Source organism: Delphinapterus leucas, chromosome 16 (genome assembly GCF_059928025.1).
Source record: "Delphinapterus leucas isolate spDelLeu-1000000601 "Yukka" chromosome 16, BTC_Dleu_Yukka2, whole genome shotgun sequence".
Classification (NCBI taxonomy): Eukaryota; Metazoa; Chordata; class Mammalia; order Artiodactyla; family Monodontidae; genus Delphinapterus; species Delphinapterus leucas.
The window spans coordinates 38,616,462-38,759,804 of NC_143144.1; the positions used below are offsets into that span (position 1 = coordinate 38,616,462).

General features: G+C 40.5%; 2 protein-coding genes and 2 non-coding genes across 7 annotated transcripts; 3 read left to right on the top strand and 1 right to left on the bottom strand.

Moving 5' to 3' along the window:
* Positions 1-273: 273 nt before the first annotated feature.
* On the bottom strand, positions 274-75,731 carry WAPL (WAPL cohesin release factor). 4 transcript variants are annotated; one of them, XM_022562423.3, is made up of 19 exons: positions 75,318-75,731; positions 72,121-72,641; positions 49,826-50,869; positions 46,538-46,656; positions 22,800-22,895; positions 21,482-21,634; positions 21,070-21,206; positions 20,244-20,355; positions 17,832-18,059; positions 14,594-14,705; positions 14,119-14,216; positions 13,328-13,404; positions 10,378-10,553; positions 9,561-9,676; positions 9,020-9,184; positions 5,579-5,786; positions 4,737-4,825; positions 1,195-1,290; positions 274-866 (listed from the first exon to the last, which is right to left on the bottom strand). In XM_022562423.3, the coding sequence occupies exons 2-19, from the start codon at positions 72,617-72,619 to the stop codon at positions 801-803; spliced, it is 3,591 nt and encodes a 1,196-aa protein (XP_022418131.1). In that variant the 5' UTR covers positions 72,620-72,641; positions 75,318-75,731; the 3' UTR covers positions 274-800. The 4 variants fall into 4 exon arrangements, with proteins under 4 accessions (XP_022418131.1, XP_089753915.1, XP_022418132.1 ...); XM_089897789.1 differs by lacking the exon at positions 75,318-75,731 and adding an exon at positions 74,461-74,862; XM_022562424.3 differs by lacking the exon at positions 75,318-75,731 and having other exon boundaries at positions 46,538-46,638.
* LOC115801525 (U6 spliceosomal RNA) lies at positions 7,122-7,225 on the top strand. Its single transcript, XR_004021828.1, has one exon. It is a non-coding gene; the product is annotated as a U6 spliceosomal RNA (small nuclear RNA).
* Positions 63,393-63,499, top strand: LOC115801514 (U6 spliceosomal RNA). Its single transcript, XR_004021818.1, has one exon. It is a non-coding gene; the product is annotated as a U6 spliceosomal RNA (small nuclear RNA).
* Positions 74,839-84,244, top strand: LOC111168769 (uncharacterized). The gene is made up of 3 exons (XM_089897347.1): positions 74,839-75,088; positions 75,168-76,135; positions 81,865-84,244. Exons 1-3 carry the CDS (start codon positions 74,839-74,841, stop codon positions 81,985-81,987), a joined length of 1,341 nt encoding a protein of 446 aa, XP_089753473.1. The 3' UTR covers positions 81,988-84,244.
* The last annotated feature ends 59,099 nt before the right edge of the window (positions 84,245-143,343 follow it).

Here is a 143,343-nt window from a genome sequence, read left to right on the forward strand (position 1 = left end):
GGTAAACTACCCTGGGTTTGTCTATTTTGCTTCATCCTTTTAACAGGGCACATCATCTTATATTCCCTCAAACTGTTATTTGTTTTCTTGTGTCTATAGCTATGACTCATTATGATATGATAATGAATATGGTCATGGTCTCAAAGGTGAAAAATAGTTTTGACAACCCAAACCAAATCAAGAATAAAAAAATATACTATTAATCCCTTGTGTCTTTGGATTCCATCTAATTTTAAATATAGACAGTAGTTCAGGGAACAACAACAAAAAAAATTCACAAAATTATTAAAAGCTTTATTTACGATCGGAATCATTCAACAAAAAAGCAAAAGCAAATGAGCCTGAAAAAGGAACTAAGCTGTTGTCTAGAATGTCCCCAGAACATTCGATACCTCAGTAGCTAAGCTGCCTTTGCACCTGGCTGGCATGACAACAGTGGCTCAACATACACAGCAGTTGCACTAACAGCAGCACAAATTTTCCCCTTAAAACTTGCCCAGAATAAAAGCAAGAAAACAAGGGGAGAGTATAAATTCTGCCAAAGTGTGTTTAAATACTGTGTGGAACTGTTAACAGCCTGAACCTTTTCCCTCATTTTTGATAGTTGCAGATTGATGTAGTAACTGTCATTTAGCAAATGCAGAATGCATGACGAAGAAGAAATCAGGTGGCCTTAAAAATCCACATATGAATGATACTGATGAATGTTCTTGGTATATCTTCAAGGACTTCTTTCGTGACTTTTCTTTGTCTAAGAATAGCTCCAGCATTACCGAGCACCTGAAGCAAAGGTAAAGCAGCTAGCAATGTTCCAAGTATTCAATCACTCTAGAGATAGATTTCTGGCCTGTGGTTCCAACAGCACACTGAAAAGGGGAGGATTTGAGGTCGGGGGGTGGGGAGAGGAAGTAACAATTAATATTTATCAAATTTTCAAAAGTATTGAATCAGAGCTTAAATTCTTTAGCTTTACTAAACCAAACAAACACTATGAATCAAAACAGATTAAATTGTGGCTTTGATAATACAGTATCAATATATTTGGCCATAATAATTCAGTTATCTTAAAGAAACAGAACACAATTATTAAGAGAATCATTTTTTTTGCTTCTATTCACTATGGCCAAATATTTGTATTTCTACTGTCATTAATGTATCATATTTAAAACCACAGAAGCTGCAATAGCCACTTACAGTAAGATTCATGAAGCTCAGGAATTTTTTGAGCATCTCTGTCATTATTGAAAAGTCCCCTTCTGGCAGATACTCACGCACAGTGGTCACATTGATCTGAGGAAACATGGAAACATTGATCAGGTGACAGAAAACATAAGCTTGAACCTTGCACTGTGTTGTTGGTTTTGGCACACACACCCTATTTCAAACTTCTACAAGGTCCTTGAACTCCTTGTAGATAGTAGTTCAAGGACCTATGTGATTTCCTTTTCCACACTCCTTAATTCTGTGTGTGTGTCCATTCCCTACTCTATCCCATTCTCAGAAAGAAAGGAAAAAAGGTAAAGCTGACAGGCTACAAAGAAACGTGTGCATGTTTACTTTTGTAAATGCACAGAAAGATGCCTGAAATAACAAAATGCACTGTTGAATGTGTGTGTTGGGGGGGTGAAGGGTGGTGGAGATGGAAGGAGATGGAGGGAGAGGGAAGGAGTACAGACTTAGAATGTATCCAAAAAGCTGCTTAAGGAATACAAAGAAAAAGATCAAAGAAAATTCTTAGTGTTCCTATGTAGGCTAGGAATTAACTGTATCTTTCCAAAGATAATGTAATATTATCTATGAGAAGGAAAAATGTAGGCAATGCCAGGAGAGAAGATTAAAATGTTTCCCTCCATTATTACCAAGAAGCAGCCAAACTATATATAAACCAATTTGTTGTAAGAAAAAAGATGGCCTGCTTTAAAAACTGTTTTATTTCAATATATTTTTTAAATGCTTTAAGCATTTTAAGCATAGCTCTTCTAAGGAGGCTCACCTATAATAAAAAGCACATACAAAAAAATGTTGTCCCGAGTTTTGGGCCACAAGATGGGGAGGAAGTGGGAAGCTTCCGATTTGACTTTTGCTGATGGAGGCAGGGGAGGAAAGAGTACATATTATCTCTTAGGAAATTTGCAACCAATCCCCTCCTTCCAACTTTAACTGCTACTCAGTTAGATCTTGGAGCTAAAATCTTTAAAATACTTATATTTTTTAAATATACTGAAAAGTGGAGAGTATGTTATAAGGGCAATAGCTATGGTAACTAACTGCAGAGGTAAAGGAACGCTGGATTTAATAACATCTTTAACCAGTTTCTAGGAAAGGGACATGATAGCACAGTGGTGGGAAGAACAGTGGCTATGTTGTCTATGAAGAGTGCTCAATAGAAAAGTGTACTTCTATCATTCAGAATAAATGATTAGATCCTAGATTTTGAGTGAAAGCCCTCAACAACCCAAATCAAATCCTTTTCTATCAACACACTACAGAATACAACATAATAAGTAGCTGAGGCATAGGAAGGAGAGCCTGAGCAATTTTTTTTTTTTTGGCCGCGCTGCATGGCATGTGGGATCTTAGTTCCCTGACCAGGGATCGAACCCGTATCCCCTGCATTGAAAGGTGGATTCTTTACCACTGGACCACCAGGGAAGTCCCTGAGCATTTATTTTTAAATAGTGTGCAGCAGGTATAAAAAGAAAAGGTGTGAAATGGCATGGCCTATTTGGGAAATTTAGAAAAAGTACCCACAGGGTATGACAGATTTTAATATTGGATCAACTATACTTCAATAAAATAAAATTTAAAATAAGAAATAAAAATTGGAGAAGCATTTAAGTTTGGAGTCTTACAGCAGTAAACAAAGTCATCATTCCCTAAATGATGGTGAGTCAGGAAAGACTGATGAGAGAGGAGTTACATGATCAGATGTGCTCTTAAGGAAGTCAGCTATGGTGGCAGTGTGCAGGATTTCAGGAATGGAGAGTGTCGAGAGCAGCAAGGACGGAAAGACCAGAGAGAAGACTGACCATTGCAATGCACCAAGATGTATAGTGGGTAATGGAAAATGACACCAGAGTCTCCTGGGCTTCCTAAGCATGTTGTCCTTTACCATAAAGCAGCACTTAACTGCATATAACCACCTGCTTTCTTGTCTCTCCTCCACTTAAACATTGGGCAAACCAGTTTCTTTCAGATTTTGTGGCATCAGCTAGCTCTTTGGGGTTAATCATAATGATTCCCAAGGCAACAAAGACATCCTGGGCTCTATGAATTCACAATATTGTTTACAACCTAAGGAACTTCTCTCTTCAGAGACAGGAGAGAAATAGACAAATAGGAAATTATTAACATGGGAAAGATGGCCCTAAATAAATCACACCTGATAATTAGTTAATTTTAAGAATGATTATTTAAGAAAGAACATGATTGAAACCAGGTGTATACAAAATACAATACCTAAAAATCTTTAAATTTAAATAGCATACCCATTGTTTTTTTCTTTTGAGGGGGCGAGGGGGGAGTCTTCCTCCTTCCCTTTGCTTGGTATGTGTTTCTCATTTGTCCTTAAATCTCCGGATTTTAAGGAAATAAGGAAAAGAGCTGAGCTGAAGAGATTCAGGAAAAGGAATAAAGATTTGCAGAGACTCCAGAGCCACAGTAAGAACTCTGGTCTTGATCCTGAAAGCAGCTGTGCCAGCAAGGGCCACAACGAAGTGGGCTACTGTGCATTTAGATCTGAGCTTGTCTATAATATAAATATGGAAGAGATGAACAAGAAGGATTCAGAAAAATGCACAGGACTTAAGACAGACAGATACAGGGCAATGCAGAAAACTCAATGGCAAAAATGAGGAAATAAGGGTAGGCTGATAGAAGCCCTTCATATCATAATTATGTTCTTCTAATCCTCCTATACAATACATCTCCACTCTTTCTTGCGTCCTGAATGCCCTTGCTTGTAAGGGGAAAAAAAACCTCTTCTTTGTAAAATTTGGCTCTTCTACTGGGCCTTTACGTTAAAAAAAAAAAGAAAGAAAAAATCCACATGTCCCCGATTTTAAAGCAGACTGAACAGCCAGAACTGTCCACTTTTGTGCTGATCCAGCCCAATTGTGTAGACACTCACATGCTTCTCGTAGTTACATAATGATGATCTAAATCTCACAGAGTAATCCCATTTTCCCGGCCAGTGAGTAGATCAAACAAAATCATGTGAGCTAATGTTGGCCAAGGTAAAGGGAAGTCTACTTTTTGCAGTGGGTGTGGAGAGGTCCTAGAGAAAAGAAACCATTGCTCTTACAAAGAAACAAAGAGGCCACGTTCTTCTGCTGGACATTATTTAACTAGATGAGACACATAGCCAGAGTCAGCATAGGGCCATGAAGAGAGCTAGCATAAGATAAGACAATATGCAGAGGACAGCAGAGTTTAAAAATAGAAATTATGAGTCCTTGATGATATCACTGAGGCTAGACTTTTCCACCTTAAGTCAGTTGAGTGCAGGTTTTATACGATGTTCTTTTACTTCAACCAAAGACATGTGAAATCATTCCTCCATCAATCTGGAACTTACTCATCAAACCCAATATACTCTTACTTTGAAATGCACCTTCTAAAGCTCACCAAATATATGAATGTTTTTAGCATGAGGGGAAATAAATAATAATTAGGTAATGATGTGAAGTGATCGCAATGGAATCCTTTTAAGATACATAAAACAACACTGAACTTACTGGACTCTCCTGGCAGAGACACCCGAGAAGTAGTGCTGTGTATGAGGCCACAATGCAGTCCTCCATGTGTTTGCCAGCATGCTGAAGGGCTGAAAGTATTAAAACAGAAAACCGTAACAGCACAACCAAAAAAAACCCCACAAGAAAACAAACGCCCCCAGGAAACCAACTGCTGAACATCAATAAATGGTGCTAGGAAGATGGGATATCCACACAAATTAACAAAAAAATAACACAAGTGGAAGAGGGACCTTAATTAAAAGCTAAAACCATAAAACTTTCAGAAGAAAACACAGGACTAAATCTTTGTGACCTTGGGTTAGGAAATGGTTTCTTAGACACAACATCAAAACCACAAGTGACAACATAAAAAACAGGTTAAGTTAGACTTCATCAAATTTAAAGCTTCACCATCAAAAAAGTGAAGACAACGCACCGAATTTACCTGCAAATCATGTACTTGATAAGAGTCAAGTCTCTAAAATACACAGAATTCTTAAAACTAAAACTCAACAACAACAAAAAAAGACAACCCAATTTAAAATACGGGCAAAATTTCAAAACTCTAAAAACCTTTAGAGGTCATATTATTTGGCTGCTTCTCTTTACAGATGAGTAAAGAACGAACGAGGGAGGAAAAGCAAACCTCCCCCACACTGCACATATACCTTCCTCACTGCTAGGAAGCCAATGAAGAAGAACTATGAAAAAGCAAAGCTTGTCTGCACTGAACTAGAGAGGCCATAAAATAGCAAGATTATTACAACACATGAATTAAAAGAAAGTCTTGCAGGGAAAAAACCACATTACTTTTTTTAATACACCAGTCAAAATAAATATACCTTTATTGAGGTCAAGTTCTTCATCGTCCTCCTCCTTCTTATGTTTCTCTTCTGTACCATCAGTCTTTTCAGTTGATACCCACTGTATTTCTCCACTTGTTTCTTGCCACTCTCCACTCTTATCATGCTGAGTGGTGGGAGCATCTTTGATCAATTCATCTGTTTTACTTTCTGCCAACTGTGCTGCTCGCTCTCGCTCAAGGAATAGCTGATAAACATCATTTTTGAAGATCATTAAAAGGATCACCAACCAACATGTATGTACCCAAATATAAGGCTCTATTTGCTTTTAAACATCACTAACTCTAAGAAGCATGCTGTTTGGTAAAAAGGGTAAGTATCAATAAAAGCCTTCACTCTACGTCCAACTGAAGGCCAAAACAAAAATATAAATGCCACTGGGGTTCAATCAAGTGCAATCTACTGATGATGCATACATTGTTTTTAAGAATGAAAATCTTAACTCCTTCCCTTAATTTAGATAATACTGACAGGAAATTCAAGCAAAAACTACAAATTAAAGGTTAAAATTAAAAGAGTTAAAAATTCTTTAAACCTAAGCAGCCTGGATAAATTAACTGGAAGGAGGGAAGGAAGGACACTGAATAAAGCTACATATTATTGGGGAAAAGCAACATAGCTTCTTTAAAAGAAATTTAAAGAAATAAACAAGAACCAGTGAAAGTAAAAGGCCAGTTTTCAGAGAAAGACTCAGAAGTGAATCTCAACTAGTATTATTAACAATAGAAGTACAGGGTGTGGAGAAAAGGGAACCCTCTTGCACTGTTGGTGGGAATGTAAATTGATACAGCCACTATGGAGAACAGTATGGAGGTTCCTTAAAAAACTACAAATAGAACTACCATACGACCCAGCAATCCCACTACTGGGCATATACCCTGAGAAAACCATAATTCAAAAAGAGTCATGTATCACTGCAGCTCTATTTACAATAGCCAGGACATGGAAGCAACCTAAGTGCCCATCAAGAGATGAATGGATAAAGATGTGGCACATATATACAATGGAATATTACTCAGCCATAAAAAGAAACGAAATTGAGCTATCTGTAATGAGGTGGATGGACCTAGAGTCTGTCATACAGAGTGAAGTAAGTCAGAAAGAGAAAAATACTGTATGCTAACACATATATATGGAATCTAAGGGGAAAAAAAAAGTCATGAAGAACCTAGGGGCAAGACAGGAATAAAGACAGACCTACTAGAGAATGGACTTGAGGATATGCGGAGGGGGAAGGGTAAGCTGTGATAAAGTGAGAGAGTGGCATGGACATATATACACTACGAAACGTAAAACAGATAGCTAGTGGGAAGCATCCGCATAGCACAGGGAGATCAGCTCGGTGCTTTGTGACCACCTAGAGGGGTGGGATAGGGAGGGTGGGAGGGAGGGAGACGCAAGAGGGAAGAGATATGGGAACATTTGTATATGTATAATTGATTCACTTTGTTATACAGCAGAAACTAACACATGATTGTAAAGCAATTATACTCCAATAAAGATGTTAAAAAAAAAAAGTATAGTGCTCACTTCAGCAGCACATATACTAAAATTGGAACAATAGAGAGATTAGCCTGGCACCTGCACAAGGATGACACACAAATTCGTGAAGTGTTCCATACTTTTTACAACTAGAGATTATCATACTAAGTGAAGTAAGTCACAAAGAAAAAAACAAATACCATATGATACCACTTATATGTTGAATCTAAAATATGACACAAATGAACCTATCTACAAAGCAGAAACAGACCCACAGATACAGCGACAGATTTGTTGCCAAGGGGGAGGGGAGTGGGGGAGGGATGGACTGGGAGTTTACGGTTAGTAGATGCAAACTATTACATATAGAATGGGCGGACAACAGGTCCTACTGTACAGGACAGGGAACTATAGTCAGTGTTCTGGGATAAACCATAATGGAAAAGAATATGAAAAAGAATGTATATGTGTAACTGAGTCACTCTTCTGTACAGCAGAAATTAACACAACATTTTAAATCAACTATACTTCAATTAAAAACAAACAATGGAAGTACAATTGTCAATGGAAGTATACACCAAAAAGTCTAAAAGGGAACACACACTAAAATCTTTTGCCTTCACTTACTTCCCTGTGCTGATACAGTGTTGAATGCACAGAAAGCATTTCATATATTTGCTGATACGATTTGGAGAAAATCCCAAGTTACTAATGACAACTACCTGAAAACTAAATGCCAAGTAGATCTCAAAAACTTGCTGAGTATATACAAGAGTGGTATGTAAACTTTAATACCCTTAAGAAAATAAAATTTAAGCTTTATATAAAGCAATATTTCTTAAAATTGGGTTCAAGGATCCCTAGGGGAACACAAGATCCTTTCAGGGAGTCGGTGAAGTCAAAACTGCATTCATAAGAATATTAAAAGGTCAACTGACTTCTTTCATTCTCTCATGACTGTATGGTGGAGTGTGCCAGAATCTACATGCTATGTGATTATGTTATTGCTCCAGTGGTTAATAGAATGAGTGCCTGTATTTTACACTCTTCTCTGTTTTGATTTATAATTTAGTAAATATCAATAGATAAAGCACACATAAACAAAAGTTCTTTGGAGTTCCCAATAATTGTTAAGAGTATAGAGAAGTCCTGAGATCAAAATGTTTGAAAAGAGAATGATGGGCTTCTAGTTATGACTCAGGAAAAGATCCAAGTTGTTGAAGATTACCTCAAGACACAGTTCAAGCACTTCTAGTTTCAAAAAGGCCAAAAGGATTAAAGGTTAGCAAAGGCTTCAGAGAAAAATGAAAAGAATGGTTCTCTATCACTTGTGAACATGTACAAATTGTCATTTAAGAAAATTACAAAGGTAGCTAGGAACTGGCAAAAAGTAAAAACTGTAATGCCCAGCATTGTCAAAAAACAAAAACTCACATACGGCTTGGGGGGGGAGTATAAATAGAGGGGAGAGGGAGTGTTTGGTTTTTGGGGTGGAGCGAGTTGGAGACATCAATTTTAAAACACATATTCTGACACAATTCCTAAGCCAGGAAATTATACTTTGAAAAGTACGTCCCAATATTTAGTTGCACACAGTCCTGGGCACAGATCAGACCACTAAGTAAATGCTGGAAGACTTGAACCAGGATAGCGCTAGAACTTAATTCCTAATTTGTTGTTAATAATCTACCTTTGATTCATAAACAAATATGCCTTGTTTCTGCTTTTTGCTAACAATGTCTAACAAGTGATTATAGTAGTTGAAAACAGTCAGCAGAGAAGTAATGGTATACATTCTAACCCAGTGTACCTCTCACAGAACTGGTGAGAGTTAGAGAAAGGGGGAGGGGAGGTAGGGGGGAGAGAGAAGATGCAACTGATCAAGAAATTGGACAGATGCAACAAACTGAAAGTGTTAGGTTTTAAATTGTTGCTTACCTGCACTAACGCCTGAACTGCGTGAACTTGTCCAGCTATCCTTAAACTATCATCTCCTTCTCCACTACAGAAGGAAGAATCAAAAGAACACGATGTTTCCATGTTGACAAGACAGTGCCGATTCCGAGCACTATACTCCACTAGATTTATCAGTAGACCTAAACCCTGTAAAAATTAAAACATGCATGTTACCACAGGGAAGAATTAAAAGCAAATGAACACAATATACATAACTCTTACTGGCAGCCAAAAAACTAATCAGTGCTCTACCATCTACAAAGTGGTTAAAAACCAGTATATGATCTTCCCAAACAAAGATTTCACCACTTTTAAAAGTCACCACTTTTAGTTCTTATACTTTTTATTTTTACACAGGGCCCTTCATAGCTCTCTTTTGTACAATAAGAGGTATATTCATAAGGAATCAATTGAAACCCACAACATATTAAACAACTGGTTCTTAAATCCAAAACTAAGATGAAGTTTTTATCATCTTAATAGATCAAGTACTCATTTCTGAAACAGTCACACTTCAACTCACCAGCACTCGAATATCAAATCTCTGCTCCTGAGGTAGGTACTTTGGAACCTGAAGCACACAGTTCATCGCTGTGCCAATCAAGCCATCCTGTTCTCCTGTTTTGGTGCTGCCCCATTCTAAAATGGAGAATGGGAAGAGTATGAAAATTGTTACTGATTCTTTATGACAACCAATACTTATTAACATGAATATTAAAAGTTAAAAACATGTATCTTGAAAAAAAAGTATAGCTATTCCTTTATTAAAATACATTGTTGATTATAATATTTCGGAGCCAAGCTACCAAGCTGGTTCTAAAAATATCAACTCCTAAAAGCAGTTAAATCTATACATGAATAAGTGAATTACATGATGGCAATTTAAAAATCACTACATCAAGACAAGAAACAAGGGAGAGGCTTCCCTGGTGGCACAGTGGTTGGGAATCCACCTGCCAATGCAGAGGACACGGGTTCGAGCCCTGGTCCAGGAAGATCCCACATGCCACAGAGCAACTAAGCCCGTGTGCCGTAAGTGCTAAGCCTGCGCTCTAGAGCCCGCAAGCCACAGCTGCTGAGCCCACATACCATAGCTACTGAGGCCTGCGCACCTGGAGCCCATGCTCCACAACAAGAGAGGCCACCACAATGAGAAGCCCACACACTGCAACCAAGCGTAGCCCGTGCTCACCGCAACGAGAGAGAGCCCATGCACAACAACAAAGACACAACACAGCCAAAATAAACAAACAAAAGAGTTAAAAAAAAAAAAGGGATTAACTTTCTTAAACATGTAATACAATCTATCATTGAGAATATATGTAGAAAATATGACTTACCATTATCATTAGTTAAATTGAGCAACACCCCAATGATGGCTCTCATGCAGTCTTCCACTGCTTTGCCCACGTGATTAGTTACATTCTGGTGAGGCAGAGGCTTACTGTCAGGTAAGCATATACTGTTCTCAGCACGGTTATACTGCTTAATCAATTCTTCACAATGCTGTAATGCTCTTGAAGAGAAGACAAAATACAGACTATTATGCTAAACTAAAATAGTTACACTAAGAATTTCTACCTACTTCGACCTTAATGTTTTAAATCTGTCATAAGGACCACCCTGGTGGTCCAGTGGGTAAGACTCCGTGCTCCCAATGCAGGGGGCCCAGGTTCAATCCCTGGTCGGGGAACTAGATCCCACATGCATGCGGCAACTAAAGATCCTGCGTGCCAGTACTATGACCCGATGCAGCCAATAAATAAGTAAATAAATATTTTTAAAACAAAGAAAAAAGATAAATCTGTCATAAATGCTGCCAAATTAATTTTTTTCTACCCCCAAAGTTATATCAACTATCCAGTCATGTACCAAACATGTCTGATATCAACACCAGGTGCTCAATTTTATTTTGGGAAAACCTGATAATATAAATTTTTCTAAGCAAAGTTAAAATTATAAAGTCAATGCAGAAGTTTATAACTATACTACCTACAGCTGTCCCCCATTTTACCAATCTCTCCAACATAACAGAACTACCACTACCCCACTCCAAACAAGGTAAAACCTTTAAAAGCTAACACTGGACACTTCTGAATTTGATTTAATGTTTTTCCTTTAGAATGTAAGCTCTTAGCAAGTAAAGTATATTATTTATATTAACATTGCATAATAACCTTATGTAAATGGATGTTAAATACTTCATAAACATCAGAGCAAATCATTTTTTTTAACATGAGGTCATTTAACTGACATGTCTCCTGGCAGACATACAAGGGTACCAGATACATCCAAGGACTCTCAAGATGCTACCCAAAATAACAAGGAAATGTAATTTTTAAGTGGGTCTAGTATTTCTCAAGACTCTCTTTAAATCACTAAGTCCATTAACTTAAAAAAGTCTATGAGAGAATGAGGTAAGCTGACTCTGTCAGTTGATTCTTCATGTATTATATACCACACAAAACCCTTAAAGAAAACTGTACTATACCTAATCCCCCTCTAGCTGCTCCTTAAAACACATCCTCTAGTGAGGAAGGTGTTCGTGTCTAACCTAAAATAATTTGTTTAGATGTTTGAGGATGTTCGCCAGAATTACCATGCCGTTACTGTTAACTGCCTTAAGTAGCACTGAGCTAAATCTGTTGGGAGGTGAGGGGAGAACAGTATACCATTTAATCGTTCAATATGCTATCCCTGCATTTATCAGGGTTCTACTGAAAGTTTCAAAAAGTCTTTCACAAACATCCAATTCTGACGTCTACTGCCACTTCTAAGACATCTGACACAAGTTCCTAATCGCAAAGGTTCCTAACCTCCTTTTAGAAGTCCATTTGTCAGGGGTCATGAAGTATACAGGAGACATTTTAAAAATAAATAGATTTAACTTGCAAGAATACTCTTTGGTGAGCGAGGGTAAAACATGGTAACAAAACAACAACACATGCCTTAAGGATACTAACTGTGATACAAAATTTAAAGAGATGGAGGGGAAACCTACAGATTAAAAACAAGTCTATTGGGAACTAGAGACTATTAGAAATTTGAGACTATGGGAAATTTGAATCCTGACTGGATTTATGATAATATTAAGCAATTAATAATTTTTAAGAGATGAAAATGGTATTGTGGTTATATTTTTTAGAGTCCTCTTTTAGAGATTATATACTCAAGTATTTATGGATGAAATCTGTAATTTGCTCCAAAATAATGTAGAGGGGGGAATGGATAGGGTTATACATGGAAACAAGACTGGCCAATGTTTGATGATTACTCAAGCTGCATGAAGTGTACACTGGGGTTTATCAAACTATTGTCTACGTTTGTCTCTGTTTGAAATTCTCCAAAATAAGAACTTAAAAAAACAGATAAACTTGAGTCAGGCTGTAGTGGACCTTTGATACTATACTAAGGACTTTGAACATACATCCAAAGACAAGGGATCGCAGAGATTAGGAGTTTGGGATTATTTTTACAAGACAGAAATCTGGGGAAAGTTAAACTCCTGTGGTATTATGTTGGAGAGGCTAGAGGCCAGAGTACCAGGGCAGAGGTATCAAAAACTAAAATAGACATATTAGGAAGAAGCTGCTGTAATAAGCTAGAACCAGGACTGGAGACATACTTGGAAATTTTACACACACTGAGTGACAGCATTAGCCTAATGTCAAGAAAGTTGGGTGGAGAGTGTGAAATGGAGGAAGCTACATATAGATCTGGGGAAACAGGTATAAATAAACAGTAGAAGGCAGCTAGTAAACTTCATTTACAATAAAAATAAGGACTAATGCTTAGTGTTTACTATATGCCAAGCATTGTTCTAGACTTTACATGTATATATAAAAACTCCTTAATATATATTGTATATAATATATATTATATACAATATACAAAAGATAGTTTAAAAATTTTTAGAATTAAAATATTATTTAAAATACACATTTAAAATATATATCATATATAATTTAAGATACATTAACATATACTAATTCTTTTTATTGCAACAACAACCTTGGGTGGGTAGATACAATTATTACCCCCCTTCTGAGGAACCTGTAAGTATTCTTGCCCAAGGATATAGGGCTGAAGTTCTGAAGCTGGGATCCAAACTCAAGTTATTCTGGCTTCAGAATCTGTACTCCTCTAACTTTTGTACTATACTGCACCACTTCTGGTTCACAGAACTTGACAGAAAGAAGTACTTTATGGAGGAAGGTGATACAATGGCACTTCCTTTATGGTCAATCCAAATGCTTTAAATAAATAGCATGACATTTCAGAAAAACTTACTTAGCTGATGAAACAATGAGTTGTGAATCTTTATATGCTATCAAGTAGCTTTGATTCTCTGGATTATGCACCGTTACCTAAAAGGGAAAATTTTGAAGTTTTGTGGCAATCCATAACATTCATTCATTCACACACAACACACAGTGCTCTAAAAGACATAAAGATGAGGCATAATTAGCCCTTGTCATCTAAGGGAATAACAACCCACATGTTCTAAATTTAAAATAATAGAGCTATAGCTTTACTACAGAATCTAAACACCACTGTTATAGTTGCTTGCTCATAATTAATATATTCTGTACTATACATTCACTGTAATGAACTACCAAGCACTTTAAATGTCAGAAAAGAGCAATCACTAACTTAATAAACTAATATTTTAAACTACTTAAGTAGATTCATTTAGAATTTTAAAAAATTAGATCTGTTTATCAAATGTACCTGACACCCTAGAAAAGGAACAATTTCAATTTCATCTGTGCCAGGAACTTTTCATTCACACTAGATTATTTTCCCATAGATGTTTCATAAAGTACCTAGCTAATCCAATCTGGTCAACACACAGTCTATGCATCCTGAAATTCACCGGCAGAATAAATTCTAATCTACACTGAACTGGGTTAAGTCATTCATAAAAGTCAAAGAACAAATAGACTGCATTACAGTTACAATTTCAATTTGGATTAACAAAAGTAAAACTCTAGGGATATGTAATATAAACTATGACAGTCTCACATACAGAGTCACATTTAAGATTAAATAATTTTCTCCAAATAGTTGTCCATACTTACACTTTCTAAGACTCGTAAACATCTCTCTGCTCCCCATAATGAGGCTACTAGTTTCTCTTCATCTTCATCTTTACTTAAATGATCCACACATTCTTTCACTAGGAGAAAAGAAATGGACATAAATTAGCATGTCTCACCACTTCAATACTTACCCCCTTTACTAACATTAAAAGCCATCTGTACACATGCTATGAATATGCTGGAACCTCTCCGAACACTGTTTATTCTAAGCTTTATAGTGTGAGATGCTGAAATTTACGAAAATCTGATTTATTATAATTATTTTATTTCCATAATTCCCCAATATCAAACTGTTAATGGCCTTTCCTTTAAAAGTTAAGAGATTTTCAAGATGCTACGAAAAGGAACAGACCTTTTCAAACTGATGCAATTATTCTTTGAAGTATGTAAATAGAATATTTTCCGCAGGCTTCAAATAATATATAAAAATGTTATACGTGTGTGTATATCATACCTTTATCTACAATATGATCCAGACCACCCAAAAGCCGTAGTTCTTCTTTAAACCAGTCTCCGGCTCGTTTAGAAGTAAGGGACAGTAATGTCTCCATAGCTAAATGCCCAGTCTGAAAATCAAAAGCACCATTAATGAATACTGACTCTTAGCAATAACTCTGAGGCAACACTTCTAGAGACTGCTTTTTTTAAAAAGCATACTGCATGCTACCAGCCCACAGTAATACAGAAAATGCTTTTTTAAATAAAATTAAACATTTAAATTCTTAAGCTGAAGAAATGTTTTTAACCATTGGGTTGTTTTCAGAGAAAATCCATTATTTAAAGTAGTCTATCACTTGCCAGTTCAATAAAATATATACTGGTACCATCATATAAAGACTCAAGGGCAAACTGAAGGGTACATGTATTTTAACTGCAAATCAATACATTGGATTAATTTACCACAAAGGCTGTAAAAAGTAATACTCTAGGAACAAGGTGTGGGTGTGTCTAAATTTTTGTCTGTTGGTAAAAACTGGTATCTTATTGCTTTACTTTGCATTTTTCTAATTATAGCAAATGAGCTTGTATTCATATATTTATCAGTTAACTGTATTTCTTCTACTGTAAGTCCCGTCAAATATTCTTTCCTTATTTTCTTGCAAAGTTGCTTGTCTTTTTCCTGTTGTTGTATACATTTTCTTATGTATTCTGAAAAAAATCCTTTGTTACTTTTAGGGTTTCAGATTCACCAGTTTTAAACTTTATACTACAGGGTTATTAGCAGCTTAGATATACATAATGTGGCCACCATGACAAAATTATGTATAAATAATGATTCAGGACTACCACTAGAGGAAGCATAGAACAGTCAGAGCCATATTTATAAACCAGTTTAGGTTTTTCCTTCTCTTTATTTGCCTTTAATTATTAATCTTACTTTTTACTGTATTTCTTTTAAAAAACATAAAACCACCCCCCAACAATGGGCAATTTGGTTCCTGTTGCAATAAAGGAACTTTAGTGTATCAAAAGAAATGCTTTAATTAACAAGGCTGAAAAGACCTGGGTATCTTCCCAAAGCTTTTTCCTTTGAAAGATCCAAGTTTACATTAAGTCTCCCTGGCCTATTTGGAACTGAATATAAAATAGATATTCAGAAATGCAAAAAACAGACCTTAACAGTGAAAATCTTCCTATTACTGATTTAGAAGAGATTTTATTCTGTACCTTATAGATTTTACTCTATACTTTAAAAAGAACAAGGTTGATATCCAAGGTGACAAATATATAACTAGAATTCAACACTACAAAAACAAATTAAATTTTGCTCAATTCTCATTCTAAGTCCCTGAAAGAGTAATGTAATGAGATCAGTACAGGCAGGTTAGCACATGAGTCACAGAAGTGAAACTGAAGACTAATGAGGCTTTCTTTGCTTAGGAAGATTTGATGTTAATATAGCAAAGACTCATAAGATTTTATGCAAAAAAGGGACTTGACTGTTTGTTTCTATAGGCATAAAAAGGACTGTTTGATATTTTAGGCTACATTCACTATATAATAAGCTAGTAATAGCCTACAATTCAAACATTTTATTTGAAACTGGAATAGTCCTCAAAGCGTTAAAGCACAACCAAATCACTAATCAGAATGCTATTCAGCAATTGTGAGCTCTCAGTTATTTGAATTATATTTTAATATAATATTAATGTTTTAAAGTATCTTTCCATGGCACATCAGGAGAAGCAATGTATTTCAAGGAAGAGGTTGAGCAATTAACGAAACAAACAAAATTAATGTGTAGGAGATAGTCACTGTATGACACAATGTCTATTGTTAAAATTTAAAACAAACACAATATCCAAGAATAGCTGAAGTTGGGGTGGGGGGAGGCAGGCATCCTAATATTAGCAACTGTGTGTTCTGGTTTTAATCATGTGAGTTAACTATTTAACACAGTATAACAAAGTTATTATCTGGTGTTTACCATCCTAATAAATTCCACAAAAGATGGAGAAACTTCAATGAACAAGTTTCCCATCATGTTATTTAAGAGCGAATGCCTGGAAAGAATCTAAATGTTCAATAATATGGGAGATGAACTAATAATAATGATTTTTAAAAGCTGTATTTGTTCTATTATGCAAATAAAAATTATAGGCTCAAATTTATTTTATAGCATTAAAAATTAGTATATGTTGTAAAATTGTTAAAAGTAAATAAAAATTATGAATATATTTTAAAAGCAGTATACAAATAGTTTGGTGAGGTAGAAAGATTGTTTAGCCACACTTTGAGCATAACAGCTATTTTCTAATTTTAATAAGTGAAAGTACTGAATACGTGTCCATTTTGTATCCTGCTTTTTAATGTTAACTTGCTTTACCCCTCAACCCTCCACTCTACCTGAATCTATTCCCTACTCTACCTTAACTAAACAGAGCAATAACCCTAAGTTCATATGTGGGTAGCACAAAGCATTCTGTAATTTTCTGAGGCAAATGTCTTCAGTCGTCAGTTTAGTGGGCAGTCGAAAAATCAATGTTTATATAGTTCAGATGTTGGAAATATCTGAAAGTCAGGTATATATAAATAATCTTATTTTTTCAAAACGACAAGGCCAATTCATCTTCTACTGGCCTACTAGTCTTTGGGGATTCTACAAGTTAAAAAAAGCCAGAGGAAAGTAGAACTAAAATCAACCAAAGGCAACATACTCATCTTGAACTTAGGGAGTTGTATTGAGCATAAGGGTAGCCATGGCCATGACCCTGAGTATGAGGGACACTGCTTGACAGAAGGGCAGGTGCCTAGGAATCTTCCGAGTCTTGGTGCCTTGCAGCAGTTAATCAGACATCGTAAGATACTATGGAATAAATGAATACTCATTGAAACTGGCTCTTTCTGAAGATCCTTTAAATCTTTATTCCTGAAACCCACAGAGGGTTAAAAATTCAAGTTCCTAATAGCCTAAATGTAGTTTCTACGCTGGAAAAAAATTTTTTTCAAAAGGGAAGGATTAGGCAAAACACAATAAAAAATTTACTGGGAAAAGAAATTTAAATACCAATGGGCCAAGTTTAGGAATTTCAGGCAGGGAACAGAATTATGCTCAGAGCTAAACCTTAGAAGAATTTGCCAAATTGTAAACCAAGAGGTTAAATGTTTTGTCCAAAGTCACACAGCTGCTGTGACAAATTAAAAACTTTCTGAAAGTAATTTTCATTTTACAATAGAAGGAAGGAACCCACCGTTATATTTTCTAGATCAAGGTGCTTGTTGTGTACAGTTTCACAGAGCCTTCGAATTTTTTCTTTTATTTTGTTCATGTCTTTTTCATTCAGCAGCTTAGCTGAAGAAGCATCTTGTTCCAGTTCTAGAAGTCGAATCATTAGATCTAGGCTAGCTCTATCAAGATCCATGTTCAAACGATCTCTACTCAGTATGTACATGAGGGCAGCTGTACAAAGGGACAGATTCTTCAACGGACCCCCCGCAAAAAAAAAAAAAAAAAAGTTAATGTAAGCAATTAGTGACAATTTCAGGAAACAAGACTATTTTGACATTTGTTCACATGTTGGAAACCTTGAAAATGTTTTATTCAGTGAAAACCTCACTCTTAAAATATTCTAGGGAAATGTGAATTAAATAAATACATAAATAAAGCACCACTGCTTAAGATTTTCCTTTCTACAGACCCTCCCTATATGAACGCCCCAGAGCTAGAAGCATTTAAGTGGAATTACATGTTTTTGGCCATTCTGTGCTAAATGAAGAGTTTACAAAACCTTTTTTCAGCTATATAATCCTATTTTACAATACACTTCACTCTTTGTCCTTTATGATATAGTAAAGTCAAATTTCCATTTAAAATCAATAATGTAGGGACTTCACTAGTGGCGCAGTGGTTAAGAATCCGCCTGCCAGTGTAGGGCACATGGGTTCGAGCCCTGGTCTGGGAAGATCCCACATGCCGCAGAGCAACTAAGCCCGTGTGCCACAACTACTGAGCCTGTGCATAACTACTGAAGCCCGCGCGCCTACAGCCCATGCTCCACAACAAGAGAAGCCACTGCAAATGAGAAGCCCACACACCGCGAGGAAGAGTAGCCCCCGCTCGCCGCAACTACAGAAAGCCCAAGCGCAGCAACGAAGACCCAACACATCCAAAAAAAAAAAAAAAAAAAATCAATAATGTAAATGTGTTTTAAAATCTGTATCAGAAACTTATTTTTTTCTTGTAAAAATAAACACAGCTGGGTTTGTGTCAATACATAAAACTAGGATGCTCAAATAAACATTTAGACTCATTTCTTTAAAATAAACCTATCAGGTCTGGTTGAACCAAGTAATTTTTTAAAAACCATTAATATAATGTGCTCTCAAAATCATTCGGATCTGGTAGTTAGCACACTCTGCTTATAATAAAATCTCCAAGTACTGAAGGTGATATAGGTAAGCATTAATATAACAAAGAGGTCTATGTTTGAATATTCCAACATTTGAGATATTACTTTTTTTCCCTCCTACATATGTATTTATTTTTATTGAAGTATAGTTGATCTTACACTTATTTCAATGCACAGAAACACAATTAACTATCTAAAGATTTAAACTTTGAATCCCCAAAATTCAGACTAGGTGACTAATTAAATGCTTACAGAGCAAAATATATTTGGAAATAAGGATGTCACAGTACAGGCCTTAGGAGATCCACCGCCCCTAAGAACACACATTAATGCCTTGGTCCTCTCATAACTGCATAAGAAAGCAAATTAATTCTTAGTTCTCTTCTCCCTCATTGTTTTGTACCTGCTACAACTTGGTAATGGAGTTATCCTCACTCGGGGTTAAGTACACTGCTTTCAGTTTCAGAAGACTCAATATTAGATTATGTCACCTAATCTGCACTTGGAACATAATTTCCCTGAACAAAAATATAATAAAGCCATCTCAAAATATCACTATGGATGATTAATAATGATTTTTTTCTAACTCTGAAAATGTTAAACCCGATTTTTATATGTAAATATGCTTTATTTTTAAGTGTCAAAGTCATAATGAAAATGAGGATATGATTCCATTTCACAGTGGGATTCAACATCCAGACAGAATGCTAAAAAAAACTTAATATCAAAACTTTTTTTTCATGCTATTATTATCAAAAACTAGTAAAAGATTTTTTTTCCAGTACTTTCTGATTTGAGGAAATCAGTACTTACAGAATTAAATATCCAGTATGGCATGGTATGTTAGCTACAGTATCCAGTATGGTATGGTATGGTATGTTATATAATGGTTAATAGGATATACTGACAAGTTAAGGAGGAAAAATGTCATGAGAAGATAATCTTAAATGATTTATTAAGCAAGAATTCTGGCATTAAGCTCTAAATATTTAGCACATAAAACTAACTCAACCCATAATGAGAAATATTTACAGATGAATATCCAATGAAGGTTGTTTTTTTTTTCCTATTTTGGTCATGCCACACAGCTTGTGGGATCTTAGTTCCCTGACCAGGGATCGAACCCAGGCCCCTGGCATTGGAAGCTCAGCATCCTAAGCACTGGACCACCAGGGAATTCCTGAAGGTATTTCTCAGTAGCCAAATAAACTAGAATTTTAAAATAATGCTTCTCAATCCCAGAAACTTAAATACCTGATGATGCTGGGAATCATCCAAGGTTTTAAAGACCATTGCTACCATTCCATGTGCTCTCAGGTGCATTCGAAAACTGGGCATGGCACATTTAGTAGCCAAGCTAATAACACTAGAAGAAAATAGACTAGGTTAAGGGGGCTGAAGTTTTTTTATTTGCATAATACCAAAATAAGCAAAAGGGTGCTCAGGGGTGGGGGTGTATGTGTGTCAAAGCATTGCCCATGCAGATCACAATATTAAAAACACGGGCAAAACAAGTTATTAAAAATTTACTGATGTGATTAGGTATGCTATATAAAAAATATGAATAACCCATGATCATCTTCAGTGTTTTCCTTACACTACTACCATTAAATGAAAAGCAAAAAATCTCAGCTACCTTTCATAATGCTTCTGATCCATAAAGATTATAAATATCTAATTGGACATATTCCAAATGACGGGATAACTCAATCAAACCAAGATATTCAATCCATTACAGTATGTAAAAGATGATCCAAATCAAAACATGCTTAAATTAAATCAAATCTATCACTTGCATGTGTAAAATCTGGGGCTAAAAGTACTTAAAAGATTCTTTGGCATAACACTCTTTTAAGCATCTGGAAACTGAAACCTATGCTGTGCTAAAATGCTGTATCATCCAACTTTCCTTTGTGCAAGTAGAATCAAGTCCCTTAAAAGAAATCAATCACATTTTAACATCACTGGCTATAACCTACACCTATGATAAGAAAAATCACAAATGTTTGGCTCTAATGAGCTAGAAAATTTTAATGAGAAAGCATGCACACAATTTTCAAATATAAAAATAAGATCTTACCTAAGGCAACGTGTGTTTAGAGGCTGAGTGCTCTTTAAGCCACTTAACAAGTACTCAATGTCATCAGTGAACTCTTGATTTTCACCAAATTCCACCACATCATTGAAGTGCTTCACGTGCTGAACAACAGTATACAACTGCCAAGAAAAAAATATGTCCACCTCTTTTGTAACTATGAAGTAGCATATTTAAATATTTAAAGCACTTGCTATGCTTTATTTAAAAGTGTATAAAATAGTTTATTAGATGGCAACCAAAAGAAATGTTTTAAAAACATGGGTAGTAGTAGGACAAGGTAAGTTTGTGGTTCAAAACTGAGTATCAGTGTACTGGTATGTGTTCAAGATATTAAAAGGCTAAATTACATACGAAATTCTATCCACGTGCAGTAAAACTGTATATGGCTGCTTACTTCTTTGTCTTCTTTTCTGCATTTCAGTGCAGTAACTATATCTTGATAGGGCTGAGTAGGTATTGTCACAGTTTTTATCACTTTGGGTGGTGGTGCAGGAGCCTTAAAAACTCCATCATCTTTTTGATTTTGCTCCTTTGAAGACAGCCTCACCTATTAATAAAGGTATTAAATTAGTTGTTCTAAATAAATATATAAAAATAGTAACATCTCATCTACTTGGCAAATTTAGCTTAAGAGTAATAAAACCCCTATTCTCCCCCTCAAAGGTAGGAGGAGGCCTCTGAAAGGTCACAAGGGATACTTTAAAATTCCATGCACTACAAGATAAGACTCATATGTGTTTTATTCACAAAAGAACCACTCAGGAAGTTATTCTGGTCTCTTTAACTTTACATTTCATACAATTTGTTATCATCTCCAGGACCATTACAAGGAATAAAGAACCACCATTACATACATAAATAGCATTGATAAGCAGCTCAGGATAGACAGGAAAACTACAATAGATAGACAAAATAATTTTTTAAGTACAGGAGTCCATAGTTTGGGGTAGGGGGAAAAAGCCATAATAAGAGCATGGTATATAATTACTAATATACACAATAATGGTTTAATACTAGTGAAAGAAGTTTAATATATCAAGAAGACAGGGAACTGTACATTACATTTTAGAATGATCTCTATCCCTATTTTTTGTTGTTGTCTATAAAGAACCCATTCCTTGATAGCTCCAGATGACTGAGGTGTCACCATTAATCTGTAAGTATTAATGCATGGTCCTACCAGTTATTCTGAAAAAAGTAATTTGATAAGAATCTTTTTCAAATGTGTTTTGAATTGAAAGGTATTACTGGAATGCAGGAAAAAGTTCTGCTCTGAAAAACAAATTAATCACTCAAATACACTTTAAGATCAATGTAGGATATAATTTATAATATAGCTTTTAATCATTAATACAAACTTGAAATCTGTAATTTATAATATAGCTCTTAACAGTTAATAAAAACTTCAAATAATTTACCCTTAAACACTAAATACTATAATTCCATAAAATGTCAGGAGTGAAAAAAGTAGTCCAATATTTTTTAAGGCTTTCATTTATAACCGGTTGAGCAACACCAGAATTTCTGTTATCCTGTCCACAATCCTTACTTTTCCAATGAGTTAAACTAAAGCCACTAAATTTTAGTGAGGAAGTTGAAAATAAACTGTTAAACAGAAAAGCCAGAGACTTTCAAATTATGAATGAAGATAGCAACTGCTTAATTTAAAATTCATTACACAAACATGAAATTAAAAAGTACAGTTCACTTACTGTGACACTCTGAGGTTTTACTGCTGGTGGCCCAGGTAGTTCTTCTGAATCTGGATGATTCCAATGCCTGGCATTATATACAGCTTTTGTAGGAGACTAGAGAAATGAGAAAAAGATCAACTGTTTCCATCTTACTTTGCATCCTTATAAAATTACCTTATTTTAAAACTAAAACTAAAAATCATATAGAGTAATTTAAATACATAAACATACATCCTAGACAGAGCAGGATAAACAATATCTGGCTTATACTCCCACCATGCTCCCATGCCGATGGCAGACATGGAGTCACAGTGCTATTCTGACACAAAATCAACAATCAGTGTTCCGGACAGTTATTACCAACCAAGAAAAGAAATTAAACCTCTTGCCAGGCTTATATTAACTTATAATTATATTAACTAATCAATATAGTTAAATTCAACCTGTTTATTCCTCATAACTGCTGATTCATGCCCCACGTTCTTCCAACACTGAAAATAAGGCAGGTTATGACAAGGGATAAAAGTCCTTATTCATTTAAGTGAAACTGGTGAGGCCAGATGAGTGCCGTTATTCAAGTTTTCAGGTTTTATAAAGGTAACTATGGTATGTATAACATATTACATAACACACTGGAATCTAAAGCAGTACTATATACTAAAATACATGCAAATGTATAAAAATTCACACTGGGTGGGATAAAGATGTAAATTGCCCCACCCCAGTTCAGATTAGTTTGCTGCCAAATCAATATACTATAAGCTTAATGAAAAAACACTTTCAGTTTTAACACGTTGAATTTCAGAATTGAGGATAAATAACTGTGAGCCTGCATGATCAAATCCATAGGATTAAATCTGTATAAAAGGAACAAATCCTCACTTTCAAAAGGGGACTAATTAAATAGACTGACATTTTCTCCATCCTTTACAAAAGTGATATTAAATTATGTCCTTTAAACTTCAAATAAATAATCTCATTAGAAATTTTTTGTTTTTAAGAGTGTAATTAATTAATGATCTTCATACTTTCAGTACTACATAAAAAAAAAAGAGTACAAGAGAAACATACTTCAAGACTGGCCAAAAATCTGCATTAAAAAATTAACCATCTTCCCTTATTAGCGGCAGTGAAGTAACATAATTGGAATTAAGCATCGTACAAAGCTATCTTTTTATACAAATATTATCTTCAAAATAACCATGCTGTGACAAAGACAACAGTGTAAGCTCCAAAAGAACTGGTTTTTCAAAAGATAAAGTTTAAACTGACTCACATATTAAATTTGTCAGAAAATCTTAACGCTAAAAGGAATCTACTGTGAAACTTACATAAAGCAGTCTCATTTGTATTGTGTATATGAACGTATTATTCTTATATATCAGGTTAGCATAAAGTAATGCAGCATTAGTAATCTAAAGCAATTTATGCACTCATGCAATGACTTGATCAGGCCCCCGAAGGCACAACCGTACAGAGCAGACTGAACATAAAATTTTAAACCTAGCTGTATTCCTATTTTCCTCTCAAACATTATCTATATAATCTACATGCCTGCTAACTGTTAGATCCCCCATTTAAGCAACCTCTAATCCCCAAAGCACAGCCATAAGCTCAGGAAGATAACAGACTTTTGAAAGGAATAGGTGCCTCAAGGCTTAAGCACTTTACTTAAAAGCACTGATTTCAGGTAACAAACCATCTTTTGGATAACAAAAAGGTTATCTGGTTCCACAGGTAACAATATAGCACAGTCAGGTCAACGTTCTAAATTAAACAGACCCTGGAGATTGGGACTGACATATACACACTACTATATATAAAACAGATAACTAATAAGGATCTACTAGAAAGCACAGGGAACTCTACTCAGTACTCTGTAATGGCCTATATGGGAAAAGAATCTGAAAAAGAGTGGATATATGTATATGAATAACTGATTCACTTTGTTGTACATCTGAAACTAACACTGTAAATCAACTATGCTCCAATAAAAATGTTAAAAAGATTAATACCAAAAAATATATATAAATTAAACAGACCCCCTTCCAGTTAATTGTGAGTGGCAATATATACCTAACAGTTATAAAGGAGACACAGGAACCAGATGGTCCAGATAAATAGTAAGCTCTACTACTGCCTGTTACTAAACATCCTTCTCATCTGTAAAATGGGGTTAATAACAGTACCGACTGTAAAGGGTTGTTGTGAGGATTAAATGAATATATGTAAAACACATATTAGAGTGCCTGAAACAATATGTGCTATACAAGTTTTATTGCTGATAATTCAAGTTATAATAATTGTTATGTGATGATGTGCAATTCTGAGTTCAGCATCTTCATAAAAAGAATTGGAGTATATGGTCTACCCACATAACAGAGGACTGCAATAAAAGGGATAACTGACATGAACACACTCTGTTAACAAATACTATTATTACAAAAAGTAGACTGGGATATACTGTTCTAATTCATCTCAAAAGTAATTGAATGATATGCCTGATAAATACAGAGGCAAAAATCCTCAACAAAACACTAGAAAACTAAATTCAACAGCACATTAAAAGGATCATACACCATAACCATGTAGGATGTGTCCCTGGGATGTAAGGATGCTTCAACATATGAAAACCAACTAATGTGATACACCACCTTAACAGAATGAAGGACAAAAATCACATAATCATCTCAATTGGTGCAGAAAAAGTATTTAACAAAATTCAACTCTCTTTCATGAAAAAATCACTCAACAACAGGAACAGAAGGAAATTGCCACAACATAGAGGTCATATTTTAAAAGCCTGCTGCTAACATCATACTCAACAATGAAAAACTGAAAGCTTTTCCTCTAAGATCAGGAACAAGGCACGGATGCTGATGCTCACTGATTCTACATACTAGCAAAAGTAATTAGGCAAGAAAAAGAAATAAAAGGCATCCAAATCAGAAAGAAAGAAGTAAAATTTTCTCTATTCACATATATAATCTTGTATATAGAAAACCATAAAGATTCCATTAAAAAAAAAAACCCTGTGAGAACAAATAAATGTATTCAATAAAGCTGTATGATACAAAACTCATTTGCATTTCTATACACTAACAAAAAACAATCAAAAGAGGAAATGAAGAAAATTCCATTCACAGTAACATCAAAAAGAATAAAATACTTAGGAATAAACTTAACCAAGGAGGCAAAAGATTTGTACACTGACAACTACAAAATGTTGAAAATAAAGGCACAAAGAAATGGAAAGACATCCTTTGTTCATGGATTAGATGACTTAATACTCTTAAAATGGTCATACTACCCAAAGTGATCTACAAATTCAATGCAGTTCCTGTCAAAATCCCAGTAATAATTTTTACAGAAATAGACAGAATGAACCTAAACTTCATATGGAATCCCAAAGGACCCTGAATAGCCAAAACAATCTTGAGAAAGAACAAAAAAACCAAAGGCCCCACACTTGCTGATTTCAAAACATTACAAAGCTACAGTAATCAAAACAGTAGGGTACTGACATAAAGACAAATATATAGACCAACAGTACAGAATAGAACGCCTATGAATAAATCCGCATATATATGGTCAAATGATCTTCACCAATGGAGACAGTCTCTTCAATAAATGGTGCTCGGAAAACTGGATATCCACATGCAAAAGAATGAAACGGGACCCGTATCTTATACCATACACAAAAATCAACTAAAATGTATTAAAGACTTAAACATAAGACCTGAGCTAAAAACTCCTAGAAGAAAACATGGGAGAAAAAAATACGTAACATTGGTCTTGGCAATGACTTCTTGCCAAGAAGCACAAGCAACAAAAGCAAGCATAGACAGGTAGGACTACATCATAAAAAGCTTCTGCACAGCAAAGAAAACAATCAAGAGAGAAAAATGCAACCTACGGAATGGAAGAAAATATTTGCAAACCATATATCTGATAAGGGATTATTATCCAAAATATATAAGGAACTCCTATAAGTCAACAGCAAAAACAAACAAAACAAAAAACCCTGACTAAAAAATGGGCAAAGGACTTGAACAGAAATTTCCCCAAAGAAGAAATGGCCAATAGGTATACAAAAAGATGATCAACATCACTAATCATAAGAGAAATGCAAATCAAAATCACAATGAAATATTACCTCGCACCCATTAGGATGGCCACTAGCAAAAGAACAGAAAATAACAAGTGTTGGCAAGGATGCAGAGAAATTGGAACCCTCATGCAGTGTTGGTGTGAATTTAAATAATGAAGCCATTATGGAAAACAGCATGAAGGTTTCTCAGAGAATTAAAAGTAGGACTACCACATGACCCTGCAATCCCACTTTCAGGTATTTATTCAAAGGAATTAAGAGCAGGATCTCATAAAAATATTTGCACTCCCATGTTCAATGCAGTATTTTTCACAACAGCCAAGAGGTAGAAACAACCTAACTATCCATCAACAGATGAACAAAGAAAATGTTACATATCCATACAACAGAATATTATTCAGCCATAAAAGAGGAAAAAGGAAATCCTATCATATACTACAACATGAACCTTCAGGATGTTACCCTAAATGAAATAAGCCAGTCACAGAAAGACTTTAAAACTGCATGATTCCACTTATGAGATATCTAGTCAAACTCATAAAAACAGAAATGGTGGTTGCCAGGGGCTGGAGGGAGACTGAAGTAAGAAGTTACTGTTCAATGGGTATAGAGTTTCGGTCATGCAAGATGAAAAAATTCTAGAAATCTGTGGCACAATACTGTGCTTACAGTTAACAATACTGTACACTTAAAATGTTCCTAAGAGGGTAGACTTCATGTTGTGTTTTCTACCACAATAAAAAAAAACTTTGAAAAGGCTCTGAAGCTTAAAAGTATACAGAATAACTGCATAAGTTATATTCAAAAGACACATTCAATGAACATTTTGTTTACTCTGTTGAACTAGGCAGCTTAGTAAATACTATTATTTTAAAAGTTTTGACAAGGTTTTGCCATTTTAATGCTAATGATTAATCTAAAAGAAAGTGAATCCAATAAGAACTGTTCAACTATTAATTATTTCTAAGTTTTACAAGGTTAATATAGAGTTTACCATCGGCAGCAGGAGATGAAGATACACCCTACTATCTAAAAATTAAAATAAAAAATAACATCTGGATGTGGCTAATACATACACATGGGGTGGGGGGGTGGCAGAGGTTAAGTTATGACAACACTGACCGACTCTGAGCTCTTCACATCATTCCAAATGGTATAACAATTCCACATGCACCTAAGTGAATTGTATATGGAAACAATACAACACTACTATGTCACATAATAATGTCACTCAGTGAAAGTGACTGTGTACAGTATCTGCAAATATACCAGATAGCAATCAACTTTTCATGGAAAATGAAATCACTCCTATCATTCAGCAACCTAGCTGAGTTTTAACTGGGTCATTCTGATTACACCACCAGGCTTATCTGTAATTCTTGTTAATTTTTTTCTGGTTTAAAAAGCAGATGCACCATATTAACCAGATTCCTTAACTTTTCTGTGTTAAAAGATTTGTGGATTCTGTTTCCTCTGAAATGTAATGGGAAGAATACTTAGAACAAAAAAAGCAGAAAGCTCTTAAGACTACTCTAACATTCTAAAGATTTGCAATCATTGTAGCACATTTCAGTCCTAGTAATCTTAAACATACTATTCTCTTCTTTCAGTTCTCCAGGGGCATGACAAACAAGAACCTCAAATGTAACACTGTATGACAGCTAAGGAAAAAATATGCCGGTGACAGACCCATAGAGCATTTATCCATGAGAGAGAATCCAGTATCTACAAAAACAATGGATAAAAACTGGTTTTTACAATTATAATGCCAAGGCTGTGGTTAACAGATTGGCTTGTTAAATCACAATTATAAAGCAGAGGTAAGAAGAGTTCCTTCATGAAAAGCTAAGAAGAAATTACAGTATTATGTTATCCTTTATTGAGCTGGCTCTCAAAAGGGAAAAAAATTGGAATAACCGTTCTTAAGCCATATGAATTTTTTAACAGTACCAAACGTATTTCTGAGTTTTAAAGAGTACTGTGCATACTGTGTACTAAAGAACAAATATAGTAAGCCGATTAGAATTCATCCAGCCTTACCCACACAAGGATGTCATAACTGAATTGCACTCCCACCAGTAATTCAATCAGCACGTTCTAAAACTAGAAGAGTTTTGAAAAAGCAAAGTGCCACAACGCACCACTGTGCGTGCGTGTGTTTGTGCGCACGCGCAGTACTTTAGTGGCAATTCAAAAAGGGAAAATTAATCTGGATTTGGCTCTTTAAAAAAATTGTTAAGTTTTTTTTTCCCCCCTAAAGATGGGCAGTAGAAGCAGAGGGAATTTGAGGAAGAAAGTTTTACAAAGATTAGGGTACCTTTTAGCTCTTTAGAGCTTTCTTTTAAGCATAATCATATAATCTCAAATTGTCTTAAACTATGACCAAAAAAGCCTTAAAGTAAATTTCCATAATTTGTTAAATATTCAGGGCATTAAATTATATGAGGAAAAACTGCAGCTATCCCTAAACTAAAACCAAGAATGTCTGTACTGCTAAGAACTAGACATTTAGAATATGTTAAGATAGAGCACTATGCAAAGAATATAATCCAAAGGTATACGGGAGAAGTAGAGCTGAAAATCTTTCTTTTCTGCCTGATTCAATTAAGTGCTACAGATAAACCTTTCAAAGATACAGCTGCTATTTTTATGAAGAAACTGTCAATTCCTATCCACAAGAAGAACAATACACCTACTACTCAGTTGTTTTAACTTCAAAAGTATTTGTATCAATATTATAAAACTTTATAAAAGCGAGCATTGCCACATCAGAATATCACCTTGAAATAGCATAACCTGAACATAAGCTCTAAAAAAGTCCAGGTAACAAAGCATAAAATCCAATACTTGGCCCTTTGTGAAAACTAATACAACTAAGCCTACAATTCAACAATTGTTAAATAAAAAGATACTAGAATGAGCCATGATGAAAAATCGGCTGAAATAAGCATCAGTTTTACAACTAAAAATGTCACTAAATGTAGAATGGACCAGTTGTATTAGGGAGATGATTTATCAAATTTAGAAACACGAAAAGAGAAGCTGAAAATATCTTGAGACACCTATGGGTAGATAGAGAATGTTCATTCTCCCCTTCGTTTTCCTCTTAAGAATATTTAGCTGGACGTATGCTTGCCCTGATTTTCCAACATCTCTTGCTACTTGTGTGGGCACATGACCAGGTTCTAGTCAATGAATGAACAAAAAAGTAGGGTACACCTTCTGGGTCCTGGCCTTCTAGGGATGGTTCTTTGCCTCCCCTTCCCGTTCTTACTATTTGTACTCTTCAATACTCTAGAGATGGTAGGAAACCACCCACAGAGGAAGGGGTCTCTGACAATACAGCAACTTGAAAATAGTCCAGAGATAAACAGCCAAGGTCTGATATGCCACAGAAAAATAAGCTACCTATTAAAAACTAACTTGAGATTTCTTTCACAGTAGTTGAGGCAAATGCTACAACTGAAATTAGGACTAAATAATGATAGGGATGTGCTGAATATATAAGATTTTGCCAACACTGGATTTGTATATATATAACCTACACACATATAACCTTAAAAGAAACAATTTGAAGGATATAAAGAACATTTAAGAGAAGAAGGAAAAAACCAAGGAAAAAAACAATCTAAAGCCAACTTTTAAAAAAAAAGTGTAAACATATATATTCTGAGGAAGATCTATGAACTCACAGGGTACAATTTCCAAGAGTTATTACTAAATAAAAATTTAAATAGAAAGAAAAGTGCACATACAGATGCTACCTTTTATATAAGAAAGGGGGAAGATAAGAAAATTTGTGCTTATCTTTATAAAAAGAAATACAGAAAGGATAAAGCAGAGAAGTCCCTACCAGGGTGAGTGATGGGCTAGAACATCACTCAATGAAGTGACCGTTCATTGAACTTACCTTTTGGTATAGTGCTGACTTTTGGAAGCATGCTAATGTTGTACATATTCAACCAAATAAATTAAATAAATGAGAATGAAAGGGGAAAAAAACCTAAAAGTGAAAGCAAACCAGAACACATAAACCTACTCATAATTCAAATGAATAGCAAATACAATGAAGGGAAGATAGGAAGAAAAGACAGGCAGACAGAACTCATCTAAATTACTTATGAACACAGTATTTGACTTTATACCTTGGGTCAGTGGCAGCGTAGGGTAGGGCAAGTGCAGGATTACAAATAAATCCTAAACACAGTAGTAGAGTTATTTATTGTAGTGGAATGGACAAAGCAATTCTCAAACTATTTTAGATGTATTATAGATTTGAGTAAAAGTGTTGATATTGCTGGGAGTCAGGGTTAAGACAGAAGGCAAGAAAGAACCCTGTAGGGATGGACTAATATTGAAGTTAGTGTGAACTCATGATTTCTAGAACAGGTACGTGCATATGCAGGAATCTATATGCATATACATGAATGTTTCCTATCTCCATCTATTACTAAAAGGGCCAAGAAGTGATGACCACATCTACTGCCCAGATCTTGGTCTCTAGTACCATTCCCCACTAAAGGGAATGGAGACTTCTCAGAGAATGGGCTTAATTCCAGGGCTGGAGCAGAGCAGGTACAATATGAATCTGGAAAACTGTGTTATGTCAATAAGTAAGAAAATGCCCATAGAATGATGGGGTATGTCACAGTGACAGAAGAGCCAGACTAGCCAAATCAGGACAAATGTACCTCCAAAATAAATAATGAATTCTGAACCATTAAAGAGGCAGGGATTCGTAAGTCCATACTGATAAAAGAAAAATAAAACAACCAAACAAATAAAATAAATAAATAAATGGGGAAAATTGACTAAATGAATATTTTGCAAGCGGCACAGCAAACACTGAATCAGGAAAGCATCATCATGTATATTAAATCTAAGAGTATGAAGAACAAGGTGTTTGAATAGTCTCTTCAAAGACTGCTTTTTAGTTGCATGGGGAAGAAAATAATTATACAGCAGAGGAATAGACAACCCCTTAACTGGGTGATCATAATTAACATTCTCCAGAGGTGGCACGCTGAAAAGAATACATCATCACTTACCCAGTATCCCAGCCTAGAATGAATAACCTGAATACAATCATGAAGAAACTTCGATTAAACCAAAGTGAGAAGCTTTTTTTTTAAAGGGGGATCAGGGGATGTCAATGTCATAAAAGACAAAGAAAGACTACAGAAATGTTCCTGGTTAAAAGAGACTAAAGACACAGCTAAACAGCTAAATGAATGACAGCTAAATGAAATACCTCACCCTAGACTGGATCCTGTAGCAGAGACGAGAAAATGCTACAAAGGACATTACTGTGTCAACTGACAAAACTGACACAACAGATTAGGTAAAAATACTGGAACAATGTTAAATTTACTAAAGATGATTACTGTGATGTGGATATGTAATTGATTAGGAAGTACACACTGTATTTAGGGTAAAGGGCTAATTATATATATAAAATATATATATGAACTTACCCTTAAATATTCAGAAAAAATACATACGTATGAATATACATACAAAGAGAAAGAACAAATGAAAAAGCGAATATTAAGATAATATTCATAAAGAATGTTTGTTGTACTATTTTATTTTTGTAACTCTTCCGTAATTTTGAAATTATTTCCAAGTACAAACTATTTTTTAATTATTTCCAGATAAAAAATATTAAAAATCTTTAAAAATTCTCTCAGAAAACTTGTAAAATAGAAAAAGTATAAATCATCATTCTATCAGTTAATATTTTAATTTCCATGAAACAACTAAATCAAATTCAGACAATGGTTAAATTAAGAAATCAAAGAGTAATAAAAAGATGAATTCAAGTTTAATACAGGCAATCCTACAAAATGGGAAGGGATAAAGATATTCTTCTTTTATGTTCTTAAATCAAATGTTAATTAAACAGCCCATCAATAATAAATGAAATAGCAATACTTCTTAGCTGAGGCACAGAAAAAGATGAAAACATAACCCATACCTGGTGCAAGGGTTTTTAATCTCCCCTCCTAAAAAGCAAACGGGCCACTGATAATCTTCTTTGTCCTGGCTTCTAAGAAGCTCAAAGTTGTATTTGTGGTAGATCCCCAGGAAATCCATCAAGACAAAAAGGCTTGAATTTTGGCTTCAACTCATCTATTCCTTACTTTTTCTTAACACAGTTTCCTCATTTATTATCAATCTGGTTCTACCAAATTTGTCTCTGTTCACTATAAGAACAGACCCAGAAACAAGACAGATGACAGAATTAGGAGACAAAGACACTGAAAATAACTGTAACTATATTCCACATATGTAAGAAAGTAGGGAAAACAACTGAGTACGTTAAATAGACAAGAAAGATATAAAATAGACCCAAACTAAACTTTCAGAGATGGGATTAATAGCTGCTTAGACGCTGTAGAAGAACCTGAAAATGGGCAACAGAAACTATCTAAACTATCTCCAAATGAAACCAAGACTGAAAAAATTAAAAAGATGGAAAGAATGTCAGCACACACTGGGACAAGTTCACCCAGCCCAATAACTGTATGAGAAAGTAAAAATTAACTCCCTTCACAGATAGTACTTTGCCCTGAACCTCTCAAACACTGTTTCTTTTAAATTTTACCCAAACTCCCCAGTTCCCCCAAAATCCTACAAAAACTTTTCTTTGGTAAGATGCCCCTTGGTTTCTCTGCTGTGCAGTATCCTTTATTGCAATATGTCAATAAGCCTTATTCTGTCAGACTACAGGTTATACGTGTTGATTTTAGGCTGATACAAGCGAGACAAGTATATTAAGAGTCCCCAGAGGGGGACAGAGAGCCAAAAACTATTTTAAGAATATTGGCTAAAATTTTCCCAAATTTGACGTTTACCAATTTTCAAACATAAAAAAGCCAAACATTTAGTACTATATGAAGATTATTTGCTGAAAGATACTTCCAAAAATCCTAGAAATAAACATTTATGAACACCTTCTGTATCTCAGACACTAAGAATTTAAAGGTGAAAAAATATATGGTCACCATCCCCCAAAAACTCCCAATATTTTACATCTAATGTTAATTTATGGTCATCATTAGCATAAAGTCATAAGACTATCAATTAAAGAAAGTTCAGCAAAGAGTTTTCTGGATGTCAGAATCCCAATGAACTCTAAATAAAATGTACTACAAACTAGAAAACCAAATTCCAAACTATAAACAACCTAACACACACACACACACACACACACACACACTCTCTCTCTCTCTCTCTCTCTCTCTCTCCCTCTGTCAAATGTTTGTTCGAGTTCCCATGTTCTTGATTAACCCATGGCTACATGTTCTCATTTCAAACTTCACTTTCTGGGAAATAAGTTATAGTGAAATATTTTGAACTTTCAAACTTTAAAGGAACCTGAACTACAGAAAATAAAAAGATTAATGGTGCTTTTATTCCTTATTAAAATCCTTCCAGAATAAAATATTACAGGAAAAAAAACCACCTGAATTAGATCTCATAAAGAAAATAACTTACACTTTCCTACATCTTTATAGAATACAGATCAATGACTTAAGTAGCTGGTTCAATGTTTAAGTTAAATACTACCTATATAAAAGGAAGACAGATACTCCTGCTTTGGAACAAACATAATGAGTATGAAATACTAAGACTACTCAAAAGTTTCCGTGGGGAAAAAACATTCTACCTCACTTTCTAAGACACTTACTTATTTTTCTCCTTTTTATATCCCCAGTACCTAGTACTGTGAAATGCAGGTATTATGTAAAAACAATGACAACGAAAAGTCAACTAAAACTGACCCTCTACCATACCCAGGCTCAGCCAGAACACGCTCAGCTTCAACAACTCTTTGACTCACCAACCTGCTTTTTACTTTTACACTTTGGCCAGCATCCCTCATCAGCAGACCAATGGCTTACAGTCTCTCTTTTTTTCAGGCTTCACATTTATCTATGTCTCAGGTTTCTAGTCCATGAGACTATAGTGAATCTCATACTGCTATCTCGATGACTGGATCACAGGATGGTCAATGAATCCCCAGACACAGAACAAAGGTAACCATGGGTAAAACAATTTGACAGAAAAATAAGCTGCTTCATCAGAGTGAGTTCTAATTGCTGGAGAAGGATACTATAAAGGAACATCTGTTCTTGGGTGAGAGGTGGAACTACCTGTCCTTTAAAATCTCTTCAATTGTAAGATTCTGTTTTTAAGTTGACAACCTATATATATAAACTCATTTTATAAAACAAAAAAAAATGAGTTTACAAAACTATAAAAACTATACTTAACTTTAAAACTGCAGCTTTATACAATTTTAACTTTTGAATACAGCTAAATATATAACCATAATTTATACTGATAATCAAGTTTTAATTCAACTGCCCATAAACCCACTATCCTATGTCATATTGAATGACAGGAGGGAAGAGGAAAAAAAAGTCCAGAATGTTCTTTTGAGAATCAAACAAAAGACAGAACCACATGGGCCCAGCATTAAACCACAGGGAAATGATGAAAGTGAAGCTATAAATATTTGAGAACTGAAACTGAGATTGACATTATGGTTAGTTTCATCAATGACCCAGCAAATAGTCTTAACGGGCAAAATAAGATGGCCAAAGCCCAAGGTAAAATATAACCCTCCAAGCACAGAAGGTTAGTTGGGATGATTATACAGATAATCCCTGAGGAAGAGAGCAAACTGGCAGCAGCTGAATGGAAAGCTAGAAATCAAACAAAAAGCAGGGCAGGCAGAAAAAATGATTTAAGCTTACCAGCACATACGGGGTTGGCCAAAAAGCTCCTTCAGTTTTTAAGTAAAAATAAAAGACACATTTTTCATTTTCCCCAACAACTTTATTGAACAACGTATTCACTGTTTTGTTCCACTACCTTCTGCCATTCTTCAGGCAATTTCATAATTCCATCTTCCCAAAACTTTTCATCTTTCTGAGCAAAGAACTGTTCCAGGTGCCTTTTACAGTCTTCCAAGGAATTGAAAATTTTTTCCATTAAGAGAATTTTGTAAAGACCAAAAAAAATGGAAATCCGAAGGTGCAATGTCTGGTGAATATGGTGGATGAATCAGAACTTCCCAGCCAAGCTGTAACAGTTTTTGCCTGGTCATCAAAGAAACATGCGGTCTTGTGATGGAAGATTATGCGTTTTCTGTTGACTAATTCCGGATGCTTTTCGTCCAGTGCTGCTTTCAGTTGGTCTAACTGGGAGCAGTACTTGTTGGAATTAATCGTTTGGTTTTCCAGAAGGAGCTCATAATAGAGGACTCCCTTCCAATCCCACTGTATACACAACATCACCTTCTCTGGATGAAGACCGGCCTTTGGTGTGGTTGGTGGTGATTCGCTTGCCCCACAATCTCTTCCATTCCACATTATTGTACAGTATTCACTTTTCATCACCCATCAGTTTGTTTTACAAACGGAACATTTTCATTACAATAAGTAGAGAATCGCATGTGGAAATATGGTCAAGAAGGTTTTTTTTGCTTAACTTATGTGGAATCCAAACATCAAAGCAATTACATAACCAAGCTAGTGAAAATTATTTTCAGGGCTTGATTTGGATATTTTGATTATGTCGGCTATCTCCCACGTGGTATAACGTTGATTGTTCTCAATTACTGTCTCAATTTGATCACTATCAACTTCAACTGGTCTACCCAACTGTGGAGCATCGTCCAACGAGAAATCTCCAGCACAAAACTTTGCAAACCACGTTTGACACCTTCAATCAGTCACAGCACCTTCTCCATACACTGCACAAATCTTTTTGTGCGCTTCAGTTGTGTTTTTACCTTTCTTGAAATAATAAAGCATAATATGCCGAAAATGTTGCTTTTTTCTTCCATCTTCAATATTAAAATGGCTACAGAAAAATTCACCAATTTTGATTTTTTTTTTTTTTTTTGCAGTACGCGGGCCTCTCACTGTTGTGGCCTCTCCCGTTGCAGAGCGCAGGCTCAGCGGCCGTGGTTCACGAGCCGAGCCACTCCGCGGCATGTGGGATCCTCCCAGACTGGGGCATGAACCCGTGTCCCCTGCATCGGCAGGCGGACTCTCAACCACTGCGCCACCAGGGAAGCCCCTGCTGTTTTTTTTTTTAAATGCACACTGATATGACAGTCACATACAATCTAACAAAACTGTTTCAAATGAAGTTAGTGACAACTAAGCACTACTAGAGCCATATTATGGAAAAAAACTGAACGTACATTTTAGCCAACCCAATATATGGCAACTACAAATAATGGGATTCAGGGAAACTGTAGCCAGTGATCAGAAATAAGATGGCACTGAAAGAAAAAAAAAACATTAAAATTATCAAATGATCAGGACTTCCCTGGTGGCGCAGTGGTTAAGCATCCGCCTGCCAATGCAGGGGACACGGGTTCGAGCCCTGGTCCAGGAAGATCCCACATACTGCAGAGCAACTGGACCCGTGCACCACAACTACTGAGCCTGCACTCTAGAACCCACGAGCCACAACTACTGCGCCCGCGCACCACAACTACTAAAGCCTGTGTGCCTAGAGCCTGTGCTCTGCAACAAGTGAAGCCACCACAATGAGAAACCCGCGCACCACAACGAAGAGTAGCCCCTGGGCTTCCCTGGTGGCGCAGTGGTTGAGAGTCTGCCTGCCGATGCATGGGACACGGGTTCGTGCCCCAGTCCAGGAAGATCCCACATGCCGTGGAGCGGCTGGGCCTGTGAGCCATGGCCGCTGAGCCTGTCTGTCTGGAGCCTGTGCTCCGCAACGGGAGAGGCCACAACAGTGAGAGGCCCACGTACCTCAAAAAAAAAAAAGAGTAGCCCCCGCTAGCCACAACTAGAGAAAGCCCGCGTGCAGCAACAAAGACCCGACACAGCCAAACATAAATAAATAAATAAATATTTTTAAAAAAATTATCAAATGATAAAACCACATACAGAAACAACAGGTACTTAGGCTCAGGTACTTAAAACCAGGTATGTTTCAAGCTAATGCCTCAAACTCTATCTTTACCTTTCTCCCTTGCAAGTGACAACTTTTCTGAGTAATCATTTCAAATATGTTCTTACCAGAAGTTTACTTTACCTCCTCATCTTCTTTCTGCCACATGTGTTTACCCAGCCAGCCCTCAATTCTGTTATGAACAGAATTCTTTATATACCTGGTGAGGTGTTGGGGAAAATTCTCACAGCCAGCAAGCTTAAAAAGTTAGTTTTTTGTTTTTTTTGGCTGCACCACACAGCTTGTGAGATCTTAGTTCCCTGACCAGGGATCGAACCTGGGACCCCAGCCATGGAAGTGCAGAGTCCTAACCACTGGACCACCAGGGAATTCCCAAGTTAATGTTTTCTAACATGGGGAGATAGAGGGAAGAGGGACCTCTTGGCTGGTGGCACTAAAGCTGAGGAGATGGCCTGTGTGGTCAGGAAATTGGCTATATACAAGAGGACTGAGCAAATACGTAAATGTGTTGAGGATACTGGGAACCAGATTCCTCACTGTCGGCAAAGAGAAGTAAAATGTGCAAAGTGGGAAGGCTAGAATAAAACATGTGGTGTTGAACTAGAATTGGAGGTATCAGTATGAACTCATGGTTCTAAATATACATAGATATGAAATAAGTATGTGTCTGTGTGGTGGCGGGGGGCGGCGAAGGAGAAAGGAAGAAAATGCATATATTCACGTGTTTCCTTGCTCTGTTAACTCAAAGAAGGCCTAGAAGCAATGACACCCCAGAAGAAATGACCATACTTTGCGACCAAATTTTATTTTTAAAGATCATTCTCCACTAAAAGAAAACAGGGATCCTTGGAGGAATGGTTGATTCCACAACTGGGAATGTGCATCACGAGCCTTGTACATCTTTGTGTGTCATTAGTAAGGAAATGCAAAGTGGTGGGCCATGTTAAAAGCCAGTATGAAAAACCACGAACAGGCCAAGTCTAAGAAAATCTGAGTATCGAAATAATAATAGTACTATCGTTTAAATAAATAACAGTAACAAATGACTGAATAAAACAGAAATCCATGTTCATAATGACATAAAGAAATTTATAAATACTTAAATGAATATATAATGAATATATAATATATATACTACATAATGAATATATAAATACATATATTCTACTAACAACTAGAGAAGGCAGGATGTAATTAGAAAAAAAAATTCAACAACCATCATAGTAAAGATTGATTCAGGCAAAAATCAATGCTACAACTAGTGGGTAAAAGTTTGATGAGGAGTTGAGGAACCTGACAGGCCTCAAGGGACAGTTAACATCAATAGCAATGGTACAAAGTGACATTGTGCGCCACCTGGTATGATGCAGTAAGAACAGAGCACCTCTTTTGAGGTATTTCCACCAAATACACAAAACCTAAATCTAATCGGGAGGAAACATCAGACAAGCACAAATTGAGGGACATTCAACAAATAACTGATTTTAACTCTTCAAAGATGTCAAAGCCATGGAAAAACTAGGAAAGACACAGATGTTCCAAACAGAAGGAGGGTGGAGACTTATGACAACTAAATACAACATGTGATTCTGGATTGGATCATGGGTTCTTTCTTTGGGAGATGTGGGGGAGGGGGGAGTAATGTGTGATTTGTTCTGCTATAAAGGCCATTAATGAGACAATTGGTAAAACTGAATGGGATCTGTGGATTAGACTGAATTATTATATCAATGTTATTATTAGCTTCCTGGTTTTGATGGGTATACTATAGCTATAGAGTAGAGTACTCTTGTTTTCAGAAAGTAAAGACTAAGGTATTTGGGAGTAATCAGCATTAAGTCTACAACTTACTCTCAAATCATACATACACACACATACCCCCAATGAGAGGGGAGCCCATTTTGACCCCCATAGGACATTTAGTAATGTCCAAGACATTTTTGGTTGAAATGGAGGCGCACAGAGCAGGGGAAAACAGGACTAGCATCTGGTGGGTAGAGGCCAGCGATGTTGTTAAATATCCTCCAATGTACAGGGCTACCCTCCACAACAGCTTTATTCAATCCAAAACATGAGCTAAGAAAGCCTGATAGGTAAGGAGGAAAATTTGCCACTACAAGACGTGGGCCACCTCTCTACCACTCAGAAATGAGGTCATTAGTGCCTTTAATCAGAATGCAGAAGACCCAGATACTCCCACTGACCTATCAGCTACAGGAGGGTATTTCTATTATAATGGAGAAATGGAACAACTGCTGAGTACATTTCCTATGGCCACCTACCTAGTGACCCCTGCCTTTCCTTTTTCTCTGGAGATTTGGGGGATAACCTACATAAAACTCCTTGGAGAACTGAGCTTATCCTTTTTTACATCGAAACCATGAATCCTGATTTCTCACATATGAAACAAATCTATTCTTTCCACTCTGTTAATCTATAAATGCTTAAAACTTTGATCCCATTTATTTCCTGTATTCCTTTATACTCATCAAAACTCAATACGTTAAATTTCCACTATTTCTGTTTCTCAATGGTTCTCTCCTTTTAAACAACTCTTAAGTAGTCTTTTAGCTGTCTTGAAGACAAATGGATGACCTATTTATTTTAAGAGCTAGGGATTTTATACTGCTTAACTTCTTGCTGCTCTCTTCCTGAAGGAGGCTTCTAAATTCTTTACCTAGATATTTTCATAAGGATACATAACTTCCATGGGATCTAAAGCATTTTTTATTACTTTTTACTAAAGTACTATAACACTCTGGATCAAAGTCTCATTTTTGAATCTCACTGATCCACCTAAATAGTAGTAGTATCTAAGTGAAAAAATTCTGACACAATTCCACTTAAAGAGGGTTTGGGGCAAATCTTTCAATAGGAGGTTTAAAAGGAAATTAAAACATTTACTGAAGCCTCTTTGGGGACTAAATCAGGACTATTGTTTTAAGGCAGGCTTTACTTATATTACATCTTTTAAATGAGTTCAATCTCATAGCTCTTTTGGTTTCATAAATTAATAATGATTTTCTTAATTTTCCTCTGACACTATCCATCAACAGTAAATAGGTCTTCTGCCTACTTGGTTGCATGACCTGATTTACTTTAGGCCGGAGAGATTCCTTCGTAATCGGGTCAAGTACATGTACACTGCTGCCTCCTAAGTTGTGTTAGTAGGAAAGAAATATATCCAATATTAAGTTTAAAACTAAGTTTAAAAAAATGAACATAAATAAGTACATATGAACTTGAATACTGAATTGACATACACAAGATAAAAATTACTTCAAAACTCTTGAACACATTACTATGACTTCATCATTAGTGAAATAATCTAAAGACAAAAAGAACTGGAAAGAAATTTTAACTTCACTTAGTGTATTTACTGTTCATAATAATATTGGTGTTATAATTTAAAAAGTAATGTGTGCTGTACAATAAAGAAAGCTAAGTACCAAATTTTGAAATGTTAAATTTGAAATGAAACTATCAGTATGAACTCAGTTTATTTTTCAATGTATTTCATAGCTCTGTCCAGTGAAAGAGCCTAGAAGCAATGAACACACCCAGCACTTAGTTCTGGGTTTCTAAGTACTAATCCCCACAAAAAGAACCAAGGATCCTTGGATGGGTCCATGATTGAAAGCACAAGATAAGTCCAGGTCATCTTTTGTGCAGAAAGCAAAAGAAAAGCTCAAAGATGATGGGTCTATATCAAAAGGACACAAGAAATGGCTTGAAATGGTTTCCTCTGGCCAAATCTATTATAAATACATTTATTAAGTAAAAATTATTGAGTCTATAGAGATAGAAGTTCGGGGTTGGGATGGGGAGAAAGAAAACTCCTTTTTACAAAATTCCAGTTATTAAATGTAGAAGAAATCGCAATTAGAAAACTCACCATTCTGTAACTGTCAGTGTAGTAACTGATGCAGGCAAAGATCAACAATGGATGCTAAAATTATGAGGTAAAACAATAATGGGGAACAGAATATTCACATGCTGCCAGAGTCACACCCAGAAGTTTACTAATTAAATTATAAAAGGAAAAACATACTTTTATTTTGGGGACATCCAGTGGTCACAACCTTCAATAGGTGGTCAAACAATTTTGAGTGGAACAACCAGGTATTACATACCTTCCGATGTGATGCAACATACACAGTATTACTTTGAGGCATTCTTGCCAAAATATGTTTAACCTCAGCCTAATCAAACGCAGAGACTTACTTCCAGTGTTCTATGACACCATACTACTTTAATATAGTGGAGTAACAACTTACATCATCAGGAAACAATCAGATAAATTCTGAATGTGAAACATTCTACAAGACAGATATCCTGGGCTCTTAAAAGCAAAAAAAAAACAACAAAAAACTAGTGCCATGGGGAATTTTAAAAAGATGAGGAGACTACTCAAGATTAAAGAGACATAACAAGTAAATGATTATAGTTTGGGGAGAAAAACAGCACTAAAAGACATTTTGGAGACAGCTGAGGAAAACTGAATATGGCCTGGACATAGGATTATATCAAAGAATTACTAATTTTCTTAAGTATTACAATCATATAACCAGTTAGGTATGAGACTGTCTTTTCTCTTAAGAAATGCATGCTATCTCAACAACTTTCAAATACGACAGGAAAAATGTTATATAATACACACACACACACACACACACACACACACATGAAGAGAAGAGAAAAAGGGGAAGAGGAAGGGGACTGTGTGTAATTATGACGATTTGGTGGGGGGGTGGGGATCAATCTAGATAGAGGAATATAGTTATTCATCACATTTTTTTACACTTTCTGTATATTTTAACTTTTTATAATAAAAAGTTGAGGTGGGAGAAATAAAGTAGAATGCTTTAAAGGACTCAGGAAACTCTTCCAGGGTGTCTATAAAGACAAAACCATTTTCACAATAATAATATGTTGTTTGCCTTTTTCACTTCGTTGATATTTGCAGGGATGGTGCAAAAGCAATGCTGGGTAAAGCTGTTGGTGTCTTAGCATGAATCAAGGCAGGGGCTCTGAACTGTATATAAGTAGTCATATTCTTCACTGCTACACACTTCATAGTTAAAAAATAAAATGCCAGTTTCACATAAGAAAAAAGCCCTTGATAAAGGAGTGAAAATTACTGATTAAATCGTAACCCTAAGTGCACTAATGGTCTATGTGACAAAACCAGTGTGCCTAAAACACTTATGTTGCATATAAAGTGTGGTTGTATCAAAAAAAACCACTACTGGCTCAAGTTTCAAGCTGAACTAGCCACTTTTTTTCTGAACACCATTCTTTACTTAAAAAACTGACAAACTATGCTTATACAGACTTGGGTATTATGCAGACATTTTCTCAAAAATGAACAAAGTAGGCCTGTCATTGCCAGTCATTTTCCCTGAAGTATTTTCTGCCAATGAAAAAATTTCAACTTTTAAGCAAAAACTAAAATTCTGGAGAACTGTGAACTTGATAGCTTCCCAATACTTAAAAAGACTTTTCTAATGAGTTTGACAGTGATATTAATATTTTTGATACTGTATAATGAAGTGTGTCACCACTGAAAGATTTAGATAAATCAGTCTAACCAGTATTTTCCAAATGACCAATGTATAATGTTACAAAGCATGCATGTGTAAAAGATCCATTCAAAGGCAAGACAGACCAACAGATTTTAATGCAACATTATGAAAGGTTCACTGGCACGGTTTTAGACTCCAAGTTACAACTAATCTTTAAGAAGCTCCTGGGGTAGGGACTTTCCTCGTGGTCCAGTGGGTGAGACTCTGCGCTCCCAATGCAGGGGGTGCCTGGGTTCGATCCCTGGTTGGGGAACTAGATCCCACATGCCACAACTAAGACCCAGCACAGCCAAATAAATAAATGGATGGATGGATAGATAAATAAATAAATAAATATTAGAAAAGAAAAACTCCCGGGCTTCCCTGGTGGTGCAGTGGTTAAGAATCCGCCTGCCAATGCAGGGGATATGGGTTCGAGCCCTGGTCCGGGAAGATCTGACATGCCATGGAGCAACTAAGCCCATGCGTCACAACTACTGAGCCTGCGCTCTAGAGCCCACAAGCCACAACTACTGAAGCGTGCACGCCTAGAGCCCATGCTCTGCAATAAGAGAAGCCATCGCAGTAAGGAGCCCACGCACCGCAAGGAAGAGTAGCCCCCACTCGCCGCAACTAGAGAAAGCCTGTGCGCAGCAACGAAGACCCAACACAGGCATGCATGCATAAATAAATAAATAAAATAAATTATTTATTCATTTATAAAAGAAAAAAGAAACTCCCATTTTTTTCAATTTTGGTGTAATGTCAACGAAGAATGTCCATAATTATCTGAAAAAGCTACTTAAAATACAACTACTTATCTATGTGAGGCTGGATTTTCTTCATATTTTTCAACTAAAACAATGAAAAATACTGAATATAGAGGATATAAGAATCTAGCTCTTTTTAAAAAAAATTTATTGAAATATAGTTGATTTACAATGTTAGGTTAATTTCTGCTGTACAGCAAAGTGACTGTTATATATAGTCTTTGTCATATTCTTTTCCATTATGGTTTATCACAGGATACTGAATAGAGTTCCCTGTGCTATACGGTAGGATACTGTTGTTTATCCATCCTAAACATACTAGTTTGCATCTGCTAATCCCAAAGAATCTACCTGTCTTTTACTAAGCCAAACTTTATAAAGAGATTTGCAAAAAATGTACAACGCTACTCTTCTCACTACTTTTTTTAAGAAAATAATTCTCGCTAAAATGTTATATTAACATGTAATGGGTTACTGTTAAGTGAATTATTAATAAGTATCTTTGAAATATGTTTTCACTTCCAATTTGATAAATATAACATATATAATCAAAAGCTTTCTGGGATTCTTAATAAAATTTTAAGAATGTGAAGTAATCCTGAGACCAAAAAATGTATAACTTTTACACTAGAAATCAACACATGCCATACACAATTTTATAAACCAAAACCTCACCTAAGCATTAAGGGCTATAGCCATTATACCACACTACCCTGGCCCCTGGCTCCAGAGCAAGTTAGCTCTGTTGAAATGAGCATTAAGCATTTTTTTTTTCTGGTGGGGGGTGAGCACCTGGGGCTGCAAAAGTATAACACAATCACTCTGAAAAGATTCCTAACTGGCTGTTTACAGAGGTAAAAGAATAAAAATAAAACGAGGCCAGATAATATGGACACACTCATTCTTTAGTTGCTTAAAAGTAGTTCAATCTACAAAAAATGTCAACAACTTCTAACTGCAATTTTCAATAATAAAACTGTTTAACACTATACAAGCTATTTAAGTAAAGGAATTTTTTTTAAAAAAAGGTAAAGTCAAGCAAATTATTTTCAATACCTATGCTGGACCATATTAAAATGACTTATATAATGCATAAGAATGAAGTTGGACCCTTAACTTACACTATATACAGAAATTAACTCAAAATGGATCAATGACCTAAATGTAAAACCTAAAACTATAAAACCTAGAAGAAAACATAGGGAAAAGGTACATGACATCCAATTTGACAATGATTTCTTAGATATGACACCAAAAGCACAGGTAACAAAAGAAAACGATAAACTGGACTTCACTGATATTAAAGCACACTACCAAGAAAGTAAAGAGACAATTCACAGTATAGGAACATCTATGTGCAAATTATGTATCTAATAAGACATTCATATATAAAGAACTCCTATAACTCAACAATAAAAAACCAAACAACTTGATTCAAAAATGGGCACTGAATAGACATTTCTCCAAAAAAGATATACAAATGTCCAGCAAGTACATGAAAAGATGCTCAACATCAATAATTAGGAAAATGTAAATCAAACCACAATGAGATACCATTTCCCACACATTAGGATAGCTATTATCAAAAAAAAAAAAACTCAGAAAATAAATGTTGGTGAGGATGTGGAAACATTGGAAACCTTGTGCATTGCTAATATGAATATAAAAATGGTGCAGTCAAGGTGGAAAACACTTCGGCAGTTAAACAAAGACCTACCATATGTCCCCAAAATTCCACTCTTAAGTATCCAAATCAATTGAAAGCAGGGACTCAAATAGCCAAAAAGTGAGAACCACTCAACTGTCCATCTACAGATGAATCGATAAACAAAATTTGGTGTTCAGCCATAAAAAAGAAACATTCTGATATATGTTACAACAGGGATGGACCCTGACAACATAATGCTTAGTGAAATAAGCCAAGTACAGATAGACAAACATTGCGTGACTCCACTTATATGAGGCACCTAGAATAGGCAAATTTATAGAGACAGAAAGTAAAACTGTGTTTACCAGAGGCTGGGAAGGTCAAGGTGGAGTTATTGTTTAATGTGTACAGTGTTTTTGTTAGAGATGATGAAAAAGTTTTGGTTATAGGTAACGGTGACGGTTATGTAACACTATGAATGTATTTAATGTCACTGAATTGTACACTTGCATATAATAAAGACTATGTTATATATGTTTTACCACACTTCAAAAAATGGTTACAATGCTTTGAAACAATAATTTACATATATCCTTTGAAAGACAAAATTTAATTGCCATGATGTTTGCTAGTAATTTTTAAATAAAAAAAGAGTTGAGCCCTCCAACAATAATACAAATCACCGATAGTGCTTTACTTACCCGCTTGGGGCCACTAAAAATCTTTCTGGTATTTTCCTTTGATTTATCTCCTTGTTTATTTGGGGGCTTCTTCACACTTTCAGGCACACCAGGCAAATCCTCTGTAAAATCCAAGTTTTCTGAAATGGTAATCAAAACTAGCTAGCTTTCTATTATTTCAAATTATCTACCAGACAACCTATGAACATTTTGAGGAGAAAGAAGCATATTGTGGGGAGAAAAAAAAAGGAATAAAAGCACCACAGAGTTGACAAAATACTCCAATGATATTAAGTCTCATTCTCCCGTGCTCACTCCCTGCTTGTCCCCTACTCTAAAAGAAAATCAGAAACCTAGTTGCTGTGTATGTGCTCCAGTTTCACTGACAAAATCAATTCTTTTCCAGAATAATTTGTTCTTCAAAGTTCATATAACTGCTAGTTATCTATCAACATTAACACTGGCATGGTCTAGTTTAAACACACACACACACACACACACAAACACACACACACACATCATCAGGTGATATGCACCTGTAACATTTTTCTAGAATTTAAGTACACTTAATCATGTTGGCCTTCAAAGAATGCCTGCTTACATCTGAAGAGGCCACATTTTTAAAAAAACCCAAAAAAGGATATAGCTATCCTTGGCAAGATACAGAATGACCTAGTACAATGTAGTTCAGTGGTCTGTGGTACTCCCACAAAACTAACCAAAGGATTACACTAATTTCCAAATGGCTATATTTTTTTCTAGCCTAAACGAAAACAAAAAAGAAAAAAATAGGAAGGGGACTTCCCTGGTGGTCCAGTGGCTAAGACTCCACGCTCCCAGTGCAAGGGGCCCAGGTTCGATCCCTGGTCAGGGAACTAGTTCCCATGTGCATGCCACAACTAAGAGTTTGCATGCCACAGCTAAAGATTCTGCATGCCGCAGCTAAAGATCCCACATGCCGCAACTAAAGAGCCTGCACGCGGCAACGAGGATCCTGTGTACGGCAACTAAGACCCGGCACAGCCTAAATAAATAAATAAATATTTTTTTAAAAATCGGAAGACTTGGGCTTCCCTGGTGGCGCAGTGGTTGAGAATCTGCCTGCCAATGCAGAAGACCTGGGTTCGAGCCCTGTTCTGGGAAGATCCCACATGCCACGGAGCAACTGGGCCCGTGAGCCACAACTACTGAGCCCGCGTGTCTGGAGCCTGTGCTCCGCAACAAGAGAGGCCACGACAGTGAGTGGCCCGCGCACCGCAATGAAGAGTAGCCCCCACTCGCCGCAACTAGAGAAAGCCCTCGCACAGAAACGAAGACCCAACACAGCCAAAAATGTAAATAAATAAATAAAAATGAACTATCAATTCCCCCCCCCCAAAAAAAGGAAGACTTTTCTCTGTCCCAACCCTTAAAAATGTTTGCTGTTTCATACAGTGTATGAAGACTCAGATTCCAACTTTGGATATATCAATCAAACAGTCTCTCATTTTTAAACATTATTTGGTATCAACATGACGTTTTTCAAAGGGAGCCTAATGATTTAGGATAACTTGCTATCACGGTTAGGATAAGAGCTAAGAAGGCTGTAGCAGAACTGGAGCTCAGGTTTCAGTACATAATTACTAACCATCTTCCTGAGAAAGCAAATGTAAAGCTGTCTACCCAGTCATATCTCAAGTGACTAGCAAGGCTGCAGCAAACTTCAGTTCTTCAGAAGCAATTCAACACAACGTTGAATTCTGAAAATACTCTTATTTTTTTGCAGTGGGGAGTAAGGCGGGCTCCTAGGGGCTACTCCTGTGTAATTCTAGCTTTAGCGATTCTAATCTAGCAAACCTATTTTTAGGCCAAATGAAGCAAAATGGTAGGTAGCCTCAAGTATGATACACTCTATAAGAAAATCTATATGTAAGAATACTATGGGATCTTTAGTTGCAGCCTGTGGGCTCTTAGTTGTGGCATGAGGGATCTAGTTCCCTGACCAGGGATCAGAAGCCAGGTCCCCTGCATTGGGAGCATGGAGTCTTTTTTTTTTTTTTTTTTTTTTTTTTATTTTTGGCTGCACTGGGTCTTTGTTGCTGTGCACGGGCTTTCTCTAGTTGCAGCGAGCAGGGGCTACTCCTAACTGCTGTGCGTGGGCTTCTCATTGCGGTAGTTTCTATTCTTGCGGAGCATAGGCTCTACGCGTGCGGGCTTCAGTGGTTGTGGCTCACAGGCTCTAGAGCACAGGCTCAGTTGTTGTGGCGCACGGGCTTAGTTGCTCCGCAGCATGTGGGATCTTCCTGGACCAGGGCTCGAACCCGTGTCCCCTGCATCAGCAGGTGGATTTAACCAACTGCGCCACCAGGAAAGTCCCAGGAGCATGGTGTCTTAAACACTGGACCACCAGGGGAAGTCCCTACTATGATAGTTCTAATTCACCATAATGACTCTTGTTCTATGACCCTAAAAGGACAAAAGCTCTAACAAGTAAACTGATACAGGAAAACTGTATTTGGTTAAATACAAATAAATATAACCTCTGTATCCCAGAGGCTTTCACATACTCTTCGTCGCTCAACAGTCAATCCACTTCACAAAGCCCTTGTCAAGTAGTGACTTACTCATAGCAAAGCTAACCTATTTCTTTTGTTTGTCTCTCAGTGGAGACTATCAACTCCTCAAGGACTTCAAGTCATTACTGGTCCTACTATCTTAAGGGACAAATTAATTTTTCACTGATAAGAGTGTATAAATACTTAACTAGCACTTTTTAATTTTATTAAGTCAACTTACGAGGATGATTCTTAAGATTTAATCTTAACTTCATAAATTTAAGATTTCTTTAGAATGTTTTTTAACATTTATTGATTAGGCTTTTTTATTTTAATTTTCTAATACTTCCCTCATTACAACCACCTAGTATCAATATAGTTCTAGATGACCAAAATCTATCCTTATGTTTCCATTGCATTTAGTTTTTCAAAACTGAAATATCAAGATGTTCATTATCCCTACACACACACACACACACACACACACACACACACACACACGGACACACACTAAAATTCTCAAGTGCTAATGGTAGAATTAAAATACAAATATGAAAAGACTCCCCAATTTACAAACTGGTTCCTTACAAGGTGGGACTTTATTAACATTTAAATGCTGTTATCTTTGGATAAGGTAATCTTTGGCACTAAATAGGTACTCCTATTAAAATTAAATGTAGTAACAAGCTAAAACTGAGTATCCAGGAGGAAACTAAGTAGCTGTTACTTAAGCCTGAAAAACACGTTTACTTGTAGTTTTTTTTTTAAGTCTTACCTGCATTATTAGTACTAGACTGACTGTCCTGGGAATTATCACTGCTTTCTGGAGGAGGCTGCAAGGAGGGTGATGGAGCCGTTTTAGATCTTTTTTTGTTTGTCTTTCTTTCCACTTGACAGTCATCATCTTCATCATCTTCACTTTCACTGAGATCATCAAAGCCAAAATACTTAATTTTGTAATTAGAACTCCCAGAACCTCCTTCATCACCTCCTGTCTCATCATGATCTTCAAAACCAAAAAATTCAAGTTTAACATCTTTTTTAGATTTAGTATTACTAGGTCGAAATCTAGTAGTGGTCTTAGACGTTGCAATATCTGCTTTTTTTCTTAGCCGGCCAGCTTCTCCCAAATCTGCAGGAGTTGATGCAGTGAACTCATCCATGCTGCGTTCCATAGTATCCTGTATGGTAACATTACAAACTGACAAGCAAGATGGATGTAAAACAGTATAATCTCTAGTCCGTCCAACCGTCCCTCTAAAACTGGTCCCACAACTTACACTGCCTTTTTTTGCCTGATTCAGGCCATCTTTACTTGATTCACTGTTTGCTTTGGCTAAGCCCTGACTGGTGCCATCCATTAGCTTATCAAAATTCGATGCTCCTTGTGAGGATTTTGCTTTATTGGCCCTACAATACGTCCTACAGTTGCTTGGCCTAAGAACACTTTGCATGATGTCTTCCTCAATGGCTTCATTTAGATTTTCCAACCGATTTTTAAAATCCTCATCCTTCATCTCCAAAAGAGGATCACTATCCAAACTTAAAATACAATCTTCTGATCTGCTATCTTCAAAGTCATTATCCCATTCATACAAACCAGTTCTTACAGATCCCTTGATTGAAGATGTTTCTGATGGAGATTCTGACCTTCTTCCAAGCTGGGAGTTCCAAGTATCATTTGTTTCTTTGATTTCATCAGCTTTGTATCCAGAAGCCACTGTTGTTTCTGCATTGGGTTTCTTAGTACTGTCTTCAGCATTTTTGTAAATATGGTGACTATTTTTTTCATGTTCTTCACTAAAGTTCTCCACTTTATCTATAAAAATGAAAAATAAGTCAAAGGATAAAAATATGAGTGACAGCAATATAAAAGTTAACAAATAAAAGGGACATTTGGTTAATTAATAGTACAATTATGAAATAATTGCAAAAATTTTAAATTGTGAAAAAAATAAATGTTTATATATCTGATAATTCCCCTTCCAGTATACAGCTCTCATGTCTTCCAGTGACCTCTCCCTAGGCATCCAAGTCCCTTAAAATTGTTAACCTAAACTCAAGAGATTTCAGCAGTGTTAAACAACAGGATCAATTCAGAATGACATATAAATAACTCATCCAAACCTTCTAAGACATACTATGGATTTTTCAAATAAAAATGTTTAATCACTGTAAAGCAATTATACTCCAATAAAGATGTTTAAAAATTATTTAATAGAACCTTAACAATGTAACACAATTAATGAAAACATTCTGGCAGTGTCTATTCCTCTGGGGTAGGGTTGCCCATATGGCATGCCAGCTCTGTCTAGAAACCTGTTCCAGGGTCAGGTTTCTTTATTTCTGCTTTCCATTCTTTTTTCTAATGCTAAAAGCCATACAACTTCAAGGCTCTTTTTTTTTTTTTTTTTTTTTAAAAAACAGTGGCTCTGATACCTAAGTTACATGGCTACAGTGGTTATTTATCCATATCAGCCAGTGGTAAATCTTAAATTGCCTACTCATTTTGTACTTGGGAAATTCATTTTTGTTGTCTTTAATTTTATCATCAGAAATATTTTTTAAATTTTTCTAAATGAGATGGAAATGTGATTCAAACTGGTACTACAATTAATTCTCCAAGCACTTGTTAGTAGGAAAAGTCGGGTTAAATGTTTATGCCAGGGGCTTCCCTGGTGGCGCAGTGGTTGAGAGTCCGCCTGCCGATGCAGGGGACACGGGCTCATGCCCCGGTCCGGGAAGATCCCACATGCCGCGTATCGGCTGGGCCCGTGAGCCATGGCCGCTGAGCCTGCGCGTCCGGAGCCTGTGCTCCGCAATGGGAGAGGCCAGAACAGTGAGAGGCCCGCGTAACGCAAAAAAAAAAAAAAAATGTTTATGCCAAATAATAAAATTACCAAAAAACAAAACAAGACAAAAAAAACCTACATTTAAGAAAAGTCATTTACAAATCTCAATTAACAAACCATCAAATAAAAGCAAAGGGATGCTTTACATGAATTCACTGTACAATTTTTAATGCTACCCAATGGGTGTAAATGTAATTTATATTTACCTACCTCTACAAGGCAACTTATAGGTATACCTGTTTTATTCTTGGATATTTTCCAACCAAAGGCAAGGAACTATAGTTTTCATAATCTCAGAAGTACCAAATCAGTAAGTATACAATACTGAAAAGCGAAGAATTAAAAGCTGACTCTGGCATCCGATACTTTCTTAAAGGGGCAGAAGCAAAGCCAAGTTTAAAACCAAACCTGAAGAAATGATACCACTGCTCTTATAACAAGTGGAAAGAGCACTAGTAGTCGAATTTGGAGACTTGTGTTGCCCTAACCAACTAGCCCTACAGAGCTCAGGCAAGACCCTTAACTTTGGGCGTTTTCCTGAGGGCTTCAATTTCCTCCTGTGCTCAAAAGGGAAGCCACTGACCCATACTACTTTACAGCATTATTAAAGGAATTATTTGCTAAAAAATGACTATGGGAATGCTTTGTATGCCTAGCTATACAGACGTCTATGAGATGTCACTAAATGTTATACCACACCACTTTTATAGTTACATAGCATTCTACTGTCTTAATGTCACAAAATTTATTTAAGCTGTTTCTAATTGTTTTATGTAATAAACATCCTTCTGACTTAAAAAAAAAAGGTTATGTTACAGTAAACTTTATTACCCATGTTTTTAAAAATTACTACTTCAAGTTTTACTTACCACTCCCATTCCCCCTAAAGTCAGAGAATATGTGTTGTTTTAACAGTTACTATTCTCATGGGCTGCCTTTCATATGTAAATCTAACTGTTGTGAGTATACCTTATAAATTTAAGTGCAAAGAATAATAAAGAGCCTTAGAGAAAGAAGTATTGTCACTAAAACTTATGTCACTAGTAAATACAATTTATTCATGTATTCAATTATATAGCATAAACAATCCTACAGATGAATTATTAAAGTATATTATATAATTTTTAAACTTCAGAAATACACTGCACAGATAAAAACTAATTTAATCAACAGAGTTCTGCACAAGAAAAGCTATCTAAGTTTTCCACAACAGTATTCTGATATATAAAATAAATACTTTCTACAGTCCTTCATCATTTAGGTCTTCAAGAAATATTCTTAACTATACCTTCAGAAGAGAAAGCAAGGTTATCTTGTCCTAAAATGCAAAATAGCAATTACTTCCAACTGCCCTCCTTCCTCAAACATCCCAGCTTCCTTGTCAGATAAACTCACTTTATATCTCAAAACATCAAGGGTGGGGAGGGGAAATAAAAATGAGTTGGTTTTTTTTTCTTTTAAAATGGCTTTTATTGAGACACTTTTAGGGCTTCTGCAACACTTCTACTTGGAAATCTTCTTTATTTCCAGTTTTAGGTGGCTAAACTCTTTTCTGTATGCCAACAAGGCTCACTCACACCACCTTAGCAAGGAAGCATACTCATCTATCTTTGCTCAAATGTCCAACCTGGTATGCCCCCACACCTCTTTTTTTTTGTAAACAGAGAAGATAAATATCAGTATTTACTCTGTTTTAATCTAAACCAGCTATATAAACAGTAATGTATTTCTAGCAAAGATAACAGTTTAGGAGTTAAATGGATGAGTGCCAGCTCTGCCACTTAGTGGCTAAAATGACCTTAGGCAAGTCACCTTAACTTGGGACAGGGACTTCCCTGGTGGTCCAGTGGTTAAGAATCCACCTTCCAATGCAGGGGACTCGGGTTCAATCCCTGGTCCGGGAACTAAGATCCCACATGCTGCGGGGCAACTAAGCCTGCACACCACAACTACTGAGCACGCAGGCCAAAACTAGAGAGCCCACGCACCACAACTACAGAGCCCATGCACTCTGGAGCCCACACACCACAACAAGGAGCCCACAGGCCAGAACGGAGGATCCCACGAGCCGCAACTAAGACCTGACGCAGCCAAAAATAAAATAAAATAAACATTAAAAAAAAAAGAAGTTGGGACAATTTCTTCATCTGAAAAAACGAGCTAATAAAATCTGTCTCAAGGACAAGTTGAACAGATAAAAGAAGATAATGTATCTAAGGATATATGCAGGTTACAGAACATCACACAAATGCAAATTATCATAGCTGTTACAACTCTGCCACATATAAAATATATTTTTAATAATCTTTTAGTGAGACATTTCTTAGTGGAATTTAACCTGTATGTTCATCAATATTCCCTTAGGTCCTGTGTCTATCAGCTTCAAGCAAGGAATCCAAAACTACATTCTAAGGCCTACTGTTCTTCCTCAGCCTAAAGGGTGAAGATTGGATAAGTAGAAAGTTTTTAGCAAAAGACTTAGCCTAGCGCCATCTGCAAAGATACTTAATAAATGCTTTTTAATATCACTAGATTTTAGTATCACTGGATAGGTACTCAATCTTTTGCATATTCGGTATTACACAAGGGAGGGAATTTAGCATAATAAAGGCTATGTGGAATTTGAGAAACATGGTATTGAACCACACAGCTAAAACAATAACTAGATGTGTAAAAATTTGGCAAGTCGAATTTCCTCTCTGAGCCTCATTCTGCTTATCTAAAAAACAGTAAGCAACCTCACATTAAAGATTAATTAAATGCCTATTATTCCCTTAAGATTCTTAATTTTGAAAGGAAATAGATGATTCCCTTAAAAATAAAAACACATCAGTACTTGCAATAATATGAGTATATATGGGTTTATGCAGGAAAATAATCAGGTGGGATAATTTAAGGCTTCCATGCGTAAAGTGAACTCTGAAGCATTTAAAAAGTGGGAAGGGAGGTTTGATCAGAGATTTATGAAATGATTTCATGGGTTCTGCAAATCTTGTGACACTGTGTGAAAAAAATGCCTGTGCACACATTTTTCAGGGAGAGTATCTATAATTTTAGCCGGTTTTCAAACATTCCAAAATACATTTTTTAATTGGTAAATGACAAGAGAAGGAGCAAAATATCTGTGGGAAACCAGTATATGTTAATTGCAGAATTTCAAATCTCTATGGGAAGGATTATTCAATAATGTGTACTGGAACATCTTGTATCTTTAAACATAAAGCAAAAGAAATTTCATCAAAATTAAATGTCCATATATACACTACCAGACATTAAGGTAGATAGCTAGTGGGAAGCAGCTGCATAGCACAGGGAGATCAGCTCGGGGCTTTGTGACCACCTAGAGGGGTGGGATAGGGAGGGTGGGAGGGAGGGAGACACAAGAGGGAAGAGATATGGGAACATATGTATATGTATAACTGATTCACTTTGTTATAAAGCAGAAACTAACACACCATTGTAAAGCAATTATACTCAAATAAAGATGTTAAAAAAAAATTAAATGTCCATTAGAAAACCACTATTTAGGGAATTCCCTGGCAGTCCAGTGGTTAAGACGCCACACTTCCACTGCAGGGGACACAGGTTCGATCCCTGGTCAGGGAACTAAGATCTCACATGCTTCAGTGCAGCCAAGAAAAGATTAAAACACACACACACACACACCAAAAAACGCTATTTAAGAGAACTACCATACCAGAGAGAAAGAGAAAGAGAGTGAGAGTGTGTGTGTGTGTGTTTGTGGGTGTGTGTGTGTCTGTGTGTGTGTGTGTGTGTGTGGGTGGGTGGGTGTGGGTGGCCGGGGCAGGGTGGGGGGTTGATTACAACTATGTAAAGAATGCCCCAACTCAATAGGACACCCAATAAAAATTTAAAATAGGAAAATGATCAAGAGACTTGGACTTGACCAGTCACTTGATAAAAAAGGATATTCAATAAACATATAAAATATAAATATATTAAAAGGCACTGACATTCACTGGTTATTAGAAAGATGCAACTGAAACCATAATGAGATGCTACTAAACAACCAACGAAAGAGTTAAAATTCACAGTGCCAAGTATTGCGGAGGAGGTAAAGCAACTTCAACTGCTCAGAAGGGAAATGGGAACAACCACTCTGGAATTATCTACAAAAGCTAAACATAACAGTTATCCTATGACCCAGAAATTCCACTTCAAAGTACTTACCTAAAAGAAATGTATGCATACATGCACTAAACGACTTATTAAACTTAACCATATGAAACTTCCACTTTTAAAATAATCAAGTATTAGCAATTCCACGTGGTTCAACATAAGGGAAGTACACTTATGACGTCATTCCAAAACAAAGAAATATAAATATCCATTAACAGTACAATCAATAGTGGTCTATTAATACAAAGAAATACTGCAGAGCAATAAAAATAAATAAAACTACATTTCTGTAGGAGTATATCTTAGTACAATCACTATAGAGAGCAATTTGGTAATACTTTTTAAAATTAAAAATGTACATATGAAAGAAATAGACTGACCCTGAAGCAAGCTGTTTTATTTACTCTACAAATAACTCTCCATGATTATGAATAACATAAGCAACAAGGAACATTCTTTCCTGATTTCTGCTTTCATAAACAATACAAATACCTATCAATAAAGAACTAACTAAATTATCATACAACCACATGTCTGAATACTATATAGCTGTCAAAAAGAATGAGGCAGGTCTACAGATATGGTTGCCCTTAGGGAAAGGGATGACAGAAGGATAAAGGGAAAGTCTTCCATACCTCTTGAATTTTATATTGTCTATAGTCTATTCAAAAGCCTTAAAAGTAAAAATTAACCAAAAAAACAAAAAAAAAAGTAAAAATTAACAAAGGTACATATTAAGTACCTTAAACTGTAACAGTGATCCTACAGTTATCTTTTTTTTGGAGTGCTGAGCTGTTAAAGAATTATATTTATGGGCTTCCCTGGTGGCGCAGTGGTTGAGAGTCCGCCTGCGGATGCAGGCGACACGGGTTCCTGCCCCGGTCTGCGAAGATCCCACATGCCGCGGAGCGGCTGGGCCTGTGAGCCATGGCCGCTGAGCCTGCGCGTCCGGAGCCTGTGCTCCGCAACGAGAGAGGCCACAACAGTGAGAGGCCCGTGTACCGCAAAAAAAAAAAAGAATTATATTTATGTATGAAATACAGTGTCTGGAATTTGCTTCAAAATAATCCACTGTTGAAAGGGAGTAGGTGGTAATAAAAATGAAATAAGACTGACTATGAATTGATGTTTATTGAAGATGGATATACACACACACCTGTGTAATTGTATGCTAGTCTGTATATACAAACAGCACATACACTACCTTCACCCTTCTTAGAAGAAAGTGAAGATATTTCCTTTCACTTTTCACCAAACCCATCATTATATAAAGAAAAGGCAGCCCAGAGAGGCCAATGACGACAAAGGCTGCCAATTAAACCAATGACCAAGAGATCTCATAAAAAGAACCATACCAAATTCTAATACATATTACACTACCTCTAGTGGTGGCTGCTGAAAATTGAAATACTAAAGCAGATAAACCATCTTAACCCACATTAATATAAGAGGTCTAGATGAGATGAAGAGGTTAAAATCTAATGTGTTGGGCAAATTGCAGTGCGTATCACCTGATGTGCTAAATACTAAATTTAAACAAAAACCTCTGACTTCTAAGGCGACTGTACAGATGATAGAGAAGTGGCTTTGGAGACCATGACCCATGAAATACAGTTGAGGTACCGAGAAAAGTTTAATTTGTGTGTGTGGGGGGGGGATGTGCCACCATTACATGGCAAGCTGCCTCTAATTTGAGTGGCTGTCATGCAAAGAGAGAACAAACTTATTCAATGTGTAGAAATCATTCAAATTCATAGAAACTAAAAGGACTGTTGAGCATTAAAGGTCAATTAGAGGGACTTCCCTGGTGGTCCAGTGGTTAAGACTCTGCGCTCCCGACGCAGGAGGACCAGGTTCAATCCTTAGTCAGGGAACTAGATCCCGCATGCCTCAACTAAGAGCCCACAGGCTGCAACTAAAAGATCCTGCATGCCGCAACTAAAAGATCCTGCATGCCGCAACTAAAGATCCCACACGATGTAATGTAGATCCTGTGTGCCACAACTAAGACCCAGCACAGCTAAATAAATAAATATGTAAATATAAATAAATAAATATTTTCTTTAACAAATCAATTAGCGCTGTCCAATGAAGGGGATGCCTAGGGAGGAGAGTGTACTTCCTTGTCATAAAAGAAGTATTTGATAAAATGGAACTACATCAAAACCAGTAACTTCTGCTCTGCAAAAAACAGTTAAGAGAATGCAAAGACAAGCCACAGAGTCAGAGAAAATGTCTGCAATAAATATGTCTGATATAATACTTGTACCCAGAATAAAGAAGTCTCAAAATTCAGTGAGAAAATAAACAACCCGATTAAACTGAGCAAAAAAATGTGAGCGGATGTCACCAAAGAAACTATACTGTTACCAAATAAGTACATGAAAAATGATCATTAGTCATGAAGGAAACGCAAAAGGCTGATTTCCTTAATATACTAAGAATTCAGGGCTTCCCTGGTGGTGCAGTGATTAAGAATCCGCCTGCCAGTGCAGGGGACAAGGGTTCGAGCCCTGGTCCGGGAAGATCCCACATGCCGCAGGACAGCTAATCCCGTGCACCACAACTACGGAGCCTGCACTCTAGAGCCCGCGAGCCACACTACTGAGCCTGCATGCCACAACTACTGAAGCCTGCATGCCACAACTACTGAAGCCCACGTGCCTAGAGCCTGTGCTCTGCAACAAGAGAAGTCACCACAATGAGAAGCCCATGCACCGCAATGAAGAGTAGCCCCCTCTCGCCGCAACTAGAGAAAGCCCGGGCGCAGCAATGATGACCCAGTGCAGACAGAAATAAACTAATTAATTTAAAAGATTTCTATGAAAAATATATATATACTAAGAATTCTTACACATCGATAAGTCCAATGAACGTCCCAGCAGAAAAAGCAGGTAGAGACACATAAAAGCAATCAATAGAAAAAGAAATAGAATGAATTAATAACTTATGAAAAGACACTCAATTTCATTCACAATTAAAAATCAGAGTACACAATGTTATATAATAATTATACTTCAATAAAGCTGGAAAAAGTAAAACAATTGAACTATATACTTACTAAGGCCTCAGTGTGTGCCCAGTACTGTCCTAAATACTTTCCATCTATTAATTCATTTGATCTCTTAGCAACCATCTGATGTAGGTACTATTACAAGTTCACAAGCCTTTATCCACAATTCTAACATCTAAAAAGCTCTGAAAACAAAGTTTTCTCATAATGCATTTTGAAGCAAAACCTGACCTCACCTAAGTGAGGCTACTGATAGTATTTTTTCCTGAAGAAACAGCTGTCTTGATTAGGCTGCTGCCTAGCCCCTGACAGGTGTTAATGTAAAATACATACACTTTCTAAATTCCAAAATAATCCTAATTTCAAGACAAATCTGGCCCCAAAGGTTTCAGATAAGGAAATGTGAAGCTGTATCCCATTCTGCAGATGAGGGACGGTAGATTTCAGTTAGTAGACAGTTGACAGCCACATAGTTAAGTGGTGTTTATTGTCTGAAAAATAAAGCAACTTTTTAAAGAAAACAAAAACACTGGAAGCAACCCAAAGGTCTGACAACTACAAGGAACTGGTTAAGAAATTACAAAACATAGGGAAATTGACACACCATGCAGCAGTATTTTTAAATAAAAAAGGGAGGGAGGCCAGAAAGAAAATTTTCATATACTGACATAGACTTATTCCCAAGATATATTAAGTGAAAAAGCAAGGTACAAAACAGCACGTTATCATTTTGTAGATCTAAATACACACACATATATGCAACTGTTTGTATTGCTTGTAGGTGCACAGCATATGTCAGAAAGGGTAACAAAATTATGAATGGTCGATCACTCCAAGAAGAGCTGGGACAACTGGAGAAAGGGGCTGGGAAGCTTTTAACCACTATCATTTTGTACCATGTGCAGATAGATTTTTAAAATTTTTAAAACATAAAGATGTATATATTCTAAAGCAGAAAAAATTAAACCCCCAAAATAAACATTTTTTTTCTACTTTCAGCTAGACAAAGTCCAAAGTTAGACAGAATGATCTGCTAGGAAAAAAAAGCCACACTGTTAAGTGGGAAATTTGGCAACATCAATTGAATATTTAAATGTATATGCTCTTTCAATTCTAGATGTTTCAACTTCTAGAAACATCTTCTGCCACTATACTGACAACATGACTCTCAAAAACATAAGTAGAATGATGTTCCAAGTAGCATTTATTTGTAATAGCAAATGACTATAAACAGCCAAACTACCCCTAAGAGACTAAAGTATGGTACATCCATATAATGGAAAACCATGAAGCTGCTAAAAAAGAACAAGGTAGATTTATAAATACTGATGTGTACATCTTAAAGATTTTTCTGTGGTTTTTTTTTTTTTGCTTTACGCGGGCCTCTCCCGTTGCAGAGCACAGGCTCCGGATGCGCAGGCTCAGCGGCCATGGCTCACGGGCCCAGCCGCTCCGCGGCATGTGGGATCTTCCCGGACCGGGGCACGAACCCGTGTCCCCTGCATCGGCAGGCGGACTCTCAACCACTGCGCCACCAGGGAAGCCCTTTCCGTGTTTTTTAAGGCACAATACACTATACACACACAGTATACACAGATATACATCATGCTCCCATTTATGTGTTTGTTTTTAAGGATACACAGATTTATATGCTGTGCATATTAAAGATTATGAAAGTCTATGTAAGAAATTGTTAACAGCACTTGCTTCTGTGAAAGAGAACTGATTTTTCACTGTCAATGAACGTATGTGGCTATCTATCAAGGGCACTTCAAACTCACAGGAAAAACATGGCACATCATCCTCAGTGGATCAGTTTTACTCAAAGATGTGGAAGGTAAAAAGTACTTAAAAAGTTAAGCATTTCAAGTGGTAATTTAAAATGTTTTTATATTTTATAAATCATACCTATCAAACACACAGCCCACATGTAATTTTAAAGATAAAACAGTAAATATAAAACAACTTCAGGGACTTCCCTGGTGGTCCAGTGGTTAAGAATCTGCACTTCCACTACAGGAGGCACGAGTTCGATCCCTATTCAGGGAACTTAACATCCTGCATGATGCACAGCATGGCCAAAAAAACTTCAAAAGCAGCATTCAGCTGGGCCCACTACACAGAGCAGTCCAAGTCAACTCAACTTCCCCTCAGTCCCCATCAACAACAGCCCATGGAGAGCCTTACTGCCCACTGCCATTGCCCACCCACACACCAAGAAGCTTGTCTGCTCCTGTGGCCTCCCGCTCAAGCTGCCTAACTCTGCCCACCCTTGCAGAAGAACAGGGAACCACACCCACATACCCAAGCCAATCCTCAAACTGTAGGCCACCCTGACAATTAACTCTTCAAACTAGATACACAGACCCCTGGAGTTACACAAAGACCTTCCAAAACATATACAGGCACAATTAAGTTTTAGGGACATTGGTTTCTAAATCCCCATCTTCCTCATGTACTCTGGTCCAAAAACTGATCTACCAACCCAACCTGGGATTAATCATTCTTCTCCCACGTTACAAATAATGGCATATCCCTCACCTACCCCTAATCTATGATACACTGCTCCTACTCTGGCATGACCTATAAAGAAATAATGTGATACATTATTAGCTTCTGTGCTTAATAACTGAGTAACTCTAATGTCTTGGTAACAAATCCTTTGCATGTCAGGTGGTTCCAATTATTGCTTTCCAAATAGAAACTACCATAGCAAAACTCTCTCCATTCTTATTTTTGTCAATATGGTATCTCAACATTTACATGTATTAAAAAATAGGAATAGATTGATGCCAAAGACTTCATAATTCTAGCAATAATATTCATCCACATATACATGAGCTAATTGAAAAAAGGTGCCACGCATATCATTAAGAGGTGTACTTCCAATAAACTTTGCCTTTAAGACTCACAGCAATCACATTTGATCAATTATACGCTAATAATTGTGGTCATAACTTAATCTAGAAGAATTTTTAAATACTTAAAGCATCAGAATCACAGAAAATTCTTAAAAGTTTACATTTAAATTTATAAACATATTTTTGTACAAAGAATTATGAAAAGATGACCGTTAAAAGACATATTCAGGGGCTTCCCTGGTGGTGCAGTGGTTGAGAGTCCGCATGCCGATGCAGGGGACACGGGCTCGTGCCCCGGTCCGGGAAGATCCCACATGCCGTGGAGCGGCTGGACCCGTGAGCCATGGCTGCTGAGCCTGCGCTTCCGGAGCCTGTGCTCCGCAACGGGAGAGGCCACAACAGTGAGAGGCCCGCGTACCGGGGGAAAAAAAAAAGACATATTCAGGGGGCTTCCCTGGTGGCGCAGTGGTTGAGAGTCCGCCTGCCGATGCAGGGGACACGGATTCGAGCCCTGGTCCGGGAAGATCCCACATGCCACAGAGCAACTAAGCCCGTGCGCCACAACTACTGAGCCTGCACTCTAGAGCCCACAAGCCACAACTACTGAGCCCACACGCCACAACTACTGAAGTCCGTGCACCCTAGGGCCCGCGAGCCACAACAAGAGAAGCCACCGCAATGAGAAGCCTGTGCACCGCAACGAAGAGTAGCCCCCGCTCGCCGCAACTAGAGAAAGCCCGCGTGCAGCAACAAAGTCCCAAAGCAGCCAAAATAAAGACATATTCATTAGGATCAAATTCTAAAGGGCAAGTGGGATAGAAATACAATTTCAAAAAGGATAAAGGGTGCTGTAAATCTTCTGGCTGTTAAAGAAAAACTTGTTTTTTTTTTTAATGTATGAAAGTGAACAGCAAATACTTATGTATTTGTAAGCAAGAAGGTGATTACAATAAAAGACAGGATAGCAATTACTTTGAGGTGAAGGAGGGGACACAAGGAAGAGCTCTGGAGTGGCTGGCACTCTTCTGTTCCTTGATGTGGGTGGTGGTTACAACAGTGCTGCTCTTATAATAATTCACTAAGCAAAACATGTATTTCTAGATATTTTATTATATTGTGTGATTTTCTGTATCTGTGTTTTATTTTACAATAAAAAAGTTAAAGAAATCACTATGATACCTATTGCATGTCAGTTTTATTTTAAAATGCCAATATTTACAGGAAATTATATTATTTATTATTTTACAGAAAATGTATATCCTTTGCAATCATTTCAGTATTTTCGTGACCAGCAATCCACACCTAGGTACTTGCCCCAAGAGGAATGTGGACATATCTCTACACAAAAACCTAAATGGAATTGTAAGCAACTTCATTCATAATCGCCAAAAACTGAAAACCCAAATGTCCTTCAACTAGTGAATGGATTGTGGTACGTACAATGGAATACTAGTCAACAATAAAAATACTGATACAGCGCTCGCTTCGGCAGCACATATACTAAAATTGGAACGATACACAGAAGATTAGCATGGCCCCTGCGCAAGGATGACACGCAAATTCGTGAAGCGTTCCATATTTTTGGCATGGACATATATACGCTACCAAATGCAAAATAGATAGCTAGTGGGAAGCAGCCGCATAGCACAGGGAGATCAGCTCGGTGCTTTGTGACCACCTAGAGGGGTGGGATAGGGAGGGTGGGAGGGAGGGAGATGCAACAGGGAAGAGATCTGGGGACATACGTATATGTATAACTGATTCACTTTGTTATAAAGCAGAAACTAACACACCATTGTAAAGCAATTATACTCCAATAAAGATGTTAAAAAAAACCCTGATACATGCAACAACGTGGAATACTCTTAAAAGCATTATGCTAAATGAAAAAAGCCAGACTGAAACTGCTACATACTCTATGACCTCAGGTATATGAAATTTTGGAAAAAACAAAGCTGCAGGGACAGAAAACAGATCAGTAGATCCCAGGGTTGGTGGTGCGAGAAGGGGCCCACCACAAAGGAGCATGAAAGAGCTTTTGACAAGGGGGAAGTAGTCTCTATCTTGATAATGATTACCTAATTGTGTACATTTCCACTTTTTTTTTTTTTTTTTTTTTTTTTTAGATATTGCACCAGTTATCTTCTACTTGCCCTTCCAGATCTACTCTCCACCCTGATCTCAGCCCCAGGAGGCTGACCTGTAACAAAGTTTCCTTACCCTCAGGCTTCCCTCGGGTTCCATCTATGAGGAGCCTCAGTACAGAGGAGGGAAGGAGCAGAGTTAGGTTCAAATACTTTATCCTCAAGCACCCTCCTTATGAGGCCCCTTCAAAAGAAGGATACTGCTCTTCTTAAGGTGGCCTCTAAATGGCTCAATTAATCCCTTGCCCCTGTGAAACTGGGTGATAATAGCTTCACTGCAGCTAACCCAGGCTAGGCTTTCCCTAACATTCCTCCCACACCTTTGTAAATAGCCTAAAATCCTCCTGGTTTGAGCCTAACTGGGGCATGCCATGTTTCCAAGTGCGACCTTGACTGATAAATCAAGATGAAAACTTTAAAAATATATGAGAAGGCAAATACATCTTGTCATCTACCTCCTCCTGTACTCTAACACTCAAAATGTACCTGCACTTCTTTCCCATCTCCTAATCCAACAACCCACTACCCCCACCTCCCCGTACCTTTTAACTTTTAAGTCCAGAGTATTCAGGCCTCAGTGACAAGCAAACTCACACACACCTGGGGGTCATGCCCTCTATCACCTCCTTGTCCTAACTGAAACCTAAGGATGCTACTTCTCCTGCAGTGCCCTCTAGTATCTCAGAGAAGGATGGCTTGCCCTTTATAAAACTATTACTACTCCCCACTCTTATAAAAGCCCATTCCTTTGAGGCTTGTGCCACCTAGTTACCCTCTAATATTCCTCGTATCTGTCATCTAACAACCTTATTCTTCATTAAAGGATTTTACACAAAGATTTATAATCTACCCCTCCATGCCTCTTTCGCTATCATCCTGAATTCCACCAAATTCCAAACCCCTAACCTCCCAGTTCCTTAATCTTCTCCCACCAACAGTCTTCTACATTCCATCTGAGCCACCAGTTCACAGTTTCATCCAGGAACTGGTCATGTCCTAAAATGTTTCAACTTTCAAATATTAAAAAATCAGATAACCCACATTTTAATCACTACCAATTATCCAACTTGCTTGTTCCAGTAATCCTATTCTTGGCTTTTATTTAATAAGACTCTCAGTATACTGACCTCTCTTCTCTCCTTTCTCCTACCCACCCACCCTGTCCAGTTAGTAAACTTTAAACTGCACAGTCCATCATTTCAGTCACTCTCTGGTTGATAACCTAAATTCTTTCTTCTCTATCTGTTCATTCCATATCTACTCAGACAAAATGCCAGTCCAGGGTAATTCTCATTATTCTATCCAATATTCTGTATTTTGTGCAGGTTCTGGCTAATAGGGCCTACTAAAGAAGAGGGGGAAACACACATACTCAATGGGGAGATCAGCAACCATGAGTTTTCAGTGATACAAACTTCAACTAAGGCATCAATAATGTCCAGAAATTCTACTTTCTCCCTAGACAGCTCCCTCCTTTTCCACTTTCTGCAACATCTATTTGAACCCTTTGCTCCTCCCCTCCAGCCACCACATGCCCATCCTTTTTTCTATCTCCCTTTCAGAGATGACTTCTTTTGCCACTTTATGGAAAGAAAGAAAAAAAAAAGAAGCTTTTGTTCATAAACCACCTCATCTTCCATCTTCCCATTAAACTCACATTTTCACCCACCTTTCCTCCTAGCCAAGAAATGCAGCATCCCTTCTCCTAAGACCACTCTCCCCCTGGGTTTTGGATCCTACGCTTCAAGGCTCCCTTGTGTAATCAAACTTTCTAGAACCCCTCATTTATCTCTAGCTGCCCCTTTTCTTCTCTCCTTCAAACATCTTTAACAAGTTGTGTACACTTGCCAACCCCATTTCCTAGCTGTGTACTCACTGCTCAGACCACTTCTATCCAAGCTGTAAAATCCAATGCCTGCTTTGCAGTCCTCATTTTCATTGATTTTACAGCAGGAATTCCAATTCAGTAGATCCTTCATGAAACACTTTTCTGTTGGGTTCTATAAAATATCACTCACATGATTTTCCTTCAGGTACTCTAGCTTCTCCTACTCAATTTCCTTATCTAGTTTTTCTTCCTCTTCTCTCCATCCATTAAGTATTGCAAGTTCTTCACAGTTCAGTACTTCTCCTTACATTCTCTGTAATGACTTCTAATCCTGTACTTTCAAATAACATTTATATGCTGATTCACAAATTTATCATCGCTAACCAAGACTTCTTATCTAAGTTCCATACCAGCAGATCCTGCTGCCTCTTGAACATATCTCACAAATATCTTAAACTCAATGTATCCAAAACTGAACTCACGAACTTCCCCTCATAAATGTCCCCTTATCTCAATGAATGATATTACAACATACTCAGTTGCTCACATCAGATACCTGGGATTCATTCTTGATGTCTCCTTCCTTATAGCCCACATCACCAAGCAGGTTCACTTTTATCCTTTCCCAGTGCACCAGCAGGTCTCAAGTCAAATGTCAGTCTTGCCCCCAGGCCTCACTCAGACCAGGTAAATTAGCCTATATTTCACAGCATCCTGTATTTTTCTGTCATTTTCTGCAGAAAATGTTTGTCTTTATTCAATCTGTCTTATTCTTTATTCAATCCATCTTGCCCACTAGAATGTGAAAAAGCAAGATCTTGTTCATGGACATACACCCAATACCCGGCATACAGAAGACACTGAAATTATAGCTGGATGGTTGGAAGGAAGGCATCCCCACAACTACTTATGAAAAATTCATCCTCCTCTACCACCAGAGGTCTGGAAAAGTTGAGGACTATTTCCTGAAGAGTCAGGGGCTGAACCATAAAAATATACAGTGCATCATCTTGTTCTAAATTCTAAGAATATGGAATACATGTTGAAAATGCTCTGAAAAACAACAAACATTACAAAAATGTGTTGCCATTGTTTTAGAAATACTTATTTATCATAGCCAGCAGAAGTCAACAGTTCCATCCCTAGAGGACAGAGACTATGCTTACGGTTTTCTTGTACCAGCTCATGGCTGGTATTCAACCTGGATCTGAGAAGAAACTTATTAGTGATTACCTGCACTTGTGTTACTGCTCAAACCCTAAGAATGAACCTCCTTTCACAAAGAAACTCCTTTATAAGAAACTAAAGCTCTACTTTAAAACAAAATGTATTTACTTGAAATTACAGTGTCTCTCAGAATTTGCATATTGTTAAATTTCCATACAGAACAAAAAATTAACAAACAGAAGATACCTATTAACTATAAAAATAAGGTCAGCTTTCTTCAGCAAGTATTATAGGTAGTTTGGCCTCTATTCTTATTAAAAAGAAAATTACTTAAACAGAGGCAAAAGATAATCCATAATTTGTTGTCAAAGTTATTTCCAACATCAAGAGAAAACTCATTGTATAGTGACAGTCTGTTAAATATAAAGCTTTAAATATGATAAAATTAAGTTCACTCACATCAGAATACAGCAGCACTGTACGAAAATAACACTTTGGATGTTTCTCAGATCTTCCACTTAATAGTTCAAGTTATTCAGCTTCTCTGAACTATGCTTTACCCCCTCTAAAATGGGAATAACACCTGCCTTAAATAGTTGTGATTAAAGAGCAACTGATACATAAAGGGCTTAGAACAAAGTAACAACAGGCATCTTCTCCTCTTCTCTCTTTTTTTTTTTTTTCTTTTTTGGCCAGCTTTGCAACTTGCAGGAGCTTAGTTTCCCAACCAGGGATCGAACCCGTGCCCCCTGCAGTGGAAGCGCAGAGTCTTAACCACTGGACCACCAGGGAAGTCCCTTATCCTCTTCTCTTAAAAGAAGCTGATTTCAGGTATGACAGGTATATTCTATATGACAAATACATTCAATATCTAAATGAAGGCAGGTAACTCTTGCTGATGCTGTACTTGCAGAATTCTTTAGTAATCCTTATTAATCACCTGTATTTTATCCAATGAGTAGATGACAATCTCCTCTCAGGTCACAAGTTCCTGGCCTACTTTAAGCTTTCAGGACGAGAACAATTCATTTCCCTTTCTAAAAACCATCTTCAGTTCTAAATCAAAGTTGCTAATTTCCTGACAGTAACAGCCCTCTAACTTATACAAATACTCAGTACAGCTTTAAGCAAATGGAAAAAATTTTATTGGCTACAAAGACAGTCATGCAAATTAAGAGCCTATGCCATAGTTATCTCAATATTTGGCAGGAAATGTAGACTGAATCCCAGCTGGCTAGCAAGGAAAGTGTGCCAAATAGAAATACAAGTCTTTACACACTTTATTCTGGAGCCCAGATTAAAAACCTGTAGCAGAAAGCACAAAGATGGAAAATAGAAGTAGCTGCATATAAAAGGCAAGAGAAGCTTTCTTTTACCCCAATGCACATAGCCCTGGATTCCAAACTTTATAAGAATACTCCAAGATCTCTCAAAAGGTCAAAGTTTTAGGCCCTGCTAAAAGTCATTTTTAAGTGTCGCACTTGTTTGAGGATTCACTGGCTTTAATGATAACTGCAACTAAAGTATCTACAGATAAAATAACAAATCCTGAAGCTGCTTTAAAATAATCCAGGAGAAGGACTTCCCTAATGGCACAGTGGCTAAGAATCCGCCTGCCAATGCAGGGTACACAGGTTCGAGCCCTTGTCTGGGAAGATCCCACATGCCGCGGAGCAAATAAGCCCGTGCGCCACAACTACTGAGCCCTCGCACCTTAGAGCCCGTGCTCCACAGGAGAAGCCACCGCAACGAGAAGCCCGCGCACCGCAATGAAGAGTAGCCCCCGCTCACCCAACTAGAGAAAGCCTGTGCTCAGCAACAAAGACACAACGTAGCCAAAAATAAATAAATAAAATAAAATAAATTTTTTTTAAAAATCCATAGAAAACAGGTACATGACGTTCCTTTTAATATTCTATTTTTGTGTGTCTGAAAGTTCCACACTAAAAAGTTTTTTTTCTTAAATCAAGGTTAGGATGTTTTAGCAACTCAGTCCTTCCCTGCAGTTCTCATTCAGTTTGCAATCTTGCTTCTGGTTCCCTTACCCACCAAGCACCTATTTGGAAAGTAGCAACCATCATATTTTATCATGACCTCATTCTGGGTTTCCTCTTCAAATAAGCCATAATCTTAAAAAGCACTATCTGGTATGAAGTATTTAAAACAAAGAATTTTAATAGTACCTAAAAATTAAGCACATACTACCCCATAAAGAGATCTACTTTAAAACTTAATGCCAGGAGATATGATATAATAAGTCTGAGCTTGGATAAGTCCTTTTCACTGATGTGATATAATTCTGCAGCAAAAATGGTATGAATGAGCAGGAACATTCCACTGGAAGGATACCAAAGAAACTGACTTGTGCACTTTGAATAGAATAATCATAAAATTTCCTGTACATGACCTGCAAAGAATTTCTGAGACCAAAATAGGTGTACAGCACTTTTATCTGAAGTCCAAAATTTTATCATTCTCAAAAGATCTCTAATTCAAAAAAGGTTTAGGAACCACTCTAGATTTAGAGACTCCTTTTATCAAAACCTTAGGTTTGAATTTCTAAACTTCAACTAAAATCAGAAGGTTTTCTGAATGATAGCAAAGGCAATGACAATCTGACAGACATAATGCAAGAAAAGAGTCTAGGCACAGAGAAATGCCCAAATTTTAGAGAAGACGGGCAAAAAAGGAAGCTCATAACGTATAGAAGTATTCTCAGAACTATAACCAACTTATAAACATGAACTTATACAGGGTTTATAAGAACAATAACTTTTACATCTTAGGGATAGGATAAGACCATGAGAATTAAATGCACTCCTTCAAAGTTCCCTTCTTATCCTACAGCAAGCTGCCAGGGTTGCTGCAGCTCTGGATGGGCGAGGGAGAGGAGAAAGTAAGAAATATTTATAGTGCTACACCATTCCCTTTCTACTAAGGGTGCCTTGCGAAGAAAGAAGGAAGAGGAACAAGATGTTCTTGAACATCTATTTTCTCTATTTTAGTATGTATTTTCCCCTCACAAACCCACTATAATGGAGTTTGGATTTCCAGTCAGTCCACAGTATCAGCACCAGAACTACAATTTAGCTACATTATACTGGGAAGCTAATACCTCATTTCTACAGAAAATTATGTTTCCAGTTCCCAGTGAACAACTTCAAATGGCACTCTGGATATATATAGATGTAACATGAGCAAAACTATATAAGCAATTGCTGCCTATGAATATTTCACTTCCAAGTTCCTGTTCCCCCTGTACCTAAACATTTATCCTATTGATGATACCCTCTGCCTGCCAGTGATGCCCCCCTCTCCTCCAAAGACAGCACTTGGGGAAGGTTGTGTCTGCGCACCTTGACCAGTTTCACCACTTCCCCAGCCTCATCTTCCCTCCTCCAGCCTATCTGTCCCATACTGAGGACTAGAACACTGGATAACTGACTGGAACAGCATTCCCAGAGCCTGGCACAGTGGAGGACAAAGAGTAGGTGTGCGTTTTGAAAAAAATCAATAAATGAATCTCATTCCAATTCTGCCACTACCCAAACTTGGACTGTTACTTAACCTTTTTGAGTCTCATCTATAGAACAAGGAAAGCTGAATTAAAGTTCATTTTGGCTCAATGGTTCTATGATTAGAATGCACTTTTAGGAGTTTATCTGGAAAACAGCTTTTATGCTCTGTTTTCTAATGAAAATTTAACCTAACCTTAATTTATGAACAATGCTTCAGGAGAAATGTAGGAAAAGGATAAGAAGAGCCAAATCAGAATTAACCAGGAGGACCAAGGGAATGACAGTAACAGCTGGCTCATCCTCTCATCCAAGGGTGAGAAAAAGAGCGAAAAATGTTCAGGATTTTTTGTAAAACTATGCAAGGCAAAGTATTTGAGGTGCCTTATAGTAAGCCCCCAAAGGACAAATTCCTCTACAGAATTCCGAAATAGGAAAGTTTTGTCTTTACCTCCTTTTAAAATATGAGCTCTCTGTAACTTTTTTTTTTTTAAGGCCGTGCAGCATGCGGGATCTTAGTTCCCTCACCAGTGATCGAACCCGAGCCCCTTGCAATGGAAGCGCCGAGTCTTAACCACTGGACTGCCAGGGAAGTCCCTATGTAACCTTTTATTATCACTAAATTTTGCCAGGAAGTCAAGAACTAAGGTTTGTTTTAGACCACAGTGCGATCCTTATCCTATTGCTGATAAGGCACGAAGGCTGTCTCCCTTGCCATCTCCAATCTAAGCTCTTCAGTCTTTTAGTTAATTGCACGTTTTATCATTTATTATTGTAAGTCTTAAATCCTTTACATAAACGAGTTAGGGGCTTCCCTGGTGGCGCAGCGGTTGAGAGTCCACCTGCCGATGCAGGGGACACGGGTTCGTGCCGGGAGAGGCCACAACAGTGAGAGGCCCAAGTACCGCAAAAAAAAAAAAAAACGAGTTAGGGGTACAACTGATAAAATACATTGTTTTAAGAACAAACACTAGATGCCAGGTTTACAAATTAACATTTTAAAAATACAACTGGTTTTGTGGATGAAAATCTATTAATACAAGTTGCTACTGGCACCAGACTCCAAACTAATTTCAATTTGCTCAATTCTTTGTTTCCACTCCATACTTCCTTAATCTTCCTAGTTTTGGAAGAAAGTCTAACACTCCTAAACTTAATCCTCATTGTAAACGCTCATCTCAGTTTCATTATCAGTAACCATCCAAATCCTCCACAGTAATAGAAATGAGATACTGTGCAATCCCAACACAACAAAAAGATGTTTCTTACTTCAATTGGAGTTAAGGATTAATGAAAGATCACTCCCAAAATGTACTATGGGTACAGTCTGGAAACATTAATTTCCAAGTTGCTTAAGTAAAATTTCAACTCCTAATTGGTTTCTTTAATTTCTTAAATCTCTTCTACAAAATTATCTTTGGTCCCCATTAATTATTAATGCAGAAAAAAACCCCAAGAGATGTAATATTTCAGAATCTAAATCAAAATCATTTAACTAAATAGCTTACACAAAGCTCTCCTGGCTCAGAATAAAGAAAATCAAAACTTACCTGAAGTAATTAATTTAGCACAGCTACTTCTGCTTGCATCATCGTCTAAGACACGGTTTGTGCTCTTTTCTTTCCCAAGCAAAGTATCCTCCAAACGTAAGCATTTATCAGATACAACAATGTCTTCACCCATCACATGACTAATTTTGCTATTAGTTTCAAGTACAGAAGTGACGTCTTCCAGCTGAGCAGCTTCACTAGATTCTGAATAAGAGGAACCTTTACCCTGGGCTAAATTCTTTGAAGAAACTGGTAGAGACTCATCATCACTGTCAAATCCAAAAGGATCTCCAGTGTCTTCTTCTTCCATCTTAGGTTTCTTCGGAATTTCTTGGATATCCGGTTTGAAATTGGGCCTCTTCTGTCCTAATTTAGCCATAAATGTGGTCTCTCCCCACTTTGTGCTAAGGGTGGTCCGTTTGTTGGAAAAGACTTCATCAAACTTTGAACTGCCATTTCCTCCTTTCCTACTGTATGTTTTCCCAAATCTGGATGTCATTTTGACACCTGTTTCATATTCTCTGTGAAAAAAAAAGTAAGAAAATATATAATCACCAAATATTTAACAAGTAAATATGGCTTTTCTCCCCATATGGCTTTTCCACATTCAAGGTACAAATCTTTTAAAACGGTTAAATAAGGGGAGGGAGTATACAGAGAGGGGCTCATTTTTTACTCTACACACTTCTGTTAATCTTTTTTACAAGTACATATTCATTTGCTACTTTCAGAATAAGAAAGCCTAACAACTAACCAACTTATAAGCCAGCATTCACAAAACCAACTTATACTGGAACACTGATTTCTTTAAAAGTTTCAAATTCATCTACTTATTATTCTCATATCACTTTTACCATAAAAAATAATCTAAATAGGCTAATTACCCTTAATATAAAATCTTAAGCACAAAATGTTAATTTTTTTCAGGATTTTAGAGATGTCAAATAATTGACTAAATATAGTTCCTTGAAATTTCAGAGCACTTACTCATATAAGGAGGAAAAAGTCAGAAAAATGGTGCTATTTTCCCACATATTAGAACCTGCAGCTTTTAACCCATCCTTAAAAACCTGATTTTGGGCCTAATGTAATATGAATTATGACTTGAAAAATATTCCTTACTTGGTCATCTCCCTTAGTGCAAGAAACCATATTTCTTCTACCTTCCTTGTCTCCATAGTGCTGTGCTCATTTGCTGGAGCTAGTGAACTCCAGCATATTACAATGACTGGTCCATGGATTATTAAAAGAAGCAATAGAAACATGTAACTTTATTTTCCTCTTTGCTTGAAGATAGGATAAATTGATTCATCTGATTTATCTACATACTAAGTACTAGGACAAAAATTTCAGGACAGTAAATCAAGAGTCAAACATTTTTAAAACAAGTTAAAGTACTTCTTAAACACTATCAATCCTTATCCATTTCTTACACAATACAACAATCAGAATGATATTTTGACCTATACTTTTCAATGTTTTAATCTGTAGTTTATGTTTCCCTTTATCAACTTAAATTCTCCCAATTTATAGGGAATCCCTATAAACTCAGTTTGATATATGTATGTGTGTGTGCATATATATATTTGGTAAAGCAATTTCCCCTCTAATATTTTGGTTAGAAGCCAATTCTAATTGGACAAAATAATACTTAATTTAGTCATCATACACATCTGCTTTAAGAGAAAATAATTTGTAATTGTTTGAAAATCTTTTAACATCTCACAAAACTTTCTCCTTTGGGAAACCTATTTCCCCTTCTACTGTAGATTTACACTAAAAAATCTTGTCTTTCTTGTTAAGAATAGCTAAAAAAAACTAAGTATATTTGGCAGGTACAAGAAACACAAAATAAGTCATTTCTTTTCATTCCTCCTCGGATGTAAAGCCCTGATCTACAGATCTATATTTACACATACACCAACAAAGCTGGAATGTTTTGGATACACTAACACAGTAATTACCTAAAAATGCTGACTAAAGGCCAAACCAAAAATCTAGACTTGGGCTACTTTAGGCCCATACCAGAAAAACTCATGGCAAAAGTGGTCCGAGAACCATAAAGCATTAACTGTTACAACTTGAAAGTCTGCAGATGAATATTTGATATTAAGGAGTGAATTATTTTAAGTTACAAGAAAATCATGCTTATGTTTTTTTTAAAAAACCCATGTCTTTAACAAATATATACTGAAATACTGATGCAATAATGTCAGTGATTCTCTAACTTGAAGGGGTGTGGAATGGAAAGTGCATAGATGAGAAAAATTTGGTTTAGAGTTAATAACTGTTGAATCTGAAAGATGAATACATGGGAGTTCATTATACAATATCCCCTACCTTTGACTGTCTTTACAGTTTTCCACGTCTTTTTTTTTTTTAAAGTCACTAGACAAACTATTGTGATGGCATTATCCAAGCCTCGAGTGTAAAGTACACAGAAATTCAAAAACAAGTGTGTAGACGTATGTGACATTGTATTTTCAGTATACTTCAAGAACACAGGCTATCTTGCTCAGGCTTCAAACTCCAAAAATTACCCTAACCAAAAAGGAAAGAATGATTCACAAGTCTTTTCTGTCGGTGAGCCTTTGCCCCAGCCCAAAGCCAGGTCGAATTTTCTGGGAAGTGCGCTGGGATAAACGGTCCTCACACTTAACCCCCAACCAAATCCAGCGTCTTTCAGATCTCCAAGGGCTTAGGGGCTTCCACGACGGAATGAAAGCCGGAAAAGCCAAACCTCATCACCCAGAAATCCTCACCTGGGGGCGGCGGTGCGCTAGGAGGTGGCGGGGAGAGGCGGCCCCCCTCCCGCTGGAAGCTCACGCAACTTTTCTCCTCCCCACCCCCACCTCCCAGGAAAGGGATGTTGCTTCCGACGCCCCGGAAGCCTCTGCCACCGAATCCCCAGGGCAGTGGAAGGCCTCAGCGGCGGCCAGGGGCGGAGAAAAGACAGCAAAAAATTCCGGCCTGAAACCAACGCACTTGACCGCGCCTGGGGAGGGAACTAAATCAGCCGTAGCCCAGAAAGAACTCAGAATAAAAAGGAAAAGAGTTCTTCAGATCGTTCCCCTGCCCAACTTCCTCAGAGCCCGGGTGGGTGAGATACAGAGACTTCCATCACCCCCTCCCGGACCCCTGCCTCCCCCACCCTCGGCAAGCTCCGGGCCTAGGCAGCCACCCGAGACCTCACTTACCCTCGGCGCCTGGCGAGTGCTTTAGCCTCGGGCCGCCTCCGCCTCTCCCGCTCCCAACGGCCCACGGGCGGGCGCCGGAGCCCCGCGCGGGAGAACGGGGCCGGCTGGTGAGCGAAGAGAGGCAAAGGGCTCCGCCACCGTCAGAACCCGCGACTCCGCTCTCGGTAAATAGGAAACCCGGTGGAGGGGGGGGAGGAGCGGCGGCACCGCAACTTCCCTCCCCGCCTCGAGCGCCGCCGGCCGGGCCCGGGCCTAGGCCTCCCTGGCTACCGCCGCCGCCGCCGCCGGAGCTGGTACCAGAGCCCGCTACGTGCCCCCGATGGGCCGCCGCCGCCTCCTGCGCCGCCGCTTCCGTCGGTGAATGGTCAGCGCTAGAGTTTGAACAGGGCCCTGAACCATCTCAACGCCATTTGCGCTCCCGGCCCCCACCTCCTTCCTCCAACAGCGGCTCGCTCCGTCACTCCGCTTCCCACAGGCCCCGCGCGGCCGCCCGACCCCACAGCCAATCGCGCGGCTGCTTACTCAAACCGCCGCGCAGGCGCCGCGCCCCGCATGCTCCGGCGCCCGCCATTGGGCCGACCGCGGCGCCCGACGGGAGTTGTAGTCCGGGTCCGCGAGGTCGCGGCGCTGAGAGCTCGGCGCGGGAGCTGGCAGCGGGAGGAGAGGTTGCGGCGGACCCGGACGGCCCGGGCTCCGGAGCAAGTTCCAGCTGCTGGCCCTGCCGGGAGACGCAGGTGCCACGGGGGAGGGCCGGGGGCGCAGTGCAGGCAGCTGTGTCAATCGTTTCCCCTCCAGGGACTCGCCGGTGTCTGGAGACGGTGGGTTGTACAGCTGCGCCGGGCCTGCTGGGGTCGCCGCCTGGGAGCCGGGAGGCTGGGAGCTCGCGGCTCCGTGCGGCCCTCGACCCGTCCTGGTCGGTGCTGTCCCTGCGCAGTTAATGACAGCGGGAACTGGGAGGCCCGGGGAGCTGGGCAACCGATCCACGGTCGCGGCCTGGAGCGATGTCAGCTCGGCTCTTTATTGTGCCACCTGTATCCCCTCGGTCCTTACCTTCGTAGTTCTTTCTCCCTCTGTCCGTCCCGAACCCGTTAAAAGTGACCCCTGAGAATATTGGATGGTATTAAGGAATTATCGTTAACCTTGTTGGGTGTGATGACAGTAATGTGGTTATGTGAAGGAGAGAAAGGAAAAAAAAAAAGACGAAATACTAAAAGTTTTGACAGATAAAATGATCCAGTGTCTGGGATTTATTTTAAAATAACTCCTACAAAAACTGATGGAAGGAGAATAAAACAAGCCAGTGGGGTGTTTTTCATTGCTGATGCTGTGTTATACACGGGCTCATTCCAATATATCTACCTATATATCTGAAATTTTCCATAATAAAAAATTTAACCAGTGATTGCCTCTGGGGAGGACAGGGAGGTGGCGGATGATGGGAGATCATTTATTTTTCTTTATACACCATTTTGTGCTGTTCGAAGTTTTTTCCGTGTCAATGTATTACCTCTTCAGAAACTCGGAAAGTTTTAGTTTTCCTTTTTTGTTTTTAAGGCTGCGGAGAGAAAACCACGTTAAGAGTAGCACAATTGGTTCCTCCTAAGAGATGTACATGATTCTTTGGGCTCGGATGGCACTGCCGTTAGGTAGGCGGTGAATGGAGATCCACTTGGGAAATTAGAAAACTAATTGCTTTATTTGAAAAGCCCGCCTCTTCCTCCACAAAAGGTAATTTGCTTTTGAATGCACCGGAAGTTACCAAACTCCTCCAATATATTCGGGCAACTACAAACAGAAAAAATAGTTCAGACATCCTGTAGCCCTTCCCAACAGGAATTTAAAGTGGATTTTAGTATGGCTGAATTGTTTTGCTTTTGCACAACTGCTTGCAAAATTTACGTTCCGACATTTACAATTTCCCAAATATATCAATACTTGATTGTATCAAAACCAACTTTTTTTTTTTTTTTTTTTGGCTTAAACAGTAGAAATTTATTTCTCACATTCTGAAGGCTAGGAAGTCCAAGATCAAGGTGCAGGTTGATTCTCTTCCTGGTGAGGACTCTCTTCCTGGCTTGCAGATGGCTGCCTTCTTGCTGTTTCTTCACATGGTAGAGAGAGATGATTTTTGTCTCTTCATATAGTGGTTCTACCCTCAAACTAATAACATCCCAAAGGCCCTACCTCCAAATGCCCTCACATTGGGGTTAGGGCTTCACTATATAATTTTATTTTTTTCAAAACCAACTCAAATAGCTTATTCTAATGGAAGTTGTAATGAGTCTGCGTGTTCCACGGCATGTGACTTTTATTTGGGTCAGTTTTGTCTTTTTAAAAATTGGCATGGGGCTTCCCTGGTGGCGCAGTGGTTGAGAGTACGCCTGCTGATGCAGGGGACACAGGTTCGTGTCCCGGTCCGGGAAGATCCCACATGCCACGGAGCGGCTGGGCCCGTGAGCCATGGCCGCTGTGCCTGCACGTCCGGAGCCTGTGCTCCGCAACGGGAGAGGCCACAACAGTGAGAGGCCCGCGTACCGCAAAAAAGAAAAAAAAATTGGCATAGGATCTTGTTTTATCAGTTTGTTCGAAGACTGCCAGCAGAGGTGCAAGCTGCACTTACTATAATTATTTAGATGACATGGTGGTGGGTGCTAATTAAGGGGTAATTATCATCAGAGGCAAAGGCTAAGATCAAAAAGCTGAAAGTGGTGGGGAGACAGTTGCAGGATCTTTCTGTAAAAGGGTGCTGTGAACCCTCCGGGACCAAATGATGCCCTCACAAATCTCATTATGCCCTGGCCTTGCTCGTGCTGGGCACTTAGCTGGGTCAGTGACTTTGCATGAAGCTGAAGTGGAAAAGTAAAATTTTTAAAGAAATAGCTAGTCCGTGGAGCTCCTTTTGAGGGCTTTTTGTGTGGTAGTTGTGTTAAGTAATGGAACTTAATGTTAATTCTTGCTACTCCAAGAGTGACCCCCATCATAACCAGAACCTGGAAGCCTTTTGGGTAATGCAAGAATCCTTGTCCCCTCCCCAACTCCCCTGAATCAGAATCTGCACTTTAACAGGATTCCCCCAGGTGATTGGTCCACATGTTAAAGGTTAACAAGTACTGTTTTAAAGTATACCCATAGCATTTGACAGTATTCTAATTCTTTTTGTTAGGATGGGGGAGAACATTAAGAACCTACTATGCATCAGATATGATATCAGGCTCTTGAGGAAGTCTTCATTTGCATCTCTACCTGTTATCTTTATTTTACAAGTGAGGTAATGGAGACGTTGGCATTTGCTCCAGGTGTTGTAACTAATGAGGAAATCAAAGTTTTTCTTAAGCATTCAGGACCCATTATTACTTTCACATCTTGAATCCAGTACATGATTTGAAAAATAAATTGTGTGTGTGTGTTAAGTCTGTGGAAGCTTGGTGTATGAATACCGAAAAGAGCTGTGCTAGGGCTCTCCACCCTCATGTGTCCCACACTAAAGACAGGAGAGCCTGCCCACTCCAGGGCCCCTCCTAGAGGAAGTTCAGACTGTGGATTTGCAAGCTGTACCACCACTTTACCCTTTACCTCCCTGGTTCCACTGAGGCTAACAAATGCTCTGAAGGCTCCACCCCATTCCCTTGCCATGGCCCTGAGTTCCCTACCAGAGTGAGCGAACTGGATTCCAGTGTGGATAACACATGGGCAAGCAGCTTTTTGGTTTTTTTTTATATTTTATTGCTTTTGTTTTCTTAGTTCCCTCAACTTATACTCCTGCCCATTCCCCATCCCCACCCCCTAGGTTGGTTCTCTTCACTTCATTTGAATCTGTGCACATACCTACCCAGTAGATGCTTTTTTCTTTGCTAGAATGCCTCTATGCAAAGCTCTCAGATGTGTGATTTTTTTTCCATTAAATTTCCTATGTATTTCAGAAACTGAAAAGGATCTGAGGCAAGCGTGTACCCTTTGATGCTGCAGGCTGTCCCTGTATGCTGCCTAGAGGAGCACAGCATCCCCACTACCTTGAGTTCCACTCAGATGGACTCTAGCTGAAAAAAGAAAATCCCACAAAGAAAACTAATAGAATAATCTATTCTGCCATTGTTGTGCCTTTGTTTTAGCCCAGTCATGGGAACTGTCAGAACTGGAGTTGCTAAATAGAGCTATGCAGTCTTTTTCTGATAATGTGTAGTAAAATGTACTACAACTTATATAATTCAGCTCCAAGAACTAGAGGTCAGAAATTACCACATCAGCTAGAGGAAATTTTTCCTTTTCATGGAATGTGGAATAAAATTATAAATCATACCCTTAACGTTGTAGTGGTTGTATTACAAGATGTGGGCCCCGCCCTGCCTTTATCTCTCTGACACTCTGCAACCCTTCTCTCTGTTCCGAGGAATATTGGGCTGATAGGACTTTTTCAACTAATGTCCCCCTGACTAGCCTATTTTAAATTGTAACACACCCACTCTCAAATGTTCACTATTCCCCCCCTTATTTTTCTTCAGGGCATTTATCTCCTCATCCAACATATCACATATTTTGCGTGTTTATCTTCCGTATGAGGTTAGAGATCTTTGCTGGTCTTGTTTTCTGCTGTATCCCTTGCACCTAGAAGAGTGTGTGGCACATAGTAGGTGCTCAGTAAATATTTGTTGAATAAATGGCCCCATTTCTTTCTTATTTTAATGTAAGATTATATCATAAAAAGAAAGTGACTTGAAACTAACAACAGTTTCACATAAATTGTGGCTCCATAAGTTGATGACTGGGTTTTCCCAAGTGGGAGGGAGTGCTTTCTGGAGCTACCTTTTGTTCTTGCTTTGGATAGGTTTTCATTCTGAGAATTGAGGCGATGAATATTACTACAATCCCAATTACCTTGTTTTCTGGGATAATTGGAACATGTTCTCTGTAGATAGTGACATCCTTCGGGGAATAAACTGCTGTCTAGGTAATTGAAAGACAAAGCAAGGGAAATTCCCTGTTGACAGGCTGCCTGACAAGGGTTGGTACCCAGTCATCTCTAAAGGTCTGGCTATCTGACTCTTGTCTGGAAACAGCCCTCTTCTCCCCAAGGTCCTCACCCCTAATGCTCTATGATACCCCTCTCCCTCAACAAAAACCCTCCTGGGACTTCCCATCACGAAAACTAAAATCCAAAATCCTTACCATGGCCTATAAGGCCCTGCATGATCTGGCCCCTGACAACTATCCCTTCCCACTTTGCCAAGCCTGCCTCTGTCTACTACTAGAACCTCCCAGCTACTGCCTCAGGGTCTTTGTACTGCTGTTCCCTCCACTGGTCCTAGAGATAAGCACAGGACTCAAGCCCTCACCACTCAGGTCTTCGCTCCAGTGTCTCCTCAATAGCGACTACACTGACCATGCTACTTAAGTTAAACCCCTCACCCTGCTATCCCCACACTCCATATCCTTTCCCTCTTGTCTTTCACCATAGTAGTCATCATGTTTGTTTTACATATTAACTTGTCTGTGTGTTTCCTTCCACTAGAATATAAACTCTATGAGGACAGGGATTGTTGACTTTTCACTGCTATATGCCCAGCACACCTAGAATAGTGCCTCACACACAGAAAGCATGCTGAAAATGTTTGTGAACCAAATACCTCGTAAATTATGTTGAACTCTTCCATATCTTTACTTATTGTTTGTGTGCTTGAACTACCAATAATTGCAAAAGGTATATTGAAACCTCCCACTGTAAGAGGAATTTTGTCAGTTTCTCCCTACAATTCTATTTCTGTTTTTATGTTTTTAGGATATTTTTTTGGGCACATAGAGTTTAGCATTGTTATAACTTCCTGATGGTGTTGAAAGCTTTTTAAGTAATATGGGAGATGAACTGCCAAAATCGCTTGAATTTTCCACCCCTCCCTGTACACACACCTCTTGCAATGTGTCTTTCCAATTCCTCCCAGAATCTGGGCTGGCCTTGTAACTTGGTTCTGCCAAAAGAATGTGGCAGAAGTGATAAATAGTTCTGAGCCTGAGCCTTCATAAGCCTTGAATGCTTCCACATTCTCTCTTGGATCCCTGCCTCCACCATGAGAGCAGGCCTGGGCTAGCCTGCTGGAGGATGAGAAGCTATATGGAAAAGAGCTGAGGACATCCTATACCAGTCAACAGCCAGCAGACCCCAAACAGGCAAGCCCAGCCAGGATCAGCATAGCCACCCACCTGACCTGCAGCTGCTCACAGATGCATGTGTGAGCCCACCTGGGACCAGAAGAACTGCCCAGCTGACTTGTAGACTCATGAGCAATAATAACTAGCTATATAGTAAGCCTGTGAGTTTTTTTTTTTTTTAGCCTGTGAGTTTTGAAGTGGCTTGTTATACAGCATAATTGTGGCAATAGATAATTGACGGTTAATGCCTCCTCATTTGGGTCGCAGCCTCAGAAAGGCTTTTCCGACTACCCAGGCAATCTAAATCTGCCTCCCAGTCTCTGTATAATACGGGTGTATTATTTTCTCAATAACGCTTATCACTCTCCAAAATGATTTGTTGACTACTCTCTGTCTCCCACACTAGACTGTCAGCGGTATGATGTCAGAGACCTTGTCTACCCGCTCATCCTCAGCATCCAAGCACGGTACTGCACTGTCCAGCTGTGTGTGTCCACCAAGCACTGGAAATGTGGCTAGTCCAACCTGAGATGTTCTGGAAATACAAAGCACTGGGTTTCCAAGGCTTAGTACAAAAATTGTATATATAAAGTATCTCGATTGTTATACTGATAAAATGTTGAAATAATAATATTTTGAATATATTGTGTTAAGTAGAATATGTTATTAAAGTTAATTTCTTCTCCTTTTTACCTTTTTTAATGTAGCTACTAGAAAAAGTAAATTTGTGACCTTGCATTATATCTCTATTAGATAGACAGAATCTATAGAAGTTGCTATAGAAGTTCAGTAAATATTTATTGAAGGAAAATGTAAAAAAATAGACTTACGGGGCTTCCCTAGTGGCACAGTGGTTGAGAGTCCGCCTGCCGATGCAGGGGACACGGGTTCGTGCGCCGGTCCGGGAAGATCCCACATGCCGCGGAGCAGCTGGGCCCGTGAGCCACGGCTGCTGAGCCTGCGCGTCTGGAGCCTGTGCTCCGCAATGCGAGAGGCCACAACAGTGACAGGCCCGCGTACCGCAAAAAATATAGACTTACCAGGGAATGCCCTGGTGGTCCAGTGGTTAGGACTCGGCTCTTTCGCTGCCAAGGCCCTGGGTTCAATCCCTGGTCAGGGAACTTATATACCACAAGCTGTGCAGTGTGGGCCCCCCCCAAAAAAGAAATAGACTTACCAAAAGAAATGAGCTCTCAAGCCACAAAAAGACATGGAAGAACCTTAAATGCATATTACTAAGAGACAGAAGCCAGTCTGAAAAGTCCACATACCGTATGATTCCAACTATATGATGTTTTGGAAAAGCAAGATGAGTTGAGATAGAGTGACTGCCAAGAGATTTACAGGAAGGGAGGAGGAGTAATGAATAGGTGAAGCACAGGGGATTTTTTTAGGGTGGTGAAACGATTCTGTATGACACTGTAACGGTGTGTGCATGATAGTGTGCACTTGTCAAAACCCATGGAGCTGTAAAACAGAGCGAACACTAATGTAAACTAGGGACTTTAGTTAACAATGTATCAATATTGGTTCATTAATTGTAACAAATATACCACACTAATGCAAGACAGTAAACTGGGGGGGTGGGGAGGGAGGTATATGGGAATTCTCTGTATTCTGTGCTCAGTTTTTCTGTGCACCTAAAACTGTTCTAAAGAAAGTCTATTTAAAAAGATGAATTCACACACAGCCACCAGAACGATAATTCTAAAATATGAATGTAACAAACCACCTACCTCTTTTAAAAAAAACTTTGGTGGCTCCCCACTGTCTACCAGAAATGAGTTCACATCCATTGGCATTTGCAGTGGCGTTGACCACCCCTCCCATCCCGCTTCCTCTCCTCTCTACCTGTATCAGACTACTCAAGAGCCTCAAGCCTTCATTGCAAGACTCATTCAGTCCCCTCTGCCTGTAAAGTCTTTCTCCCTCTCCACTTGTGGAACCTTACCATGAATCATATACCCTCTCACATAAATCAATTATCCTCTATTCCGTGTTTCCATAGTTCTCAAAAGTAGATACAGAAAACCAGGCATGTGGAGTTTTGGTCATATTAGAGTTTTGTGCCTCTTTCTAGTAAGTCTGGAAAATGGCTATGATGAGTATATGTATTGGAAGTGTTGAAAAAGAATTCTGATAGCCGCAGGCAGGCTAGAGATTAATATCCTTGAGATGGAAACAGTGGAAGAACAAGGCTATTGAATGTCAGTGAAGATCTGCTTGGGCTCTCCTCCTAGGCAGGAGGCAGTGGGATATGCTGCTGGGAGCAAGATCCATCCCAACAGTGAGGTGGTGTTAGCTGACTGCCTAGCTACAGTGACAGGAGGCAGGCCTCTGGGTTGTCACCTGCTCTGAAAGCCAATCTCCCTCTGACTGCTGCTCACCCAAGCCAGGATGCCAGGGTGATTCAGTTTCAAGTATTTCACTTGCAGGGCAAACGATAGTGTGGTAGTGACATTACCGTCTCTACTGTCATGTAGCAGAGCCTCAGGAGAGCATGTGAGAAAACAGGTGAGCAGGCTTCCAGGTGCTGAGTTTACGATGCAGATTTCCCTACATCTCCTTTTCAGAGATTTTGGTTCTATTATCCAGTCACTCTGCTGATGGGAAACTTAAGGAACACTGTCAAAGATAAATGATTTGCCAAAGATCACCCAGCTACTTAGGTGTCTGTCTTTCTCCAAAGGTCACAGGCATGAAGCATGTACTATCCTGGGCCCTTAATATCAGGCCATGTAGAGGAACCCTATAGTTTTGCTGTCCTTTTAAGCCAGAGGTTCAGGCCTGCCTGGAAAAGTAAGAATCTGGTTGAGACTTTGGGGGTATTTAGAGGAAGAGGCCAGGTTGGAGTCAGGAATGGACTAGTCCTTGCAAGATAAAACAAATCTAGGAGACCCTAGGAGATATGTAATCTGTGAACACCAAGGGTAGAGGGGCAGACAGGTGTCTACAAGACCAGGCTTATTCAACAGTTTGGGGCCACAGTGCCTAGTCTTACCCAGGTGATATACAATCTCTTCCCACCTTGTCCATTGGGTCCTCTGACAGCACCCAGATGCTATTACTGGGATAGAGAGCGGGCTCCTCTACTCTAAGCTGTTCCTCCTCCCTTCCCTGTGTCCCTCAGCTGGCCCAGGGGATCCACAACTTGGGACAGAGGAAACACAGGAATTGGGATTTCAAAGAAATGCTTATGAATAACCTGGGCAGGGATTTCTTCCAGTGACAAACTCCAGCTCTTGGGTGAGAGCCCTCCTAATCTGTACATACCCCAGCCTGGCCCATAGTTTGGGCAGCTCAATATTCTCTGCGCTGAGGGACCTCTCCCAGGAGAGTGGGAAGGAATTCTTTCTTTTATGTGACTTGCTTCATCATGTATGAGTGTTGTTGGCTCTCATAGTTGAAAAATGATCATTTCTCTGTTGGGTTTTCCCAGCTTGAGGAAAAAGCTTTTGGAAGGCCAGGCAGCGCCTGCTTGGAGGGTTTAATGGATTAAAGAATGTTGAAGTTGGGCTTCCCTGGTGACGCAGTGGTTGAGAGTCCGCCTGCCGATGCAGGGGACACGGATTCCTGCCCCAGTCTGGGAAGATCCCACATGCCGCGGAGCGGCTGGGCCGGTGAGCCATGGCCGCTGAGCCTGCGCGTCCGGAGCCTGTGCTCCGCAACGGGAGAGGCCACAACAGTGAGAGGCCCGCGTACCGCAAAAAAAAAAAGAATGTTTAAGTTGGGGAATTGTGGGGGCCTGGCAGCGTTCCAGGACCACAATGGCGCCCTGGCGACCTCCACAGCCTCTCTCCAGCACATATGAACCCCGAGCCCTTGAAGTCATACCTGCACAACTGGAACCCCATATCCTATGCGCGCATCCCGATTTGCTCTCATCCCGAGAGGACGGGTGGGGAGTTAAGTGATGTACCTGTTCTAGAAAGAAACGTTGATGACTTGAATCATCTCATCACAAATTAATCCATGTGAAGGGATTCGAACAGTGACTGGCAGAGTGTCAGCGCTGCCAAAGTGTTCGCGGGTACTATTATCATCGCTAGCAGCTGGGCTGAGCAAAGAATCCGACAGGATGCTATTTTGGCAATAACCCGACAACTATGGAATGTGAGCAGGGAAACACAGGTCAAGTCTTTTAAAAACACCAGTTGTGACAACCCTCTGTGTCCTCCCGCTGCGGAGGCCGGGCGCGTTAGGCTCAGGCCTACGGGCCAGAGACACAGAACCTCGCGGTGGTCGGGGCTTACCCCAAGACATCCGGAATTCTAGCGGCCACTTGGCGGTGGAGCTGCGGGCGGGGATCTGGCCTGACAGCACCTGGGCGGGGCCTGGGCTTGGCTCCGCCCGAGCGCGGCGCCGCCCCGCCCTCTACCTGTGGCCCGGATTCCACCGTGCGGGTCGCGGGGGCAGAAGTCAGCGGAGCTGGGGCCGTCAGCCCGGAGGGTGCAAATAAGGGCCTGTAGATTGGGAAAATTTCTCTCTCTTGGAATCTGTGCACAAAGGAGTCTTTTTAAAGCGAGTGGCGGGACTGTGTAATGATTTACCCGCGTTTGTCCTAGTACACCTGCCTCTCTTTGAGACCAACAAATGTTTACCCGGCTCCCACCCAAGCCAAATGCTGGTTTGTTTATTAATCCCAGAGGCTGCAGCCTGCTTTCAAGGAGACAGATCCAGGCCTAAGGGAAGCTTCAAAACATTAACATTTCAAATGAATGCGCTCCGTAATTGTGGGGGAAGGGTGCGGAGTGGGGGCGGGATTCCTCCGGCTGCTTCTCTCCCGGGGCTCCACTGTGCCCGGGGACCCGGCCCGGTATTTACAAGACAGAAGGCGCCGCTTGGGGCCGCCTTTGTTGTACCGACGACCTCGCGGGCCTTCCTGGACTGACCGATGGCCCGGCGGCTTACGCGGGGCTACTCGGCAGTGGCCCGGGGAGCGGATGGGGGATGATGAACGAAGGCGGGTCCTTGGGCTCCCGCGGGCGGAAGAACGCGGGGCAGCAGCCTTCGACCGAGCACACCGGCTCTACTGACCCGCACAGTGGTCGGGGGCCGCTGGGGACCGGCTAGCGGCTGCAGGATTCTCCCGTCCACCCCCAGCTGGGCTTTGACCTCCTTATCTGAGGCTTTTGAGTCCAAAAGGGCTTAGCAACGACTGGCACTGAGCCAGCCCGGTTGAAGTGGACACCCGCACCTCCGTGCCTCCCGCCCACAGCGTCCCATCGAGGTTTGGCCTGTGCAGCTCAGGAGGGAAGTGTGGGAGTGAACCCGCGGTCTGCAGCGGGTCCTGGGCGCCGGAGGCCACGCACAGGGCCCATCGGGCCACGCACCATGCTACCGGGGTCTGTGCTGCCGGATGCACAGTTCCTACACGTTTTGCCGCTGTCCCCTTTCCCCGGTGCTCACACCTGCCTTGCTTCTTCGGTCCTCCCGAAGCTGATCAACACAGCAAATCTGAGGCCTCCGAGCCCGTGGCCTCTTATCCGCCCCCAAATCCCTGGGCGACCCCGAAGGTATTCCACAAAGTTGTAGTCGCAGTCATAATTAGTTGTGTGCGCCCTGGACTTCCTCAGGCCTTGGCTTCGCTCTGTCTCCCCTGCAGAATGAATGTTTGCACAGAGTCTCCCGTACTCACCCCAGGCTGTGCACCCTTTTCTCTGGAATCACGGAGATATCTCCAAGAGGACCCCTGGGATTATAGACAAGGAATGAGTTGTCAATTTCGGTGAAATGAAAACAATAATACCAGTCCCCCTTCCCCCTACAGAAAGGGTTTTAGGAGGCCCCATTGAGTTAAGGCCACTGTACTTCAGACAGGGTTGATAAACTGTAAGGTCCGATCCTAGGCAGCTTCCGAGTTTTATCTCACTCTGCCCAGAAGCAACAGTGGCTCTGAACCTTTGAGAAAATGCTATGAGCTCTGTTAACCCTGTGCCCTGAAAAACACACGTGATCTCTCAGCTTTGCACCCAGTTTCAGTCTCCCGGCCAGGACATTTGTCTGGGCCCAGGTATAAGAATCCTATTCTAAAACCCTCCCGGCCTCCACTTCCCTGCTTATTCCCTTACTCCTGTCAAGATGGCTTACTTGTTATTCCCTAGTAGGTACCTGGGCTGGCCAGCTTCAGTGTCTGTTAGCAGTGAGTTGCCTACAGGAATGCCACCCCTTGCAACTCTCCTACCCCTCCCACCCTCCACGGCAGCCACGGGTCATCACCTCAGAACTGCCACAGCAACTGACTGAACCTTCTGACCTGGAGCCAGCTGCCTCCTCGCCTTTGTCTTCATTGGGTTTGGCTCAGTTCCCATGACTGGCACACTCCTGGGACAGGGCCTTTACTTCGCTCTTCTCTGTTCCCTCTCCACCCACCTTAGTCCAGAGCTGACTGGAGGACCCCTTTGATAACTTCACCTCAGAGGTAACCTCCCAGATGCTGCTTTCAGTGGAGATGTCACCAAGGATGGTTCAGAAATCCCCAAACGGCACACAGAATAAATTCAGAAACTTGGCAGGATTCTTCTGCCTAGGACAAGCAGTAGGGCTGGAGAACTACTTTGGGGCTTCCCACATTGAGGGCTCTGCTAATATTCTGTGGGCTACTCTGAGCTCAGTGGGGTGGGACCGTCAGCAGGATGCTGATGGAGGACTGCTGTGGGCCAGGCAGCAGGTCAGGTTAGGGGTACCAAGAGCACGGGATCTAAAAGATGACAGCTACTGTGTCTGCACTCAAGCAGCATACCCTGAGCTACTCTCAAGGCTTGAAATTTCTTCCAGCTCCACCCCACTGCATTCTATGCACCTTTACTTTCCTCTCTCTGAGTACTTACTACGCTATCATTTGTTAGTTTTATCAATGCCCACCAGAGCCAGGCTGGTGCCCACCTGAAGGAAGGTCACCAAACAGATGATGGTCAGGACGACCTCCAACCCCAACTCTCAAAGGAAGCCAGGAAAGGGATTCCAAGGTTGGCCCTGGGAACTCAGGGTTTTTTCTGTTTGTTTGTTTAATTTGTGGTTTTTGTTTGTTTTAGGGTAACAGGATATAAAAATTACACAGAGCTCTCAGCTCTTGGTTTCAGATACCATTCTCCAATAAAAGGAACCAGGGTCCCTTGGAGATATGACTCATTCTAGGGCTGGGGTAACAAATGTGCAAGAAAAACCTGGAGCATCTTGTAGTGCCAGAAAGTAAGGGAGTGCTGAAAAACAAAGCCTCACAATTCTGGGAGTGTTAAGGGGACACAGACGTCAATTGAAAGAGCTCCCAATGGCTAAAGCTGGAGCAATTTGATCAATAAAAGTAGTATTGGTGATAACCCAAAATATAAAATAAATATCCATGAGTCCATGCTGATATAAATGATTGAATAAATAAATAAATGGGAAAGAAAAGACAAATCTCCCATGCACAAGAATTTCAAATAATGCATGCTGCTGATGTGAGTTAGTTAAATCTTGAAATTTTTTTTCATAAAAGGCTGCTCCTGTGTTTTATGTTGCAATCTGACCTCGGGACAAGCTGGGTCTGATCTCTATAGTCCAGTAGTTCTCAGTCTTGGCTGCAAGTTAGAAGGTCTGGGAGCTGCTAAAACCCAAATTAAATTGGACCCCAGAAAAATTAAATCAAAATTTCTAGGCATGAAAGCCAGAGACAGTGTTTTCTAAGACTCTCCAGGTGATTCCAATGTGTAGCCAAGGTTGAGAACCATAGTTCTCGTAGTAGGTCTAGATACAGCACCAGGAGGGATTGGCCTTCTCTTGCAGGTAACTCGCTCCAGAGTCTCTAACGGGTCTTCAAGCAAGGTGACTCTTCAGACAAACGAGGCTGAGTATGGTTATAAGTGTGAACCTCACTGCACTTTTGAGAATCCTCATCACTGCCTTGACTTTCAGCTAAAAAACAGTGAGGCTGGGGCTTCCCTGGTGGCACAGTGGTTAAGAACCTGCCTGCCAATGCAGGGGACACACATTCGAGCCCTGGTCTGGGATGATCCCACATGCCGTGGAGCAACTAAGCCCATGTACCACAACTACTGAGCCTGTGCTCTAGAGCCCATGAACCACAACTACTGAGCCCATGTGCCACAACTATTGAAGCCCATGCTCCTAGAGCCCATGCTCCACAAGGAAAAGTAGCCCCTGCTCGCCACAACTAGAGAAAAGCCCGTGCTCAGCAACGAAGACCCAATGCAGCCAAAAATAAATCAATAAATAAAATTAATTAAAACAAAAACAGAACAGTGAGGCTGTGAATTCAACTGATCATGTAATTTATCAGATTACTGCTCAAATTTTTGGTCTGACTTTTGGCTACCTTAGCCAGTGGCTACAAGAGGTGAGAGATTCTTTTAGCACAATCCCAGGTTACATGATTTCATTCCTCAAAGAATTCTCAGTCACTTTGAGCAAGTGGTTTTCCTACTGTATTCCTGAATGGAGGCAATCTCTTTCTCTGACTTTGTTTTTATGAAATAAATGTCTTCACCATTATGTGAGGTGGGTAGAAGTAAAACCATACAAAACTTAAAATTTCTGAGCTAGCTATTAACTTATGGAACAAAAACAGTGGGCAGAGGGTTCAAGGGAACTTTGATACAGTTTTTCTTCCTCAATCTATTTGCCCTGACCCTCTTGTAACAGTTATAACTGGTTTGGATTTTCCAGCTGTCATCAATTTCTCCTCGATTTTATCAGAATTTCGCTTTGTTTCCTGTGATTTTATCATATTTAACCCAAACCCTTTTCCTGTATACATTTTTTAAGGAATAGAATATTTGTAAATAAAGGTTTTTATCTTGTCTAATGTCAAAAAAATAATTATGACATTTTCTTTCTTTCCTTTAACCTCGGAACAATCTCAGAATTACTTTTCTTTTTTCCCAGAACCATTTGAGAATAAGTTGCTGACATGATCATCCTATAATATTAAAGTGCAGCATTTCTCAACCAGGGTTCCTCAGCTGAATGACAGAAGAGGAGGAAATGATTTGAGTGACTATTTATTCCAGTTCTTTCAAGGATTGCACATAATTCATATCATTATGCTCAGGAGAGAGTTAATTCATACTACAGTATGGGTGCTTAGGATATTAGAGCTTATTTCTTTCATAGAACACAAAGTTAGGGTGTATTTCCTACGAAAAAGCAACCTATATCAAAGTCAGGAAATTAATATTACTACCATCTAATCCTCAGATCCCATTCAAGGTTTGCCAAATGGCTTAGTAAAATCCTATAGAACAATAGGATCCAGTGAAGATTGGTACATTGCTTTTATTTTATTTATTTTATTTTTTACTTTTTTATACAGCAGGTTCTTATTAATCATCCATTTTATACACATGAATGTATGTATGTCAATCCCAGTCTCCCAATTCATCACAGCACCATCCCCATCCCCCTGCCGCTTTTCCACCTTGGTGTCCATACGTTTGTTCTCTACATCTGTGTATCAATTTCTGCCCTGCAAACCAGTTCATCTGTACCATTTTTCTAGGTTCCACATATATGCGTTAATATACGATATTCGTTTTTCTCTTTCTGACTTACTTCACTCTGTATGATAGTCTGTAGATCCATCCACGTCTCAACAAATGACCCAACTTCGTTCCTTTTTATGGTTGAGCAATATTCCATTGTATATATGTACCACTTCTTCTTTATCCATTTGTCTGTCGATGGGCATTTAGTTTGCTTCCATGACCTGGCTATTGTGAATAGTGCTGTAATGAACATTGGGGTGCATGTGTCTTTCTGAATTATGGTTTTCTCTGGGTATATGCCCAGTAGTGGGATTGCTGCGTCATATGGTAGTTCTATTTTTAGATTTTTAAGGACCCTCCATACTGTTCTCCATAGTGGCTGTATCAATCTACATTCCCACCAACAGGGCAAGAGGGTTCCCTTTTCTCCACACCCTCTCCAGCATTTGTTGTTTGTAGATTTTCTGATGATGCCCATTCTAAATGGTGTGAGGTGATACCTCATTGTAGTTTTGATTTGCATTTCTCTAATCATTAGTGACGTTGAGCAGCTTTTCATGTGCTTCTTGGCCATCTGTATGTCTTCTTTGGAGAAATGTCTATTTAGGTCTTCTGCCCACTTTTGGATGGGGTTTTTTTTTTTTTAATATTGAGCTGCATGAGCTGTTTATATATTTTGGAGATTAACCCTTTGTCCTTTGATTCGTCTGCAAATATTTTCTCCCATTCTGAGGGTTGTCTTTTCGTCTTGTTTATGGTTTCCTTTGCTGTGCAAAAGCTCTGAAGTTTCACTAGGTCCCATTTGTTTATTTTTGGTTTTACTTCTATTACTCTAGGAGGTGGATCAAAAAAGATCTTCCTGTGATTTATGTCAAAGAGTGTTCTTCCTATGTTTTCCTCTAAGAGTTTTATAGTGTCCAGTCTTACATTTAGGTCTCTAATCCATTTTGAGTTTATTTTTGTGTATGGTGTTTGGGAGTGTTCTAATTTCATTCTTTTACATGTAGCTGTCCAGTTTTCCCAGCACCACTTATTGAAGAGACTGTCTTTTCTCCATTGTATATCCTTGCCTCCTTTGTGATCGATTAGTTGACCATCGGTGTGTGGGTTTATCTCTGGGCTTTCTATTTGTTCCATTGATCTGTTTCTGTTTCTGTGCCAGTACCATATTGTCTTGATTACTGTAGCTTTGTAGTATAGTCTGAAGTCAGGGAGTCTGATTCCTCCAGCTCCGTTTCTTTCCCTCAAGACTGCTTTGGTTATTCGGGGTCTTTTTTGTCTCCATACAAATTTTAAGATTTTTTGTTCTAGCTCTGTAAAAAATGCCATTGGTAATTTGATAGTTATTGCATTGAATCTGTAGATTGCTTTGGGTAGCGTAGTCATTTTCACAATATTGATTCTTCCAATTGAAGAAAATGGTATATCTCTCCATCTGTTGGTATCATCTTTAATTTCTTTCATCAGCGTCTTATAATTTTCTACATACAGGTCTTTTGTCTCCCTAGGTAGGTTTATTCCTAGGTATTTTATTCTTTGTGTTGCAATGGTAAATGGGAGTGTTTCCTTAATTTCTCTTTCAGATTTTTCATCATTAGTGTATAAGAATGCAAGAGATTTCTGTGCATTAATTTTGTATCCTGCAACTTTACCAAATTCATTGATTAGCTCTAGTAGTTTTCTGGTGGCATCTTTAGGAGTCTCTATGTATAGTATCATGTCATCTGCATACAGTGACAGTTTTACTTCTTTTCCAATTTGTATTCCTTTTATTTCTTTTTCTTCTCTGATTGCTGTGGCTAGGACTTCCAAAACCATGTTGAATAATAGTGGTGAGAGTGGACATCCTTGTCTTGTTCCTGATCTTAGAGGAAATGCTTTCAGTTTTTCACCATTGAGAATGATGTTTGCTGTGGGTTTGTCGTACATGGCCTTATTACGTTGAGGTAGGTTCCCTCTATGCCCACTTTCTGGAGAGTTTTTATCATAAATGGATGTTGAATTTTGTCAAAAGCTTTTTCTGCATCTATTGAGATGATCATACGGTTTTTATTCTACAATTTGTTAGTATGGTGTATCATGTTGATTGATTTGCATATATTGAAGAATCCTTGCAACCCTGGGATAAATCCCAATTATTCATGTTATATGATCCTTTTAATGTGTTGTTGGATTCTGTTTGCTAGTATTTTGTTGAGGATTTTTGCATCTATATTCATCAGTGATATTGGTCTGTAATTTTCTTTTTTTATAGTATCTGTGTCTGGTTTTGGTATCAGGGTGATGGTGGCCTCGTAGAATGAGTTTGGGAGTGTTCCTTTCTCTGCAATTTTTTGGAAGAGTTTGAGAAGGAAGGATGGGTGTTAGTTCTTCTCTAAATGTTTGATAGAATTCACCTGTGAACCATCTGGTCCTGGACTTTTGTTTGTTGGAAGATTTTTTTTTTTTTTTTTTTTTGCGGTACGTGGGCCTCTCACTGTTGTGGCCTCTCCCATTGCGGAGCACAGGCTCCGGACGTGCAGGCTCAGTGGCCCTGGCTCACGGGCCTAGCTGCTCCGTGGCATGCGGGATCTTCCCGGACCAGGGCACGAACCCATGTCCCCTGCATCGGCAGGTGGACTCTCAACCACTGCGCCACCAGGGAAGCCCTGTTGGAAGATTTTTAATCACAGTTTCAATTTAATTGCTTGTGATTGGTCTGTTCATATTTTCTATTTCTTCCTGGTTTAGTCTTGGAAGGTTATACCTTTCTAAGAATTTGTCCATTTCTTCCAGGTTTTCCATTTTATTGGCATACATTTGCTTGTAGTAGTCTCTTAGGATGCTTTGTATTTCTGCGGTGTCTGTTGTAACTTCTCCTTTTTCATTTCTAATTTTTTTGATTTGAGTCCTCTCCCTCTTTTTCTTGATGAGTCTGGCTAATGGTTTATCAATTTTGTTTATCTTCTCAAAGAGCCAGCTTTTAGTTTTATTAATCTTTGCTATTGTTTTCTTTGTTTCTATTTCATTTATTTCTGCTCTGATCTTTATGATTTCTCTCCTCCTGCTAACTTTGGGTTTTGTTTGTTCTTCTTTCTCTACTTCTTTTAGGTGTAAGGTTAGGTTGTTTATTTGAGATTTTTCTTGTTTCTTGAGGTAGGCTTGTATAGCTATAAACTTCCCTCTTAGAACTGCTTTTGCTGCATCCCATAAGTTTGTTTTTTTTGCTGTACGTGGGCCTCTCACTGTTGTGGCCTCTCCCGTTGCGGAACACAGGCTCCAGATGCTCAGGCTCATGGGCCATGGCTCACAAGCCCAGCCACTCCACAGCAGGTGGGATCTTCCTGGACTGGGGCACAAACCCGTGTCCCCTGCATCGGCAGGCGGACTCTGAACCACTGCGCCACCAGGGAAGCCCTCCTCATAGGTTTTTTTTTTGTTTTTTTTTGCGGTACATGGGCCTCTCACTGTTGTGGCCTCTCCCGTTGCGGAGCGCAGGCTCCGGACGTGCAGGCTCAGCGGCCATGGCTCACGGGCCCAGCTGCTCCGCAGCATGTGGGATCCTCCCAGACCGGGGCACAAACCCGTATTCCCTGCATCGGTAGGCGGGCTCTCAACCACTGCACCACCAGGGAAGGCCCCCCATAGGTTTTTGATTGTCGTGTTTTCATTGTCATTTGTCTCTAGGTATTTTTTGATTTCCTCTTTGATTTCTTCAGTGATCTCTTGGTTATTTAGTAATGTATTGTTTAGTCTCCATGTGTTTGTGTTTTTTACATTTTTATCCCTATAATTCATTTCTAATCTCATAGCATTGTGGTCAGAAAAGATGCTTGATATGATTTCAATATTCTTAAATTTACTGAGGCTTGATTTGTGACCCAAGATGTGATCTATCCTGGAGAATGTTCTGTGCGTACTTGAGAAGAAAGTGTAATCTGCTGTTTTTGGATGGAATGTCCTATAAATATCAATTAAAACTATCTGGTCTATTGTGTCATTTAAAGCTGTCTTTCCTTATTTATTTTCATTTTGGATGATTGGTCCATTGGTATAAGTGAGGTGTTAAAGTCCCCCACTATTATTGTGTTAGTGTCAATTTCCTCTTTTATAGCTTTTAGCTGTTGCCTTATGTATTGAGGTGCTCCTATGTTGGGTGCATATATATTTATAATAGCTATATCTTCTTCTTGGATTGATCCCCTGATCATTTTGTAGTGTCCTTCCTTATCTCTTGTAACATTCTTTATTTTAAAGTCTATTTTATCTGATATGAGTATTGCTACTCCAGCTTTCTTTTGATTTCCATTTGCATGGAATATCTTTTTCCATCCCCTTCAGTCTGAATGTGTCCCTAGGTCTGAAGTGGGTCTCTTGTAGCCAGCATATATATGGGTCTTGTTTTTGTATCCATTCAGCAAGCCTGTGTCTTTTGGTTGGAGAATTTAATCCATTCACGTTTAGGGTAATTATTAATATGTATGTTCCTATGACCATTTTCTTAATTGTTTGGGGTTTGTTTTTGGAGGTCCTTTTCTTCTCTTGTGTTTCCCACTTAGAGAAGTTCCTTTAGAATTTGTTGTAGATCTGGTTTGGTGTTGCTGAGTTCTCTTAGCTTTTGCTTGTCTGTAGAACTTTTGATTTCTCCATTGAATCTGAATGAGATCCTTGCCGGGTAGAGTACTCTTTTTTTTTTTTTTTTTTTTTAAGGCTTCCTAAAGTATATTTTGGTGTTTTTTTTTTTTTACATCTTTATTGGAGTATAATTGCTTTACAATGGTGTGTTAGTTTCTGCTTTATAACAAAGTGAATCAGTTATATATATACATATGTTCCCATATCTCTTCCCTCTTGCGTCTCCCGCCCTCCCACCCTCCCTATCCCACCCCTCCAGGCGGTCACAAAGCACCGAACTGATCTCCCTGTGCTATGCGGCTGCTTCCCACTAGCTATTTACCTTACGTTTGTCCATGCCTCTCTCTCGCTTTGTCACAGCTTACCCTTCCCCCTCCCCATATCCTCAAGTCCATTCTCTAGTAGGTCTGTGTCTTTATTCCTGTCTTACCCCTAGGTTCTTCATGACATTTTTTTTTCTTAAATTCCATATATATGTGTTAGCATATGGTATTTGTCTTTCTCTTTCTGACCTACCTCACTCTGTATGACAGACTCTAGGTCCATCCACCTCACTACAAATAGCTTAATTTCGTTTCTTGGCTGAGTAATATTCCATTGTATGTATGTGCCACTTCCTGTTTATCCATTCATCCGATGATGGACACCTAGGTTGCTTCCATCTCCGGGCTATTGTAAATAGAGCTGCAATGAACATTTTGGTACATGACTCTTTTTGAATTATGGTTTTCTCAGGGTGTATGCCCAGTAGTGGGATTGCTGGGTCATAGGGCAGTTCTATTTGTAGCCTTCTAAGGAACCTCCACACTGCTCTCCACAGTGGCTGCATCAATCCACACTCCCACCAACAGTGCAAGAGTCTTCCCCTCTCTCCACACCCTCTCCAGCATTTATTGTTTCTAGATTTTTTGATGATGGCCATTCTGACTGGTGTGAGATGATATCTCACTGTAGTTTTGATTTGCATTTCTCTAATGATTAGTGATGTTGAGCATTCTTTCATGTGTTTGTTGGCAGTCTGTATATCTTCTTTGGAGAAACGTCTATTCAGGTTTTCTGCCCATTTTTGGATTGGGTTGTTTGTTTTTTTAATTGGGCTGCATGAGCTGCTTATAAATTTTGGACATTAATCCTTTGTCAGTTGCTTCATTTGCAAATATTTTCTCCCATTCTGAGGGCTGTCTTTTGGTCTTGTCCATGGTTTCCTTTGCTGTGCAAAAGCTTTGAAGTTTCATTAGGTCCCATTTGTTTATTTTTGTTTTTATTTCCATATCTCTAGGAGGTGGGTCAAAAACCCGGTACGGTAATCTTGATTGTAGGTTCTTCCCTTTCATCACTTTAAGTATATCATGCCACTCCCTTCTGCCTTGTAGAGTTTCTGCTGAGAAATTAGCTGTTATCCTTATGGGAGTTCCCTAGTATTTGTCATTTTTCCCTTGCTGCTTTTAATAATTTTTCTTTGTCTTTAATTTTTGCCAATTTGATTACTATGTGTCTTGGCATGTTTCTCCTTGGGTTTATCCTGTATGGGACTCTCTGTGCTTTCTGGACTTGGGTGGCTATTTCCTTTCCCACGTTAGGGAAGTTTTCGACTATAATCTCTTCAAATATTTTCTCTGGTCCTTTCTCTCTCTCTTCTCCTTCTGGGACCCCTATAATGTGAATGTTGTTGCATTTAATGTTGTCCCAGAGGTCTCTTAGGCCATCTTCATTTCTTTTCATTCTTTTTTCTTTATTCTGTTCCACAGCAGTGAATTCCACCATTGTGTCTTCCAGGTCACTTATCCATTCTTCTGCCTCAGTTATTCTGCTATTGATTCCTTCTAGTGTAGTTTTCATTTCAGTTATTTTATTGTTCATCTCTGTTTGTTTGTTCTTTAATTCTTCTAGGTCTTTGTTAAACATTTCTTGCATCTTTTCGATCTTTGCCTCCATTCTTTTTCTGAGGTCCTGGATCGTCTTCACTATCATTATTCTGAATTCTTTTTCTGGAAGGTTGCCTATCTCCACTTCATTTAGTTGTTTTTCTGGGGTTTTATCTTGTTCCTTCATCTGGTACATAGCCCTCTGCCTTTTCATCTTGTCTGTCTTTCTGTGAATGTGGTTTTTGTTCCACAGGCTGCCGGATTGTAGTTCTTCTTGCTTCTGCTGTCTGCCTTCTGGTACATTGCTTTTAGTTTTCATGTCCTTTTAATCTCTTCACTCTGGAACAATTCTTCAGTCTTTCCCTAACCTTTGTATCCTTGATATTTTGGGAGATTACAGTTCAGTTATTTTTTTTTAGCTCCCAATTTAGATTTGTCTGCTATTTCCTCATGATTAGATTTGGGTTATCACTGAAGTGATATTGTTTCCTTCTATTTTCATCCAAACAGATGGTGCATGATTTTGATTTGACACATTGCTGGTGATGTCCACTTTTTTTTTTAATAGGTTTTTTTTTTTGGCCTCACCACATGGCACATGGTATCTTAGTTCTCCAGCCAGGGTTCAAACCCATGCCCCCTGCAGTGTAAGCTCAGAGCCCTAAGCGCTGGACCGCCATTTTGACCACTTAAGTAAGAAAGTGTCTGCTGGGCCTTGCCACTGTAAAGTCACCGTTTTCTCCTTGAAATTAACAAGTATTTTGTGGATATTTTGAAACTCTGTAAATATCCCATTCGTAATTAATTAATTTGTTTATTAATTTATATAGACTCATGCTTTCCTATTTTATTTTAATGAGTTGTACTTTCTTAATGTCATTTCTTTTGACTGGCTCAAATTGTCCCAGATTTGGCCAGCAGGAACCCCTTCATGCTGGCTCACAGGTCCTTTTGACGCGTCTCCAACATTCTTTGAGCAATCCTTGCCTTCTGGTACAAAAAGATGTTTCGAGCTCATCTTGTATATTTCCTGCTCTAAGCCTGGAATCTGCCATTTCTCTAAGAAACACTGGTTCTTTTTTAGGAAAAATGGTATTTCTGGTTGCTAGGTATGCTCATTGCTATTAGGATTATCCTCTTCCAGGCCCCCTAGACAGCAATAGGAAACACACACACACACACATCTATCTATCTATCTTATCTAGAAAACCATGAGTTAACATTCATACCTCTGACACCACAGGATTTATGTTATTTTTCTCCCTTTCTATATTTGTAACTCAGTCTTCTGACAGTGAGAAACTCCAGTTATCCTTAGTACACTTACTCACGTGCTCAATCCCCTGTATGCAAACTATCTTCCACCACTGCTCCCACCCCCACACAGACACAGATGACTTCCTCAAACACAGTTGGGCTCTAACTCCCCACACCAGTCTGTCTCTCCACATGGATGTCTTCTTCACCCTGCTTGGGCTCTGGAAACCCAGGCCAGCTTCCCCTTTGTGTGTACGTCCTCCTCACCCTGCTCAGACTGTGAGACCCCATACCAGGCTGTCCCTCCATGGCTTCTACAGTGGTTTTAAAATATGTCTGTGAATTCTCTGATACTCCTGCCTTCAAAAGGTGGAACCTAATTCCTTGGCTGTGGGCTGGATTTAGCGACTCACTTCTAATGAATAAAACATGAAGGAAATGATGCCATATGACTTTTTACACTAGGTCTTAAAAAGGATCACTTCTTCCTGACTCACTCTCTGGGATCACTGGCTCTCCGGGAAGCTAGTTGCCGTGTTGTGAAGACACTCAACAGCCCTGTGGAGGGCGCCACATCTGGATAGACCCACATGGAGAGAAACCAACTCTAGCACTGGCTTTCCAAGTCTGAAGTGAGCCACCTTAGAAGCAGATCCCACTCAGCTGAGACTTCAGATGATTTCAGCTCTCCACCTGTCAGGTCTGTCAGCCAGGGCTCCAGATGTCATACAACAGAGACAAGCCATTCCTGCTGTGCCCTGTCTCAGTGCTTGACCCACAGAAACTGTGAGATAGCAAAAGTTTACTGTTCTCATGTACTAAATGTGGGGGTAATTTCCTATGCAGCAAGAGATAATGAATATACTTTCAGTGTCATGCTCAGGCTATGACGCCCTCACTGAGCATCTCCTTTGCAGGGCTGTCCTACTCACCTTTCTTGGGCTCTAACACCTATGCTAGGCCACCCTCCTGTGCCCTCCACAGCCAACTCAAGTTCTGACTCTCTATGCCAGGCCGCCCTCCTATATAAATGCTCTCCTTACCCAATTCAGACACCAATACCCGCTCTGGGCCTCCACAGTTCCTTCCACTCCAGGCACAAATGCCTTCCTTGTTCTGTCCTACCTAATGCCTTTAGGATTGAATTTTTCAGCAAGGTAAGGGAAAAGAAGAAAAGGGAAAAGTAAAAGTAAAAAGAAGTAGAAGAGGAACAAGAATTTATGAACTTGTGCTTATCAATCTCTTTCCTTAAATTGTGCAGCAGAGTTCAAAGCAATGGCATCACCCATAGCCCTTAAATTCCTTGTTTCCTATACACTGGTTTTTGGTGTCAGCCATCTGGTCCCCCAGAGCCTTGCCTCAATGGATACTTCATTGTAGGCAACCCTAAGCAATAGTTAAATTACTTATTTCATCACCACATGCCATAACTTGCAAGTTCCCATCCCTAAATAATTACTGTTAGTTACCTTTGGTACGTAACAAATTACTCTGCAATTTAGGGGCTTAAAATAACACACACTTATTATTTCACAGTGTCTGTGGGTCAGGAATCTGGGCACAGTCTATATGCATCATCTATGTCAAGGTCTCTCACAGGGTGGCAATCAACGTATCAGTTGAGGCTGTGATCTCTTCTTGATGGAGAAGGATCCATATTCAAGCGCTCTCACATGGTAGTTGAGAAGATTCAGTTCCTCATGAACTATTGGTCAGAAATCCCCATCAGTTCCTTATCATTTGGACCTCTCCAACATGTCAGTTTGCTTCACTAAAGAGTGCAGACATATGGTAGGAATGTAAATTGGTGCAGCTACTATGGAGAACAGTATGTAGGCTCCTTAAAAAACTAAAAATAGAGTTACCATATGATCCAGCAATCCCACTCCTGGGCATATATCTGGAAAAGATGAAAACACTTAATTCAAAAAGGTACATGCACCCCAATGTTCATAGCAGCACTATTTACAATAGGTAAGATATGGAAGCAACCTAAATGTCCACTGACAGATGAATGGAAAAAGAAAATGTGGTATATATATATATATATATATATATATGTACACATACATGCAATGGAACATTACTCAGCCATAAAAAGAATAAAATAATGCCATTTGCAGCAACATGGGTGGACCTAGAGACTATCATACTAAGTGAAGTAAGTCAGAAAGACAAAGACAAATACCATATGATATCACTTCTATGTGGAATCTTAAAAAATGATACAAATGAACTAATTTACAAAACAGAAAAAAACTCACATAGAAAACAAACTTACAGTTATAACCCAAAGGGGATAGCAAGGCGGGGATGAAGATATAAATTTTGAGTTTGGGATTAACATACATACACTACTATATGTAAAATAAATGAGGATTTACTGTATAGCACAGGGAACTATATTCAATACCTTAAGCTATAATGGAAAATAATCTGGAAAAGAATATATGTATATGTATAACTGGATCACTTTGCTGTACACCTGAAACACTGTAAATCAACTATACTTCAATTAAAAAAAAAAAAGAATGCAAACATAGAAGGGAATAGAGCAAGATGGAAATCATGGTCTTTTGTAACCTGATCTCGGAAGTGATATCCCATTATTTTGCCACACTCTATTTGTTAGAAGCGAGTCACTAGGTCCAGATTACACCACAATTATCTTAACCCCAATAAGGGAAGATACCAGACTCAGATTCTCTCCATTTCCCTGAGAGTCTATTGCTTATACCTCACACCTCATATGAATTGCTGTTATATTCAGGGTTCTTCATGGCAAAATAAAAAATCAACTCTGGTTAGCTTAAGCAAAAATGGTCTCTATAGGCCTTCCCTGGTGGCACAGTGGTTGGGAGTCCGCCTGCCAGTGCAGGGGATGTGGGTTCGAGCCCTGGTCCGGGAGGATGCCACGTGCGGCTGAGCAGCCGGTCCCGTGCGCCACAGCTACTGAGCCTGCGCTCCAGAGGCCGGGAGCCACAGCTGCTGAAGCCCACGCGCCAGGAGCCCGTGCCCCACAACGGGGGAGAGGCCACCGCCATGAGAAGCCCGCGCACCACAGGGAAGAGTGGCCCCCGCTCGCTGCAACTAGAGAAAAGCCCGCACGCAGCAACGAAGACCCAACGCAGCCACAAATAAATAAATAAAAGTTAGAAGAAAAAAAAAAGGTCTATAAAATTAGGGTTAGTGTTCTAAAAAGTTCTTGATATTCTCAAAACTACCATTAGGTATACAGCGAACACTTTGTGGTTTTTTTGAATAAGCTAGCGAGAGAATGAATGTCTAAATGAATGAATTAATAAATTCTCCAGTAGTAGGTGGATGTTATCTGGTGGCATATTTAGCTTGGGAAAACTCTTTAAAAACTAAGCTTATTACTGTGAAGCTACTTTCTAAAAAGCATGATATCTATAATTACTCACTTGGGAAGTTGTCTACAATATATTTCTTGATGAAAAAAGCAAGCCCTAGAACATGAACTTGTTCTGAACAAAATTCAGCTACATTTAATCCCAAGAAGTTATCCAAGACAATCATGGTGAAACTAAAAATCAGAGATTTGGAGATTTTTTTAAAAGGATTAGAGAAGAGTAGTCTTCCAGAATACATTGGACACTCCAATCAATATTGGTGACTCCACCACACCGATGCAGAAAGGAGTTTGTAAATTTTTTACTGCCATGTCACACATCATCCCAAAGCTTAGTGACTTAAAACAATGGCAATCATTTTATTTTATTTTATTTTTCTTGGTCACCACCTAGCTCAGCTCAGCAGTTCTCGATGGTATCTCTCCTGTAGCAGTCAAAGCACGGCTGGGACCTGAAGGCTTTCTCATGGTTAGAACCTTAGCTGGGGTTTCAGCTGGATCACCTGTCTGTGGCCTTTCCCTGTGGCCTAGGTCTCCTCACAGCTAGATTCCATGAAGGAGTGTCCGAAGAGGACACAGGCAGACAGAAGCTCATCTACTTTTATGATCTAGCCTCGGAAGTCACGCCATATCACTTCTTCTGTATTCTATTTGTTAGAAGCAAATTACTAGGGACAACGCATATGCAAGGGAAGGGGAATTAGACTCCACTCCCGATGGTGAGAATCTCCAAGAATTTGTGGCCATGTATTAAAAACCACCACAGGAATCATTAGGGAGATTGCTCTGGGCTCTGCAAGCAAAGGCTTCCCGGGCAAATGCAGTGTTTGAATCATGAGGAGGGCACACACCAACTTCAGGAAATACAGAGGGGGAAAGGGCTCAGGATGTGCAGCAGCCTAGGGCATGGAGGAGGAGAAGAGGCCATTCCCCGTGCCCAGTGCTGGACCTCATCCCTGGTGCCCAACTTGCCCACTCCTCAAGTCAGCTCCTTCCTGGGCAGTGTAGTCTGGCCTGGCAAAGGATGCAGACCAACCTGTTTCCCAGTGTGGTTCTGCCACCTACGAACCCTTAAACTTGGGTGAGTTACTTCTTATCTCTTTAGGGATTATATCGGTCAGGGTCCTGGCAGAAAACAGATGACACACTCTATGGGGTAATTTGAGGAGAGTTTACTAAAGGGACTATTTACAAAGGTGTGAATAAGGTGTAGAATAACCACCAGGGATAGTGTGGTCCTCTGGGAGCAGAGACTAGGGACTAGGAACAATAGGGCTGTCATCTCCCGTGGGCCTCAAGGACAAACACTGGAGACAGAGAGGCTGTGCGGAGGGCTACCCTATGGGTGGTGGGGCCCTTAGTGGCTGGACGTAGCCAGCCAGTAGGGGTTCTTCAGTGGAAACTGGGGAACAAACACCTCAGGTGCTCTGTCCTCTGTGTGCCACCTCCTGCGGGTGCTCCCCATTGGCCAAACCCAAGGGGAAGCCAGAGCAGGAAGGAGCTGGCTGATGCTGTCTCAACAGCTCAGCCTCTGGGGGGCACAGGGTGGGTGGAGAGGGCTGGGGAGCGGATGGGGGGTGTTGCGGTGCAGATGTTAAATGGAACATGAATGAAGACTGCCTGCCCGGCCCAGAGAAGACGCTCAATAGTCCTTAGTTCCAACTCACTGCTCAAGAGATGTAGAAAAAGTTATGCTTCCAATCTGCAGGTCTTTACTTGGCATAAAAATGCATACAGGTGTGTCCTAACACAAAACATTTTTAAATGCATGTTTGTCATTTCCCCACAGGAAAGAGGAAAGGCAAACACTGCCTGTCTGGGAAGCATATCACAGCCTATAGCAGCATCTAGTGGTTGTTTAATACATGGGGAAATGTGAGGATCAGGATATTCCCGTCAAACCAACTGCCACAAACCTTAGTGATGGTTTGCATCCAAATGTGACAAACTTGTCTAGGACTCCTAGAATTTGGACACCATGTTTTTAATCACACCTTTCTTGGAACCCATCTAAGGATGTAACTAGGCAAAAAATGCCAGCAGGTGATTCAGAATAAATTTCAAAATCATAGTGAGATGGGCTGCCTGACAAAAATGAAAACTGATGTTGAAGAGATATCTACACTCCCCCGTTCACTGCAGCATTACTCACAACAGCCAAGATACAGAAACCACCTAAGTGTCTGTCAGCGGATGAACGGATAAAGAAGATAACATACATATATATAACAATACATAATAAAAAATAATAACAATACATAATATACATAATTCTATTATATAGAGAATACTAACCCATTTTATTCTATAATATTCTAATATATGTAAATTACATATACATGTATATGTGTATTAGTATTTATATATATATTAGAATACTATTGCATCATGAGAAAAAAGGAAGTCCTGCCATTTGCTACAACATGGATGGACCTTGAGGATATTATGCTCAGTCAGTCAGAGAAAGACAAATATGGTGTGATATCTCTTACATGCGGAATCTAAAAAACCAGATTTGAAGAAAGAGTGGAATGGTGATTACCAGGGGCTGGGGGGTAGAGGAATTGGAAGAGATATTATATAAGGGTTCATACTTACAACTATAGACAACAATACCATTTTATAAACATCAAACTTGCTGATACTAAAGTTTTAATTGTTCCCATCACTTTGAAAAATGGTACTTATGGGACATGACAAACAGCTAGCTAATGCTACAATGGCAATTGTATTGCAATATAAATGTATCAAATCAACACACTGTACACCTTAAACTTACACAAAGTTTTATGTCAATTGCATCTCAGTTTTAGAAAGTGAGACCTGATATTCGGTTGTCACTCATCAGCCAACTCAGTGAAGTGTCTGGTTCACTTTGTCCTTCCCTTTTCTTACTGGAAATGCAATAAAAGACGTGAGTGATGTCTTTAAAAAAGAAAATCACCTATAATATAAGAAAATCACCTAACATAGCAACTTTTTTTTGGAGTGTGTTTTCTGGTCTTTGTTCATTTCACTTCATATTATTTTACTATAGCTATAGACCATTTTCTCCACTTAAGTGTTTTTCAGTGGTGCAATGGTTCAACAAAGACTTCATAATTATCATTCTTTAATCACTGCATAATATTCATTGAAAAGATACACTGTAATTTATTTGACCTGTTGTACATTTATATTATTCTAGTTTTTTTTTTTTTTACTTTTATAAGAGAATAATGTCATGGACACTTTTATACATCAAAGTTAGTTCTTGAGGCTCATTTTCCCACAGTTCCCGAAACAGGATTCCAGGGTATGGGGCTAAAGATGAGATACATGGTATCAGCACCAAACACTGCATGTCTAAGCTAAGTCCTGCAATGTTGGGAAACCTTCTGCTTTGTTAAAACAAACATGTTTGTGCCTCAGAAGGGCCAGGGTTTGTAATGGAAAGATCAGTCAAGCACGCTTGGGTGTACATCCCTGGCTTTGTGAGGCTATGCATTAAAAACCAATATACCACACTGAGATACCATTTGGAGATGGCTGTTAGTTTTAAAAAATGAAAAATAAGTGTGGGTAAGGACGTGAAGAACTTGGAACCCTCATATATTGCTGATAGAAATATAAAACAATGCAGTCACTGTGGAAAACAGCATGGCAGTTCCTCAAAAAGTGAAATGTAGAATTACCATATGATCCAGACATCCCACTTCTGGGCATATACCCAAAAGAACTTAGAGCAGGAACTTGAACACGTATCTGTACACTAACGTTCACAGCAGCATTATTCACAACAGCCAAAAGGTGGAAACACCCAAGTGTCCATCAACAGATGAAAGAGTAAACAAAAGGTGGTACATCTATACAATGGAATATTATTTGGCCTTAAAAAGGAAGGAGATTCTGACACACGCTACAACGTGGTTGAACCTTGAAAACATTATGCTAAGTTAAATGAGCCAGACACAAAAGGTCAAACATTGTACGATGCCATTTTATGAGGTACATAGAATAGGCAAATTCATAGAGACCGAAAACGGAACAGAGACACCAGGGTTGGAGGGAGGAAGGAACGTGGAGTTACTGTGTAATGGGTGTGGAGTTTCTGTTTTGAATGATGAAATGGATAGTGTTGATGGTTGAACAACATTAGGAATGTACTTAATGCCACTGAATTGTATGTGTAAAACTGGTTAAACTTATAAAATTTATATTATGTGTATTTTACCACAATAAAAAAGATAGATCCAAATGAAGAAAAAAGTAATTATAAATTCGTTTATTGTCATTTTATCGGGGTTCCCAGAGTCGTAAAATTAGATGCACATGTTTAATTCACTTTTTTATCTGCTCAGTGAATATGTATTAAATGAATAAATGAATCAGATCTAATGGAAGTGTTGTTGGACATATACAGAGGAGCAAACACACAAACCTTCACGGCTGAATCCCTTTTTCCCATCTGTCTTTTAAATTTCAAGAGCAATATATGAATTCATGGTTGTTATTAAAAATTATACACCCTCAAACAGTAACTATGTGACAGTTCACTTTCACAGATTCTCTATCCTACCCCCACTCTCAAGCTTTTACTTCCAATGATAATTGGCTGAAATTAACACCCATGTGTACCTGTCAAAGCTTGCCTTCCAGCTTAAGCCAGGACCCTGGTCCAGCAGCCTCTTCTCAGGAAAGCCCCTTGTGTTCTCATGTCTGACTCCTACCCGCACTGCTGTCCTATGAGACACGCACACACACACACACACAATTTTAAGATTAAGGGGACTTCTGTAGCCTCTTTTACTTTTCCACCAGCAGTGCATGCCTAGAGATCCCTGCTAGGTTGTGGGTTCCCTTATTTGCTCTGATTTCTATCTAGAGAAACTCTGACAAAATCCAGATGCCTGAATCAGGGTTACTAGTTGCAAACAACAGAAGCTGACTCTGACAGATTTAAGGAAAATGGAATGTATAGCATGAATATGGGGAGACTCGGAGACCCAGGCCTGGAAAATGAACAGGTCCAAGGGAAGCTATGTAGCCAGAGCCACAGCAAATATTATGCTGTAAAACGAAACCAGTGATATAAAATGAGGCCGCTGCGGCATCTACTTGGTCTGTTAACATGGAATCTGGGACATCACCACCGGACCCACTGTCAGCCCTAGACTCTCTACTACCATTGTTTCTGGCCTACAGTGTCCCAGCACCTCGGTGGCACCCTTGTTGCAGCTGACGGCCCTAGAAGGGATTCTTCACACCACTGGCTCTCACTTCAGGCTCTAGGGAGGATGCAGCTGATTGACTAAGCCTGTGTTGTACGTGCCCATGCCCTGTTTGTAAAGGAAGCTGGAAAAGTGGGTATCTGGCCCTTATGGCTTCCATAGTGGAAAATGATAATCTCTGCCTCCCACCAAGAGACATAGATACGTTCATGCTTGGCAGCTTTAAAAGAAAGTCAAAGCTCCATTCTTCCCATCTTCAGCTAGATTTTTCCAAGCCTCCTGTGTCATTGTGCTAATCACTGCCCAGACATCACATTACTCTGTAGTGCAGAGCAGAGTTACTGAAGATTTAAAGAAAAACCAGGGAATTCCCTGGCGGTCCAGCGGTTAAGGCTCCGCGCCTTCACTGCCGAGGGCCCGGTTGGATCCCTGGTCTGGGAACTAAGATCCCACAAGCTGTGCGGTGCGGCCAAAAAAAAAAAAAAATCAACTGAAAAATGATCTCTGATGCTGGCAATGAATGATGCTTGCTTGGATGCAGATGGACCTTGTGTGTGTGCATATGTGTGCATGTGTAAAATAATTTTATTACATTCTTCCTAGATTTGATGATATCATTCTTGTTGGGTTTTTCTTAAATTTTTAAAAATATTGGTAATACATTTACCTGGTTCAAATACAAAAACAGTATATAAATGTTCATGCTCAGAAGTGTTGCTTGCACTCACATCCCCATCACCCCATTACCTCCCTATCTGCTCTCTGCAGAGAACCACATTTATTCATTTATTGTGAACACTTAGTGTTTATTTATGCAAATAAAAGAAAACACAGGTAAGTGTATATTACTCATCAAGTTGTATTATTAAATATATACAGTTTTTTGTAGGTCAATCAGACCTCAATAAAGTCGTTTACTTATACACATTTTTTCTCTCTTTCTTACAAAAACAGGTAGTATGTTATTTACACTGTTTTGTGCCCTGCTTTTTCATTTAATAATATTTTCTAGAGAAATTTCCATATCAGTATACAAAGAACTTATTCTTTTTTTTTTTTTTTTTGCGGTACACGGGCCTCTCACCGCTGTGGCCTCTCCCGTCGCGGAGCACAGGCTCCGGACGCGCAGGCTCAGCGGCCATGGCTCACGGGCCCAGCCGCTCCGCGGCACGTGGGATCCTCCCGGACCGGGGCACGAACCCGTGTCCCCTGCATCGGCAGGCAGACTCTCAACCACTGCGCCACCAGGGAAGCCCCAGAATTTATTCTTTTTTAAAACTACCTGCCACTATATGGATGAAACATGGTTTATTTAATCAAAAACCCACAGAGGGACACTTGAGGAGTTGCCTATATTTACTATTAAAAACTATCTTATAAGTAAGTAAACTTGTATACACATCTTTTTGTCCATATGTAGGAATATCTGTCAGATACATTCTCAAAGGTGAGATTGCTGGGTCAAAATGTATGTGCATTTGTAATTTGGTGGTTATTGCCAAATTTCCTTCTTTGGGGAAGCTGCCGTTCTGCATCTGGACCAGCTATGCATGAGCTGCATACATATGTGACTGTCCCATGCATGACTGCTTTCCCACAGTCTCAGCGGGTGTGTTATCAGTCTTTTGAATTTTGCCAATCTGATAGGTGAGAATGCAACCCCATTGTGGTATATGTTTGCATTCTCTTTTTATAAGTGAAGTTAAACATCTTTTTCATATTTATATTGCTTTTTCTGAAAACTATATTCATACCTTTCTACATTTTTCTGCATAAATGTTCTGCATAAATTGTTGGTCCTTGACTTCTTGATTTTTAGAAGTTCTTTATTATTAGAGAGATTGGCCTTTGTGATCTGAATTGCATATATATATATATATATATATATATATATATATATATATATATATAACCACACCGTGAGGCTTGCAGGATCTTGGTTCCCCAACCAGGGATCAAACCCTGAGCCCCCAGCAGTGAAAGCATGAGTCCTAACCACTAGATTGCCAGGGAACTCCCTGAATTGCATACACACACACACACACACACATATATTTTTTCACTGCATTGGGTCTTTGTTGCTGCGTGCGAGCTTCCTCTAGTTGCAGTGAGCAGGGGCTACTCTTTGTTGAAGTGTGCAGGCTTCTCAATGCGGTGGCTTCTCTTGTTGCGCAGCACGGGCTCTAGGCACGTGGACTTCAGTAGTTCCAGCATGCAGGCCCTAGAGCACGCAGGCTCAGTAGTTGTGGCACATGGGCTTATTTGCTTCATGGCATGTGGGATCTTCCCGGACCACGGATCAAACCTGTGTCCCCTGCATTGGCAGGCGGATTCTTAACCACTGTGCCACCAGGGAAGTCCCTGAATTGCATATATTTTAAAAACCAATTTGAAATTTAAAAAATCAGCTCAATTGAAGCATAATTTACATATAATAAAATGTTCCCATTTTGAGTACAATTTGATGGGTTTAGAAAAACATACACACAACATGTAACCAGTACCACAATCAAGATATAGAATATTTTTATCATCCCTAAATGTTCCCTGTGCCCATCCCCAGGTGATCTACATGCACCACTCTCAGATCCAAAAAATCACGTATCTTCTTTCTCTAACTATAGATTTGTTTTTCCTATATTTTGTATAAATGGAATGTACAGTATGTACCCTTTTCTGTCTGGCTTCTTTTGCTCAGCAGATTGTTTCTGAGGCTTAACCATGTTGTTGTGTGTATCAACAGTTCATTCTTTTTTTTTCTTCCTTTTCCTGCATAATATACCACTGTATGGATATACAATCATTTATTTATCCATTTACCTCTTGATGGACATTTATACTGTTTCCAGATTCTAGCTATTATGGATAAGGCTACTATGAATATTCATGTACAAGTCTTTATGTAAATATATATTTCCTTTCTCTAGGTAGTACAATTGCTGTATCTTATGGTAAGAATATGTTTCATTTCATTTTTTAAAAAAACTACCAAACTGTTTTCCTAATTGGTTTTAACATTTCATACTCCTACCAGAAATATATGAGAGTTCTAGTTTGTCTTTATAATCATAAATACTTGCCAGTCTTTTTAGCTTTAGTTGATCTAGTGGGTGTGTAGTGGTATCTGATCATGGTTTTACTATGAATTTCTCTGATGATTACAGACAACGAGCATCTTTTTCTGTTTTTTGGCCACTCATGTGGTGAGGTTTTTGTTCCTATTTCACCAGGCTTTTCTCTTTTTCCTTAATTGAAGGAGTTCTTTATACATATTGGAAACAAGTCCTTTGTCAGTTTTGTGTATTGTAGATATTTCCCCAGTCTGTGGTTTGCGTTTTCATTTTCTTCATGATGTCTTTCAAGCAGCAGTTTTACATTTTTGAAATTTATTTAATCATTTTTCCTTTTATGATTTATGCTCTTTGTGTCCTATCTAAAATGTATTTGTTTACTCCAAGGTTGCAAAGGTTTTCTCTCATGTGTTCCTCCAAATGTTTCATAATGTTAGCTTTTTACATTTAGTCTATGACCCATTTTTTAATTATAGCTTTATCAAGATATAATTCACATACCGTAACTGTCACCCTTTAAGTGTACAATTCAGTAATTTTAGTATATTCAAAGAATATACTATAAAATTTTTGAACATTTTTATCATCCTTCAAAATAAACTCCATATGCATTTGCTACCAATAAATACCAGTTACTCCCAATTCCCCCTCCCCAGGTCCTGCCATCACTAACCTACTTTCTCTATTTTGGATTTTCCTATTCCAGGAAAGTCATATAAATGGAATCATACAATATGTGGCTTTTTGTGGCTGGCTTTTAAAATCTAGCATCATGTTTTTGATGTTTAGCCATGTTGTAACATGTATCAGTACTTCACTCCTTTTTATTCCTGAATAACAGTCCGTTGTAAGGGGAGTTCCCTGGTGGCCTAGTGTTTAGGATTCCAGGCTTTCACTGCTGGGGCTGGGGTTCAGTCTCTGGCTGGGGAACTGAGATCCTGTAAGCTGCTCGGTGTCACACACACACACAAAAAAGACCATTGTAGGTATATACGACACCTTGTTTATCCATTCATCAGTTGATGGACATTTGAGTTGTTTCTACGTTTGACAATTATGAATAATGCTATGAAACAGTCATGTTCAAGTTTTTGCATGAACATGTTTTCAGTTCTTTTGAGTATATACTTAGGAGTAGAATTGCTACGTCAAATGGTAACACTGTGTTTACCTTTTTGAGGAACTGCCAAACTTTTCCACAGTGGCTGCACCATTTACATTCCCATCAGTGATGTATGAGGGTTCTCTACATTCTTTTTAACACTTGTCATTTTCCACTTAAAAAAATTAAACCCATCATAGTAGATATGAAGTGGTATCTCATTGTGGTTTTGATTTGCATTTCCCTGCTGGCTAACAATGTTGAGCATCTTTTCATGTGCTTATTGGCCATTTGTATATCTTTTTTTTTTTTGGAAAAATGTATTGTGCTCAAGTTTAAAATGGATTTTTTAAATTGTTAAGTTGTAACAGTTCTTTATATATTCTGGATATAATCAGCCCTTTATCAGACATATAATTTGCAATTATCTTCTCCCACTCTATGGTTGTCTTTTCACATTCTTGATGGTGTCCTTTGAGTCCCCAAAGTATTTAATTTTGATGATGTCTAATTTATTCTCCCCCACTTTGTTTTCTCGTGCTTCTGGGGTCATACCTAGCTTAAGGTCATGAAGATTTCATTCTATGTTTTCTTCTAAATGTTTATAGTTTTAGCTCCAACAGTTAGGTATACGATCCATTCTGAGTTAGTTTTTTTCCATATGATGTGAGCTAGTTCACTATGGCATGTGGATATCCAGTTGTCCCAGCACCATTTGTTGAAAACACTATTCTTTCCCTTTGAATTGTCTTGGCATCTTGTCTCTCAATTGACCATAAATGTAAGGGCTTATTCTTGGACTCTCAGTTCTACTTTATTTATCTCTCTAGCTATTCTTATGCCAGTACTATACTCTCTTGATTCCTGTAGCTGCACAGTGAGTTTTAAAATTGAGAAGTGGGACTTCCCTGGTGACACAGTGGTTAAGAGTCCGCTTGCCAATGCAGGGCACACAGGTTCAAGCCCTGGTCCAGGAAGATCCCACATGCTGCGGAGCAACTAAGCCCGTGTGCCACAGCTACTGAGCCTGTGTGCCACAACTACTAAAGCCCGCGTGCCTAGAGCCACAATAAGAGAAGCCATTGCAATGAGAAGCCTGTGCACCACAACGAAGAGTAGCCCCACTCACTGCAACTAGAGAAATCCTGTGTGCAACAACAAAGGCCCAACTCAGCCATAAATAAATAAATTTATTTTTTAAAAAATAAATAAAATTGAGAAGTGTAAGTCTTCCAACTTTGTTCATCTTTTTCAGGACTTTTTGGCTATTCTGAGTCTCATTCATTTCCATATGAGTTTTAGAACCATCTTCTAAATTACTGCAAAAAAGTGGGGGCACCTGAGACTTTGATAGAGATTGTTTTGAATCTTTAGAACAATTTGGAGAGTACTGCCATCTTAATATTGTCTTCCAATCCATGAGAGTGCAACGTCTTTCCATTGATTTAGATCTTCATTAATTACCTTAAACTACTGTTTTGTAGTTCTCCATGTACAAACCACGCACTTCTGTGAAATTTATTCCTGATATTTTATTCTTATTGCTGGTACTGTAGATGGGATTATTTTCTTTTTCTTTTTTTTTTTTATAAATTTATATTTATTTATTTATTTATGGCTGCACTGGGTCTTTGTTGCAGTGCCCGGGCTTCTCATTGCGGTGGCTTCTCTTGTTGCAGAGCATGGGCTCTAGGCATGCAGGCTTCAGTAGTTGTGGCACACAGGTTTAGTTGCTCTGTGGCATCTGAGATATTCCCGGACCAGGACTCGAACCCGTGTCCCCTGCATTGGCATGCAGATTCTTAACCACTGGGCCACATGGGAAGTCCCGTGATTATTTTCTTAATTTCAATTTCAGATTATTCATTAGGAGTGTATAGAAATACAATTGATTTTTGTATATTGACCTTACATCCTGCAAATTTGCTTAACTTGTTTATTATTTACCAGTTTTTAGTGCAATTTTTAGGATTTTCTATGTAAAAGATCATGTCATCTACACATAAATATAGTTTAATTTCTTCCTTTCCAATCTGAATGACTCATTTCTTTATGTCACCTAATTACCCTGACTAGAACCTCCAATACAATGTTGAATATAAGTGGAGAGAGAGAACATTCTTGTTTCTGATCTTAGGGAAAAATAGTCTTTCACTATTATGTTTGTTACCTGTGGAGTTTTCATAAATGCCCTTTATAGCTTGAGGAAATCTCCTTCCATTCCTAATTTGTTGAGTGCTTTTGTCACAAAAGGGTGTTCAATTTTGTCAACTGCTTTTCTGCATCTATTCATGTGAGTGTGTGGTTTTGTCCTTTATTCTATTAAATATGTATTAGGGAATTCACTGGCAGTCCTGTGGTTAGGACTCTGTGCTTTCACTGCCAAGGGCCCGGGTTCAATCCTTGGTCAGGGAACTAAGATCCTGCAAGCTGCGTGGCAAGGCCAGAAACAAAAAGAAAAAAGGTGTATTAGTGTTTATAGTATTCCCTTAAAATACTTTTTATTTTTGTAAGGTTAGTAGTGATGTCTCTTCCTTCATTCTTGATCTTAGTAAGTTTAGTCTTCTCTATTTCTTGTTCATTTTACCTAAAGATTTGTCAATTTTGATAATATTTTCAAAGAACCAATTTTTGGTTTTGTTGAGCCTCTCCATTTTTTTTTTTTGCGGGGGGCGCTACGCGGGCCTCTCACTGTTGTGGCCTCTCCCGTTGCGGAGCACAGGCTCCGGACGCGCAGGCTCAGCGGCCATGGCTCACGGGCCCAGCCGCTCCGCGGCATGTGGGATCTTCCCGGACCGGGGCACGAACCCATGTCCCCTGCATCGGCAGGCGGACTCTCAATCACTGCGCCACCAGGGAAGCCCGAGCTTCTCCATTTTAAAAAAAAATTCTCTATCTCATTAGTTTCTGCTTTGATCTATATTATTTCCTTCCTTCTGCTTGCCTTGGAATTAGTTTCCTCTTCTTTTCCTATTTTCTTTTTCCCAGCTGTATTATGATATAATTGACATAGAACATTGTGTAAGTTTAAGATGTACAAGGTGTTGATTTGATACACTTATCTATTGCAAAACGATTAACACTACAGCTTTAGTTAACACCTCCATCATGTCACATAATGACCATTTCTTTTTTGTGGTGAGAACGCTTAAGATTTACTCTCTTAGCAACTTTCAAGTACATAACAGAGTATTATTAACTATAATCCGGAGACATGCTGTGCATTAGGTCCCCAGAACTTATTTATCTTTTACTGTAACTGGAAGTTTGTACCCTTTGACAACATCTCCACATTTCTTCCACCTCTGAGCCCCTGGTAACCACCATTCTACTCTTTGTTTCTATGAGTTCAGCTTTTTAAGATCCTACATATAAATGATATCACACACTATTTGTCTTTTACTGTCTGATTTATTTCATTTAGCACAATGCCCTCAGGTTCTATCCACATTGCTGCAAATGGCAGTATTTTCTTCTTTCTCATTGCTGAATAATATTCCATTGTGTGTGTATACATACATATATATACAAACATATATATATATATGTACACCACATCTTTTATTTTTAACATCTTTGTTGGAGTATAATTGCTTTACAACGTTGTGTTAGTTTCTGCTGTATAACAAAGTGAATCAGCTATATGTATACATATATCCCCATATCCCCTCCCTCTCGCATCTCCCTCCCACCCTCCCTATCCAACCCCTCTAGGTGGTCATAAAGCACCGAACTGATCTCCCTGTGCTATGCGGCTGCTTCCCACTAGCTATCTATTTTACGTTTGGTAGTGTATATGTGTCAAGGCCACTCTCTCACTTTGTTCCAGCTTACCCTTCCCCCTCCCCATGTCCTCAAGTCCATTCTCTACGCCTGCGTCTTTATTCCTGTCCTGCCCCGAGGTTCTTCAGAACCTTTTTTTTTTTTTTAGATTCCACATATATGTGTTAGCATAGAGTATTTGTTTTTCTTTCTGACTTACTTCACTCTGTATGACAGACTCTAGGTCCATCCACCTCACTACAAATAACTCAATGTCGTTCCTTTTTATGGCTGAGTAATATTCCATTGTGCCACATCTTCTTTATCCATTCATCCATTGACAGACACTTAGGCTGTTTCTGTATCTTGGCTATTGTGAATAATGCTGCAATAAGCATGGGAATGCAGGTATCTCTTCAAGATTCTATTTTCGTTTCCTTTAGATATATACGCAGAAGTAGAATTGCTGAATTATATGGTAGTCCTATATTTAATTTTTTGAGAAACCAGCATACTGTTTGGATGTACCAATTTATATTCCCATCAATAGTGCACAAGAGTTTCCTTTACTCCACATCCTCCAACACTTGCTATCTCTTGTGTTTTTGATGACAGCCATTCTACCAAGTGTGAAGTGATATCTCATTGTGTTTTTTTATTTTTGGCCGCACCATGTGGCATGTGGGATCTTAGTTCCCTGACCAGGGATTGAACCTACGCCCCCTGCAATGGAGGCACAGAGTCTTAACCACTGGACTGCCAGGGTAGTCCCTCTCATTGTGGTTTTGACTTGCATTTCCCTGATGGTTGCTGATGTCAAGCACTTTTTCATGTACCTGTTGGCCATTTGCATGTCTTCTTTGGAAACATATCTGTTCTGTTCCTCTATTTTGTAATTGGATTGTTTGAGTCTTTTTTTTGTTGTTGTTGTTGAGTTGTATGAGTTCTTTATATATTTTGGATATTAGCCCCTTATCTTTATTTTTTCCTTTCATGTACTTATTTTAGATTTAATTTGTTGTTTTCCTAGCTTCTTAATGTACTAAATTGGATTTTCGATGTTAGACCTTTCTTATTTATTTATTTATTTTTTGGCTGCGTTGGGTCTTTGTTGCTGTGCGCAGGCTTTCTCTAGCTGCGACAAGCGGGGGCTACTTTTCGTTGTGGTGCACGGGCTTCTCATTGTAGTGGCTTCTCTTGTTGCAGAGCAAGGGCTCTAGGCACACGGGCTTCAGTAGTTGTGGCACACAGGCTCAGTAGTTGTGCAGCTCTAGAGTACAGGCTCAGTAGTTGTGGTGCATGGGCTTAGTTGCCCTGCGGCATGTGGGATCTTCCTAGACCAGGGCTCAAACCCATGTCTCCTGCATTGGCAGGTGGATTCTTAACCACTGTGCCACCAGGGAAGCCCCTTTCTTCTTTTTAAATATAAACATTTGAAGTTATAATATTCCCTTAAGCACTGCTTTAGCTTCATCCCACAAATTTTGAAACGTTGTGTCTTCATTTTCAATCAGTTCAATGTATTTTCTGATTTTCCTTGTGATTTTCTCTTTGATTAATGGTTATTTAGAAGTGTTGTTTAACCTCCAAATATTTGGAGATTTTTCTAGATTCATTTCTAATATTGATTTCTCTTTTAGTTCAATTCAACTACTAATTCTTAATTTAATCTCATTCATACAAATGTTAGACTACTTGATATTGTCACATAGTTCATTGAGTGCCATTCACTTTTTTCAGTCTTTCTTTTGCTCATTTTGCTTCATTTTGTATTTGTGTAATTTCAATCCTTTTAATATTATTGAGGCTTGTTTTATGGCATTTGGTATATTTTAATAAATGTGCATGTGAAAATTATATATTGAGTAGACTGTTCTATGAATTTAAATTAAGCTGTTGATAATGTTTTTAGGTTTTCTACATTCTTACTGATTTTATTCCTATTTATTGAATCAATGACCGAAAGAGGCATGTTTGTATTTCCAAATATAATTGTCTATTTATTCATTTATTTTAGCTTTTCTGTTTATTTTTTCATGTATTTTTAAGCTTTGTTATTGGGTATGTACGTATTTAGTATTTTTATGTCTTTGTAAGGTCCCTCCTTATTCCTTGTAATATTCTTTGTGTGATATTAATTTAGCCATTCTAGCTTTCTTATGATTGGTGCCTCCATAGTATATCTTTCTACATTCTTTTACTTTATTTTGTCTGTGTCTTTATGTTTAAAGCACGTTTCTTGTATACAGCACATTGTAAAGTATTGCTTCTCTATCCAGTCTGATACTTCTGCCCTTTAACTGGAATGTTTAGACCATGTACATTTATTGTACTTATTGTTATGATTGGGTTTAAGTCTACTATCTTCTATTTGTTTTCTACTTGTTCCAACTGTTCTTTCTTTTTCTACTGCTTATTTTTGGATTTTCTTTTTCTTTTGCAGTGCACGTGGCTTGCAGGATCTTAGTTCCCAAACCAGGGATTGAACCCAGGCAGTGAAAGTGCAGAGTCCTAACCACTGGACTGCAAGGGAATTCCCTTGATTAATTTTTTATGTTTCCATTTTACCTCTTCTATTGGCTTACTAGCTCTACCTCTTTGTTTTATTAGTTTTAGTGGTTGCTGTAGCACATACAATATACACCTTTAACTTTTCACAGTCTACCTTCAAATAATACTATATAACCTAATGTAAATTGTAAGAATTTTACAACAGCACACTTCCATTTTCCTTGTTCCACCCACTTTCACACATTTTACTTCTGCATTTGTCATGACCCCGAACCATTTATGGTACCATTCCTTCCTGTCTATAGATCAAGGTTTCCATGTGTTTCATTTTCCTTACATCCAAAGAACTTCCTTTAGTATTTCTTGTGGTACAGGCCAACTGGTGACAAATTTACTCAGCTTTTGTTATTGTTGTCTGAAAAGATTTTTATTTTATCTTCTTTTGTAAACAATATTTGATACATATGTATTCCAGGTTGATCATTCTTTTTAGCACATTAAAAATGTACCATGGCCTTATGACTTACATAGCTTCTGAAAAGTTTTCATTAATTTTTATCTTTATTCCTTTGTTTCTTTTTTCCTCTGGCTAATTTCAAGATTTTCTGTTAATAATATTTTGGCTTTCAGCTATTTGATTATAATGTGTCTTGATTCTGGTGCTGGTGGTGATGTGCATGTGTGTAGTCATCCTGTTTCGTGTTTGTTGATGTTTTTGGATAGTATTTATCACCTATGGAAAAAATTTTGACCACTATTTCTTCAAATATTCTTTTCCGTATTATTATCTCTCCTTTCTTTCTGGGTTTCCAATTAGAACTATGTTAGACCATTGGATACTGTCCCACAAGTCACTAGACTCTGTTCACTTTTTTTTTTTTTTTTTTGCGGTACGCGGGTCTCTCACTGTTGTGGCCTCTCCCGTTGTGGAGCACAGGCTCCGGACGCGCAGGCTCAGCAGCCATGGCTCACGGGCCCAGCCACTCCGCGGCATGTGGGATCTTCCCGGACCAGGGCACGAACCCGTGTCCCCTGCATCAGCAGGCGGACTCTCAACCACTGCGCCACCAGGGAAGCCCTGTTCACTTTTTTAAGTCTTTCTTTTATTCTCATTGTTTCATTCTGAATAGAATCTATTGCTGTATCTTCAGTTTTACTGATTGTCTTCTTCATTGTTTAACATGCTTTTAATCCCATCCAGTGATTTTTTTTTTTTATCATAGGTATTGTTTTTCACCTCTAGGAGTTTCATTTTGCTCTTTTTTTCCTATCTTTCATCTCTTTCTTTATTGTGTTCATGCTTCCTCTCCTTATTATGTTCATGTTTTCTTTTAAATACATGAAATAGCTATAATAGCTGTTTTAATATTCTTATTTGCTAGTTCTATCAAATCTATCATTGAGTCTATTTGTATTGACTGATTTTTCTCCTAGTTATAGATCACATTTTCTGGCTTCTTCCATGTCTAGTAAATTTGGATGTCAACAATTGTTTTACATTGTTGTGTGTCTTATTTTTGTTTTCTACCTCTATAGGATGTTGGGCTTTTTTCTCATGGTTAATGAGAACAGCTTGATCCTTTTGAGGCTCCTCTACAGTGTAATTAAAGTGTGTTTAGAGAGGCCTATATTCTAGGGGTAGTTGAGCCTTTCTACTAAGGCATGGCCCACTTAGGGCCCCAAGTAATCAATTAGATCTCTCTATTCTGGCTGGTCAGAACTCAAATGTGTTCCAGTTTTTTGTGCGTTTGGGGAACCATTCAGCTCATAGCTTCCCGGTTGGTCTCCATCCAGCCTCATGAAGTTTTATCCAATACATTCACATGTTAGTATTCAGCAAAGACTCATGGAGGTATCTATAGAGATTTCTGGAATTCTTTTTCTGCATAATCAACTCCTCTCTGAACTCTGCCCTGCAATTTCCAGCCACCTCAGATAATCCTGAACTCTGGCTCTTCATCTAAGCAAGACTGTTGGACTATGTTTGGACTCCTCTTCCTTACTCTATAGTTTGAAATACGCCTCCAGGCAGAAAGCTGTGGAGATCATAGGGCTCAACTCATTTGTTTCATTTCTCTCAAGTATCACAGTCGTGGGACTTCTCTGGTGGCGCAGTGGTTAAGAATCTGCTTGCTAATGCAGGGGACACAGGTTCGAGCCCTGGTCCAGGAAGATCTCACATGCCACAGAGCAACTAAGCCATGCGCCACAATTACTGAGGCTGTGCTCTAGAGCCTGCGAGCCACAGCTACTGAGCCCACATGCCACAACTACTGAAGCCTGCGCACCTAGAGCCTGTGCTCCACAACAAGAGAAGCCACCACAATGAGAAACCCACACACTGCAACAAAAGTAGTCGCCACTCGCCGCAACTAGAGAAAGCCAGCGCACAGCAACGAAGACCCAATGCAGCCAAAAATAAGTAAATAAAATAGATAAATTAAAAGAGAAAAGTATCACAGTGTGTGGTGCCTGTTATTTGATGTCTGAGATCAATTTCACATATTCTGTCCAGTTTTTTGTTTAATTTGTCTTTTGGCAGAATGCTAAATCTGGTCCTTCTTATTCCATTACAGCCTGAAGTGAAAACTTGCCATTTTTTGGATAATTTGTTTCTAGAGTTTTCGTTTTGTTATTAATTTTTTCCATGCAGAAATGTCTAGATTTTATGTAATCAAATTGACTGAACTTTAGTCTACGACTTCTGAATTTTGAAGAACTTTGAAATTAAAAAGGATGTCCCCACTCCAAGTTTAGGAAGGCATTCTAGGCCATTTCTTCACGCTGATTCTAACCTTGTTTTCCATGCAATTCATGTCCCTGTAACCTTGACTTGAACACTTCTAATCTCTTTGCCAGGTCATATTTGTCCTGCCTGTCCCCAGGGAAGTGGAAATTTTATCTCAAATGTGTGAAGTGGGGTTAATTTGGCATTTTACCTACAGTTCCCCAAAACAGTTATTTATGGCATAAGTTAGATGCCCTGAGTTCTTTTGGGCTTTATTTTTGACATCCAAGGCAATGGAAAGCTTTGGGAATTCTAAAACCCTTTCTATCAAAGTGGTGTCTTTGTCACAAACTCTAAAAGCCTATTTTAGAACTCAAAGAGTTCTTTGATACCTATGCCCATTTGAAGTAATTGACCTCTATTGAGACAGAATTGGGAGACGGGCCTGGCTGATTGGTCTGGGGAGGGCCACAAGGCACTAGGAATTGAAAAGGGAAAAGCACAAAGATTAATATATCAAAATACGTTTCTACCACACCCTCTGTCTTCTGCACTTTCAGACACACCAGCAGAGTAACACCATCAAAAGAGCAAATGAAGTTAGCCTGATACTGTCTCTTCTTCATTCTGGGGTTCACTGCCTTTTAGGTCAGCTCACAAACCAACCTCTCCAAAAACTCAGTCTACAATATGACCTTGGGTCTGCAGGAAGTTCACTATGGAGAATTCTTTTTTGGAAACTGGAAATGGTAACCAACTAGTTTTGTTAGCTTATTTGCAAGTTTTCCAGAATGTAAGTCGTCAGAGCAGGAGACCTGTATTATTTAGAACAGTTTTCTTATTAATGCCGTCACCCATCTTTGGATCAACTCCCTTTTGGTGAACTTGGTTCTGTACTTTTCAGTACCATAAACAAGGCCTTTCTCAGAGTCATCTATCAATATTATGTCTTTAGCTTCCAACAGAAGACTCCATTTCTTGCTCCGTAAATTATTTGCAACCAAGTTTTGTATTCCCTGTCTTATTTGAAACATCAGTTGAATTTACCATTTTATATGCCTTTTAAAATATTAAGCTGCTTTTCCTTCTGGTGCGGGGGCTGGATTTTTTTTTCTAGTGGGCAGGACTCTTCCCATTAGGAAAAGTGACCTATTAGCATAAAAGCGAAGCAGAAAGCTTATCCTGAGCTTGGAAAGTAAGACACTGAGCGCCCCACTGTCGACAGAGCTGTAGGAGTATTTCCTGACTTGGCAGCATAGCCGTGGGACTCTCAGGCAGAGAGCCCTGCTGCTGGATTCATAGAGTCCAAGGCAGGAACAGGTCTCACCTCCCACCTAGCGCCCCATTCTGGCCAGCTGATAGCCCAGCCTCTCTTTGTTGTCCTGGAGCAAGGGTCAGGAAACTCAGCCTGTGGGCCAGATCTGGCCTGCTGCCTTTTTGCAAATAAAGTGTTATTGGAACACAGCCGTACCCGTTTCTTGCCGTATTGTTTATGACTGCTTTCATACCACAGTGGCAGGGGTGGGCAACTGCAACATAGACCATATAGTCCACAAAGACTAAAATATTTCATTACTGGCCCTTTACAGAAAGAGCTGGCCAAACCCTGTCCTAGCACACTGGAACTGCGAGGGAATTTTGGTATTCTCCTTTTTCTAGGTTATTCCAGAGCCCTAACTTGGCATCAAGGAGTGATTATCGCCCTCAAACCCCTTGGCTCCTCCATCCTGGCTGATTCCCATTTCCTACTTGCTAACGAAGCAGAGCCTCTTAGGTTGAGTAGACCCAGGAGCAGATTCTGACATAAGGATTTAAATGAAAGTAATTTATTTGGGAAGGGCTCCCTGGAAACCCCATTAAGGGTGTGGGAAAGTAAGTTAGGGAAGGAAGTCAGTATACAATGTTATCAAGCAAATTACCATTGTGGGCAACAGGAAGCCAGGCTGGAATGGAACTCTGGAAGTCAGTGTAGAACAGCTGGCTCAGTGTTCTGCCAGCTGAGGAGTGAGGGAGCTGGGGTGTTTATACACCAACTCCTGCCTATGATTAAGTAGAGGGCTGCCACCAGGAAGGATGAACCCTCTGGCACTTCTGGACTGTCTTTGAAGGCACAGTGGGCTCTAGAGAATGGTCTCAGGCAATTAGGTGCACATGCCAGCATTCAGGCCAGCATAGAATGAAGTGATAAAGTTAAGAGGGTGCAGGTAAGGTAGCATCTGCTACAGGAAAATACAGAATACCAAGGTGACTGCCGGAAGATCCTCAGGGCAAAGGGGCTGGCTCTCAGAAAAAGAAAAACAAAACGCTCCTTGTGAAACATCTAGTTGAAGAGAAGTGAGCACTCACTTCTGACTGTGTGATCCTGGCCAAGCTCCCTACACTCCTGGGGGTTCAAGGGGCCGACCTGTAAGACCGAGGTGAACTGACTGACCTCCTCCCTGACCTGGTGAGGGGCAGTGTTTTGTTTTGGCAAAATTTGTGCACAGCAATTTATTTAACACAGTTTCCACTGTGGGAATTTCACAAGCTAAGAGCATACAGGATAATGTCTCTTAATAAGCCAATAACGAAATAACATACCCCAAACCACACTATTGTTCCAGGCAAGGGGAGAGGAAAGGAATAAAGTCCAAATTCAGCATGAGGTGTACCTTTATACAAGCTGGGAGGGGACAGATGCCTTAGCCAACTACTAGCTGATGTCCAGCTGCCAGGACAAAAGTCAAAGTCCCTTGTTGCTAGAGCACATTGCTAGGGAACGAAAGCGCTGTTGTTGATGGGTGAGATGGCCTCCTTGCAGGAGCCGCCGAGAGGCTTTCCCTACTGCCAGTAAAAGACTCACCCTTATCTAACAGGAGCTAATGTCTAACAGTCCCCCAGACTATTTAGTTCAGCAAAGGGCTGCCTGCCCAGACGCTCAGATAGCTCCACAAACACTCCGTATTTACAGGCATACCTTATTTTATTGCATTCCACTTTATTGTGTTTTTTCACAAATTGAAGGTTTGTGGCAACCTTCTGTTGTCAAATGGTGATTAGCATTTTCTAGCAATAGAGTATTTTTAAGTTAAGGTATGTACATTTTTAAGATATAATGCTATTGCACACTTAATAGACTACAGTTTAGTGTAAACATAACTTTCATATGCACTGGGAAACCAAAAGAAAAGTATGACTCGCTTTATTGCAGTGGTCTGGAACTGAACCTGCAGTGTCATCTCTGGGGTATGCCTGTGTCAGTTCTTCACATGTTCTTATCAATAAGCTCCCAGTGGGGTCCCTCAGCAGCTGAGCTACTGAGTGCTTACCAGTGACAACAGACCAGATGATGACTGCCTGACACTACTTACTTCATTCTTATATCAAAACAATTTTACCTCTAAAAACAACTTTTCTTTGGTCTTTGCCATAAACAAGTAGATTAAAACAACTTCACTTCACTCATAAACAAGTGGGTTTGAAATCATATCAAACCCATTCACAACAGGCAGATAACTCATGAAACATCCAAAGATATAGGGATTAAAGTGCTGGAATATTTGTTTTCTCCCCAGATGGAAACTCTGTTATTTTTACTGACCATAATACTAAGAAATACTACAAAAGTTTTTTTTTAATCCAAAAGAGTAGAAATAGGAAATTTTAAATCCTTCCCAAAGCTAGCTACTCGCAAAAGTTTAATGTGCTCTATAACTTTCCAGATTTTCTATGTATATATAGATTTCTATTTTTACTTAGAAGAACTCACAGGAACATACTAGTTTTTAATCTGCTTTTTTTTTACTTGACAATATATTGAAGATCTATTGGCATACATTAAGAGGTATGGATCTGGGCTTCCCTGGTGGCACAGTAGTTAAGAATCTGCCTGCCAATGCAGGGGACATGGGTTCAAGCCCTTGTCTGGAAGGATCCCACATGCCATGGAGCAACTAAGCCCGTGTGCCACAACTACTGAGCCCGTGTGCCGTAACTACTGAAGCCAGCGCCTAGAGCCTGTGTTCCTCAACAAGAGAAGCCACTGCAATGAGAAGCCCGCACACCACAACGAAGAGTAGCCCCCGCTCGCTGCAACTAGACAAAGCCCGTGTGCCGCAACAAAGACCCAACACGGCCAAAAAAAAAAAAAAAAAAAACACAGGTATGGATCTACTGTATCCTTTTTAATAGTTATACGGTATTCCATTGTGTGCTTATACCATAGTTTAGCCAATATACTCTTTTATTTTTTTAACCAATCTACTCTTGATGGACTTTTATGATTTTTTCAATTTGCCTATAAAGAAAATAGTACTACAAGGAAAATCCTTGTATATCTGCCTCTGCTTAGGTGGGCAGGGGTTTCCACAGGATGAATTTCTAGAATTGGAACTGCTTGATCAACGAGTATACACATTGTGACGTCACTGGTGGCACAGTGGTTAAGAATCTGCCTGCCAATGCAGGGGACACGGGTTCGAGCCCTGGTCCGGGAAGATCCCACATGCCGCGGAGCAACTAAGCCCGTGTACCACAACTACTGAGCCTGTGCTCTAGAGCCTGCAAGCCACAACTACTGAGTCCACATGTCACAACTACTGAAACCCGCGTGCCTAGAGCCCGTGCTCTGTGACAAGAGAAGCCACCGCAATGAGAAGCCCACATGCCACAACGAAGAGTAGCCCCCGCTCCCCACAACTAGAGAAAGCCTGCGTGCAGCAACAAAGACCCAACACGGCCAAAAATAAAAATAAATAATTAACTGATTAAAAAAAAAGAGTATACACATTCAACAATTTTTAAACTATTCTCAATTGAAAGACTGTATAAAATTACACACCTAGTCATAGAAAGTGAGGGCCAGTTTCATCTAAAACTGGGCATTTTTAACCTTTTGTGAATTGTATTTTTCATCCCTTTTGCCCATGTTTCAATTGGGGTTCTCATTTTTTATTTGATTTATATGAGCTCTTTATGTATTAAGGATAATACATCACCAAGATACTGACAAAGTCAACAGTAAGCTCTTACTGATGAAATGACCAGACACAACATCACTTGCTTAAATCTACATATCTAAAATTTATAAAAAGACTCAGTGGTGTCAGGACACCCCATAAAGGGATTAGAAGCATTCTGCAGAAGAGGTGAGGAATAGGATAAATTCCCAGCTTCCCCAAATCCTCTCCTGGAACCCACAGTTGCAGAAAACAAAATCTGTTCCTGGGGGTTGCATCATGCCTCTGGAAACTCAGTTGCCCCTCCTCCAAGGCCAGCTTCTGTGCTGAAGCATTTCTGCACCTAGTCCGGTCTGACCTGAAAGCTCCTCATCAATTTGGGGATGAAATTACATACAATCTGACCACAGAGTGTGGTACCACAAAGCCTGGGCCAAGTGCATTTCTTGACCTTCTTGCTACATGACTCTTTGTAACATTAAAAGGTAATTGTTTAGGAGCAAACGGGCAAAGGCAGAGGAGAGGGCAGGACCAGAGGGCTTTATCTCCCTTAATCCCTATCAGCTCCCCTCAGGCCATCCTCCTCCCCTCCCCTCATTACTCAAATAGATAGTTACAATATATAAATTTTCTGTTTCTTTGCAGAACAACAGAAATGTGTAATTAAAAGCAACTTTGGAAAACTGCAATTTGTATTGATCTGTAATACACTATTTAAATGAAAAGGTTGTGCAGCCCTATACACATGTTGCTTGCAGCAAAGCCCCTTGTGCCTCTTCTGGAGTCTCTAAAAGGTGACCTGGACTCCCCAGCTGGGGTGGGCAAGTCTGGCTCTGGGGCTGGAAATTGGTGGAGGGGAGTGTGAGGAAAAGCCCCCTCCCTGGCAAACCCTGGGCACCTCCAAGCACCCTTATCACCTCTCACCAGCGTCACTTGTAAATGAAAAAAAGAGGCACAGAGTATCTGCTCAAAATGATACACCAAGTCCTGGCCTGCAGCCTCTGACCCAACCTGTCCCTCCTGTGCCTGCGGTAGGATTGTGGGCAGAAACAGGCGGCCCCTTCAAGTGATGGGTGTGCGTGGTAAGAGCCCGCCGACCCCGACGCTGACCACCTGCGATGCACGGGTTTGAAGTCTCCAATCACTACCCTCCACCAGTCCATCTTCACTTGAGCTTCTCTTTAGGAAGTCGATTTTAGTTCAGCCTTTGGAATGTGGGTTTCAACATCATGATGCATTAATTTCTGAATAGAAAATTTGAAAACAGAGAGTCTTGGTTCCATCTTTAAAAACTTGATGAAAATATATCTAGCAGATATTAAACCATTTATTTCCCTGCTGCAAAGCTGGGCCTATCAAATTTTACAGACTCTGTGGAGATCAACTGTGCTCCAAGGACAAAGCCATATTCTGGTTTTCCAGTGGGCCCTGGCCAGTCCTGAAGTGAGCACAGGGAGTCTGCTGCCCCCAGCTGCCCCACCTCCCAAAAGAAGACCGGGGCGCACCTTCAGGTCAGCAGGAAACCACATGGGCTGTTCTGTTGCTATTTGACTTATTTCCCCCCACCCTGTGGCTTCTGACAAACGTTTTGCATTTTCAACGTATTTGTGCACATGAAAGACCCCTTTTACAGATGCAGTCACTGAGCCCCAAGAGCTGTGGCATCTGGGCCCAGGTCCTGCAGCAAGGTGGCACCAGAGCTGGGACTGGAGGCCGAGCTCCAGGAGGGCCAGGAAGCGAGAGGACAGGAGGCCGCTAGTCTTCCATCCCTTCCAGGGGTTTCCAGCATTTTCTAGTTGTCCTAACACCAGGGGCCTCTCCACGTCCCTGAATTAAGTGCTTCACGGAAGTAAAGAGCACCCCGGGGGGGGAGGGGGGTACGGGGTTGCGGCACTGAGGCTCCTGTGCACAGAGGCACACCGCTGCTGACGGAGGCCTCCCGCCGCCAGCTGCCCTTCTAAGCGCCCTGCAGAATCCTCTCCCCCCACGCCACGTCCGCACACTGTGCCGTGGGAGCCAGCACCATCCCAGCCATCCCGTCCCAGCATGGCCTACAAGGAATCCTGTATCAGCATTCAAACACCTCCTCCCCCTCGCGCCCTTCAGCTGGAACCACTCGTCAGAACAATTAATTGGTTATCCGTGTGTCTCTCTGTCTCACCATGGGATCCTGGAAGGCAGGAACTATTTCTTGTCCCTCTTGTAACCCCAGTGCCCAGCACAGGAGGGCCCAGCATTGCTCCCACTGCTTTTTGTGGCTAGTATCCCGGCGGGCCTTCACCTTTCTTGAGGAGCCGCAACGCCACCCAGTGGCGGGCTGGCTGTACTGAGGATGCTGGCCGAGGGCTCTTCCGCTCCACCCCCTGCTGGTGGAGGCCGGTTACTGCAGGAGTTGAAGGTGATCGATGGGTCACCTTCTCGGCAGGGCCCTCCAGCACTCCACAGCCAAGGTTAAAATGGGGGTGGAATGTCAGAGAAGCAGGCCCAGTGCCTTTGGGATCCATGGGCACAGAGACTCAGCTCTAGGTTGCTGTATCTGCCTGAGGCTAACGTTGTTCTTCCCTTCCTGCTGTCCTTCCTCCCTTCCCACTCTACCAAAATGCACTTCCAGGCTCAGCTCAGACACCGCCTTCTTCCTTTGCCCCTCGTATGCATACAACCACAAGAATCTAGCTTATTCAGCCTAGATTCACATCCCCACTTTGCCCGTTATCTGTTGTGAGACTACAAGCAAGTTACTTAATTTCACTGGCTTCAGTTTGTTTATCTACAAAATGGAGAATAATAATAGTACTGGCCCTGCTGGATTGTAAAGAATACATGAGTCCTTACAGGTAAAGTATGTGCAAGTGTTGTGCCTGTTTAGTTGGTGCTACTATTCCTCAGTCAGTTTCACTGCCTGGAGACAAGGACCAGGTCTAATCCATTGCATCCTCACAGGGCTGGCATGGCATATGGCAGGAACTCAAAAGCTGCTGCACCTGCCAAATGCATGGGAACAGTCAGCCTTTGACTTTGGTCATAGTGAGCAGTGGAGATGCGGGAAGACCTTCATCCTAGTCCTGGCTGTGACACTTTATCATTGTGTATCCTTGGACATGCCACGCCCCTCCCTGGGCCTCAGTTTCCTTATGAATAAGTTAGGATATACTGGAGGAGGGACTATGCCATGGTGTGAATACTAGGGGCAGGGATCACAGGGATCATTTCGGAGGCTGCCTACCGCACAGACTCCTTAAAAATAGATAGAAAAATATTTTTATAATCTTGGTAGCTAAGCATGTCAATAAATCCAGAAGGCGAAAAAGAAATATTGATCATTTTATCTACAGTATGGTAAAAGACATGACCAATACTTCATTTCTCTCTTTTTAAATATATATATAGCTTCCTGGTTTTCTTTTGTAAAATTGCTTCTCTCTCATCGTGTGCAGTTTTGGTGGCTGTGATAGTCTGGGTATGCTAGCCACTGTAAAAACAACCTCCAAAACTCAGTCTCAACCCAGCAAAGGTCTCTTTCTGATTCAGGCCAGAGGTGTCCAGTTGGGTGACTCTCCTGCAAGCAGACAGGGAGCCAGGCTCTCTGCATCCAGTGACTCAATGGTCCCCAGGGCTCTTGAACTCTCCTCCTGCATCTGGCCAGCTGATGTGTAATGGGGGAACGTGGAGGGCTGCATGAGAAGTTTAAGGGCCAGCCCTGGAAAAGGCACACATTTGGTTGGCCAGAATTAGACATCTTGATACCAGGGGCTTGGAAAATGTAGCTTTCTTTACTGTGTGCCCAGGAGAAAAACAAATCAGTTTGGTGAGCACGTGATTTTGTGTCTGCCATGTGGACCTGGACCAGGATTTCTATTCTTCACCAGCCCAGGCTTGGCTGTCCAATGGGAGGACTCATTCTTTTCAGGACTTCGAACCATGAGCCAAGTGACTCCAGGACTGAATCAACTGGGAGAATTACTGGAACTCAGCACCTGAGCCTGCAAGGTCTCTGGGTCGGTCAGGTGTTATTGACCCCTCATCTCTTTTCCCAGGGAAGTCCTGCCTTGTATAAAGAAGTGCTAAGTGACATTCCACGCACAGCTTCAACATCGTTATAAGCTTCTAAAATGCTACCCAAGGGAATTTTGCTGAATATCCTTCAATTTGCCTCCCCAGATGGACCTCTGACACTTCACCTTGCTCTGTTTCTCGAAAGCAGATCCGAATGCACTGCATCACGGGTGCCCTGGCCCTCTAACTTCCAGTTGGGTTCGGCCAACAGGAAGCACCAGCAGGAGATCCAGAAAGTGGAGTTCCTGGAGGATGTCATACTTAAAAGCAAAGAGAATAGCGTAATCATCCCCCAAGTACTCAGCAACCAATTATCAATTGTGGCTAATCTTGCTTCCGCTTTACTTTCCCCTTCAACACACACACACACACACACACACACACACACACACACACACACACCCCCTCTCTGTCTCCTCCCCAACCTCTGCTGCTGGGTTATTTTAAAGTAAATTCCAGCTATTATGTATCTTTAAGAAAAGCACTCAGGAATTTCCTGTTGGTCCAGTGGTTAGGACTCCACACTTTCACTGCCGAGGGCCGGGTTCGATCCCTGGTCAGGGAACTAAGATTCCCACAAGCCACGTGGCACGGCCAAAAAAAAAAAAGACTCTTTTAACACAAACACCATTCCATTACTTCATCTTTAAAGCCAATAATCATTTCTTAAAAACGTCTAATATCCAGTCATGGATAAAATTTCCCTGATTGTCTCCAAATGTTGGTTTGAGTCACACACTGCATTCTGTTGACATGACTTACATTTCCTTTAATCTATCGAAGTTCCCCCTTTTTTTTTAAATCTAAGGAACGCTTTTGGATCCTTTGTTCGTAACCTAACCTGCTGTGACCATGTCACAAGTCCCAGGGTCATTTGCTTTTCCCACCTTTTAGTAGACAGTGCTATGGGTGCTCCCTTGGTGTTACACCAGTCTCACACCTCCACTGAGTGGTCAAGTGGGTCCCCATTTCCACCTACAATAAGTGCACCATCTGAAAACTTATTTCCTTGGGACCTTTTTGATGGTAAGTGGGGAGCTGGAATTCTCAGGCTCTTTGGTTTTCTGTTCTCAAGAAATGACTTTTTCAAGAAACCTGTTGGATGACTCAACAGGAGGCTTTCGGGTGATAAAGACACTGGGTTGTTTCACAAAATGTGGAATGGAACAAAGAAACATTTATAGATTGAAGTATCACTTTAAAATATGGTTTAAAGCATGAGTAACTAAATTAATAAACTAAATGAATGCAGATGTAACTATTTCCTCTATATTTCAAAAGTTTTATATATTCATGATGAACAAAAATTGGAAAAATTGAGGTATTTTGATGAAGAGTTGTCATGCGTTGGGTTGTATAAGGTGCTTTTCTAGTTACAGAACGACAGCCTCATTTCCTAAGAAGACTGCCTCCCCTTGTCCCTCTACATTTTTTTATTTTGTGAAGTTACTTCTCCTTTCACTGCCCTTGATCAGGTGTCTCACTTCCTCCACACAAAGAACTCTGAATATGCTCTGGCTGTGGTCCCTAGTTATTGGCCATCCTTGGATACCACCAGCCCTGTCCCCTTTTATCTGAGTCTCTGCTGGGTTCTCACCGGTTCACTTCCCCTAACCGCACACACCCTTCATGCCAGCTGGTAGCAATCGCTCAAGTGCAGGAGACAAGGCAAACACAGTCTCAACAACCTCAAGCCTTAGGAAGCAGGAGTTAAGTTCCTTTATGTTTCCTCTGTGGCCAGGAGGGATGCTCCAGCGGCTTCTACTTGGCTTTTCCTGTTACAATAGACCTACTCTTTTTTTTTTTTTTTCCCGGTACGCGGGCCTCTCACTGTTGTGGCCTCTCCCGTTGCGGAGCACAGGCTCCGGACGTGCAGGCTCAGCGGCCATGGCTCACGGGCCCAGCCGCTCCGCGGCATGTGGGATCCTCCCAGACCAGGACACCAACCCGTTGTCCCCTGCATCGGCAGGCGGACTCTCAACCACTGCGCCACCAGGGAAGCCCAATAGACCTACTCTTTAAGTCAGGGAGCAGTTCCATGGCAATCAGACCATCTGACCATTCAGAAACTGGGGAAATGACCCTGATGACTGCTGCTTCACAGGGCCCGCTGTTGACTCTAGCCAAAATTTCAGTTATCATCTGATGCTCTGAAAGCCCTGAGTGGTGCAGCAAGCTGGTGGTCTACGTATCAAGGAATGGGTTTTATCTCAGAGCCAGGGTCAGTTGTAACTGAAAGTTTGCGGGGGGCGGTTCCTCTTTACCTGGTAGAGTTACCTGGCAAAATCACCACAGGTTCCTCAGTGGAAGACTAGGAAAAAGTGCATAGTATGTGCTTGTGCTGTTAAAGCTGGTCAGGGGCCTCTTAAGTCTGGAAATGGGCTCATGAGGGGCTGCAACTCGAGTAAAATTGGGCCTCTATTCCCCAGACCCAGAGTACCTTCAATTATACAGTTCATCTGCAGCTCAATTATGCTGTTGATCAAATATTTCCTGCTCTCCACCTTCGGGGGTCCTGGTGGTTTGCACTTCCCGGCCACCTTGTGGTTGGGTGGGGTACTACATGACTAGTTCTGGCCAATCTGCTCTGAGCAGATGTGTGTCACTTCAGGGACAGAACATCTAATTGCTGATTTGTCGCCCTCTAGAACAATCCCTCTGCTTTTGAGTCTGGCAACATTCAGGATCATGACTGCTCCATCAGCCTATATCCTAGAGTGAGAAGGTGTAAAGTGAAGAGGACCTAGCAACTGGCAATAGATATACAGCATGAACAAGAAATAAACCTTCGTAGGGACTTCCCTGGAGGTCCAATGGTTAAGACTTTGACTTCCAGTGCAGGGGTGTGGGTTCAATCCCTGGTCGGGAAGCTAAGATGCCACCTGCCTCACAGCCAAAAAACCAAAATATAAGACAGAAGCAATATTGTAACAAATTCAATAAAGACTTTAAAAACGGTCCATATCAAAAAAAATCTTTAAAAAAAGTAAATAAACTTTCATTATTTTATGTCATTCAGATTTTGACATAATCTAGCATACTCTGATTGATACAAAAACTGATGCTGAAACACTGAGGGTGTCTTTACAAAATCTGACTTTTGTGACATTGATGAATGGGGCAAGGAAGATGATTTTGGAAGCTATTTTACAGGGGTACATTTGACAAAACCATCACCTACAATAACTTGGAAGGTAGGCAATGAACCAAGTAAGCTTGTAGCTCCAGGAGAGGGAGACTAGCAAACAAAATGTTAATAGCAGGTGTTGGTCAGTGTTGACTGCAGCCTGACACAGCCACATCCCTGAGGCACAGGGAATGCTTGGACCCTCATTGGAGGGAGCTTCCTGAGCTGGGCACAGCCCTGTGGTACAGGCTGTGTCTGCCTAGTGCCACCCTGTCCAGCCACCTGAGCCTGCAGCACACCTGTCCCCCCAATTCATGCTGCATGTCTCTTCCTCCTGTCCTGAAGCTTGTCCCCAGAGAGACACAAGCAGCTGAAGGTCCATTTGACACCTCTGCACGCTTATTGGCCTTCCAGGCAGCCTGCGGAGTCGCGGGCTACAGGATGGCAGGTGGGGAGCGCCACTGGCTCCTGCCTACTGCCTGGCTTACCCCACAAGCTGTAGCCGGTGCTGAAGGTGCACCACCATGGCCTTGGGATACAGCTCTTCCAACGCCTGCTAGGGCTGCAGCGGGCAGCACACACAAGTGCAGGGCTGGAGAGATCCTGGCAAGGCCACCCAGTAAACACAGCAACCAGGGGGTGGGAGTTCGTGGGTCAATTCTTCTCCCCCACCCCAACCCCGAGGCAGACTTTTTGGCGTCGTGGTGGTTCCTATGGCCCCTCTGAAGATAGCTTACACAGCTGAGTGATTGCTCTGCTTATCACAGCACTGTGGCCAACTCAGTCATGCCTTCCCTCCCTCTTTGCGTGCCTCACTCCTGCTTCCCTGGGATTCACTCCCCCCAAGAAGTGTTAACATCTAAGCTTTTGCCTCAGACTTTTCCAGGGAATCGAGGCTGAGGCAAAGCTCATTCTTCGCAATTTGTTTTACAAAAGTTGCCCTGTGACATCAGTTCTGCTCATCACACAGGCACTTAGCACCTCCTCCTGTTTTCTGGGCACCAGGAGAGACCTCGGTGACACAACAGGTACAGTCTTTCCCCCAGAGCCTTTGGTGGGAGGCGCCAAGGGAGACGAGGGGGACAAGTTTCCCATTATATAGGAAGCAGGAAAAGCAAATTCTAGACCTTTACACTTATTGCTGGTCAGTTCTAAAACCTGTGAGCATGGAGAAAGGGAGCAGTGGCTAGATTTATAGGAAGTCTGCAGGCCGGATAATGTCTTTCCTGAAAGTCGACTAGAGTGGATGGGCAGGGGGGCTGGCGAGGTGAGTACTTGGGTCATGGTAGTCGTCTGAGAAGACATTGGCCCAAGACTCTTCCAGCAGCTTATGGTTCAGTTCGACCACAGGCTGGAGGACAGGACACTGGTGGACTCAAGAGAAGATGACAAATCTGGAATGTTAAACCTTCGAGAGGAAGGGACTCTCCTCCAGAGGGTGGAGCAGAAGCTGAGAGTCTACCTGTAGTGATCTCTGGCCCTCCTTCCCACTCTAGGATCCAGTGCTTCACTGAGCACCAGTTATCTTTCGGAAAATATCGTTCCAATTACTTGCTCAATGTAGCAGAAATTTTTGGTGCTCTGCCCAGGTCCTGTGGCCCGCATTCACCGGTCCTGTGAACCCACCCCCTTCTGAGGACTGGCATCTGGGTTTCCTCATCCCTGGGGCTCTGGAGTGAGCTGGGAGTACTTGAGAGTTTATGTCCCTCCAGGTTAGCCTGTAGCCAAGAACTGCTAGGGAAGGAACACTAAACTTCCTTGCCTTGATTCTGGGTCAACTCTCAAAGGTAATTTACACACCAGAATTCCCAGAAGATTCAGGCAGAGTCTAGGACTTTGCCTGAAATGGCACCTTTGACTGCCATTCTGCTGACCCTACTCCCAGGTCTGGTTGAGCCCTTTCCACCCTGATATTTCAGTGTTCTTGAATCTGAAGTACCAAAAATTTCAAATCAAAAGTGGCAATAGGGTCGTCTGGGTAGGCCCTCGAGAGCTGGCCAAGAAGAATGCCCCTGCCCCTGGGGCTCTGTGCAAATGGGCAGGGAGCAGGTCCTAGTGGCTGGCAGGGTGCAGTCAGGGCCTGCAGAGCTCCAGCCACAGTCCCTCACCTTGTAAAGCTGGAGGGGCACAGGCAGGAAGTCTTTCCTGGGCCTCTCTCAGGTCAGCCCCAGTCAAACAGCACTGGTGCATGGTCTGGTTGGGAACCAGATCTGAGCACAGGATGGGAGGCCAGGTGCAAGAGCAAGGCAGAGGGGAAGGCAGGGAGCTGTCCTGGATGGGATATACTCCCCCTGATGTGGCCTTCAGTGAGGCACATATGTGCTCAGGCGGGTGTCTCCACCCTTCTCAGGGGTGCATGAGGCCCTGTTCCAAGGGGAGGCTTTGTCACTCCTGGTGCCAGTTTCCTCCTCAAGGCCTAGCCCTACCCCCACCTCCTGCAAACATCTGTCTTTGTGTCTTCAGCAGGTGCTGAACCCAGGATGGAGCTTTGCCTATGCCAGGGGGCTCAGAGGTATCCGAAGCCTCACACCCAGGCCTCCTGGATTCCGGCCTCTCCAGGGGCACTAACCAGAGGCAGGGGTAGCAAAACCTGTGATGGAGAGAAATGCAGCTCAACTTTCTTCCGTGAGTTTGAAAACAATATACTCAGGGATCCCCATGCCTGGATTCTTTCTCATGGGGAAACATCATTTCTGTGCAACAGGTCTAAAGGTCAGAAAACTGAACATGAGGAAACGCTAGTTCAGGGCTTGTCTGTTTGGGGGAGGGGTCTGAGGCTCTGATGGTGCTTTTTTTTTTTTTTTTTGCTGTGTTGGGTCTTCGTTTCTGTGCGAGGGCTTTCTCTAGTTGTGGCAAGCAGAGGCCACTCTTCATCGCGGTGTGCGGGCCTCTCACTATTGCGGCCTCTCTTGTTGCAGAGCACAGGCTCCAGACGCGCAGGCTCAGTATTGTGGCTCATGGGCCCAGTTGCTCCGTGGCATGTGGGATCTTCCCAGACCAGGGCTCGAACCCGTGTCCCCTGCATTGGCAGGCAGATTGTCAACCACTGCGCCACCAGGGAAGCCCCTGATGGTGCTTTTTAATTAGACCTGGGGCTTGAGGAGGGAGTCGGGGGCAGGGAGAGGGTGGGTGTGCTTTAAAAACTTTTAGGTTTTTATGCTCAGGGTTCTGTAAAATCCAAGTAATGTTTCCCCATCTTTCTGAGCAAGATTCAGCGCGTAAGCCTTTTATTTATTAATATGGCGATAAATAACAGCAAAAAAAAATACTAAAGGGTTGAAAATGGTTGCTTCCAGGAAGGAGAACAGGGGAGTAGAAGCGACTGGACTGGGCACTATTTTTGTATAAGCCTTTCAGTAAGATTTCATTTTTTTGTCTTTTCAGTATGATTTCAGTTCTAAAGGAAGTGCTGGTATTAATTAGATCACACAAATAAAAACTACAAAACAAGTCTAGGAATTCCCTTGCCCTGACCCGTTCTCAGGGATTCATGGGGGGCGGGGAGGGGCGTGGGTGGTGGGAGGAGGCCGTGAGCTCTCACTCTTTAATCCCATCACTTGTTACTCACCCCTGCCCACTGCTGCAGATGTCAAGTCGTGGAGCAGGAACTCCTGGGCAGGGTGTTGGGAGCAGCTGCCCTTCAGGCTGGTGTGAAATCATAGCCTTCACAGTCCTGTGGGAGAAGGTGTGAAGGTTTTGCTCTTAGAACTAGGATGCCGAGAAGCTTTTAGATGATCAGGAAAAGACTGAGGCTCGTGGTGGAGATGATAGCCTCTTGGAGTGAAAAGAGCAGAAGTGCAGGCCTGGCTGGAGGGTCCAAGCTACAGGGCGTGAGTGGGAGCCTCTTTTTTTTTTTTTTTTTCAAGGTTTAAAATTCTCCAATTTTATTTTATTTTTTTAACATCTTTATTGGAGTATAATTGCTTTACAGTGGTGTGTTAGTTGCTGCTGTATAACAAAGTGAATCAGCTATACATATACATATATCCCCATATCCCCTCCCTCTTGCGTCTCCCTCCCACCCTCCCTATCCCACCCCTCTAGGTGGTCACAAAGCACCGAGCTGATCTCCCTGTGCTATGCAGCTGCTTTCCACTAGCTATCTATTTTACATTTGGTAGTGGATATATGTCCATGCCGTGAGTGGAAACATCTTTTGTGTCAAATGGCAAGGGATGGGGGAGCCCCAGGCACTGGAAGTCAGCCCTGCACCTGGTTCCCACCTCTTGGCCTCTGCCTCCAGCTCCGCGCTCTGTCCAGCCCTCCCTGGAAGGCCCGGCAGCTCCTGTCTCTCCAGTGAGGCGCTGCCCTGAGTGCAGCTCACCTGCTCAGACTCTGTCTCGGGGCAACTGGCACACCCCGAGGCTCTGGGTGGCCCAGGCTTCCTGCAGGCTCTACACCCTCACAGTGTTCGTCAGCTCTGCTGGCTGCAAGGACTGCAGTTTACCGGAGGAAAGGGGAAGGCAGGCCCTGCAGCCAGGCACCAGGGCTCAGGGGTTGGGACAGATAATGGGGGCTCAAGGCCAGGAGGTTCTTGTCAGACTCCGGCTGGCTCGGCTGGCTCAGGGGACCCAGGCAAAGCTAAACAACCGGGTCTGTCACAGACCAAGTCTCCCAGCAGAATGGCTAGTTCTTAAGACTCCCAGGCAGCCCTTGCGGGGGGTGACCCAAGGGAGGCCACTTCCAGCCCCCAGAATTATGGCTCCCATCTCCTAGTCTCTGAATACCGCCCCCCCCGCCTCATCTTCTACTCCACTTCTACTCCATCTTCTACTCCACTTCTACTTTTCTGTGCCAGGGACCCCTTTGGGGTTCTGTGCAGCCTTAAAAGGAGCCCTCTTCCAGAATTTTTTTTTTTGGCCGTGCCTCATGGCTTGCAGGATCTTAGTTCCAGGACTGGGGAATGAACCCGGGCCATGGCAGTGAAAGCGCCGAATCCTAACCACTGGACCGCCAGGGAGTTCCCCAGAATGTTTTCAATGAATGAAATAAAAGACACAGAATTACAAAAGAAAACGATTACAGTGAGATACGGTTACTAAAATATTAAATAATAAACTTGTGATGGAGTAATATGTGTGCTTCTTAACGAATCATCCAAAAGGCCTGGTGGGGCTTTAAGCAGACCCATAATCGGGAAGTAGTGATGAGTAAGACCAGCATCACGCCATTGCCTGCAACAACTCTACAGTCATAGAAAAGGAGCAGCGATTCCCAACGGTGACAAAGTCACGGGCACTATTACCTGGGGTTTTGTCCACGTTCGTAATGAAGGGAACTGCTAAATTTCAGCTAGAGGTTAGTGCAAACAACAGTATACCTCTTTTTCTCACCCGAGTTCATGGGTGCCCTGAACTCCACCCGCAGACCCCGGGCTCAGAACCCTGCCCCCTCCTCCCGGCCCCGACCTCATGGCTTCTACTCCTCACGTTCCCTGCCGCCAGACTCCTCTCCTGGGCTCCTCTGCCCCTCGGCATCAGGCCCTGGACGCCCCTGCACCACGTCTTTCCCCACTTTTCAGGGGCTCAGACAGGCGGTTGAGGTCTGAATCCAGACCTTGCCCTGAGCAATTGCAGGTTGGAGAGTGTTGGGCTGCACCCCTTGTAAGCCTGCACTCGCCCGGCTTTAAGACCAAAGAAAGAGCCTGGGGTCAGCAACAGAGACATCAGTGGTTTAAAGGATGGGGGGATCTTACATGTCTGAAGCAAGGTCCTGGAGCAACACCCCACCAAGTGCAGCACGCAGTGGGCAAGACGTGGTGGCAGTCTTCCCTCCTAGCGGGGAAGGGGAGATTACCCGTTATAGGGGAATTGAAGTCAGCTGGGCTCACTGGTTACCAGAGAAACAAGCTGAGGGGCACGCCCCTCACTGCCCCTTTGATGAGAACAATCACCAGCTGGGGCCTGGGGCGAGTACGAAGAAGGTCAGTCGTATGCGTAGAATATAGAAGAAGCAGGCACTGGTCGGGCAGGGGATGGATAGAGAGCAAGAGAACAGCCATCTTGAGTGGCCTGACCATACAGAGAGTTTGCAAAGCAGCAGCAACGTGCAGAGCAGACAGAGCAGAGAGCCAAGGTGGGTGGGAGGGCCAGGGCGGGGCCCACCTGTGAATCCAGGTGTGTGCATGGATGGCACTGGCATAAAGATGTGAGTCAGTGCCTACCACTCTGTGTTCGGCAGCGTTTTTAAAAATCCCAATGCCTAGACCCCACCCCAGGCCAGCTAACCCAGTCCCTGGAGTTGGGCTCCAGGTGTCACAATTTGTTAAACTCCCAAGTGACTCCAGTGTGCCTTGGGGGCTGGATGGGAAGGCAGAGGACAGGGTAGCAAGCAGGAGGAGAGAAGAGAGGACTCAAAGGGCTCCCAGATGTACATCTGTGTGCTGAGGGGGAGCTCAGCCTGGAGCCAGAACTGGCCCGAGTAGGGAAGAAAAGACAGGACAGAGGACTGGGGCTCCCTGAAGGTTTCTGCCGAGTTTGACAATCCTAATGTGGAGGGTGCCAGCCATCACCAGCCACTAACTTTGGCTGCCTGAAAACTGCTAGCAGCTCCTGGAATTAGCTCGTTTTCCAAAAGGAGGGAAGGAGCACCTTCCCTACCAATCCGGTCACCGCCCTGCAAATAACTAACTCCTGTGGCCCCTGAAGGTGGGGAAGCTGGGACCTCTGGATGCTGTGGGGCTGGCCGTGCTTGGCCATGAACTCCCATTCATGCCAGCTCACTTCCCCTCTCTGGGAAAAGGCTGTGGCCCACATACCTGCCTTACCTCCCGCTGCTCCTCTGCCCCCTCCCAGAGGGTCTGGGAGGGGCTCCCTCCACCACAAAATGGCCCATGACAAGAGCTGCCTGGGCCCCAGAGGGAGAAGGGAAGAACCCGTAACCAGCCCCAGCCTCAGCAACCGGGCGAAAGACCTGGGGGCTGACACTGCCGAAGACTGCGGTGATCCAGGCACTGTGCCAGGTGATTCAAGTTTCTTGTCAAATTTGATCATTGCCGCCAATGAGGCTGCCATTGCGATCTCCCTTTTATAGGTAAGAAAGGAGGCTCAGAGGGCAAGAGTCAGCCAAGGTCACGTGGTTCCACACCGTGGTGCAGGCCGGGCTGACCCCAGTGTCCTCTGGTGATGATGCAGACATTAGTGCTGTACAGAATTTTCCCCCCCCAGGCAAGGCAGCCCCTGCGAGCCTCGGGGAGGCACGCTAGTGTGCTCTACGCACTTTCTTACGAATGAAGCAGTTTTCGTACCTCAATCTATGGGTGAGGAAACTAAGTCTCAAAGACGTTCTTTGTCACTTCCCAGACCCTCACGGCAGATAGGGGCAGCGCTGGGCTGGTGTGAGAGGGAATTCACAGTGCTTACAGCTTTGGGATTCTGCCGGCAAAGCTGACATACCTATAGTCACATCAAAAGACAAAGCCAATTCCACTGCAAGGTTTTCGTTCAGAAATCTTCCAGTGCCACTCATGCCATGCTCAGATAAACGAGGGCTTGTGGGGGGTCACTGGGAACAGACCCAGACACACATTATATGTCAGAATCGCTCTTCACTAAGAACATCTTTGTGTTTCGTGTAGATTTCCATTCTGTCCTATGTATCTTCTATACCTGTGCTCTCTGAGCAGCCAGAAATTGCTCTAGGATGTCATAAATCAAAGTGGGTACCTTCCTCCTTTCCTCTCTCCCTCAGACAAATGCTCCACTTCATGGGAAACTGCTAAGGAACACGGCTAAGATCAGCTAGAATATTTTAAAGAAAAGTGTTTCTCCTGCTGTTCCAGCATATCAACAAAAGGTCAGAAAAAGTATATAGTAATTCCTAGGGTAGATCAAGCCTCTCTGCGTGCCCCAGTTAGAGTGCTCTGTGTGCCAACTAGGAAATGTCAAAGGCACTAAGGAATGAATTTCATGTTTTTTTTTAAATTGAGATACAATTGGCACATAACATTATATTATTCTCAAGTACACGACATAGTTCAGTATTTGTATAAATATTGCAGAATGATCACCACAATAAATCTAGTTAACATCCATCACCACACGTAGTTACAGAAACTTTTTTCTTGTGATGAGAACTTTTAAGATCTAGTTTCTTAGCGACTTCCAAATATACAATACAGTATTATCAACTATGCTGAACACTACATCTTAGGAATTCGTTATTTTATAACTGGAAGTTTGTATTTTTCAACTGCCTTCACCACGTCGCTCACTCTAAATTTCAATTTTTTTTATTTTATTTTATTTTTTTTTGTGGTACGCGGGCCTCTCACTGCTGTGGCCTCTCCCGTTGCGGAGCACAGGCTCCGGACGCACAGGCTCAGCAGCCATGGCTCACGGGCCCAGCCGCTCCGTGGCATGTGGGATCCTCCCGGACCAGGGCACGAACCCGCATCGCCTGCATCGGCAGGTGGACTCTCAACCACTGCGCCACCAGGGAAGCCCCTCTAAATTTCGTTTTTTAAGTCCGGTAGCAAATTCTTGCTTTTGGTGGGCTGCTGGGTGTGCCCAAGGTATGTGAAATACAAGATCGCCCACTTCATGGGTTGTTTTACACCAACATGCCCCTCTAGGGTATGTAAACAGTTCTCTACTTAGAAGTTTATTCTTTTGGCCTTACTCATGTTTTCCTTGACTTTTTGTTTTCTAAGTCCTCTCTCACACCTATTAACTGGCCCTGACCCCCTCAACAGAAGCCTCCAGCTAAGGGGTGGAGGGGGGAAGAGGCCACTTTCTGAAGGGTGACTATTACTTAGCAAGCTCGCCCGGGACAGCCTCTGTGATGGATGCCAGCCCAGGGCATGGCACACTGTTGTAGTTGTTTGATGAATGCATGGCACTTGGATGGGTATGAAGTTGAAGACCACCAGGCTGGACTCGCTGAAACGACACACATGGACCGGTAGGAATGGCATAGGGGACAGCTCCAAGTGCCTGGGTCAGGGCCCTAGGCCAGGGGTGCGAACACCAAGCGGCGTCGAGCCCAGGAGCCAGCCACAGAATACAGTGCCACAGTGCTATGTAGACTCTGCCCCATGACTCTCCCCCTGCCTGCCCCCCTTTGGCTAGCATAGGCTGCGTAGGAGAGAACTCAGTGGGAGCACCCCAGAAGGGGAGTAAGGGGAGAAAGAGCAACAGAGAGAGAGCCTGGCCACAGAGACATTAACAGGACTACTGGGTCAATTGGCTGGCACCCGATGGGCACGCGTGCACTTGGTTGGGGAGGGAGGGAATGGACGGCACTTCTAAGCCCAGGGCAGGTAAAAGGGCAGAGCTACACCTGCTGCTATACGATGTAAGGCAGCAGAAGAGCAAGGATTTTCTCAGTTTCTGCTTTTATGGTCCCTCCCTCAGGCCACAGGAAGAAGGAAGGGCCCTATCCTGAGAGGGTTTGCCTAGAACCCAGCAGGATCCAGGTGAGGGAGGGTCCAGGTGAGCTGCTGGCCAGGTGCCTACAGGAACACATTCACTGAGACATTTAATATTCCCCCGGCAACAGCTCCAGGGAGTTTCCCAGGAGTCTCTGGGTAACCAGATAGCCCTGGCCAGCCCCAGGTTGAGGAAATTGATCCCCAGGAGTGGACAGGATGGGAATGGCATTACCGTGCTGCCTGCTAGGCCATGCTGGAGGGCAGGAAGACCCGCCTCCCTCCCCAGATGCTGGGTGCCACCACCAGACAACAGAAATGCAGGGCCCAGGGGCTTTTCTTACAAGGGCTTTCACAACTTCTCTGCAAAGGACAGGAATTCTGGGGCTCAGGAAACCTGTATGTAAAGTCGGCATTGGGGGTCTGTGGACAGTGTCATGAGGCTGGTTGATCACAGTCCCTCAACAAGTGTGGTTACGTGTCTGCTGAGGGCCCACTGATCTAACATCAAACATCATACCCCTGCCTCCCGAACCCCCCACTGTGCAGATGCCCAGGCCTTCTACGTCACCCCAGGGCAGCTTTCAGGCCTCTCCCTTCCTATGCCCCTAGTTCTCCCCTGTGGGTGAGGGACCTGGAAAGCTTTTCCCAACTCCAGCCACGCCAGCAAAGCGTGAAGAGCAGACAGTGAGTCAGTGCAGAGCTGTGGGCGAGGGCTCCGGGTACCACAGGCACCCTGGACATCTTTGGATCTCCCTGGCATGGCAAGTGGGATGGTGGGGGGAATGGGTGTGATCACCTATAAACTCCTAGGCCAGGCTGAGCAGAAGGGTGGCTCGGGCTGGTCCAAGGGAGCTATGGAGACTGGCCAGGCAGAGAGCTGGTACCACTGCCCACCTAGGGCATAGGACATTTCTCCATGAGCAGCCCCTGGGGTGGGGTGAGAAAATTAAAGAGCGAGAACATCCACAGGTGAAGTGGGAGGGCTGACCTCCTGGCCAGTAGTGGGAGTGGAGGGGACCCACACTGTCTACTGGCAACAGTGGCAGGCGGGGGTGGTGTGGAGGAATGACGCATGTGGGCTCCGTAACCCTTCCCTGCTCTGCTCTCTGTCAGAGGGAACCGCATCTCTCAAGCCCCCCTACCTCTGGCTTCCAGGTAGGTTTGGCCATTGCAAGGCACCTGAGAAGGACAGATCAGGAGAGTGGTGGGTGTTCATAACCCGCTTTCTGCTCACTGTGGCGCTTCTGCCAGCAGTCGCATCCCCACTCAGCCTCCCGCTCCCACCTGTGAGCGCCCTCTCTCTGTGACACCCTGCTGTGCAGCCCCAGCCCCTGGAATCCCACCCTCCTCCTGCTGTCCTCCCCCAAGAGGTAGGCGTGGCCTGGGGGGTCCCCTCCACCTCTCTGATACTCACTCAACT

Coding starts and splice junctions, on each gene's coding strand:
- LOC111168769 (XM_089897347.1), top strand. CDS start 74,839: ATGAAAGCCGGAAAAGCCAAACCTCATCACCCAGAAATCCTCACCTGG. Junction 75,089..75,167: donor AAAGACAGCAAAAAATTCCG/GCCTGAAACCAA, acceptor CAGAATAAAAAG/GAAAAGAGTTCTTCAGATCG. Junction 76,136..81,864: donor CTCGCCGGTGTCTGGAGACG/GTGGGTTGTACA, acceptor CTCCCACACTAG/ACTGTCAGCGGTATGATGTC.
- WAPL (XM_022562423.3), bottom strand. CDS start 72,619: ATGACATCCAGATTTGGGAAAACATACAGTAGGAAAGGAGGAAATGGC. Junction 50,870..72,120: donor TGCTAAATTAATTACTTCAG/GTAAGTTTTGAT, acceptor TCATTTTTATAG/ATAAAGTGGAGAACTTTAGT. Junction 20,356..21,069: donor CTAAACACACGTTGCCTTAG/GTAAGATCTTAT, acceptor ATTTTCTTCTAG/TGTTATTAGCTTGGCTACTA.